This window comes from Arvicanthis niloticus, chromosome 28 (assembly GCF_011762505.2).
Source record: "Arvicanthis niloticus isolate mArvNil1 chromosome 28, mArvNil1.pat.X, whole genome shotgun sequence".
Classification (NCBI taxonomy): Eukaryota; Metazoa; Chordata; class Mammalia; order Rodentia; family Muridae; genus Arvicanthis; species Arvicanthis niloticus.
In genome coordinates, this window is record NC_133436.1 from 26,188 (window position 1) to 168,163 (window position 141,976).

The 141,976-nt window shown below is 39.8% G+C and overlaps 2 protein-coding genes, 1 long non-coding RNA gene and 1 pseudogene across 6 annotated transcripts; all 4 read right to left on the reverse strand.

The window, feature by feature from the left end:
* Positions 1-21,716: 21,716 nt before the first annotated feature.
* LOC143439983 (uncharacterized) lies at positions 21,717-82,628 on the reverse strand. 2 transcript variants are annotated; one of them, XM_076926534.1, is made up of 4 exons: positions 81,782-81,908; positions 81,471-81,534; positions 77,752-78,990; positions 21,717-27,584 (listed from the first exon to the last, which is right to left on the reverse strand). In XM_076926534.1, exons 1-4 carry the CDS (start codon positions 81,813-81,815, stop codon positions 27,014-27,016), a joined length of 1,908 nt encoding a protein of 635 aa, XP_076782649.1. In that variant the 5' UTR covers positions 81,816-81,908; the 3' UTR covers positions 21,717-27,013. The 2 variants fall into 2 exon arrangements, 1 of the variants encoding a protein (XP_076782649.1); XR_013107928.1 differs by lacking the exon at positions 21,717-27,584 and adding an exon at positions 74,871-75,820 and having other exon boundaries at positions 77,454-78,990; positions 81,782-82,628.
* On the reverse strand, positions 30,258-35,749 carry LOC143439985 (uncharacterized). Its single transcript, XR_013107929.1, has 3 exons — positions 35,489-35,749; positions 33,699-33,762; positions 30,258-33,210 (listed from the first exon to the last, which is right to left on the reverse strand). It is a non-coding gene; the product is annotated as an uncharacterized LOC143439985 (long non-coding RNA).
* Positions 62,165-63,293, reverse strand: LOC143439984 (uncharacterized; annotated as a pseudogene).
* Positions 82,629-88,446: 5,818 nt separating the features above from the next.
* On the reverse strand, positions 88,447-119,637 carry LOC143439982 (uncharacterized). 3 transcript variants are annotated; one of them, XR_013107927.1, is made up of 6 exons: positions 119,392-119,607; positions 118,859-119,110; positions 101,192-101,318; positions 100,881-100,944; positions 96,864-98,400; positions 88,447-95,230 (listed from the first exon to the last, which is right to left on the reverse strand). XR_013107927.1 is itself a non-coding variant. In XM_076926533.1 (5 exons), exons 2-5 carry the CDS (start codon positions 118,886-118,888, stop codon positions 96,960-96,962), a joined length of 1,662 nt encoding a protein of 553 aa, XP_076782648.1. In that variant the 5' UTR covers positions 118,889-119,110; positions 119,571-119,637; the 3' UTR covers positions 96,768-96,959. The 3 variants fall into 3 exon arrangements, 2 of the variants coding, with proteins under 2 accessions (XP_076782648.1, XP_076782647.1); XM_076926533.1 differs by lacking the exon at positions 88,447-95,230 and having other exon boundaries at positions 96,768-98,400; positions 119,571-119,637; XM_076926532.1 differs by lacking the exon at positions 88,447-95,230 and having other exon boundaries at positions 96,768-98,400.
* Between the last annotated feature and the right edge of the window lie 22,339 nt (positions 119,638-141,976).

Sequence of the window (141,976 nt, forward strand, 5' to 3'; positions counted from 1 at the left end):
GCCAAGTGCTGGGATTAAAGGCATGTGCCATCACTGCCCGACTAGTTTTTATTCAAAAATAAAACAGATAAATATACAAAGATAGGAAGATCTAGCACAGGGCTTATCTTGTCTTCTAAATTAAACCACAACCATTTTCATACCTTTGGGTTTGTTGAATTAAAATAATCACAGCAGGGCTTTTAAAATGTTACTAAACCTTTATTTAAAAAAAGGTGTAACATAGCTGGCCAGTATTTGTACAACTTGGCAGGGGAATAACTATTTAGGTAATGTAAATTTGTCTCCAGATATACTGAGTAAAGTATTTTAAATGTGACTGATTGCAGAATGTCTACATTCTCTCTCTCTCTCTCTCTCTCTCTCTCTCTCTCTCTCTCTCTCTCTCTCTCTCTTTGGTTTTTCGAGACAGGATTTCTCTGTGTAGTCCTGGCTGTCCTGGAGCTCACTTTGTAGACCAGGCTGGCTTCGAACTCAGAAATCCTCCTGTCTCTGCCTCCCAAGTGCTGGGATTAAAGGTGTGCACCACTACTGCCTGGCTGTCTACATTCTCATAAGAAAGACTTTGTCAATTTTCTGTATAGAAAAACAATTATCTCATTGTTATCTTAGGGTAAACTATAGTAATTTTGAAATGTGGTGTCACTGAGAACATGGAAAAAGAGGATATAAACTGCTTACTTCCCACCCCTGAATAAATATTCTCACAATAGATTGTGAATTTTTTTGTTTATAAAATGTTAGAATGATTTAAAGATGTAAATGATTTCAATAAAGAAGGAGTTATGTATAGATTACGATGGAAATTTTCCAAATGAGAAGAAAAGCAAACCTACAAAGCCGTTGGAAGTTCTGAAGGAATAAATGAGGTATTTAAGGCACTTAGATCATAAAAGTTTTGGGAAATACTTATGGGATTAAAGTATCTGTCTTCAGATCAACATTTATGGCAAACTGGCTGTGATCTAAGTTTTATCCAATCCTGTATCCAGTGTACATTGAGGAGAGTCAAAATACAGGGATGATTCCCTTAGAGCTTCTATGGGAAGTCACACTCAGCCCAAGCAAAGATATCGAGTAATGTTCACTAAGAGGGAAAATAGTACAAAGAAAAGCTTGAAGATAAAGAGATTCTTCAGAAGATCAAGTGATGATCTAGACATGAAATTTGAACAGACCTTAACAGAAGGTAAACAGAAGTTGATTTTGCTAAATATGTAATCTTAAGCCGGCATATGTAAAGTATGATCACTTTCAAAATGCAGTGTGTCTCTTTAGTAATTGAAGGGACAAGAGTCCTCAAAAATTATGTTTGATCTTGTGAAATGTTATTAAGAAAATAAATTCTCACTCCTGATTCTCTTTGTCATATATAGATGCATCTCAATATCCCAGATGAAAGAAAAGACCATGAAATACTTCAGGATGGCAGGGTCAATATACAGCTGAGTAAAACTGAACAACCTTATTAAATACTGAGGTCAAATCTAAAAGCTACATTTACCAAATATAAAACACCATCTTGCCGGCCAGTGGTGGCGCATGCCTTTAATCCCAGCACTTGGGAGTCAGAGGCAGGCGGATTTCTGAGTTCAAGGCCAGCCTGGTCTACAGAGTGAGTTCCAGGACAGCCAGGGCTACACAGAGAAACCCTGTCTCAAAAAACAACAACAACAAAAAGAAACCCCCCCAAAAAACAAAACAAAACAAAACAAAAAAACCCACCATCGCACTATCAAAGAGAACTTCTCACTAATAGACTGTGTCCTTCATTACCCTAGTCATGCATGCTCACTAATTTAAATGTGTTGTAAGACCTTCTGCCATCAAATGCACAGATTTATAGAATTATTCAAGTATCCTATCTCACGCCCATGAACTTCAACCGTCTTTTCTTATAATGGAGCAGATTCATGTGCTTCATGTGCACAGGGAATCCAGAATGCGACTCAGCAGTTTTAGCAGTTCTAAAAAGGACATTCGTTAGATAAGGACAGCCACCTGTGTTCAGGGACATTATCCAGACAAAGTCAGGCAGAGAAATGGAAGCCCTGCTGATAAAGGGAGCCCTATATTTTGAGCTGAGTTCCACTCAGATTTGGGGAACTGTGACCTTGATTTCCAACAACCTTGATTCTTTAAACCATGGATCTTGGCTCTGAGAAAAACTGTAAGAAATATTGGAAGCTGATTCAAAATACATACAGCCTAGGACCCTGCCCAGCTCTCCAAGTGGCTGTCTCATAATTGGCTGTGAAAAGTGCCTTCTAAAAGTCATTCTATTTTGTTATCAGTTCAGCACCTTCAGGGTAACAAGGAATATGGAATTAATGGTAATTAATACCATTATAATTTATGATCATTGGTCCACTGTCTCACTTCTCTGCTGTGAAATTGTTTTCTTGGTCAGAAGCATTACTGTGTAGAATGTCATTGTGGTGAATGAGGTACTCAGCATGTCCAAGGATAGTGGTTTTAGGAGAAGCAATATGTGCATGAAAGTCAAGATCATAAGTAGAACACATATCTACTCCAGGTAAAACAAAGCTTTCTTTGTCCTTTGCTCAAAAGAAATGATGTAATGTAGTCAACCTGCCACCAAGTCACTGGCTGGTCAACCCAGGATATAGTTCCATAGGGCTCATTGTTGGTCTCTACTGCTGGTAGATCTCGAACTCACCAGCAGATGTGGCCTTGTCAGGCTTGGTGAGAGGATGACTCTACTGTTGTACCCATGAATAAACCCCACGGCATCCACCATGGCCACTATGTTCATGGTCCCATTGGAAAATGACAGATATAGCTGAGGACACAGCTGACTTCTCACAGAATCGATTACCCTAACAACTTGGTTACTGAATGTTTGCTCAGCTGAACTTACCTTTTCATCAGCATTTACATGGGACATAATTATCTTTACGTTCTTTGACCATTTTGAGAGGTTTATCCACATACTTCTTCCTTTTATGTCTTTCTCAACAATATTCTAATTGTTCTGTTTCCAAGTCTCCGACAGTTAAACCATCCCACTGTTTATAGCTGATGATTCAATGAATAATCACACATTTCCAAACAAATGTATGAGCATGACTACTGCATGAAGCTCTGAACTGTGGTGATTTCCCTTTACTGGTGTCTTTCAGGATTATCTCAGAAACATGTTTTCATGCTGCAGTTGTTCACTTCTTGATGGGGCCTGCATAACAGGCAGAACCCTTAGTAAAGCAGGACCTAGTTATTTCTTCCTTAGTCACTTGATGATAGGGCCTATACCAGGAAGTTCTAGGTGCATGTATAATACCAGGGGCATTGTACAGGAATAGAAACTAGGCTTCTAGGCAAGTCAGGTACCTAGAATTAGTTTCCAAGTTGCCCCCTTCCCAGCAAAACCTAAGCCCAGCTTCACTTTCTAGGCTAATCCCAAACAAGACTAGAGTTTTCAAGTTACATCCTCAACAATACCAGGGTCTCCAGGTTATTCCCCCAACAAACCTGCATCTTGGTTACAAGACCATGCCTAACAACCAATAATGCAGAGGGGAGGTAAAGTTAAGTTTCTGAGGTGACTCCCAGCACCAGGCAATTATGTTAAAGGCCACAGCACCTTTTCAATTAGATGCTTGCACACATCCTCCCCACTTGCTGCTTACAATAAAGCCTTTCCCCACAGACATTTGGGGCTCCACCACCACCAAAACATTCTTGGCTGATGCTGGTGCATTGGGGATGGGGGCAAGCTAGCTCAAATAGAATAAAGACCCTGCTGGGAGTTGTATCAGATCAGCTCCTGTGTGTGTCTTTTTGGGGATCACTAACATTTCCCTGGCATGACATTTTCAATTTCTACTAAAATGGAATAGCAGGCCAAGATATTTCTTTTCAAGAGAAGATAGCTGGATAGAGTTGATGGTAGAGCCTTGCTCCAATATTCAAAATCTATGGTTCACAATAACCACCTGCCAAAGGCTCCAAACAACAATCTTTGTAGCACTGAGCAGCAGAGAAAGGATTGGGTGCTCAAAGCAATTTTCAATTACATACAGAGGCAAGCCTCAGCTACAGGCAACATTCCTATGAACAGAAATAAATAATAAGCAGAAATTTTAAAAAGTGGAAAAATTCTTTAAAAAAAAGATTTATTTATTTTATGTATAAGTACACTGTTGCTGTCTTCTGACACACCAGAAGAGGGCATTGGATCCCATTACAGATGGTTGTGAGCCACTATGTGGTTGCTGGGAATTGAACTCAGGACCTCTGGAAGAGCAGTCAATGCTCTTAACCACTGAGCCATCTTTCCAGCCCAGAAAAAAAATTCTAATGGCTTGGGACTGAAGGGGAATGAGAACTGACAAGAGAGTATAGCTGTGTTGCATTTGAAATCAGTAATTGACTTTTAAAAGAAATATATGTAGAATGAATTTGGTAGCACTTCTTCTGTTTCTCTTTTGTGGAATAGTCCAAGGTGTATTGGTCTTAGCTCTTCTTTGAAGGTCTGGTAGAATTCTGCACTAATACTACCTAGTCCTTGCCTTCTCTTGGACAGGAGGTTTATAATGCTTGCTTTGATTTCCTAAGGGGTTATACTACAGTTTAGATAATTTACCTGATCTTGATTTAATTTGAGTTTATGGTATTTGTCTAGATAATTATCCTTTTCTCTGGCTACACACTTCATCTAGATTTTCCAGTTTAGAGAAAGAACTAATTGTTTTTTAAAAAATTTCCTCAGTTTCTCTTGTTATGGCTCCCTTTTCATTTCTGATTTTGTTAATTTGGATACTGTCTCTGTGCCCTCAGGTTAGTCTGGCTAAGGGCTTTTCTATCTTATTGATTTTGTCAAAGAACCAGCTTTTGGTTTTGTTGAGTCTCTGTACTGTCTTCTTTGTTTCTAATTGGTTAATTTTTGCCTGTGGGGAGGTGGGCAGTGAGAAGCAGCTGGGTGCTTGGTAGAGCATAGGCCTTGAACCCCAGACCTTTCTCGGACGGCAGGTGTTCTGCTCTGCTCCCAGGCCCTAGTTCTTTTCATTTAGCTTCAGCCCTCTAGAGCCCACAGAGAGGTCTATGGCTATCAGTCACAAGGAACAGTGCCCCAGGCTCTCTCACATGTAGATGAGATGTCTCCAAATTCTCAGACCTAGCCAATAGATGTTATCTGCTGCTAGACCCTAACACACTCTGAAACTGTATATAAGGGCTCTATTCAGGGGAAGTGAAGTGTAAGAGAATCATCCTGGTGTCTGAGAGCTTCTGTAGCAAAAGCTTTAAACACTTTGGAAGAGATCTGCTCTCCCAGAACCTTCCTGGGACACCAAGCTGCCTCCTTGCCAGCTAGCTGGCTTCTTATCGGCCCAGCCCCGGGCCAGCTCAGCATGGAGACAGGTGTAGCACCTAGGAGTGACTGGGTGGCAACCGCAGAGGCAGCAGTGGAGGCAGGTGATCTCCCCTTCCTGCTCCCACCCTGTCTCGAGCTGGGCATCTGCCCTGAGTTTGATTATTTCCTGGTGTCTACATCTCTTAGGTGTGCTTGCTTCTTTTTGTCCTAAAGTTTTCTGGTGTGTTGTTAAGTTGCTTGTGTAGGATCTCTTTGCTATGTTTATGAGGGTACTTAGTGCTATGAATTTTTGTCTTACCACTGCTTTTACTGTGTCCCATAAGTTTGGGTATGCTGTGTCTTCATTCTCATTGAATTCTAGAAAGTCTTTTATTTCTTTATTTCTTCCTTGAGCAAGTTATCATTGTGTAGAAAGTTGTGCAGTATGTGGCTTTCTGATGTTTTAGTTATTATTGAAGTCTAGATTAGTCTGTAGTGATTTGATAGGATACATGAGAATATTTCAGTCTTCTTATATCTGTTGAGGCTTGATTTGTGACAGATTATATGGTCAATTTTGGAGAAGATACCATGAGTATCTGAGAAGAATATATATATATATATATATATATATATATATATATATATATAGTATGTCTCCCTATTCATTAGAATATTGTCTCTGTCCTTTCATTAGTTTGGCTAAAACTTATCTATCTTGTTGATTTTCTTCCTCGTTATCTCTCTATCTCTATCTATCTATCTATCTATCATTTATCTATCTATAAATATGTATGTATTGTTGTAGGGTGAAATGTTCCATATGGAAGAGTCAGAAGAAAGACTTAAGGAGGTGAAGAGGAGGGCAACCCCATAGGAAGAACAACAGTGTCAACTAACCTGGACACTTTAGGGCTTCCAGAGTCTAAGTCAAAAACCAAGGGGCATACAGGGGATGGTCCATGGTCCCAGGCATGTGTGCAGCAGAGGACTGCCTTGTCTGGCCACAATGGGAGAGGATGCACTTAACCCTATAGAAACTTGGTCCCAGTGGGTGGGCGGGTGGGAAAGAAACCTCTCAGAGGCAGAAGGGAGGAAGATGGAGAGAAGACCTCAGGGAAAAGGGACCAGGAAAGGAGGCAACTTTGGAATGTAAATAATTTTTTAAAATTTAATTTAAATCTTCCTCCTCATCTTCCTCCTCCTCCTCCTCTTCTTTCTCCTCCTCCTCCTAATCCTCTTCCTCCTCCTTTTGTTCCTTATCCTCCTCCTTCTTTTCTTCCTCCTCCTTCTCCTCCTCTTTCTTCTCTTCCTCCTCCTCCTCCTTATTCTTTCCATCTTCCTCTTCCTCTTTCTTGTCCTCCTCTTCCTCCTCTTCCTCCCCATCTTTCTCCTCCTCCTCTTAGTCCCCCTACTCTTTCTCTTCCCCTGTATTCCTCTTCCTCCTCTTCTTCCTCCTCTTCCTTTTTCTTCTCCTCCTCTTCCTCATCCTCATCTTTCTCCTTTTTCTCCTTCTCTTCCTCCTCCTCCTCTTCTCCTTCTCTCCCTCCTCTTTCTCCTTCTCCTTTTTCCTCCTCCACTTCCTCTTACTCCTTTCCTCCTCCTCCCCCTCTTCCTCCTCCTCCCCCTCTTCCTTTCCCTCCTCCTCTTCCTCCTTTTATTCCTTCTCCTCCTCCTCTTTCTCTTCCTCCTGCTTTTATTCCATCTCCTCCTCCTCCTTTTCCTCCTTCTCTTCTTCCTCCTCCACTTTCTTCTACTCCTCTTCCTTTCCTCCTTGTCCTCTTCCTCCCCATCTTCCTCCTCCTCCTCTTCTTCCTCCTCCTCCTTCTCCTCTTCCTTTTCCTCCTTCTCCTCCTCTTCCTCTTCCTTCTCTTCCTCTTTCTCCTCCTCCCATCTTCCTCCTTTTCCTGCTCCTCCTCCTCTTTTTCCTCCTGCTCCTCCTCCTCATCCACTTCCTCCTTGTGCTTTCTCCTCTTCCTCCTTCTCCTCTTCCTCCTCCTCCCTGCCTTCCTCCTCATCATTTTCCTCCTTCTCCTCCTCCTCCTTTTCCTCCTCCTCTTCTTCCTTTTCTTCTAACTCCTCTTCCTCCTCCTCCTCTTCTCCTCCTTCTCATCCACTTCCTCTTCCTCCTATTCCTCTTCCTCCTTTTCCTTTTTCTCCTCCTCCTCTTCCTCCTCTTTCTATTCTTCCTTCTCCTTCCCATCTTCCTCCTCCTCTTCCTCCTCCTCTTCCTCCTCCTCTTCCTCCTCCTCTTCCTCCTCCTCTTTGTCCTCCTCCTACTTCTCCTCCTCCTCTTCTTCCTCTTCCTCCTCCTCCTCCACTTCCTCCTACTCCTCTTCCTTTTCTTCATCCTCTTCCTCCCCATCTTCCTCCTCCCCCTTCTTCTCTTCCTCCTCCTTCTCCTCTTTCTCCTTTTCCTCTTTCTCCTTTTTCGCCTCCTCCTCCTCTTCCCCCTCTTCCTCTTCCTTCTCCTTTTCCTCCTCCTTCTCCTCTGCCTCCTCCTCCTCCTCCTCCTCCTCCTCCTTCTCCTCCTCCTTCTCCTCCTCCTCCACCTCCTCCTCTTCAGTTATTAAAAAAGGAAATTATGGATTTTTCAGGAAAATGAATACAAATAGAAACTTTCATCCTAAGTGAGGTAACCCAGATCCAAAAGGACATGCATGAATGTACTCACTTAAAATGAATATTAACCATAAAGTCAAGAATATACATGCTACACTCCATAGGCCCAAAGAAGCTAAACTAGAAGGAAGGCCCAAATGAGCACGGTTGAATCTCACAAAGAAGGGGGACTATAACAGTCATAGGAGGCAGATGGAAGAGAGAGAACTGGATGGAAGAACAGATAAGAAAGGGAAAGGAGGGTCAGGAACAGGTGTGGTGAGGGACAAGAGAGGGCCAGAGGGTAAGGAATATGAATCAAAATCTGTAGTTGGTGAGAGGGGAAAGGTGGGGGCATCTTTAGGATGTGCCAGAGACCATAAATGGGAGAGCACCAAGGAGTCTATGGGGGTGATCTTAGCTGAAATGCATAGCAGTGAGATATGGATCCTGCACCCAGTGGAGAATTAAGGATACCAACTGAGCCAAAAACCTCTTCACCCAAAATTTGTCCTGTTTACAAGAAATGCAGGCACAAAGATGGAGCAGAGACTGAGGGATTGGCCAAATGATACCCTGCCCATATTGAGACCCATCCCATGGGCAAGCACCAATCCCTGACATTAGTGAAGATGCTCTGTTATACTTGCAGACAGTATCTTAGCATAATTGTCCTCTGAGAGTCTCCACCAGAACCTGACTGAAACAGATACAGAGACCCACAGCCTAACATTGGAAATGGCTCAGGGAGTCTCTTTGAAGACTTGGGGAAATGATTGATGGCCTCTGAAGAAACAGGAAGTTCATAAGAAGACCATCAGAATCAACTAACCTGGGCCCTAGGAGAGTCTCAGAGACTGAGTCACCAACAAAGAGCATTCACAGGATGTATGGATGACCCCACCACATATGTAGTACATGTGCTACTCAGTTTTCATGTGGGTCCCCAACAACTGGAGCAGGGGATGTCCCTTAAGGTGTTGTCTGTCTGTCCAAACTGTTCCCTATAATTGGCTACCTTGTCTGATGTTAGTAGGAGATGTGCTTAACCATGCAGAGACTTGGCATGCCATGGCTGGGGGATATTTAAGTGGTCTCAACCCTCCCTGGGGAGATAGAAAGGAGTCAGGGATGGGGGACTGTATAAGGTAGAATGGGAAGGGGGTAGTGAATGAGATGTAAATTGAATTAGTGCAAAAAATGAACAAATACAAATAAATAAAATATAGAAATAATTCTATTATTTCTAGATTTCTACCTACTCAGTACTTCAGGGCATAAGCATACTACTAAAGATTTCTGGCTAAAATATCACACAAATGACATCCAGATTAATTTTTCACAGAGTAAATTTTCCATGAAATACTATGACCTCAACTTACTAACTCTATATGAAGTAATAAATGGTTGTTGTGTATGGTTCTGTCAGATCACAGTTCATCGTACTGAGATATGAGAATAGAAATGGAAGCTAAAAAATGGAGGCAAAAAGCATAGACAAACCCTGTTTCCTGGATGGCTTTTTTGCTTGGTCACTGTCCAGTGCTCACTTAGCTCTCTCATCCAGCCCAGGCCCATTTGCTTAGAAATATTGCCATCCTCAGTGGAAGAGCCTCCCCAATCAATCATCAACATAATGTCTCACAGACATAGCAACCAGCCATTCTGATGAGTGCCCTTCCTCAACTGAGTCTCCTTCAGATGACTGTAGCACTGAAATGTTGAGATCTTAAGACAATTATGACACAGAGACAATAAAAGAGGAAATTGTAACAACACAAAACCAATCATCTAACCATATCAATTTACAGGAGTCTCTGCCACCACGTAAGGGAGGTGGAGTTGTGGCTGAGCCAGGACAAAATGGGAAGTTTACCTGGCTCAGAGCAAGAAAGGATACACTGGAATGGGGAGCTCAGAAGCTGTGCTGCCCAGGACTAAGGTGTCTTTAACCCTGGGTTCCAAGGCCAATGCAGCCAAAGAGGTGGATAAAGCAGCTGGAAGGTTAACAAAGAAGCAGATTGCCCCCACAGACCTGGAAATAGGACTGCAGAACCAAGGAAGTTACGCTAACTTTGTGGCAATGGATGAAGAACAACCTGCCATCTACTGACAACTCCAAATTCAAAACTACAGATTCACATATGGACTGGGAACAGTGTTGATTAGGAGGAAGGATATGAGGTGTCTGTCCTTTCCACCCTGTAAAACAGGGTAGGGAGAGCCTGATTTTGCCTTGGATGCTGTCTGAAAGAGCTTTCTATCATGGGCCTCTTGGTAACAATTTGAGCCAAGGTTAGTAACTAAATTGATTGGAATGAAAACAGTCTCATTTCCTCTCTAAGTCACAAAATAAAGTGCCACACACATAATAGCACCACAAGGGGGCGCTAAAGGATACCCAGCAGATTCCTACACTTGGACAGAGGAGAAAATGAAGGATGGCAACTGTGAGTCATGTATCAGGGTTCCAAATCTGCTCCAACCTCCTCAGCAATTAAAACCATGGGCACTCTGCCAGGCTCTGGAACATCTTTCAAGCCCTCTGTGGACTTTCCTTTGCATCCACTGTATTGTGGTTCCATGTTCCTTTAGTCATTTCCCTCCACAAATACTCAAGAAAAATCCTTAAACCAAGGCACACAGACACAAATCTGACAAACAAGAAACTGACACAAAGAACAACAATGACACATATTTACCACCGGCCTTTCAACCCTTTATTTGGGAGTCCTGAAGGTCTTGAGGTTGCATTCTATGCCCAAGTCAGAAAGACCCCAAAGTCCACCAAGAAGCCTATTACAATGCAAACACACAAATGTATTTATTATGAGCTCAGTAACAAGAACTCTCACCAGTCAACCTCATATCAAGTCCAAACTGAGAGACCCAGTATAGGGATGCTTGGTATTTATTGTAGTAACAGCATGATTGGGGCATTAACATACATGCCAGCAACTTAATATTTTAGTAACTGCATGTCTGGCATAATTTTCAGGAATCAAACAAGAAGGCAAAATCATCTGATAACCATAATGGGTAGGCTAACTTTTTTTTTTCTGTAAGGTGTATTAGTCATCTATATGTAGCTTGACCTTGCTGTTGTACCTTGACTGGATCTTGATAAGGGGGGTTTGTCATAGGATGTTTGCTCAAGTGGATTTTGTGCAGTCTCAAAAAAGAATTGGTTGGGCTTTATAAACTCATTTTTTGTCTGAGCCCCTTATTATCAGCAGATATTCCTTTTCAACCAAAAGCCATGCCTGCAAGTAGACTAGGTACTCTGACCAAAGGCTTACCCCACTATTACTTCAAACTCTAATATCAGTTGCCCTTACAATTTGAAGAGAACGCTAGTGGCAGTTTTCTCTTCCCTTGTGCATACCTCCTATAGATACCACAGACAATCCCCAAATGTCCTTCTTTTCCTGCCTGATCCCTGTGTCTCAGCCCCCACATGATCAGACACACCTGTTCAACCACATGTCATGCCTGAAAAGACACAAAGGTAGCTTTCCACAGATCTACCACACTATTTGTTATCCCAGATGCAATTTTCACAGTTGCCCTTAGTACTATACTATACAACAGAGGCAGTTTATCCTCTCTCCTGACTATGTCCATTTTGGGATTGCTAAGATTATTTCTACCTGCCTGCCCCTTCTCCCAGCTTTCAACATTAACAAGCATCCCCTCTTGAAAGTACCCACCAAACAGGTCAGTAAAAGAGGCAATACTCAGTCAACACTCTCTGAAAATCCAGACATGAAACTGTAACTCAGGAACAAAACTCCCACTCAAACAAAACAAATCCAGAAACCAGTACCTAGATCAATAATCACCTCAAACCCAGAAGCCTAGACACCAGCATAGGAATATAATAAATAACAGCCAGGAAAATATGTCACCAAGAAATTCAAGCTATCCTATCATTACAGGTCCTGAGAAATTAAAACATGCAAAAGATATGGTGCAAAAGAGGCTGTTTGGGGGAAGAGAGAGGATTTAGAACTTGGGGAAGGGATAGAGACACAGAAAAGGACCTGAAGACAGGCACACAGACAGGGAGCAGGGAGAGAGAGAGAGAGAGAGAGAGAGAGAGAGAGAGAGAGAGAGAGAGAGAGTCAGAGTCATGAGGGTAGAGACAGAGAGGGGGCTTGTGCAGAGAACAGAGACAGGGAAACAAAGATAGAGAGCTGCTATATTTGGTGGCCCATGTATATAAAGCACACATGACAACAACAGAAGGTGATGGGGGCAGGGAATGACTTAAGCATTTGCTAAGTCACTAAGAGCAGACCGTTGAAATTGCCTGTGCACTGACAACTATTGAGGCAAGGTTTACCCACAAAACAGGAAAGGAAGAGAGATTCTCAGGCATTAGTGATGAATAGAACAAAATGGATACATTGGTCAAAATATATGAATTCTAAAAGGTTCCTAGCACTAAACAAAAAAAGAATTCTGCAAAATATGAAAAGGCAAAAATTATAAATGATTGAAATAGATAAAGAATATCAGCTCAAAGTTTAGAAAAATATTTTCAATGAAATAAAAGAAGAATTTTCTAAACTAAAGAAGAAAATGCCAATTAAGGTGCAAGAAGCATCCAAAATGCCAAATAGATTGGACAAAAGTCCCTTTGCTACATAATAATCAAAACACTAAACATATAAAGTAAAGAAATATAAAAAAACTGTAACAGAAAAAATTAAAAATTCTAAAGAAAACAAAAACAAGTAATGTATAAAATCTGACCTATCAGATTTATAACTGTCTTCTTAATGTATACTATAAAAGACAAAGAGTTTGGACACATGTGCTGCAGAGTCAAAGAAACCACCCATGTTTCTACAAGAAAGCAACTGGTCCAAATGTTTTGGGCAGATTTAGAATCAGCCATGATAGTGAAGTTACTCAGAGGTAACTCACCTGTTCTAACATGTGAGGAGCATCACCAGGGACCTCACAGGTGGTCACATCTGGCTGACGCTTCCCATGCAGCCCCAGAGAGGACCCAGCACCCCAGCTCCCACTGCTCAGCCGTCTGCTTCTACTCATTGTGGGCAGTGATCCTGTGCTCACCATGAGGAGATTTCAGAGCTTCCCTGAGGTCTCCACACAGCACCTGACAGCAGAACTCAGCACTCAGGACACAGAGAACCATTCAAGCCTGCACAGGCACAGAAACTTGATGCAATCACACTAAAATCAGGGACTAGGTAAGGCTGCCCACTCTCTCCCTACCTATTCAATATAATACTCAAGGTTCTAGCCAGGGCAATTACACAACAAAAGGAAATCAAAGGGATACAAATAAGAAAGGAATAAATCAAAATATCACTATTTGCAGATGATATGATAGCATACATAAGTAACCCCAAAACTTCCACCAGATAACCTGATAAAGAACTTCAGAAAAGTGACTAGATATAAAATTGATTCAAACCAATCAGTAGCCTTCCTCTACTCAAAGGATAAACAGGCTGAGAAAGAGATTAGGAAAATGATACCCTTCATAATAGTCACAAATAATAGAAAATTCCTGGGTGTGAATCTAACCAAGGAAGTGAAACATCTGTAGACAAGAACTTCAAGCCTCTGATGAAAGAAATTGAAGATCTCCCATGCTCATGGATTGGCAGGATTAATATAGTAAAAATGGCCATCTTGCTGAATGCAATCTACAGATTCAATGCAATTGCCATCAAAATTCCAACTCAATTCTTCATAGAGATAGAAAGAGAAATTTGCAAATTCATTGGGAATAAGAAAAAACCCAGGATAGGGAAAACTATTCTCAACAATAAAAGAACTACTGGGGGAATCACCATTCCTGACCTCAAGCTGTACTACAAAGCAATAGTGATAAAAACTGCATATTATTGGTACAAAAACAGGCAGTAAGATCAATGGAATAGAATTGAAGTCCCAGAAATGGACCCACACACCTATGAACCTGATCTTTGACAAAGGAGCTAAAACCATCCAGTGGAAAAGGGACAGCATTTTCAACAAATGGTGCTGATTCAACTGGAGGTCAGCAAGTAGAAAATTGCAAATCAACCATTCTTATTTCTTTGTACAAAGCTCAAATCCAAGTGGATCAAGATCCTCCACATAAAACCAGATACACTGAAACTAAAGAGAAGAGAAAGTGGGGAAGAGCCTCAAACACATGGGCACAGGGGAAAAGTTCCTGAAAAGGACACCAATGGCTTATGCTCTAAGATCAAGAATTGACAAATGCAACCTTATAAAATTGCAAAGCTTCTGTAAGGAAAAGGACACTGTCAATAGGACAAAATGGCAACCAAGAGATTGGGGAAAGAACTTTTCCAATCCTACATTTGATAGAGGGCTAATATCCAATGTATACAAAAAACTCAAGAAATTAGACTCCAGACAATCAAATAACTCTATTAAAAATGGAGTACAGATATAAACAAAGAATTCTCAACTGAGGAAACTCAAATGGTTGAAAAACACCTAAAGAAATGTTCAACATCTTTAGTCATCAGGGAAATGAAAATCAAAACAACCCTGAGATTCCACCTCATACCAGTCAGAATGGCTGAGATAAAAAACTTAGGTGATAGCAGATGCTGGTGAGGATGTGGAGAATGAGGAACACTCCTCCATTGTTGGTGGGATTGCAAGATGGTACAACCACTCTGGAAATAAGACTTGTAGTTCCTCAGAAAATTGGACATAGCATTACCTGAGGACCCAGCTATACCACTCCTGGGCATATACCCAGAAGATGTTCCAACATAGAACAAGGACATATGCTCCAATATGTTCATAGCAGCCTTATTTATAATGGCCAGAAGCTGGAAAGAACCCAGATATCCTTCAACAGAGGAATAGACACAGAAAATGTTGTACATTTACACAATGGAGTATTACTCAGCTATTTAAAAGATTGAATTTGTGAAATTCTTAGTCTAATGGAAGGTACTAGAAAATATCATCCTGAGTGAGTTAACCCAAACACAAAATAACACACATGGTATGCACTCACTGATAAGTGAATATTATTCCAAAAGCTCAGAATACCTGATACAGTTCACAGACAACATGAAACTCAAGAATAAAGACAAGGTGAACAGTGGTGGTGCATGCCTTTAATCCCAGCACTTGGGAGGCAGAGGCAGGCGGATTTCTGAGTTCAAGGCTAGCCTGGTCTACAGAGTGAGTTCCAGGACAGCCAGGGCTACACAGAAAAACCCTGTCTCAAAAAACAAACGAGAGAGAGAGAGAGAGAGAGAGAGAGAGAGAGAGAGAGAGAGAGAGAGAATAAGGAAGACCAAAGTGTGAGTTCATTGGTCCTTCTTAGAAGGGGGAACAAAATACTCATGGGAACAAATACAGAGACAAAGTGTGGAGCAGATACTGAAGGAAAGGCCACCCAGAGACTGCCCCACCTGGGGATCCATCCTATATACAGTCACCAAACGCAGACAATATTGTGGATACCAAGAAGTTCATGCTGACAGGAGCATGATATAGCTGTCTCCTGAGAGGCTCTGCCAGAGCCTGACAAATACAGATGCAGATACCTGCAGCCAACCATTGAATTGAGCATGGGGTCCCCAATGGAGGGGTTAGAGAAAGGACTGAAGGAGCTGAAGTGGTTTGCAACTCCATAGGAAGAGCAACAATATCAACCAGCCAGACCCCCCAGAGCTCCCAGGGACTAAACCACCAACTGAAGAGTACACATGCAGAAAACCATGGCTCCATCTGCATATGTAGCAGAAGACAGCCCTGTTGGTCATCAATGGGAGGAGAGGCCCTTGGTCTTGTGAAGGCTCAAAGTCAGTGTCTTGCTCAGAAGCAGGCTTTCGTGCTGCTTAATGAGAAAACAAAAATCTCATCCTGGGAATTATGTAATTTTTCTTTAGCACTGAAGATTTTCTTGGCCTTCTTCTACTAGAGACTTTCCAGATCCATGTGTGACCTCTACAGCTGGGCTACAAATGTGTATTTAACATTTTTTTAAATCCCTAGGAATTAGAATGAAATAACACATTACATACCACACCTGTTGTGTAGACTGTTTGTCATAGCTTGTGCTTTTGATTAAACTGCACAAGGAATCTATGTTTTATACAGAAAATGATGAAATATAGATGCAAAAGAGAAAACCCAAAAGCTAAAGTAAACTTAACTTCCCCCACAGAAAGTAATTTTAATATTTGATTATTAACTCTTCTTGTTTTCCAATGCATTTATTCACATTTAAAAACATTAAGTAGAAAGTGGTATGTACGGATATATGTACTCTACTCACATAACACCTTTTCTAACCAGTTTCAATGAAAATATTTGAGATGAAAGTATGATGGTTTAATTTAGCTTAGGCTAGCCTCAAATTCATTATATAGCTGAGCTGGGTCTTGGCGTTATGATCTTCCTGACTTATCTGTTGGGTTCTGAGATTAAAGGCATGCACCACCACAGGGAGAAGCATGTTTCCTTTCAACTTCCATGTCTAATAATGGGTTCCTGGAACAATCTTTCCCTTTCATCTTCTTTAAAGGAAAGGGATCTGAAAGCACAGTATGACCTTTTCTAGAAAGAACCTAAGCCAGGACTACTGAGTATCCTCTATCATCTTACTTTCCATTCCATTTCAATCATTGGACACAAATCATAATTACAGCCATCTTGTTGTGGTAAATATTATTAGGGGATTTCTTTTTATTTTTTTATTGGATATTTTATTTACACTTCAGATGCCATCCACTTTCCCCATTCCCCCCCTTAGGAAACCCCTATCCCATGCCCCCTTTTCCTTTTTGCATTTATACACTTTTTAAAAATGTTAATCAAAGGCTTTGTAAGTTTGGTAATGCTCAATCAGAGGTGTAACCCAATACCCAACCTAGATATATCAACTATCTTTGACTGGTGGAGACATGTGAACATCTGCCTCCCTGTCTCCCCTCCCCTCTCTCTTTCTCTCTCATCACCTAGCTTCTCCTCTCCATCTTCTCCTCCTCTCCTTACTCCTTCTCTTCTTCTCAGTACTCCTCCCACCTTAGCTCCTCCTACAGATCACCCTTCATGTTAAAATAAAACTTTTCTCTCAAAATACAATTAGAGCATAATTATGCCAATTTGCACCAGTGAGGTGCAAGATAGTCCTAATACCCAGTCCATCATTTTGTTGACTAACCAGAACCTCTATCATCTATCCTAACTAAAACACTTAGTTCTGAACCTGGCTTTTTCCTTGGCTTTAGAATGAATGTCAGCTGAAAACCATCCTCTCAAATCTTTTCTCTCAAAGTAAATAGCCAGGATTGGCTATGAAGCTATAAGTTTTCAACCCCGTCAGAAATCCAGAATGACTGAGTTAACTATAATTGTGGGAAGCACAAAGCATAGCTTCTAAAACTTAGCCAATTTATAGAGACCTCTGAACACCTGGACACTCCCTTTACTACAAAACGTTGGAGCATCTGATCTTCAGCCTTCTGGCCCAGGATCATCTGACACACCTTAGTGTTGCAGATTTATTAAGGGCTGATTACTCTGTCTAGGCAGATATAATCAGTCGACTATTCTGCAAGTGTGTCCTTTTCTGGACAGTAATTTGTCTGTAGATGAAAATTCTTGTCTAGTGGCTATCTCACCACAACTGGAGTAATTCCAAAGATGCTCAATTTCTTCTTAGAATTCAATAAAGGAAGCTGTCAGGAGCAGACAGGTCCCTAATCAAAATGAACATTAATACAGAAATGTTTGTCACATCAATTCTGTGGACTTCTGACGTTTTGAAAACTAACTATCCATGTAAGGTATTCTAGACTGTTGTCTGTTCACTCCACTCAGCTATTTCTAAATAAAACATAGAAAACACCCTAACAATAAACTCCAAGCCATGAATTTGCTATAGTCCCTTAACTCACAGGCTAACCATCTCAAATCTGTTTAAAAAAGTTAAAGAAGGACTGGGTCTAAACCTTGTATTCCTAAATGTGTTATACTGGTACAATGCCTATGAGAGTATCAATATTCATCTCACTTTTATATCAATAAGAAGCTCATAGCAATGAAAACCTTAAAATTTTTAATCAAAGTAAATTGGTGCCATTTAAGAAATTATATCTTCATCTTGAAAATAATTGTACAGATTTCTACCAATAGGTTATGGCTGTAAAATAAATCCTAGCTAATCCTCTCTATTCCCACAAAACCACTACTTTTCCCTAGAAAGACACCCCAACATTTACCAGCTTAGTCCCCAAGCCCAGGGAATAGGGGCACTGACTCTTCATTAACTTCTTCAAGCTGATTATGGGCATTGAGATATTAGAAGAGGAGCAGGGGGAAGAGTAAATTGATAAGCCTCTGATGTTGTGTCTTCACTGCATCCAGATGGAATTCCAGGACCTCAGAGGTTTGAGCAGGTCTGCTCAGCTTGCTTGATGAGTAGATACACCAAAGCTGATTATTCTGCAATATACAATTCTCAAAACAAATTTTAGTATCAAGATCATTTTTTAAAGAGGGCTGACATTTTATTAAAGATGTTGGTTCTAACAGCTTTTCTTTTTTCCCCTCTTTTATTGGATATATTTACATTTCAAATTTTGTCCCCTTACCCCATTCCCCCATCACCCAGGAACCCCTTATGCCATCCTCCTTCCTCCTGCTTCTATGAGGGTGTGCACCCACCTACCCCCCACTCCCCTCTCCCCACCCTCAGATTTCCCCCTCAGTGTTCAGCCTTCATGGGACCAAAGATCTCCTCTCCCACCTATGCCCAACAAGGCCATCCTCCTATTAGGGGATTTCTAATCCTAACCCCTAACCTGATCTATCTACATAAACAACCCTACACAAAGTGTAGAGGGAAGAATTCAACCCAAGGAGATTAATGATAGAGATGAAAACTCAGGTAGTAAATAATCTTGTTATCTGCAAAAGAAGGAAAAGCACACACACACACACACACACACACACACACACACACACCAACACCACCACCATGACCAGCAGCAGCAGTAACAACAACAACAAAATATCAGGAGATATCAATCACCATTCATTGACTCTCTCAATAACAATGACCTCAGAAGACTATAAAAAGACACAGGCTAACAGAATGGATGTTAACACAAACTTATTCTTCTATTACATATAAGAAATATAGCTTGGGCTGGAGAGGACAGCTCAGTGGTTAAGAGCACTGACTGGTCTTCCATAGGTCTTAAATTCTATTCCCAGCAACCACATGGTGGTTCACAACCATCTGTAATGGGGTCTGACGCCCTCTTCTTGTGTGTCTGAAGAGAGCAATGGTGTACTCATATACATAAAATAAATAAATAAATCATTAAAAAACAAAAAATACCTGTAAAAAGAAAGAAAGAAAAAAGAAAGATAGCTCAACATCAAGGATAAGCATTACTTCAGTGTAAAGGATTGTAAAAAGATATTCCAAACAAATGGCCCAAAGAAGCAAGCTGGTGTAGCCATTTTAAAATAGTTTAAAAAAATAAAAAAAAATGGAGAAAGATATGACATATTCATCAAAGGGAAAAAATAGATGACATTTCAATTTTTAACATCTATGTCTTAAACACATGGTCACATACCTTTGTAAAATAAAGAGTCTTAAAGTAAAAAATCACATGATAACCTTCATACATTATACTTGCAAATTTCAATACTCCATTCTTATCAATGGATAAGTTCTCTAGACCAAAATTAAACAGAGAAATACTCCAGCTAACTGATAGCATGAACATAAATCCAGCTGAAATTTGGAGAACATTCTACCAAAATATAAGAGAATATACCTTCTGCTTAGCACCTCATGAAACTCACTTGTAAACTGCAAACATATTCAGACACATTGCAGGTCTCAATACATACCAGAAAAACAAGCTACCCACCATGTATCTTATCAGACCACCATGGATTACAGCTGGATATCAACAAAACCAGAAAGAACACAAAGCTTACAAACTCATGGAATCTGCACACCTCACTACTGAGTGAAAACTAGGTTAAGACAGAAATAAAGGAAGAAATTAGAGACCTTATAGAAGTCAATGCAAATGAATATGCAATATGCACAATCTTACGGAATACAAAGAAAATGAAACTGTTTCTAAGATGAAAGTTCATAGCACAAAATCCCTGCATGAAAAAATTGAAGAGCTCTCACACTGGCAATTTAAGAGCATCCTTTAAAGTCTAGAACAGGAAGAAGTGAGTGAGCAATGAAGGAAAGAAGTAGACATCAAGATATTGTCAAATTGGGATCGAAATCCATAAAATAGAAAGAGAAGAATACAAAGAATTAATGAAACATAGAGTTGGTCCTTTGAGCCTTTTATTAGACAAAATAGAAACACTTATTAAAAGATAGAGAATATCCAAATTAATGAAATCTAAAATAAAATGGTGACAAAATAACAGACAATGAAGAAAGCCAGAGAATGGTAAAGACATAGTTTTAAAATGCCTGTACTCCACCAAATTAGAAATTCTAAAATAAAAGGCTAATCTCCTCAATAGGTTCCACTTACCAAAGTTAAATCAAACTAAGTTAAATACTTAAACAGACCTAAACACCTAGAAAAAGAGAAGTCATTACAAGTCTGCCAACAAATAGAGGCCAGGGCCATGAGTTTTGTCCTGTCCAGCAAGACATTAAACAGGGGTCCCAGGAGATCACCTGAAAGAGAGTGGGGGTAGCAGGCAAAGACACAAAGAACGGCGACCTGTCTATAGGCTGATCAGATGACAAGTTTTACTTTTTTACACACAGGTTATATACACAAAAAGGCAGGATGTGGGGGGAGGGGATGATGCAGGAGCATAGGTGTTCAGGGGGAGTACAGATATCTTCCAGAACAGTGTGTCAGCTGGGTGAAGGTTCAGGGGACAGGCCACTATGACTCCACCTATGATTCACTTGTCCTAATCTAAGTTGGTACTATCTACCCAAGGTCAGCTATCTACAAGGTCTATGACTAGAGCCTGGCAACTATCTGTTTGTTTACAATAGCTTCTAGCCATCTGTTCTAGTGTTTTTCCACAGAGACCCAAGACTTTGTGCTAGCAAGCAGGCATGTTAGGCCTACCGCTGTCTTCAGGCCTATGACTGATTCCAGGCCTTTAGTGTATAGACAGAGATGCCCCTGACAGAGTTTTAGGGTAGAATCCTACCAGACTTCCAAAGAGGAGTTCATGAAAATACTCCTCAAAGTATTCAACAATATAGAAAAAGAAGAAACCTTAGCTGATTTTATTTTGTGAACTCATGGTTACACAAATATCCAATCAATATAAAGACTCTGCTACAAAAAAGAATTACAGACCATTTTCCCTTAAAACCACAGATGCAAAAATATTTAATAAAATAAATTAAATAAAATAGAAAACACTTCAAAAAATTATCCTCCATGATCAATGAGGTAGGCTTCATTAAAGAGATCCAGGAATGGTTTAATATAATGTGCTTAATGTGTAAGAAAATAAAACAAGTGGTCATCTCATTAGATGATGAATAATTCTATGACAATATTTAATCCCACTTTATGATAAAGTTCTTGGAGTGATTAAGGATACAAGGGACATACCTAAACATAATAATGTCACTTTACTGCAAACCTATTGCCAACATTAAATTAAATGGAAAGACCTTCATATTAATCCCACTATCTCACAAACAAGACAAGGTGGTTCATTCTCTCCACATCTATTTACTATACTATCTAAAAGTTTAGCAAGAGCAGTAAAACTGAAGAAGATGAAGGTAATATAGACTAGAAAGGAGGAAGTAAAATTATCTTTATTTTCAGATGATATGATAGTATGCATAAGTGCACCAAAACCACCCAAATGCAATTCCTAGAGCTGATAAGCACTTTCATCAGTTGTTGGATACACAATTAACTAAAAAATACAAAGAAAAAACAGTGGCCTTCATATGTACAAATGAGTTTGCAAGTGCAAACAAAATAGAGAGACATCATAAAGTTTGAAACAATTGTTGATGCTTGTCACATTTTTTTCTACATAATAAATAACCTCAAGTAACTCAATGTGTGTTGGGTAGGATCATACAAATTATTTGTTGTCACAGATTACTTTTGGTATTCTTGAGGGTCCTCAAAGACTACTGTAATATGCAAAGCCTTTGATAGATTGATTATTTACTAAAGAGTTTAGTCTTCTATAAAGATATCAGAAAGTACAAGACTTTAACACATTGACCACGTTTATGGGGTTTCTTGCATTATGGCTTTATCTCATGGTTTCTAGGATGACTGCCACATGCAAAGGCTTTACCACATTGCTTATTCATAGCATTTCTCTCCAGGATGTATTTTTCTATGTTCATAGATGACTGTGTTGTGAAAAGGTTTTATCTCATTGATTACATTTGTAAGATATGTCTTTAATATGTGTTCTGCTATGTATTCAAATATGTCTATAATATCTAAATGTTGGGAAGAGGCAAAAGAAACTTGCCCTAAGGACTGCCTTTTTGTTACCAACCTCCATTTAATCATAAATTCAAACTAACTTTTAGGGGAACCTGTGTACTTAACAATATCTGACCAGCTTTCATCACTCATGTTTTGTTCCCTAAAACATAGCAACTGTTCCTAACCATAATTTCTGTTATTTATGTTTTATTCCTCAAAATATAATGCATGTTCCTAACCACAAAAGAACAAATGGCTGTGATAGTGTAGACCATATAACCTACATTCTGTATCATTTGACATGGAGTAAAACAACAAAACAAAACAAAACAAAACAAAAAAAAACCAAACATAATTGGGAGAAAAATGTAGCTATAACTTGGCACAGGACTTTGTGGTTTTGACTTTTGGAAGCTATATAACTTTCTGATTCAGGGTGGGGCTGAGGCTGGGGGTATTGCAGCTAAGCTTCTGAGTGTAATTTTGTGGCCCTGATTTATCAGTAGTGACTTGATTACAATGAATTCTTATCATTTGCCTTGTCCTGTGTTTGAGTAGTGTTGGATCTCAGTGGACCCCATGATGTAAAGGTTTTAGCACAGTATGTAACCACTATCCAGTATGAATGGTTTCATAATGATGAAGACTGCAGAGGTGTGCAAAGGCTTCATTATACTAAACATGTCCATTAGGACTCTGTGGGTGTGTCCTGAGTCACAGAGGGTGGGTTTAAGACTGACAGAGCATGTCCTGAGTCACAGGGGCCATGCTTAAGACTCAGGGGGCATGTCCTGAGATACAGGGAGCTTGTTTAGGACTCTGGAGGCGTGTTTAAGACTCAGGAGGTGTGTCCTGAGTCACAGGGGGGCATGCTTAGACTCTACCACATATTCTTTTATAATAATAAAGACTAGAGAATTGTGCAAAGGCTTGACCGTATTAAATACACTCACAGGGTTTCTGTCTTCATCTTTTTATTGCTATGAAGAGAAATCATGAACAAGGCAACTCCTATAAAAGCAACAGTTTAATTGGGACTGACTTACGGTTTCAGAGATTTAGTCTGTTTTCATCATAGCAGGAAGCATGGCAGGCATGAAAGAAAACATGATGCTGGTGAAGAAGCTGAGAGTTCTGCTTCTTGACCCAAAAGCAGCCAGGAATAGACTGTCTGCCAGGGAGACAGTAGGAGTGCCCATTCTGCACCGTGTGGACCTTCAAAGCCTTCAGTGATGCAGTTCCTCCAAGGCCACATCTCATAATAACTTCCTTCCACTCCCTGAGCCAAGCATATTTATACTACCACATTCCACTGCCTGTAGACCATACTTAAAAATAGCATAATACAAAATATATGAGGTTCAAATTAAAAGTTCCATCATCTATAGAAGTCTCATAAATGTTAACAGTCCAATGTTCAAAGTCTCTTCTGAGACTCATTCCAATCATGTAACTATGATCCCCTATACTTTCAAAAAAATAGCACATAATATTCATCCAAATTCACAGGATATAGGTCACCATTCCTAATCACCATTGTGAGGAAATACTGGGCCAAAATAAGACCAAACGCCAGCAAGGAAATCTCAAAACTCTGCATCTCCATGTCTAATGTCAAAGTGTTCTTCAGGTCTCCAACTCCTTCCTGCCCTGCTCACTACAGCACAATTCTTTCTCTTTAGCTGATTATATTTCCTGAAAGTAGTTTTCCTGAGAAGGTATCCCACAGCTCTGGATCCTAAAACTCTTGGGGTCTCCAAAGTAACTTCAAAATTACAGCTTCTTGTTCCAGTATCTAGGATCCACAGATGATCTTCTGCCCTCATCAAAAGAAGCTGGGTCTCATCTCCAGCTCTTCCCTCTATAGTACATTAGGTTCTGCTTGACTCCACTCAACTGCTGCTGCTGTTCTTTCTGCTCACCCCATGGGACTGTCATCTTCAATATATCGGGTTCTTCTGTGAAAACAGTCTTGACTGCATTCCTCTCATGCTCCCTTCATGGTGCCAAGCCTCAGCTGCACTGCATGAAACATCCATGCCTTAAAACCAGTGCCACCTTGGTGAGTCTTACACAGGACTGAATCAAGCTGCACCACAAGGTACAACCTTGGCTACCTCTGGAATACAACTTCTTTCTCCTCTTAGAAAACATTTACCAGAAGATTTCACCTCAGTGGTGCTGGTTTCTTCTTCATCACCACTAATTTTCTAACTACAACCAACCAGCATCAATTGTCTCAGTAGTCCCTTCTATTCTTTCCTCTAAAAGCAGAGCCACATGGACAAAGTTCCTGAGTTCCTCTGCCTGCTGGGGCTGGAACATGGCCCCTTCTATTACTTCATCACCAGCTTTCTATTTTTCAACAACTTCACTGCCTAAGCTGGCTGTCTTTGAACTTGCTCTGTAGATTAACCTTGAACTCAGATCTGCATGGTTCTGTCTTCTGAATGCTGGGTAATATGTGTGTAACACTTTGCCCATACCTAAACTTTTCCTTACTTAAAACATGTTCTGTACCAGGAAGACTTGAATCAGAGACCTGCTTGACAAACGTTTATCTGGGATTTAAGGCGAGTACCTCCATGCCTGTACCTAAGTATTTTATTTTATATCTTAAAATGATAACCCAGAATAGTAATCACAATCCATCAATTGTCAATTTCACACATACTGGTAACTCTTGTGTCCACATGAAAACAACAACTAGGTAATAATAATGCCTAACACGATAAAATTCTCCTTTGTCCAACTTCACATCCATAAGTTTAGGTGGATGGAATCTTGCCCTAATGTCACCATTCCTTTAATTCCATTTAATGTCATTGATCACAGAATTTAGCTTCATTCCACTTCCTGGTTAGATTTTCTCTTTTGTCCTAACATTTTATTTTTTTTTCTTTCTGAGATTACTATGCTTGCTCAAATCATCATGAGACTAAACATAGGTCAAAGGCTTTGCTAGATTCACTGAGACTTCCTTTGTCAATGCAATGAACATCAACCTCTTTACCTTACCTTCAAGGACACTCTACAGACAAGGGCAAAAGGCAGCAACATTCTTCAGCAAAACATCATAAAAACTATACACAAAGTTCAAATCACCCTCAGTACATATGTGTTTCATATTCCTACTAGGATGGCCCAGTAAGTTCCACTTAATGCATATACAAATCCAAAGTCTAAATATCCACATTGCTCCATAAAACAAAACAAAACAAAACAAAACAAACCATGGTCAGGCCTATCATAGCAATGCTTATGTCTGGGGTACCAACTTCTGTCTTAGATAGAATTTCCATTGCTAAGGAGAGACATTGTAACCAAGGCAACTGTGTTAAAGGCAAATATTTAATTGGGCCTGGCTTACACTTTCAAATGTTTAATGCATTGCCATCAAACCAGGAAGAATATCAGCATGCTGGCAGCCATGTGTTGGAGAAGGAGCTGAGAGTTCTGCATCCTCATGTGAAGGTATCCAGGAAGAAACTGTCTTCCAGCCAAGTGGTAGGAGGGTCTGTTTTGTACTGGCCTGAGCTCCAAAGATCACCACCCTAGGAATTCAATTCCTTCAAAAAGGTAACATCTACTCCCACAGGCACATCTCTTAATATTGCTGCTTCTTAGAGTCAAACATATTTAAATCACCAGAGTTTATTTCTACTATACTTTCCGGTATCTTTATAGAAGACTAAACTCTTTAGTAAGTAATCAATCTATTAAAGCCTTTGTGTATCACAGTAGTCTTTGAGTACCTTCATAATATCAAAAGTAATCTGTGAATGCAAATAATTTGTATGATCTTACCCAAAACACTGACATTGAGTTTCTTGAGTTCATTTATTATGAGAAACAAAATGTGACAAGCATCAACAATCATTTCAAACTTTACAGAGATATGCACAGGCTTTACCACATTCATTACATTTGTTAAGGTTTCTCTAAAGCATGTGTTCCTTTAAGTGTTTGGAGAGTACAGTGACATGCAAAGGCTTTATCACATTGACTACATTCATAAGGTTTCTCTCCTCCATGTTTTCTTTTGTGTATTCAGAGATGACTGTGTCCTGGAAAGGCTTCACCTCACTCATGACATTTAGTTTCTCTATAGTATGTGTTCTTTCATGTATTGGGTGATGACTGTGTTGTGCAAGGGCTTAACACCTTGATTACATTAACTGACTCTCTTGAATGTGTGCTATTATGTAGTCGCAGATAAAAGTGAATTGCCAAGGTTTTACCATAGTGATTACATTAATAAGGGTTCTCTCCAGTGTGGTTTCATTTGTGTATGTGTAAAGAATGATGACATGCAAAGGCTTTACCACATTGATATTCAAGCAGGTTTCTCTCTGGTATGTCATCTCTTATCTCACTGCAGATGACTGTAACTTGCAAATGTTTTACCACATTGATTACATTGATAAGGTTTCTCTCCTGTACATGTTCTTTTATAATAATGGAGATTCTAAGGTTCTGAAAAGTCTTTACCACGTTGATTACATTCATGAAGTGTCTTTCCAGTATGGGATCATCAATGTTTTCCAGACTAGTGGGACATGCAAAGGCTTTAACACATTGATTACATTCATAGTTTTTCTCCAATATGGGTTCTTGTATGTTTTAGGAGGAAAAAACTTTATGGAAAGGCTTTACCATGTTGATTACATTCATGAGGTTTCTCTCCAGTATGTGTTCTTTTATGATATTGGAGATAACTGGATCTTGCAAAGGCTTTACCACATTGATTACATTCATAGGGTTTCTCTCCAGTATGTGTCCTTTTATGGATTTGGAGAGTACTGTGATGTGAAAAGGTTTTACCACATTGATTACATTCATAGGGTTTCTCTCCAGTATGTGTCCTTTTATGGATTTGGAGAGTACTGTGATGTGAAAAGGCTTTACCACATTGATTACATTCATAAGGTTTCTCTCCAGTATGTGTCCTATTATGTATTTGGAGATTACTGTGACATGAAAAGGCTTTACCACATTGAGTACATTCATAAGGTTTCTCTCCAGTATGTGTTCTTTTATGTCTTTGGAGACTACTGTGATATGAAAAGGCTTTACCACATTGATTACATTCATAGGGTTTCTCTCCAGTATGTATCCTTTTATGATATTGGAGTTGACTGCAATGTGAAAAGGCTTTACCACATTGATTACATTCATAAGGTTTCTCTCCAGTATGACTTCTTTCATGCCTGCAACAATAATGGGAACATGTGAAAGCTTTACCACATTCATTACCCCGATCAATCCTTTGATCAATATGAATAAATTTTGCAACTGGACGAATAATAAAGAACACTCAAATCGTAAGGTTTTATCCCTTCGATGTTCATGGTTGTACTTGCTCAGTGTGGGTTGTTTTACCTCTTTGAAAATACCTGTGATGGTAATAGCATTTACTACATGGCTCACATTTATAGCCTCCTTTTTCTATATGAGATTTCTATATGATATATTTCACATGTCTGAAGATATCAGAGTATGAAAACACTCATTGCTTTCTTAGTTTTTCCTGTATTGTGAAAAACACCACAGCAGCACTGTAAGCCAGGACAAACAGAAGAATTTCCAAAATTCTAGTACCCATAGAGATTTCTGCAGTGTGACTTGGGCTTTCCCCCCAGTAATATCAGAAAACCAATTAATTGCAAATGTCTATCATATTCAGAAAATCTACCAAAGGCAGAATTCTACATATCTTCTCACTTGTCTGGAATAGAAAGAGGTATGTTGCTTCTTTCAACATCCCTATGCTCACAAGGTTTTATCCATTCTGACAATTGATATACCCACTAAAAGAAGGACCAGTGAAAGGTTTCCAAATTGAATTCACACCATTTGACATTTTGTTCTTTGTAGACATGTGGTATGTGAATTAAGGTTTCTCCACGACTTTCTTCACTCTCACTAACTGACCACTCAATAAACCTAGAAATGTCACTACAGGAATATGAGTATCACCAAGTTTACCATGGACTATTTGCTTATTGGATAGCTTTCGATATATATTTATCACTATTCAATGTGCAACATCTAAATATTATGAGACTATTCAGATTGGTAGTTTTACAGCAAAGCTCTAATGGAGCTACAAATCAATTAAAGCTATATCTTAAAGCATTGTTTCCATGTCTTCTTCCTTAGAGGAATGCCTTACAAATATAAATCAGACAACTGAAATTGAGGAACATGGCTGTGTGAGAATAATATAATCACAGCTATACTTAAAGGACTGATTTTTTTTACACACTTGCTTTTCTTTAGGGCTTCCAGAACACATTAAAATTTCCTCACAGGCATATTTGTATCAGCTTGCACATGAAAACTACCTTTCACATCTTCTAGAATTTTGATGTTGTTCTTCAATATGATGATCTTCCCAACTGTAACCTAAAATAGAGTACCAGAAAATGAGTGATACAGTATTGGAAATTAGGTAAAATTCAAGTTATTGTGAATTTTGACAGCACTGAACCTGATTTATTCATCTTAATCTTCCTTGTTCTCAAGTGAAATAACAGAGGATCATCAATATCCAAGAATCACTTGTTCCATTATTTTAAAAAGCAAAACAAAATTCACAGTCTTACCTGTAGCTGTGAGGTTCTGGTAGGTTTCCAGCATCACATCTTTGTAGAGATTCTTCTGGGAAGGATCCAGCAAATTCCACTCTTCTGCAGTGAAGTTCACATGCACATCATCATAAGTCACTGCATCCTAAAATATCCCACACATGTGTACAACACAAAGCATGATTGTGACATCACTGTAAATAAATGAATACTTTCTAGACAATGTATTAATGTAATTCTGGTGCTTCCTCCACTTATTTCCTGAAACAGAAGTTATAATCTAATCATTCTGTCATTTTTAGAAGGAAATTGAATTATAAGTTTTACCTGTGTTGCTGCTGATCCCTTTGAATAGGATGTAGCCTTGCAACACAAATGGCAACTGAGAGGGATATACAGGGGGAAACAAATCAACTGTACTGAGCAAACATCTGAAAAGTTGTATGAACAATTACTAACTACAAAAATGATGGGCAAGCTGTATTTGCTCATGTCTTTAATCACAGAGGTACAGGCAGGTGTATGTCATTGAGCTGGATGCTGGCATGGTCTATGCGATATGTTGCAGGACAGCAAAAGTTACATATTAAGACCCTCATTCCCCTGTAAAAATCAACCAAGGAATCAAAAATGATAGAGAGAACTCACGGTTCTTTACTGAACTTCCTACAAAGAATTATATGTTCACTACAGTTCTGTATCCATCTTGCAAAAACATGAAGTGAACCAGTTTAAACAGCAACATTAATAAACTTTACTAGAAGGGAATGCATGTTTAAACAATTAAAAATGGACAGATGAAAATATTAGTAATGTATATGTTGATCAGAAATAAGGAACATAGGGTAGGAAAGAGAGCTCAGGAGTGGAAAGCTCTTGCTGGTCTTCCACATAATGGTAGTCAATTTCTAGTATTTACATGGGGATCAACAACTACCCATTACTTCAAGATCAAGAGGACTGAGGACATCTTCTGACAACAGTAAAGATGAGGCACACATGATATTCATATCCATCCATACAGACACAATACTCTTATTTATTCAAAAATTTCAAAGCAAACACAAGGGTAAGGCAGAACGACATACACCTGGAATCCAGTGAGTGTGAAGCCTCAGGCATTATTGATATCATGAACATATGCCATTCGGAGAAATATATATATATAAAGATGTGGATGAAGAGGTACACAGAAGCATGTGCTTATTTTACAAAAACATGTCGGGTGGCTTCTGCAGTTTCTATACATACAATCAGGACAGGAAGTGCTTCACAGAGAAATTTTGTCTTGAAAACAATAAACAAAAGATATAAAGTTAAAAATATAAAACCACCAGGCTTGCAAAATAGCTTAATATTGAATAGCAAATGTTTATACTATATCTTACATGATTTAGGGGCTGAGACCAAATGGGAAATGTATGGGAGCATGAGAAGAAAGCTGAAGGATCAGTTTCAACCACAACACAGTAGACACACAGAACAAAATATGTCCTGTCTAAAAAGAAATACAGGGGTAAAGCTGGAGCAGAGAGTGAGGGAATGGCCAATGAAAACTTGCCCAAATAGAGACCCTCCTTATGAACAAGCTTGAATCCATGACATTATTAGGGATAGTCTGTTATGCTCCCACATAGGAGCCTTGCATAATTGTCCATTAAGAGGCTCCACCCAGCAGCTGACTTGAAACAGATGCAGAGAATCACAGTCAAACATTGAATGGTCCTTGGGGACTGTTATGGGAGAGTTGGGGGAAGGATTGATGGCACTGAAGAGGATAGGAACTCCACAGGAAGACCAACAGACTCAACTAACCTGGACCCTTGGACACACTCACAGAATGATGCACAAAATAACACACACAGTCTAGACTAAAGCCCCTGGAACATATGTAGCAGATGTATAGCTCAGTCTTCATGATGGTTCTCCAACAACTGTATCAGGGGCTGTCCCTAAAGCTGCTGTCTATCTTTGGAATATGCTCCCTGAACTGGGATGCCATGTCTGGCTTCAATGGAAAGGATGAACTTAACCCAGCAGAGACTTGATGCACTGCGGTGTGGAGATACCCAGGGGCCCACACCTTCTCAAAGGAGAAACAAACGATATTGGATAAACGGATTCTGTGCAGGCGGTGGACCTAGAGTAGGGACTTCACAAAGTTCATAGCCATTTTATTTATAACAGCTTAAAACTGGAAAATCCCAGATGTCACTCAACCAAAATATGGATATAGAAAATGTGGTTCATTTATAAAAGGAAAAACTATTCAGTTATTAAATACAAGGACATCATGAATTTTGAAGGCAAATGGATACAACTAGAAAATATTATCCTGAGTGAGGTAAGCCAGACCTAAAAGCACATGCATGTATGTACTCACTTACAAGTGAATAATAATCATAAAAAAAGGAAACCCACACTACACTTCAAAGACCCAAAGAAGCTATACAAGAAGGAAGGCCCAAATGAGCACAGTTGAATCTCACTCAGAATCGAAAATAAAACAGTCATAGGAAGCAGATGGAAGAGAGAGAACTGGATGGGAGAGCAAATAAAAAAGGGGAATAGGGGAGAACCAGCAACAGGTGTGGCTAGAGACAAGAGAGGGCCAGAGGGGGAAAATGAATCAAAATCTGCAGCTGCCTGGGGAATATTTAGGATGTGCCAGACACCATGAATTGGAGGGTGACAAGGAGACTATGGAGTTGATCTTAGCTGAGATGTATAGCAGTGAGATATGAATGCTGAAGAGGCCACATCTGCAGTCAGGAGGGACCCCCAGTGGAGAGTTAAAGACACCAACCAATCCAAAAACCTTTCTACCCAAAATTTGTTTGTGTCCACAAGAATGCAATCTACAACATAGATTCTGTCCAGCAGTAAAATAATCCTTTGATACCATGTTGTTGTTCTAAGTTGCTACTCTGCTGCTGTGATTGAATTCTCTAAGCAAAAGCATCTCAGGTAATAAGTGGTTGTTGTACATGCCTCTGACAGATCAGTCCATCATTTTGGGAGTTTGGATTAGAAACTGAAGGCAAAAAGCATGGATAAACACTGTCTCCTGGCTTGCTCGCTTGCTTGGTCACTGTCTCAAGCTCAGCTAGCTCTCTCATCCAGCCTAGGACCACTTGCTTAGGGATATTGCCACCCTCAGTGGAAGAATCTTCCTAATCAATCATCAACACTATCTCTCACAGATATAGCAATCAGCCATTCTGATGAGGTCACACCCTCAATTGAGGTTCCTTCAGATGACTGTAGCTCTAAAATGTTGAGAACTGAAAACAACTATGACACAGACACAATAATAAATGAGGAACTTGTAAAAACCCAAAACCAATGAGCTAACCATATTAATACAGAAGCTCCTGCCACCCCATGAGGAACTTGGAGTTGTGGCTGAGCCAGGACAAAATAGGGAGGGCACCTGGCTCAGAGCAGGGAAGGATACACTGCAATGGGGAGCTTAGAGGCTGTGCTGATCTGGGGTGAGGCATCTTTAACCCTCGGTTCCCAGGCCAGTGCTACCAAAGATGTGGCTAAAACAGCTGGAAGGTAGACAGAAAAGCAGATTGTCTCACAGACCCGGAAATGACCACCACAAAGGACAGGATCTCTGACCCAAGGAAGATATGCTAAATTTGTTAGAATCGATGAAGAATGACCTTCCATCTCATGACAGCTCCAAGTTCAAAACTATAAAGTCACATACGAACTGGGCAGAGGGTAGTTCAGGAGGTAGGAAATGAAGTCTTTGTCTTTCTACCCTGTAAAACAAGGTAGGCAGAGCCTGATTTTGCCCTGGGTACTGTCTCGAAGAGCTCTCTGTCATGGACTAGTCACTGGGTCTAGGTCCTGTTGTTAAGAAGGATTTAACCCAAGGTGTGGGGCTAGTAACTAAATCGATTAGGGTGGAATCTGTCTCATTTCCTCAGTGAGAGAATGACAATGTTCCATACCCAAAATAGATAGCCACAAGGGGGCGGTAAAAAGGCTTCTCAGCAGATTCCTCCACTTGGACAAAGGAGAAAATGAAGACAGGATGGCAACTGTGAGCCCTGTCAGGGTTCCAAGTCTGCTCTAACCTTCCCAGAAATTAAGACCAGAGAAACATCGTCCACTATACCAGGCTCTGGAACATCTTCAAAGCACTTCGGGGCTATGACTGTCCAGCGTATCCACTGTAGCAGGGTTCCACGTTCAATTTAGTCATCTCCCTCCACATATACTCAAGAAAAACCTGAAAACCAAGGCACACACACAAATCTGGCAGACAAGCTACTGACATAGAAACAATGGTTCATCTTAACAACCAGCCTTTCAATCCTTTAGTTGGGAGTCCTGAGGGTCTTGGGGTTCCAATCAATGCATTAAGATGTTATGTCCATGTCACAGAGACCCCAATGACCAACAAGGAGCCTATTGTAATGCAAACACATGGAGGTCTTTATTATGAGCTCTGTAATAAGGATTCTCACCAGTCAGCCTCACGTGAGATCAAATCTGAGAGACCAAGTCTAGGGGTGCTGGGTATTTATTTCAGTTACAGCAAGATTGGGACATTAACATGCAGGCTAGCAACTTAATATTTTAAAAACTATATGACTGGCATAATCTGCAGGAACCAATCAAGGGGGTAAAATCATCTGACAACCATGATGGGTAGACTAACTTTTTCTCTGTAAGGTGTATTAGTTATCGATATGTAGCTTAACCCTGCAGTTGTACCTTGTCTGGCTGTTGACAAGGGGTCGTTGTCATAGGATGTTTGCTCAAGTGGACTTTGTGAGCTCTGTAAAACAGAATTGATTGGAATTTACAAACTCAACTTTGTGCCTGAGGTCCTGATTATTGAAAGATGCTCCTGTTCAAGCACAAGCCATGCATGGCAGTCGAAAAGGTACTTGATCCAAAGACCTACCTCACTATCTGTTACTGCACTGTCTGGAACTGTTTTCCTGAGCAGGTACCCCACAGCTCTGGAATCTCAAAATATTAGGGTTTCAAAGGTAACTTCAATATTACAGCTTCTTGTTCCAGTATCTGGGATCCACACAGGATCATCTGCACTCCTCAAAAGAGATTGGGTCACTTCTCCAGCTCTTCCATCTATAGCACTCTAGGTTCTGCTTGACTTCACTTTACTGCTGCTGCTGTTCTTTCTGCTCATCCCATGGGACTGACATCTTCAATATGCTGGGTTCTTCCCCTGTGATTAGGATTCACTGTTTTCCTCTCATACACTTCCTTCACTGGGCCAAGCCTTAGCTGCTCTGTATGATATTTATTTATGCCTAAAAACCAATACCACCTGAGTGATTCTCAAACATGATCAACTCCAGGTGCACAACGTACAACCTTGGCTATCTCTGGAACACAGCTTCTTTGTCCTCTCAGAAAACACTCACCAGAAGATTTCACCTCAGTGATGCTGGTTTCTTCTTCATCCCCACTAATTTTTTAACTACAGCCAACCAGCATCAATTGTCTCAGTCATTCCTTCTATTCTTTCCTCCCAGAGACACATGGACAAAGCTGCCGAATTCCTCTGCTTGCTGGGGCCGGAACATGGCCCCATCTATTACATCATCGCCAGCTCTCTATTTTTCAACAACTTCACTGCCTAAGCTCAGCTGTCCTGGATCTTACTCAGTAGATGAACCTTGAACTCAGAGATCTGCATGGCTCTGTCTCCTGAATGCTGGGTAATATATGTGTAACACTTTGCGTGTATCTAAGCTTTTCTTTACCTAAAACATGTTCTGTACCAGGAAGACTTGAATCAGAGAACTGCTTGACGTTCATCTCCTGGGATTTAAGGCATGTACCTCCATGCCTGTACTTAAGTACTTTATTTTAGATCTTAAGATGAAAGCCCAGAATAGTAATCACAGCCCATTGATGGTCAGTTTCACACATACTGGTGACCCTTATGTTCACATGAAAATGATGACCAGGTGACAATTGAAAAATATAAAAATTTATAAAGGGTATGAAAAGTTTTTATGACCCCTAGAGCTGAGCCAAGAATGTAGGCCAGCTGGTTCACTAGCTCCAGGTTCCAGGAACTGGCTGACCACAAAGAAAGCAGAACTAAAAATACAGGTCAGCTGGGTTGTTCCAGGATCTGGCTGACCACAAAGTAGATGGTTGAGCAAGATTCAATTCCTGACAAAAACATGTTCAAGATGTTTCCCACATGACCAACTGAATGATGGGCTGGGACTGTCCACTATTTTTATGATATCATTCTTTGGTTTCCCCTCACCCCTCTGGTTTGTGTTTTTTTTCCTTTAAATACCCTTCTCCCCCTGGCCTCCAGGTTGACACTCCTTGCTCTGAGTCTTGACCTCAGCTGGCTGATTCCAGAAGAAAAGCCTCTTGCTGTCTTGCCAGTTATTGGAGACTAGAGTGAGGGTCTCCCCTCCTGGGGGTCTTTCAATAACAATGCCCAACATGATACAGTTGTCCTTCCTACAAGTCTGGGGGTGTGTCCATAGGTCCACCAGCCAAGCTACCTGGAAGCAGCTCCGGTCTTGCCCATGTCTCAGATTCACAGGCGCCGCCACCCACTCACGAGCAGCCTGGGGTCTCTGCTTCCACCAGCCTACCAGGGGACCTGGAAGCTCCCCAGTCTGCGGCAGCCCAGCAGCGGGCAATCGGATTGTCAGAAGGAGCCCGCCAGTGCCACCAGGACCGAGGTGCTTCTCCCGAACTGCAGTGGTGGCAGCGGCAGTGTCGCGGTGCAGGCCTTGGTGAAGTCAATCAGCTCCAGTGGGGATTTCCAAACATCATGCTTTTGCGACGGGCCAGAGCCTTCATGGGAAATGTAGTCTCCAGCCGGCCGCCATCTTGCCATTTCCTCGCGGAATCATGGGATATGTAGTTTGAAGGCCGACCGCCATCTTGGGTTGAGTTTGCTGTGCATGCGCAGTTAGTTCTCTGGATCACCTTCTTGGCATGAGTTCTTATGGGAAATGTAGTCTCGGGCCGGCCGCCATCTCTGCGTAGCCCTGGCATTCATGGAACTCATTCTGTAGACGAGGCTGGCCTTAAACTCAGAAATCCACCTGCCTCTGCCTCCCAGGTGCTGGGATTAAAGGCGTGCACCATCAATTATTATCATTGGCTATTGATTAGCACTGGCTGGTGATTATTGATGATCATGATTATTGATCACTTTGGTTATTGACAAGTATTGATTATTGGCCATTGATTAGTATTAATTATTGATTAACATGATTATTGATTATTATCCCTTCACCGTCATCCCCCTGCCTCTGCCTCCCGAGTGCTGGAATTAAAATCATGTGCCACCACTGCCCAGTTATACCTGTCTTTGTAAGAATAAATTGTAAAAATGAAATTTTAGGTCTCAACGTGAAAGTTTCTTAGGTTCAGAGTTTCAATTTACACTCAAGTGTTAGCTGCCCCTGGGGTGCATTCCAAGGGCTTGAATAAACATTTCAAAAGCACAAAAGACTCAAGATAGAGGCAATAAAACACCTGGGTAAACGGAAGTCACTTCAAAGGAATTCTCCCAGGAACAAGATACATATGTAAAATAGGATAGCCTGGTTGTAAATTGAGGGCTAGATAGAAACCAGGGGATGTTTGAAATCTCTTTCATTGTCTAAGAAGCAATTTACTGTCTTTGTGAACTTTGTATATATACCATCCTTTTTGGTCACTCGGGGTTCCTCTTTCTCGCTTGAGGGTGAGGGACCCCGGTGCACCGGCTACTGTTATTCCACCTATTCATCAAATAAATCTCATGTGATTGCAGCGACTCCCTTCCGTGAGTATCTCTGAAAGAGCGCTTCCCTTTGGGTTTGGGTTTGGATCCTTAGAGTCCAACATTTCTTGGAAGTCCCACCGAGATCCGCTCTTTCAGACCCCACGGGGTACAGGGGTCGGAGGTTTATTTCGCTCGAGCGTTTGTGTGTGATCTTTGTCTAAGTCTCTGTGTACTGTGTCTGTGTGCCCTGGCAAGGGCGGTCTGTGTAGCTTGGTTTTTTATGCTTGTGGCAGGAGCAGGAACTGAGTTAGCCATGGAGAGCAGGACCCTGGAAGAGGGTCCGGACCCTGAGAGAGGGTCAGGTTGTGGAAGCAGTACGATAGACGTATCAGCATACTGCAAGCCACAGTTCCCTGGGGACGCCCAGGGTTCGCTTGTGTGAGAGATAGGGTCTAGGAAGACCCTTCTCTGTGTGAAGGTGGTTTTTTTTTTTACCACAGCCGCCTGGGGTGGTGTCAGTTGTGCTCTCGTGGCAGTATATCCGTGTCTAATTCTGTCTGTGTTGTTTGTGATATTTGTTGGACTGACGAACCATTATGGGACAGACACTAGCTACCCCACTATCTTTGACGCTTGACCACTGGTCAGAAGTTAAGGCTAGAGCTTATAGTCTGTCAGTAAGAGTGAAGAAGCAGAAATGGCAAACCTTGTGTACATCAGAATGGCCATCTTTCCAAACCGGGTGGCCACCAGAAGGATTCTTCTTCTTAGAAAAGGTCAGACGGGTAAAAGAAAGAGTCTACCAGAGGGGTCCCAGTGGACATCCTGATCAGATCCCCTACATAACTGTCTGGGAAAACTTGATTCTCTCTCCCCCTTTGTGGGTCCGCCCATTTGTTTCACTTTCAGGCCCATTGAAGACCGAGGTACTCGCTCTAAAAGACGGAAACGAGGAGAAGAAGGCCTCACGTTCCGTGAGAGAAAAAAAGATTTTAACCACAGACGCTGACCACCTCTTGTTAGATCCTCCTCCCCCTTATCCACCAGTACCCCAAGTAGCTGCAGGACAAGGAGGCTCTGCCTCAGCAGGGGAACTGGGAGGTGTAACAGCAGCTGCCAGACAAGGAGGCTCTGCCTCAGGGGAACGGAGAGGTGAGACAACAGGTACAGGACAGGGAAACTCCAAGGAGCAAGGGAGTACAACCTGGGTGGAACCCTCGGCCCCCTTACTTCACCTGGAGGAGGGAAGCCTAGAGGGTCCGGCAGCTGGGACTCGGAGTAAGAAGGTAGTGTCTCCTGACTCTACTGTCTTGCCTCTGCGGGTGTATGGACCCCCTGATGATCAAGGGAACCAGCTTTTCCAGTATTGGCCTTTCTCATCAGCAGATCTTTATAATTGGAGAACTCACAATCCTCCTTTTTCTGAGGACCCCCAGGCCTTGATAGGCCTAATTGATTCCCTTCTTTTCTCTCATTGGCCCACCTGGGATGATTGTCAACAGCTCTTGCAGGTACTCTTTACAACCGAGGAGAGACAGCGTATCCTCTTAGAAGCCAGAAAGAATGTTCCCGGGACGGATGGCAGGCCCACCTCCTTGCAAAATGAAATAGACGCAGCCTTCCCGCTGACCAGACCAGATTGGGATTTCAATACAGCAAATGGTAGGGAGCACCTCAAAATCTACCGTCAGACTCTAATGGCGGGGCTCAGAGGAGCCGCGAGACGGCCCACAAATTTGGCCAAGGTAAGGGAGACAATCCAGGGTCCTGCTGAATCCCCCTCAGCCTTCTTAGAATGGCTGATGGAGGCTTTTCGGCAATTTACACCCTATGATCCAATGTCTGATGAACATAAAGCTACAGTGACAATAGCTTTCATTGACCAATCAGCCAGTGATATTAAGAGAAAGTTACAGAAGTTAGATGGATTACAAGACAAATCTTTGAGGGATTTAGTACAGGTGGCGATTGGCCGGGAAACTCGCGACCACCCTAGACACACGACGACCCCTTAGAGGTAGGTCTGTGTGAGTGGTGTGTGTGAGAGTGCGGCGCCGCTGTCCTTGTCTCTGTGTTTTGGTTTCTGCTGCTGTCTTTGTTTCTGTGTTTTGATATCGGTTTCTTTGGTGAGGGGAATCTTCCCCATCGGAGACTGAGTGCAGCTGTCATTGTGGACCGTGAGGGCCCAATGACTGTGGATGGACAGACGTGTTGAAACCCACAGGCTGCAGCCCGGGAAGGACGCTTCATGGGTGGTTAGGGAGTCAGAGTGGTCTGGCTGCCCTTGGGGAAAGGCGGTATCCTTTCCCATCTGGGTTAGGGAGTCAGGGAGGTCTGACTGCCCTGCTTTGGAACAGGAGATGAGTGCTCCTGCTAGGGGGAAGATGTGGAATCCTTCCCGTCAGAGGTCGCGTTTGGCTGGTTCTATGAGACCAAACTCGGGCAAGTGTGTCTGACTGTGTTAGTTCTGTGTGTTTATATTTTGTGTACAGTCTTTCTGGAACCCCTCCCTGCCGCTACTGTGTGGCAGAGTACCTGAGCCAGGCTCCACAACCACTGGCTGCCCTGGCCCCCTCGGTGGCCCCCTCTTCGCCAGCGCTCGAGCCGCCCTGGTACTGGAAGCCAGAGTACATGCAGGTCTCCCGCCCACCACAGTTTAAAAGGCGGGAGAAGAGTTCCCAGCCTCCCACCCGTGATGAATTAAGTACGAGGCGAGAGGCGGGTGGCGAACACATGCAGGCAGGCGCCTAGCGAGAGATAAGGGCTTTAGTGAGTGTGCTCGACATCCTGAGAACTACGTTTCCCAACAGGCCATGCGGTTTCCAGACACCGCTGCGATTGTTGACAATTCTGTGCCACTGATATAGTGATAGGGGCAGTCTATTGTGTTGTCTTTCCTTGTCTTTTCTTGATAAACTTCGTTCTGTGTTATTTGTTTCACATCTTCTTGGACTCTGACTGACAATTGACGTTCCTTTTCTTTCTTCTGGACTGATACTGTGTTAACATCCTGAGTTTTAAAAGCAGAAGCAATGAGACAGGCTGGTCCTGTTCCACAGCTTGTGGCCAAGAGAAAGCTCTGTTCCTCTAGTGTGTCAGGTGCCTGATTTGGTGTGATGAACTACTAAAACTGCTTACTTAATTTAGTTTAAAACTTACCTGTGAGACAGTCTCAATTTACACAAGAAAAACATAATTCGCCCTGCTCTGTGGCCAGGAGAAGGACACCAACAGAAAGAACCTTGAAGAGAACAGACTGTTTTCAAAAGCGGCTCTTAGAAGGGGGCCAGCAGTTTTTTTGGCTTCTATGATAAGAGAGTTGATAGTGGTTTTCCTAGTTTAATAAATAAAAGAGCACTTTTTTCCTTTAGTTACAGCTAAAAAGTTACAGGCTGTCCTGAGTCAGAATATATATATATATATATATATATATATATATATATATATATATATGCTTCTATTTTGATAGACTTTCTAGCCATTGCTGTCTGAGATAATTTCATTATGTATATGAGACTTTCATCAAGATTTGGTTCAAAGGTGAGAGTTCAGACAAGAAGAAGTGGTGAGGACTTGTGCTCTTATGTTAGATATAAAATGTTTACTTTCCTGTTCTTGTTGTGTATCACTTCTAAAACAATATTCTAATTAGAAATAACTCTTTAAAAGATTTTTATAGAACTATGACTAAAGTTTCTATTTTGTCAAAAGTTAAATTTAAATAAGTATCAAATCATTAATACTATGTGAGCCTTCAACATCTTAATAGTCTTTACTGTGAAATGCTGTAGATAAAGTTATTCATTCTGATTTGATTTCTTTCTTAGAGCTTCAGAGGTGAGCTCACATTACACCTGTAGACAAGGTACTGTTTACAGACTGAACTAGGTTGTGGTCTCTAGTGTGAGGGGAACAACAGTCATGCAGCCTCACAAATACATCAGTCTACACAGTGTTCTAAAAGACTACTGCTTTTACAGGTGATCAAAGCAATAAATAAGATAAGAGCCTTTCTTCCACAAGACCCTTGTAGGTTCTGGTCTTCAGGAGTGAAGAACAAGAGAAGACACTGGAAAAAGAATGCTCCTTCAGGATGGGGACCCCATCAATTGATCAGGCTGTGGTCAACAGCGGGTTACAGAAGGTAAGGGACACCCAAAGGCCCACGCCAGATTCCATTGACAGATCTTGAGAGAGCTACATGAGATCCCACTAATTTTAATTAAGACACATGAGGTTAAGCAAGAGTCAGATAAGTTACCCACAGCCTTTCTAGACTAGCTCATAGAGACATTCTGTCAGTGTAGACAAGGCTTCAGAGGCTAGAGAGACTACAAGATAAGTCATTGAAAGATTTAAGAAGTATCAGGAAGAAAGGAAAAGAAAGATAAGATAGATGAGATCATAGACAGGATTAAAATTATTGATGATAATAGCAAGTGTGAGAAAATTTAGTCTAAAAGAAAGGAGTAGAGAAGGTTTAGAGTAAGTCTAGAAGAAAAGAGTAGAGAAGAATAGAGATAAGTTGCTGTGAAAGTCTAGAGAAAAAGAATGGAGAAGATAGAAAGTCTAGAGAGAGGTGAAGAAAAACAAAGGTGACAGAGAAAGAATTTACAGAAAGCAGAAAAGAGGGACTTCAATCAAAGAGAGATAAGAAACTCCTTGAAAAAAGACCAGTGTGCACATTACAAGTAAAGGAGCCAGCTTCGGTATCCAAGAGGGCCCTAACAAATAGAAGCCAGGGCCAAGAAATCCCAGGCCTTGAATAACACCCCAAATGTCAAAGATATTAACTCTGTGTAAAGACAGAGATTAAGATAGACAGGGTCCTTCTCCAGGCCAATGGGCCAAAATATATTTATGGACTACCCGAAAAATGATGGACTGAGAGATGGGCTGGGTATCCCATTCATTTATGGTCATCCTAGACTGTTCCTACCCTCTGTCGGGTTGAGACTTACTCCCCAAGATGGTGGCCCAAACGGGCTACAACTAACTGACAAGAACTCACGGGTAGAAGAAAGGTTTCTCCTACTGACTCCAGCCAGGAGCCGAGGTAACCTGCTTTACAGATGGGAGCAGTTTTCTCCATGCTGGTCAGAGACAAGACAACTTACTGTGTTACTGTGGTAGACAAATGTCATCTGGGCTGACTCCCCACCCCTGGCCTCGTCGGTGCAGAGAACAACCTTGGAACTTGTGGGGCTGACGAGAAAACCAACATCTACATGGACAACAGGTATGCTTTTGCCACAGCCCATGTCCGCAGGGCTATATATCAAGAGAAGGAACCCTGATGAAGCCAGCAACTGTGAGTACTCGTTGCCCAGGACACCAAAAGGGAAGAGATTCAGTGGCCTGAGACAATAACCGGACAGATCAAGTGGCTTGATACGGGAGCCTGTTCCGGTTGTGGGCCTAAGAGATGGCCTCACTTAAAACACAGAGTAAGAGAAAAAAAAAAAAAACAACTCAGATTGCTAGCCATCCTGCCAGATACTATCTAGTAGGAAAGAGACAATGGTGCACACAAGAAGGGAGAACTATACTCCCCAGAAAACAGAAGATTTACCAGGTTGAATACACAGATGGACTCTTAAGATAAGAGTGCAACCAAGCAGTCAAGAGATTTAAAAACATATAATAGACCTCAGGTTTTGGGCCAGAGAAATGATAAGACAGTGTAGGATATGCCAACAAGTAAAGGCTTATGAGACTTAGAGTAACTAAGAAAAAAACTAGAAGGGAACAGCCTAGAATAGAAGTTGTCCCAAGGTTTTCAAGCATCTGAGATAATTAGATCAGATAATAGCCTTGCCTTTGTCTGTAAGATAAGTCAGAAATTGTCAGAAATATTAGAGACTAATTAAAAGCTCCACTGTTTATACTGTCTCCAGAGCTTAGGACAGGTAGAGAGAATAAACAGAACCCTAAAAAACTAAATTACCCCTGAGAACTGGCGCTGGCTAGAGTGTCCCTTTCCTTGTCCCTATTCCAAACCCAGAATGTCCATCTTGTGTGAGAGATGATTTTTCAGGCTACTAAGAAACTATTCCTGATGCTGTTGAACATTACTCGGGCTGACACCTGCGTCTGATGCCAACTGGAGAGAACAGCTGGACACCTGAACAACCTCCTCAGGCTCAAGATCACCTGCCATTCTACAAGGCCAAGGACCAGCAGGCCTTGACTCCTGAGATATGCCCATCCTGGAAACACAGGGATAGAGATTGCCCAATTGTCAGCGATAAGAGACATTTGAATCTAAACTGTGTCCCAGACACAGCCTTAAAGAGTGGGACATATGTACATCCCCGAGATGAAAAAAAGCCAACAGGCCCATTAGTGTGTGTATATATGTATATGTATATGTATATGTATATGTATATGTATATGTATATGTATATGTATATGTATAGAGAGAGAGAGAGACAGCTACTTTACCTAAGTACATACTAGAGACCATCCAGGGGGTGAGAAAAAGATAGTTAAAGATTCAATGACAAAGATATAATTAGATGCTTAGACAACAATATCACTCTTTACACCCAGATGATGATTCATAATTCCAAGATTGGAATTTGACCATGAGAGAAAAGGAGGAAATGTAAGAATAAATTGTAAAAATGAAATTTTAGGTCTCAACGTGAGAGTTTCTTAGGTTCAGAGTTTCAATTTACACTCAAGTGTTAGCTGCCCCTGGGGTGCATTCCAAGGGCTTGAATAAACATTTCAAAAGCACAAAAGACTCAAGATAGAGGCAATAAAACACCTGGGTAAACGGAAGTCACTTCAAAGGAATTCTCCCAGGAACAAGATACATATGTAAAATAGGATAGCCTGGTTGTAAATTGAGGGCTAGATAGAAACCAGGGGATGTTTGAAATCTCTTTCATTGTCTAAGAAGCAATTTACTGTCTTTGTGAACTTTGTATATATACCATCCTTTTTGGTCACTCGGGGTTCCTCTTTCTCGCTTGAGGGTGAGGGACCCCGGTGCACCGGCTACTGTTATTCCACCTATTCATCAAATAAATCTCATGTGATTGCAGCGACTCCCTTCCGTGAGTATCTCTGAAAGAGCGCTTCCCTTTGGGTTTGGGTTTGGATCCTTAGAGTCCAACATTTTCTTAATGTATACTATAAAAGACAAAAGGGTTTGGACAAATGTGCTGCAGAGTCAGAGAAACCACCCATGTTTCTACAAAAAAGCAACTGGTCCAAATGTTTTGGGCAGATTCAGAATCAGCCAAGATAGTGACGTTACTCAGATGTTACTGCCTGATCTAACAAATGAGGAGCATCACCAGGTACCTCACAGGTGGTTACATCTGGCTGATGCTTCCCATGCAGCCCTAGAGAAGACCCAGCACCCCAGTTCCCACTGCTCAGCTGCCTGCCCTTACCTGTTGTGGGCAGTGATTCTGTGCTCACCATGACTTGATTTTAGAGCTTCCCTGAGGTCTCCACACAGCACCTGACAGCAGAGCTCAGAGCAGGGCACAGATGCTTGCCCCTTTCTCTCTCTTTTGATCTCTTGCTTTCTTGCTCTCTCTTTCTCTTGCCCACTCCGGCTCTTCCCTTCCTCCCCCCTCTCTCCACATGCTTATGCCCAGCCTCTACTTCTCTACTCTCTGCCTCTCTCTGCATTTCTCTTCCTCTACTACCCTCTTAACTCCCCTCCCCATGTCCTGAATAAACTGTATCCTATACTAGGCTGTCTTGTGGTTGGTTGCTCCTGGGGAAGAGCTGTCTCAGCATCAGGCATGGTTCATCCAGGTGAAGAAATATATCAGCAGGAGACATGAGCCTGCTGAGACATCCCCTTCCTCCACACTTCCCACACACCCATAGAACATATTCCATCTGTCTTTAAAGAGAGGAACATACCTGGCTGTCACCAGGTAACTGTGAGGTAGAGTTTTAGACAGAATGCTAACACCATTAACACTAAAGAGGGGTTTTAGAAAACAAGCTTCATGCTGGGCTCAGAGAAACTGCAGCTCACTTTCACCAGATGATAGGTATCACTCAACCCTGGAGAAAAGCCAGAATCATAAGGGAAACACAGTTGAGCACTACTGTTAGCCAGCACATCTTCATCGATGGCAAAGTGAAGAAAAACCAGAGTTGTATTAGTACAGGTTCTCTAGATAAACATATCTCAAATCATAGAGACAATGAATCTTTGTATACAGAAAGGTTATGTAATATACTGTCCCAATAAAGGCTGTTAGACAAGATAAATTAGAAAAATCAAAGGCTGGTTCTTTTCATGTAGCCGGATATTACAGCTGAAATGCAGTGTAAATGGGATTCTGAAGAGATAAGTACTTACTAATGCCAGTCTCAAAACACAAATAAACCAACAAATCACCTTTGTTTTGTAAAAATGTAGGGCAAGTACAAAAAAAAAACATAAACAAAAAAACAAAAACTGCCCTGTTCAATGTCCTTTATATATGTAGGTTGTCAAAAGACTCTGTAGCCCAGATTAAAGGTGAACATCTCAAAAGATCAAGATTAATAAATGGTTTCACACTTCAAAAGTTGTAATTAAGAAATATGCCCCACAGCAAGCAGGATTTCAGTTAGGGTTAGGGGATTAGACAGTCATGGTTAGGATTAGAATAAGGGTTTTTAGAATTTGGTTTAGGAGGTTAGAAACTAAGAGGTGAGGTTTAGGATAGGCTTATGCTCAGGGTTAAGGTTAAGGTGGCCACCATTATTCTGGATGGTCCCGTAGAGTGAAAAATTATAAAGACCGTTTTATAAAATATATGCAGGCTTTTTCTATGCCCTTAGACCTGAGCAGAAAGAGTGCAGGTTCCAGAACTCGGAACTGGATGTAAGATTTCAGGCCTTTACTGCCACTGCCCCAGGATACATTCAGAAAAGAGTAACATTCCTCAAGCCTCAGGGCAGGGAAGTCCCAAAGCAAGAAGACACATTCCTGACCACAGAAAAAGATACAAGTCATCTAGGTGGGGCTATGGCAAGTGAGAAATAGTTAACCTGAAATAGTTGGTAAATGACAGGGTAGGGCACAGTGACATGATAAAACCACATTTTTGAGAAGAATGAGTGTACTGAGTAATTTCCATGACTATTAACTATTCAGGGTGAGTTTCTCTGGAGTGTTTCACTATTCTTATGTTATGTATCCTTGACAACCCCTCACCCCCTTCCCACTCCCCTGGTTTGTGGTTTACCCCTTTAAAAACCCTCGTCAGACTGACTGGCTTTGTCAAACTCTACTCTTGCACAAGTGTGCAGTTTGACCTCTGGCTGCCAGCTCTCTTCCCTAATAAACCTCTGCTGATTGCATCCAGGTATGGATTCTTCTGATTTTTGGATGGTCATGATTTTTTGAGACTTGAGGAAGGGTCTTCCGAGTTTGGGGGTCTTTGGTCCCACTGTGACAATATTATCCCTATTGCACAAAGAAATATCAGGCCTACAAGGTATTCATTTTACATCTTAATGGTTTGTTTTATTCTTATTCTGAGAGCTTCTCTCTTACTTAGAGAAAGGCTTCTCAAAAGAACCTAAAAGTTTTTCCAGCCATTTGCTTCCAAAACTAGCATACTAACAAAGGAAGCAAAGACTTTGATATTCACAGAACCCCACAGATAATCAAAGGATAAGTTGCCAAGAGCCAGACAGCCTGCTGCCAGCAAAGAACATTTATGGTACCCTATGCTGGGTTTCACTGTCAGCTATTGCTGCAGTTAATTTTCCTCTGAGATAAAATGCCCTTCAGTACTCTTCTGCTCTAGACATGTCTGGTTTACTTTCTTCCCAACCTAAAAATATGCTAATGAAAGATTTTTTTGTTTTTGTTTTTGTTTTTGTTTTTGTTTTTTTTTTTTTGTTTTTTTTTTTTTTGTTTTTTGTTTTGAGACAGGTTTTCTCTGTGTAGTCCTGGCTGTCCTGGAACTCACTCTGTAGACCAGGCTGGCCTCGAACTCAGAAATCTGCCTGATTCTGAAAGACCTGAGACTGCCCAGAAGGGAATCTTGGGGATCCCGACTTGAGTCTCAGGATGGCACGCACCCAAAGGACACACGAGAGACCGTCTTGTTGCAAGCACACGAGGAGGTTTAATGACAGAACGTTCTGGGCCGCCCAACATGTCTCATGCAAGAGACAGTGGGAACAACCCCTGGGCTCCAAGTTTTAGAGTTTTTATAAGGATGGAGTGGGGAGAAAAGGGGCACCTACGCGCGGGTACACACAATTGGCTGCTTCATATCAGCAGCTGTGAAAGTCGAGGGGTTGGAAGGCAGTTCCTACAGGTGGAAGTTTATCTATAGTGTCTAGTCTAGTTAAACTTAAATTGCAGTTTCTTGGACCTTGAGAAGACCTTAAGGGGAGGGGGAAAGGGTCTGGAGGAACACCAGATGGCACATTACTCATTTGGACATATCTCTGTTCTTTTAAGGATGTCCTTGTATACTTTTTATCTATGTGTCTGGCCAAGTCCTTGGGAGGCTCAACAGGCCTTTGTCCTTGGTCTTATAACTCTATATTTTCTGTAACTAATTAACTGGGCCCAAACCTGCTGGCAGGCATTTGTAACTATTTAGGTTAGGAAAAGGAATCACAGGGCCCTGTTATTTTATTAGTTTGGGCCTATTTCAAAATTTTCTTTCACTTCTGCCTCCCAAGTGCTAGGATTAAAGGCATGCACCACCACTGCCCGGCTTACTAAAGATTTCTATGTGAAGTTTTCACTTGACAATGAAAATTCTGAAACAGAAATCCCAGACACGCAATAGACATAAATTCATGGCTTATTAAAAATTGACTTTTTATTAATTACATGTAGAATATACACATGAGACATGGTTTGTTATGCACATCATGTACTTAATAGTAAATGAATTACAACTAAATTCAACTTGTTAATTTGACCCTAGTTCATTTTGCTCCTAACAAAAATAAAATTAAATATTAAAAATTAATCAAAATTAATATGAAAAAATTAAAAATTGATATGAAAGGACAAAAATATATTTAATAAATATATCACACAGGTAACAATAAATATAAAATGATAATATGGGTCTGAATCTTTCCTTGGAATAGGTAACATGTTTTAAAGAGTTTACTACTCCTAGACCAGAAGATGTTATTAATACTGGACATTGTCCTCACTCATACAAGACTAACACATCTGTTTTTAATTATGATATATACATATTTTAAATTTTAATGCAGGCATAAACATGTTAATAATTTAAAAGATATTTATATCCAATAAAATTCTTTAAAAAACAAATAAATATACAAAGATAGGAAGATACAACACAGGGCTTATCTTATCTTCTAAATTAAACCACAGCCATTTTCATACCTTCACCTCTGTTGAATTAAAATAATCACAGTAGGGCTTTTTAAATGTTATTAAGCCCCTATCAAAAAAAATGACATGGCTGGCCAATATTTATACAACTTGGAAGGGAATAACTGTTTAGATAATGTAAATTTGTCTCCAGATGTACTGAATAAAGTATTTTTAATGTGACTGATTGCAGGATGTCTACAGTCTCATAAGAAACACTTTGTCCATTTCTGTATGTAAAACCAATTATCTCGTTATCTTAGGGTGAAGTATGATAATTTTGAAATGCGGTGCCAATGAGAACTTAGAAAAAGGGGATATAAATAGCTTATTTCCCACTCCTGAATTGTTGAGGCCCACAGTCTGCCTCAACACTTTGCCTCAACGCTTTGGGGCTAAGTGCTCTGGTCAAGAGAGAGAGTGGGGCTGCAGGGGCAGGAGACTCGAAGAATAGAGACAAGACAGGGTCTGATCAGGTCTCTCTTCTATTTTCTCAAGTCTCTCCTATTGAAGGGAATTCTGAGGTATTTATATACACAAGCAGGAGCACACAGGTGAAAACACTTTACCATGTGCACCATACAGCTGAGGTCACTAAACAGCAAAACAAGCTATGTGGGATAAACAATATACTTATCAGAGTGTGCTTCAGCTGTTATAGGCTTTTGACAACCAAGTCTTTCATCAGGGTATATGGTTCCAGATGGCTGCAAAGTTGATCTAGCCACTTTCTACTAAAGTCGGCTCCCAACACTGAATAAATATTCTCACAATAGATTGTGATTTTTTGTTTATAAAATGTTAGAATGATCTAAAGATGTAAATGGTTTCAATAAAGGAGTTATATATAGATTACAATGGAAATTTCCCAAATGTGAAAAAAAGAAAACATACAAAGCCATTGGAAGTTCTGAAGAAATAAATGAGGTATTTAAGGCATTTAGGTCATAAAAGTTCTGGGGAAATACTTATGGGATTAAAGTATCTGTCTTCAGATTAACATTTATGACAAACTGGCTGTGATCTAAGTTTTATCCTATCCTGTATCCAGTGTACATTGAGGAGAGTAAAAATACAGGGATGATTCCCTTAGAGCTTCTATGGGAAGTCACACTCAGTCCAAGCAAGGATATCAAGTAACATTCACTAAGAGGGAAAATAGTATGAAGAAAAGCATGAAGATAAAGAGATTCTTCAGAAGATCAAGTGATGATCTAGACATGAAATTTTAATAGACCTTAACAAAAGGTCAACAGAAGTTGATTTTGCTAGACATGTAATCTTAAGCAGGCATATGTAAAGGATGATCACTTTCAAAATGCAGTGTGTCTCTTTAGCAATTGAAAGGACAAAAGTCCTCAAAAATTATGTTTGTGAAGAATGAAAAATTATAAAAATAGTTAATAAAATATATATAGGCTTTCCTTTAGGCTTTTCTTTAAAGGGGATGGAAAATTTTCTCTGAAACAAGCCAAGAGTGTGAGCCAGCCAGTTTCAGGAACCTGTTAACTACAAAGAATAGAAGCCTTCTGTGCGGAACTAGGGACCTGATGACCACAATGATAAGATAGGGCCGTGTTTGGGGCTACCTAGAAATCATTAACTGGAGAATGAAAGGACAGGACCAGGACCACATTCTTGAGAAGAATAAAAGTACAGAGTGTTTGCCACATGAGTATGGGTTGAGTCTCTCTGAGACTTTCCATTGTTTTCACCTCATGATGTTATGTTTCCTTTGTTACCCCTACCCCGTTTTCCCCCAAAAAAACAAAACAAAACAAAAACCCCACCATCTCACTATCAAAGAGAACTTCTCACTAATAGACTGTATCTTTCATTACCCTAGTCATGCATGCTCCCTGATTTAAATGTGTTGCAGGAGCTTCTGCCATTGAATTCACAGATTTATAGAATTATTCAAGTATCCTATCTCACGCCCTTGAACTTCAACTGTCTTTTCTTATAATGCAGCAGATACATGTGCTTCATGTGCACAGGGAATCCGGAATGCAACTTGTGTGCTGAGTTTAAGCAGCACTGCAAAAAGATATTTATTAGATAAGGACAGCCACCTGTGTTCAGGGACATTATCCAGACAAAGTCAGGCAGAGAAATGGAAGCCCTACTGATAAAAGGAGCCCTGCATTTTGATCTGAGTTCCACTCAGATTTGGAAGACTGCAACCTTCATGCAGGTTTTCCAAAACCTTGATTCCTTAAACCATGGATCATGGCTGTGAAAGAAACTATCAAATACTGAAAACCGATTCAAAATATATACAGCCTAGGAATCTGCCCAGCTCTCCAGGTGGCTGTCCCATAATTGGCTGTGTAAAAGTGTCTTCTAAAGGTCATTCTATTTTTTTATTAGTTTAGCACCTTCAGGGTAATAAGGAATATGGTATTAATGGTAATTAATACCATTAGAATCCATGATCATTGGCCCACTGTCTCACTTCTCTGCTGTGAAATGAGTTCCTTGGTCAGCAGCAATACTGTGTGGAATGCCATTGTGGTGAATGAGGCACTCAGTATGTCCATTGATAGTGGATTTGGCAGAAGCAATATGTGCGTGAAAGTCAAGATCTTAAGCAGAATATGTATCTATTCTGGGAAGTAGAAAGCTTTGTTCTTTGCTCAAGAGAAATGATCCGATGTAGTCAACCTGCTGCCAAGTCACTGGCTGCGCAACCCAGAATAGTTCCATACCTAGGGCTCAGTGTTAGTCTCTACTGCTGATATATCTGGAACTCACCAGCAGATGTGGCCATGTCAGGCTTGGAGAGAGGAGGACTCTACTGCTGTATCCATGAATAAATCCCACTGCATCCACCATGGCCACTATGTTCATGGTCCCGTTGGAAAATGACAGATATGGCTGGAAACACAGCTGACTCCCCACAGAATAGATCAGCCTAACTACTTGGTTACTGAATGTTTGCTCAGCTGAACTTACCTTTTCATCAGCATTTACATGGGACATAATTATCTTTACGTTCTTTGACCATTTTGAGAGGTCTATCCACATACTTCTTCCTTTTATGTCTTTCTCAACAATATTCTAATTGTTCTGTTTCCAAGTCTCTGACAGTTAAGCCATCCCACTGTTTATAGCTGATGATTTAATGAATAATCACACATTTCCAAACAAATGCATGAGCATGACTACTGCATGAAGCTCCGAACTGTGGTGATTTCACTTTACTGGTGTCTTTCAAGATTGTCCCAGAAACATGTTTTCATGCTTCAGTTGTTCACTTTTGGATGGGGCCTGCATAACAGGCAGGACCTTAGTAAAGCAGGACCTAGTTATTTCTTCCTCAGTCACTTGATGATAGAGCCTGTACCAGGAAGTTCTAGGTGCATGTATAATACCAGGGGCATTGTACAGGAATAGAAACTGGGCTTCTAGGCAAGTCAGGTACCTAGAATTAGTTTCCAAGTTGCCCCCTTCTCAGCAAAACCGAAGCCTAGCTTCACTCTCTAGGCTAATCCCAAACAAGACTAGAGTTTTCAAGTTACATCCTCAACAATACCAGGGTCTCCAGGTTATTCCCCCAACAAACCTGCTTCTCAGGTTACAAGACCATGCCTAACAACCAATAATGCAGAGGGGAGGTGAAGTTAAGCTTATGATGCGACTCCCAGCACCAGCCAATTATGTTAAAGGCCACAGCAGCTTTTCAATAAGATGCTTGCACACATCCTCCCCACTTACTGCTTACAATAAAGCCTTTCCCCACAGACATTTGGGGCTCCACCACCACCAAAACATTCTCGGCTGATGCTGGTGCATTGGGGATGGGGGCAAGCTAGCTCAAATAGAATAAAGACCCTGCTGTTAGTTGCATCAGATTGGCTCCTGTGTGTGTCTTTTTGGGGATCACTAACATTTCCCTGGCACGACACATTCAATTTCTACTAAAATGGAATAGCAGGCCAAGATTTTTTTTTTTTCAGGAGAAGACAGATGGATATAGTTGATGGTAGAGCCTTGCTCCAATACTCAAAATCTATGATTCACAATAAACACCTGCCAAAGGCTCCAAACAACATTCTTTGAAGCACTGAGCAGCAGAGAAAGGATTGGATGGTCAATGCAATTTTCAATTACATACAGAGGCAAGCCTCAGCTACAGGCAACGTTCCTATGAACAGAAATAAATAATAAGCAGGAATTTTAAAAAATGGAAAAATTCTTTTTAAAAAAAAAGATTTATTTATTTTATGTATAAGTACACTGTTGCTGTCTTCTGAGACACCAGAAGAGGGCATTGGATCCCATTACAGATGGTTTTGAGCCACCATGTAGTTGCTGGGAATTGAACTCAGGACATCTGGAAGAGCAGTTAGTGCTCTTAACCACTGAGCCATCTCTCCAGCCTGGAAAGGAATTCTTAATGACTTGGGATTGAAGGGGAATGAGAACCGACAAGAGAATATAGCAGTGTTGCATTTGAAATCAATAATTGACTTTTAAAACAAATGTATGTATGTATGTATATATGTACATACATATAAAACAAATATATGTATGTATGTATGTATGTATGTATATGTATGTATGCCGAGAAGCACGGCAGGGGACCCTCAAGCCCGAGCAAGCCGCTGGCTCTGGCCGAGGTCAGTGGGGCTGGGCTGAGTGACTTAAGATCTTTCTTAGTCTCATCTCAGAACGGCTATCCTTTGCACAAGCGGCTATTTCCTCCTCTATGCTCTCCTCCTCGGAGCTGCCCAGTTCTATGGAGTCAGGCTTCTTAATGAAGTACAGGGGGGTCCTTTTGACCTCCGTTCTCTCTCCACCATCCGGTGGAGGGTCCTCAAGCTTAATGGACTCTGCAGTAGCCCTTGTTCCTTTTGAGTACTCTATATCTCCAGGCTCTCTGGCCTGACCTCCAGGCTCCTTGGCCTGATGCCGGCTAACACACTCTGGTTCTGGTATGCTAGAGTGGCCCTCTTTCTCACAACACAAATAAGTTAAAAGCAAAAGCATTGCAAAGAAAGCTTCTACCCCAGGCATATCTTCCAAAGGTGTACCTCGTATCCTGTAGTTTTTTAACCCACCCCAAAACTTGGGGGCTTCCGCATTGCCTTGAAACTCCAGGTTTTCGGCTCCAGTTGTTGCGTGCGCCTCTCGAGTCCCCTTCGCCCGCGAAAAAGGACACGAGAGACAGTATTCGGGTAGTTACTACAAACGAGGCTTTACTCTGTATCACAGATGTGAAGAATGCGGAAGGGGTGAAGACAGGAAGAGGCCCCGCTTAAATACACCCTAGAGTGACTTATTCACTTCTGATTGGCTGTTCACTCATTACCCAATATTACGCCTCGGGATTGGCCAGTGACTTTGGCGGGCTCTCTGCCTTTGCAGTTGCGCAGTTAATTGTTTACTAGTGGGAAGACACGATGCCAGCGCCATCTTGGAATGGCGAACGTATAACCACTGACCACAGCTTCCTACATATGTAGAATGAATTTGGTAGCATTCCTTCTGTTTCTATTTTGTGGAATAGTCCAAGGTGTATTGGTCTTAGGTTTTCTTTGAAGGTCTGGTAGAATTCTGCACTAATACTACCTAGTCCTTGCCTTCTCTTAGACAGGAGGTTTATAATGCCTGCTTTGATTTCCTAAGGGGTTATACTACAGTTTAGATAATTTACCTGATTTTGATTTAATTTTGGTTTATGGTATCTGTCTAGATAATTATCCATTTCTCTGGCTACACATTTCATCTAGATTTTCCAGTTCATAGAAAGAACTAATGATTTAAAAAAAAAAATTCCTCAGATTCTCTTGTTATGTCTCCCTTTTCTCTTCTGATTTTGTTAATTTGAATACTGTGTCTGTCCCCTCTGGTTAGTCTGGCTAAGGGCTTTTTTATCTTGTTGATTTTGTCAAAGAACCAGCTCTTGGTTTTGTTGAGTCTCTGCACTGTCCGCTTTGTTTCTGATTGGTTTATTTTTGCCTGTGGGGAGGTAGGCAGTGGGAACCAGCTGGGTGCCTGGTAGAGCATAGGCCTGGAACCCCTGAGGTCACTTCCTGTCCCCCCTGAGGTCACTTCCTGTCACCTGGGGTCACTTCCTGCCCTGCTCACTGCCCATATCTCAGATATCCCTGAAGGCCAAGAGGTTGAAGGTTGTGAGGACACGTCCCCCACAGACTCCAGGTCTCCTGCAGGCCCTGAGTGAACAGTGCACTCTAGGCCTTGGTCCTGAGGGGCGGGGACAGTGATGTCACAAGGAGGCGGGGCTTCAGTCACCAGGGTGGGGCTTCCCTGGTGGGTGGGGTTTTGTGGTGGGCAGGGCCTCTATCACGAAGTGGGGCCTCCCTGGTGGGTAGGGCCTTGGTCCTGGGGGCATGGCTGGTGATGTCACAAGGGGCAGGGCCTTTCTAGGGCAGTTTTTTTTTTGTGGTGGGTGGGGTCATTCTTTTCATTTAGCTTCAGCCCTCCAGAGCCCACAGAGAGGTCTATGGCCATCAGTCATGAGGAACAGTGCCTGAGGCTATCCCACATGCAGATGAGATATCTCCAAGCTCTCAGACCATTGTCTAGAAAGTTCAGTATTAGCCAGGCGGTGGTGGCACACGCCTTTAATCCCAGCACTTGGGAGGCAGAAGCAGGCGGATTTCTGAGTTTGAGGCTAGCCTGGTCTACTGAGTGAGTTCCAGGACAGCCAAGGCTATACAGAGAAACCCTGTCTCGAAAAAACCAAAAAAAAAAAAAAAAAAAAAAAAAAAGAAAAGAAACTTCAGTATTTGGCTTTCTGATGTTTTTGTTATTATTGAAGTCTAGATTAGTCTGTAGTGATTTGATAGGATACATGAGAATATTTCAGTCTTCTTATATCTGTTGAGGCTTGATTTGTGACAGATTATATGGTCAATTTTGTAGAAGATACCTTAAGTCTAGATTAGTCTGTAGTGATTTGATAGTATACATGAGAATATTTCAGTCTTCTTATATCTGTTGAGGCTTGATTTGTGACAGATTATATGGTCAATTTTGTAGAAGATACCTTAAGTTTCTCAGAAGAATATATATATATATATATATATATATATATATATATAAATTGTATGTCTCCCTATTCATTTCTTATTTTGGTAATTAGACTATTGTCTCTATCCTTTCATTAATTTGGCTGAAATTTATCTATCTTGTGGATTTTCTCCCTATCTATCTATCTATCTATCTAATATATATATATATATATATATATATATATATATATATATATATATGTTTGTAGGGTGAAATGTTTCATACGGAAGAGTCAGAAGAAAGACTTAGGAGGTGAAGAGGATGGCAACCTCATAGGATGTCAACTAACCTGGATACTTCAGGGCTTCCAGAGTCTAAGCCAAAAACCAAGAAACATACAGGGGATGTTTCATGGCCCTGGGCATGTGTGCAGCAGAGGACTGCCTTGTCTGACCAAAATGGGAGAGGATGCACTTAACCCTGTAGAAACTTGATGCCCCAGGGAAAAGGGAAACTTGTGGAGGTAAGGTCCTGGTGGGTGGGTGAGTGGGAGAGAAATCTCTCAGAGGCAGCAGGGAAGAAGATGGGGAGAAGACCTCAGGGAAGAGGGATCAGGAAGGGGGGCAACTTTGGAATGTAAAAAAAATTTTAAAATTTAATTAAAAAAGAAAAAAAAACATAATTGAAAAATATACATCTACATTGAATTTGAAAAAGAGCAGATAGATGGCTTCCTGGCAGAGAAAATGGCATTAATTCACTACTCTTCAACCTGATTTCTATGTGCAATGCTAGCTTCTGTGATCTGTAACATGACACACACAGCTACAGCCAATGGCCTGTGTCTCAATCATCTGACCTAACTTAACACTGAAAGTGCATTGGACATATCTTCAAAGATGGAAATTCAATATTCCTTGGATCATGCAAAAGTTCATAAATTATATACATATTAATCTAGTTTGTCTTCATTCACCTGACATAAATAAATACATGCTGGCAAATTAGAAAATTATTACCCTATCACCATCAGGTCTTTTTTTGTAATGGTGACTCCAGGATTAGTGATTGGAAGTGATGTTATTAAAACCATGATCTCAACAAAGCAACTTATTTAAAAGTGCTTCATTTGTCTCCCTGTCCAATTTAAGGAGAGAAAACAACCATGGCATTAATCAAACATTGGGTTAAATGTAAGCTGAATACTTCATGGAATCTATCATGGAGCCTATGGTGGGTCCCACCATAAATTTCATTGTGTGGACACAAACTTTTGTATATCAAGTACATTGACATAAAATATTCCTTTTTACTTCCAGAAGTTATAGCCACATTCCATTTCATGATGTTAGTACTTGATTATGTAATAAGGAATAAAATTTATCACCCTCTGGTTAATGAGTGTGAGCCCATTTATATTGCCAAAGAAGGTCTTAAATATTACAACATAGCTGAAGTACAAGAAAATGGCTTTGAAACCAACTGTATAAAGATGATAGAGAACCTTAAAGTGGAAATGACAAAATCACTTAAAGAAATTCAGGAATACACAAACAATTGAAGGAAATCAATAAATACCTCAAAGACAGCCAGGAAAACACAAACAAAGGAAATCAATAAATACCTCAAAGACAGCCAAGAAAACACAAACAATTGAAGGAAATCAATAAATACCTCAAAGACAGCCAGGAAAACACAAACAAAAAAGTGGAGGAAACCAACAAATCTTATCAATAAAGCCAAAAAGAAAAACAAACAAACAAACAAACAAAACAAACCAAGAGTAGAAGGAAACAAAACTGTTGAATACCTAAATGTAGACATAGAAACAATAACAAAAACACAAACTGAGGGAATGATGGAAACAAAACTTTAGGACTGCAAAAAGAAACTACTGAGGCAAAATTCACAAACAGAATACAGAGATGGAAGACAAATCTCAAGCATTGAAGATACAATAGAAGGGATGAAAATACCACACAAAGAAAATGTTAAATCTAAACCTTCCTGACATAAAATATCTAGAAAATCTAGGACATTGTGAAAGGATAAAACACAAGGATACTAGGACTAGAGGAAGAATATTAGATCAAATTCTCAGAAAATATTGATGACAAAATCTTAGAAGAAAAATTTCCTAACATAAGTCGGGAAGTGGCTATCAAAGTAAAAGTATCATCAAAACGCCAAACAGAATGGACCCTAAAATGAAGTCTCTTGTATAATAATCAGAACATCCAGTACAAGGAAAGAATACTAAAAGCCGCAAAGATCAAAAGCCAAGAAACATATCAATGAGGATCTATTAAAACTGCAGATGACCTCTCACTGGATTCTGTAAACATTAGAAGGCCTTGGACATATATGCTGCAGAAACTACAGATGCCCAGATTATTATATGTAGAAAAAAGCTGGCTGGGCAGTGGTGGCACACACCTTTAATCCTAGCACTTGGGAGGCAGAGGCAGGCAGATTTCTGAGTTCGAGGCCATCCTAGTCTACAGAGTGAGTTCCAGGATGGCCAGGGCTACACAGAGAAACCCTATCTGGAAAAACCAAAAAACAAAACAAAACAAAAAAAAAACAAAAACAAACAAACAAACAAAAAAAGCTTAATCGCTATTAATGGAAAAAATCAGATAGTCCATTCTAAAGTCAAATTTACACAATATCTATATACACATACAAATTTACACAAAGTTATATATAAAGAATCCAACCCAAGGAAGTTAACAATACACATGAAAACACAGGTAGTAAATAAGCTTGTATTATCTGCAAAAGAAAAGAAAGCACACAAATACCCCACTACCACCATCACCAGCAGCAGCAGCAGCAGCAACAACAACAAAATACAAGGAGTTAACAATCACTGTTCATTGACTCTCTCAGTATCAATGAACACAGTTCACCAATAAAAAGACAAAGGCTAACCAAATAGACGCTAATAAAATCTATCCTTCAATTGCAGACAAGAAATATAGCTCAACATTGAGAATAGGCATTAATTCATGGTAAAGAAATGTAAAAAGACATTTTAAGCAAATGGACCAAAGGAGCAAGCTGGTGTGGTCATTTTAAAATGTAGCAAAATAGATATTAAACAAAATTAATCAAAAGAATTGGAGAAAGACACTACAAATTCCTTAAAGGAAAAAATAATCACCAAAGTTGCCATTTCAAGTTTTAACATCTATGCCTTAAAAACATGGTTGCCAAGCTTCGTTAAAGAAAGTGTTTTAAACCTAAAATCTGTTGGGGGCTGACTTTTAGCAGAAAGGGGCTATCAGCTTTGCAACCATCTTGAGCCATATACCCAGACATGAGACTTGGATTACAATAGCCTACAACAGCTGAGCACACTCTGATAATCTTGGTTTAGATACCTTGGGTGCGTGAGATTAAAGGTGTGTGACTTAGAAGTGTAGAGATCAGATTTAGAGACAAGACCTAAGGCCATGATTAAAGGCATGACCTGAAGTCGTGGCTTAGAAGTGAGACATATAAAAGGATAGAGGCAGACAGAGAAAGTAACAGATTACTTGACATTATGTAGAAGACACTTGGCTCTAGAGAGAACAATTTGGAGTAACAGAGATTCAGTCACTAGGAATAGGAGTAGGCATTAGGGAGACACTTAGAGGAAGAGAGACTGAAGAATAAACGGGATTGAAACACACTCTCTGGTCTCCATTCCTCGTGACTGCCCTCTCTCTCTTGCTGAACCCCGACCTGCGGACCGGAGTGGCAGCTTGGGCAGGGTACAGTGGCCACCAAACGCGTGGCAACCCGGGCCTCAACATTTTGCTTGGGCTGTGACATTTTTTGGCACCCAAACATGGGACTAGTGTGGTTCCCAACATTTTTTGGTGCCTGAACATGGGGCCAGCTTAGGCCTTGACAATTAAATACACTCACAGGGCTTCTGTCTTAGTGTTTCCATTGCTATGAAGAGAAATCATGTACAAGTCAACTCCTATAAAAGCAACAGTTTTATTGGGGCTGGCTTACAGTTTCAGAGTTTTAGTCTGTTTTCATCATAGCAAGAAGTAAGGCAGGCATGAAAGAAAACATGATGCTGGTGAAGAAGCTGAGAGTTCTGCTTCTTGATCCAAAGGCAGCCAGAAAGAGACGGTCTGCCAGGGAGCTAGTAGGAGGACCCATTCTGCAGTGGGTGGAACATCAAAGCCTTCAGTGATGCAGTTTCTCCAAGGCCACATCTCATAATAACTTCCTCCTACTCCCTGAGCCAAGCATATTCACACTACCACATTCCACTGCCTGGCCCCCATATGATTGTACAAACACATGAGTGTATGGAGACCATATCTAAAAATAGTATAATACAAAATATGTGAGGTTCAAATTAAAAAGTCCCATCATCTATAGAAGTCTCATAAATGTTAGAAGTCCAAAGTTCAAAGTCTCTTCTGAGATTCATCCAATCATATAACTATGATCCCCTATACTTTGAAAAAATAGCACATAATACCCATGCAAATTCACAGGATATACTTCACCATTCCTAATAACCATTGTGAGGAAATACTGGGCCAAAAGAAGACCAAAAGCAAGCAAAGAACTCTCAAAACTCTGTATCTCCATGTCTGATGTCAAAGTGTTCTTCAGGTCTCCAACTCCTTCCTGCCCTGCTCACTGCAGCACAATTCTTTCTCTTTGGCTGATTATATTTCCTGAAAGTAGTTTTCCTGAGAAGGTATCCCACAGCTCAGGAATCTAAAACTCTTGGGGACTGCAAAGTAACTTCAAAATTACAGCTTCTTGTTCTAGTATCTGGGATCCACAGATGATCTTCTCTACTCCTCAAAAGAAGCTGGGTCTCATCTCCAGCTCTTCCCTCTATAGTACATTAGGTTCTGCTTGACTCCGCTCAACTGCTGCTGCTGTTCTTTCTGCTCATCCCATGGGACTGACATCTTCAATATATCGAGTTCTTCTGTGACAAACAGTCTTGACTGCATTCCTCTCATGCTCCCTTCATGGTGTCAAGCCTTAGCTGCACTGCATGAAACATCCATGCCTTAAAACCAGTGCCACCTGGGTGAGTCTTACACAGGACTAAGTCAAGCTGCACCACAAGCGACAGCCTTGGCTACCTCTGGAATACAACTTCTTTCTCCTCTTAGAAAACACTTACCAGAAGATTTCACCTCAGTGATGCTGGTTTCTTCTTCGTCACCACTAATTTTCTAACTACAGCCAACCAGCATCAATTGTCTCAGTCATCCCTTCTATTCTTTCCACTAAAAGCAGAGCCTCATGGACAAAATTCCTGAGTTCCTCTGCCTGCTGGGGCTGGAACATGGCCCCTTCTATTACTTCATCACCAGCTTTCTATTTTTCAACAACTTCACTGCCTAAACTCGGCTATCCTTGAACTTGCTCTGTAGATGAACCTTGAACTCATAGATCTGCATGGCTCTGTCTTCTGAATGTTGAGTAATACATGTTTAACACTTTGCCCATACCTAAGCTTTTTATTACCTAAAACTTGTTTTGTACCAGGATGACTTGAATCAGAGATCTGCTTGATGTTCATCTCGTGGGATTTAAGGTGTGTACCACCATGCCTGGACCTAAGTATATCCTATATCCTTTTAGATTTTAAATTGAAAACCAAGTATAGTAATCACAATCTGTCCATTGTCAATTTGACACATACTTGTATCTCCTCATGTCCACATAAAAACAATAATTAGTTAATAATAATGCCTAACATTATATAGTTCTCATCCATACAACTTCACATCCACACGTTTAGGTGGATGGAATCTTGCCATAATATCACCATTTCTTTAATAACATTGTATATCGTTGATCACAAGATTTAACTTCATTCAACTTCCTGGTGAAATTTTCTCTTTGAACCTAACATTTTATATTTTTCCTTTCTAAGATTGCTAAGCATGATCAAAACAATCACCATGAGAGTAAATAGAGGCCAAAGGCTGTACTTGGCTTTCCTGAGATTTCCTTTGTCAATGCAATTAACAAAATAAACCTCTTTACCTTCAGATAGGAGCAAAACACAACAACATTCTTCAACAAAGCATTATAAAAACTAAATACAAAGTTCAAACCACCCTTAATACATATGTGTTCTATTAGCATGGCCCATGAAGTTCCACTTAATGCATGTAGGAACCCAAAGTCAAACCCACATTTCTTCCAACAAAAGCATGGTCAGGCCTACCAATAAGAATACTTAAGTCTGGGGTACTAACTTCTGTCTTAGATAGAATTTCCATTGCTAAGAAGAGACACTGTGACCAAGGCAACTGTTTTAAAGGCAAATAGTTCATTCAGTCTGTCTTACACTTTCAAATGTTTAGTTCATGACCAACATAGCAGGAAGAATGTCAGCATACAGGCAGCCATGATGCTGGAGAAAGAGCTGAGAGTTTTGCATTTTCATGAGAAGGCAGTCAGGAAGAGACTGTCTTCCAGCTAGGTGGTAGGAGAGTCTGTTTTTTTACTGGCCGGAGCTCCAAAGACCAATACCCTAGGAGTTCACTTCCTTCAAAGCAGGAATATCTACCTCCCACAAGGCCAAACATATTAATATTGTCACTTCTTAAATACAAGTATATTCAAATCACCACAGTTTATTCCTACTATAAATTCTTTCATGCATTTGAATATAATTAGGACATGCAGACACTTTACCACACTGATTACTTTCAGAAGGTTTCTCTCTAGTATGTGTTGATTTTTCTATTCAGAGAATACTGTGGCATGTAAAGGATTTCCCACCTTGAGTACATTCACAAGATTTCTGTCCAATTTGTGGTCTTTTATGTCTTTGGAGACTACAGTGATAGGCACAGGCTTCTCCATGTTTGTTACATTCGTAAGGTTTCTCTAAAAAGTGTGTTACTTGAAGTATTTGGAGAGTACATTGTCATGCAAAGACTTTACCTCATTCATGGCATTCATGCACTTTCTCTACATTATGTATTCTTTTATGTATCTGGCGATGCCTGTGATATGCAAGGGCTTAGCACCTTGATGACACTGAGTCACTCTCTTGAATGTGTTCTATTGTGCCGTCACAGATAAAAGTGAATTGTCAGTTTTTCCACAGTGATTACATTAATGAGGCTCCTCTCCAGTGTGATTTTTTGTGTATGTGTAAAGAATTATGACATACAAAGTTTTTACCACATTGTTAATATTCAAGCAGGTTTCTCTCTGGTATGTGATCTCTCCTGTCACTGCAGATGACTGTGACTTGCAAATGCTTTACAACACTGATTACATTCATGAGGCTTCTCTCCTGTTCCTGTTCTTTTATAATAATAAAGATGGTAAAGTTGTGAAAAGTCTTTACCACATGGATCACATTCATGAAGTTTCTTCCAAGAAGGGATCTTTTATGTTTTTGAGACTAGTGGGACATGCAAAGGCTTTAGCACAATGATTACATTCATAGTTTTGTCCAATATGTGCTCTTTCATGTTTTGGGGGAAAATCCTTATGGAAAGGCTTCTACCAGAATGATTACATTCATAGGTTTCTTTCCAATATGGTTTCTTTTATGGTTTTGGAGACAAAAACTTTGTGAAAAGGCTTTTACTATATTGATTACATTCATAAAGTTTCTCTCCAGTATGTGATCGTTTATGTCTTTATAACATTTTCACTTATAAATGGGTTTTTCCACATTGATTACATAACTAAGGTTTCTCTCCAGTATGGGTTCTTTTATGGTATTGGAGACGACTTTGTTGTGTAAAGCCTTTACCACATTGATTACATTGATAAGGTTTCTCTCCACTATGTGTTCTTTTATGATATTGGAGATGACTGGATATTGGAAAGGCTTTACCACATTGATTACATTCATAAGGTTTCTCTCCAGTATGTGTTCTCTTATGGTATTGGAGACCACTGTGACATGAAAAGGCTTTACCACATTGATTACATTCATAAGGTCTCTCTCCAGTATGTGTTCTTTTATGTCTTTGGAGATTACTGTGACATGAAAAGGCTTTACCACATTGAGTACATTCATAAGGTTTCTCTCCAGTATAAGTTTTTTTCATGCCTGCAACAGTAATGGGTACATGTGAAAGCTTTACCACATTCATTACCCTGATCCATCATTTTACCAATATGAATAAATTTTACAGTTGGTCTAATAATAAAGAACACTCAGATCTTAAGGTTTTATCACTTTGATGTTGTACTTGCTCACTGTAGGTTGCTTTACCTCTTTGAAAATACCTGTGATGGTAGGAGCACTTATTATATGGCTCACATTTATAAAATCTATATGAGATTTCTATATGATGTTTTTAACATGTCATAAGAAATATGGGATAACTCAGAGCATTAAAATACTCATTGCGCCGGGCAGTGGTGGTGCACACCTTTAATCCCAGCACTTGGGAGGCAGAGGCAGGCGGATTTCTGAGTTCAAGGCCAGCCTGGTCTACAGAGTGAGTTCCAGGACAGCCAGGGCTACAGAGAAACCCTGTCTTGAAAAACCAAAAAAAAAAAAAATACTCATTGCATTCTTATTTTTTCCTGTAGTGTACATCACACAACAGCAGCACTGTGAACCAGGATGAACAAAAGAATTTACAAACTTCCAGTACCCATAGAGATTTTCTGCAGTGTGACTTTGGGGATGTTCCCAGTAAAGTCAGAAAATCAATTAATTGAAACACCTATCATATTCAGAAAGTCTATCAAAGGCAGAATACTGCATATCTTCTCGTTGTTCTGAAGTAGATAGAGGTCCATTGTTCCTTTTAGTATCTCTAGGCTCACATGGTTTCATCCATTCTGACAATTGATACACCCATTAAAAAAGAAGAACAAATGAAAGGCTGCCACATTGAATTCACAAACATTGATTTTTGTTCATTGTAGACATGGTTAATGTTTCTCCACGACAACATTCTTGATTCTCATAAACTGAGAAAATAATAAACTTAAAAATTTCACTATAAGAATACGAGTGTCACCAACTTTATCACAAACTATTTGCTTATTAGAAGGTTATGGATATATGTTTATCACTATTCAATGTGCAACATCTAAATATTTTGAGACTATACAAATTGGTAGTTCCACAACATAGCTCTAATGGAGATCCAAATCAAATAAAGGAATCTCTTAAGGCATTGTTTCCTTCTCTTCTTTCTTACAGAAATGCCTTTCAAACACAAATCAGATAACTAACATTGTTTTGGGAGAATATTATAATCATAGCTACAATAAAAGGACTGATATTTTACTCACTTGCTTTCATTTAGAGCTTCCAGATCATACTAAAATTTTGTCACAGGCATATTTGTATTAGCTTAAACATTAAAATTACCTTTCATGACTTCTAGAAGCTTGATGTTCTTCAGTATGATGGACTTCCAAATTATAGCCTGAAACCAAGGTACCAGAAAATGAATGATATGGTATTGGTATTAGGCAAAATTCAAGTTACTCTATATTTTTACAGCAATGAACCTGATTTATTCAACTCAATATTACTTGTTCTCTGTGGAAATTGAAAGACCCCTGCAAGGGGACCCTCACCCAAGTCCGGAACTGCACGAACCCAAGGACACATGAGAGACCTTCTTGATGCAATTGCAGAGGAGGTTTAATGACGAGGGCCCTCGGGCTGGAACATATCTCACGCAGGAGATAGAGGTTCCAACCCAGAACCCAGGAAATTTGGGATATTTATGGGTAGGGGTTGGGGAGAGCAGGAAAATTTGGCACGCTTACATATGATTGGATATTTCAAACATCAGCAACTTGCAGAAGTGGCTACGTGCGAACTGGCAGGATGACTAGATACTTTTGACCATGAAACCTTGGACTTCTCAGAAAAGGGGAGAGAAAAGTAAACACCAGATGGCCCATTACACACTTGGGCTTGTCTGGGCACATCTTAGCATGCCTTTTCATTTGGGTCACCCCGTCCCTGCAGGGGCTTAATATTTTTATTATGACTATATTTAACAAATTGTTGGTGGTCTTTGCTGACCATGAATTTTTGTTATTGTTACAATGCTGCTTTCAAATTTTGTTCTCACAAAATAAGAGATGATCATCAGTAACCCAGAAACATTTTTCCCTTATTTTGAGAAGCAAAAGAAAATTCAGTCTTACCTATAGCAGTAAGGTTCCAGTAGGTCTCAAGCATCACATCTTTGTAGAGATTGTTCTGGGAAGGATCCAGCAAATTCCACTCTTCTGCAGTGAAGTTCACATGCACATCATCGAAACTCACTGCTTCCTAAAATATCACATACATGTGTACAACACAAAGCCTGATACTGACATCAGTACAAAGTAAAGGTATGCTTCCTAGACAATATAATCTTATAATTCACATGATTCCTCCACTTCTTTGCTGACACACGAATTATAATATAATCACCATGTCAGTTTAGAAGAAACTTGAAATATTGACACTTGGACCCTTGACACAGGGTTCAACTGTGTCACTCCTGAACCCTTTAAATAGGATATAGCCTTGCAACACAAATGGCAATTGAGAGGGATATGCATGGGGAGACAGATCAACTGTATTGAGCACACATCTGAAAAGCTGTATGAACAATTACTAACTACAAAAGTGATGGGCAAGCTGTGTGTATTTGCTCATGTCTTTAATCACAGAGGTACAGGCAGGTGTATGTCATTGAGCTGGATGCCAGCACGGTCTCTGCAATGAGTTTCAGGACAGCAAAAGTTACATGTTAAGAACCTCACTCTGCTACAAAAATAAACCAGGAAACAAAAATGATAGAATGAACTAACAGTTCTTTACTGAAGTTCCTCCAAAGAATTATACATTCACAGCAGTTCTGTATTCATCTTGTATAAACATTCAGTGAACCAATTTAAACAGCAACATTAATTAAATTTTACTAAAAGAGAATGCATGTTTAAACAGTTAAAAATGGACAGATGAAAATATTAGTAATGTATATGTTTTGTTTTATTGTTTTTTTGTTTTGTTTTGTTTTTTCTGAGACAGGGTTTCTCTGTATAGCCCTAGCTGTCCTGGAACTCACTCTGTAGACCAGGCTGGCCTTGAACTCAGAAATCCACCTGCCTCTGCCTCCCAAGTGCTGGGATTAAAGGTGTGTGCCACCACTGTGCGGCAGTAATCTATATGTTGATCAGAAATAAAGAATGTAGTTCAGGAGATGTAGCTCAGGTGTTGAAAGATCTTGCTGGTCTTCCACATAATGGTGGTCAATTTCTAGCACACACATGTGGACCCACACCTGTCCATTTCTTCAAGATCAGAAGTTCTGAGGCCATCTTCTGACAACAGTAAAGATGAGGCACACATGATATTCATATTCATGCACCCAGCCATAATACACTTATTTAGTCAAAATTTTCACAACAAGCATAAGAGTTAAGCAGAACATTTTACACCTGCAATTCAATGAATCTGAAGCATCAGATAATATTGATGACAGGAACAGAAGCCACCGGGAGAAATAGAATATAATCTATATATTAGGCTGAATTTCAAAATTAAATATGTGGATGAAGAGCAACACAAAAGCATGTGCTTATTGAACAAAAGCATGTCAGGGGGCTTATATGCTTTCTATATCTACTATCAGCACAGGAAGTGCTTCACAGAAAAATTTGTTCTAGAAAACCAAAAACAGAATGAATAAAGTTAAAAATATAAAACCACCAGGCTTGCAAAATAGCACAGGATTGAATAGCAAATGTGTTCACAGTATCTTATGTGATTGAGGGACAGAGTCCAAATGGGGAATGTATGGGAGCATGAGAAGAAAGCTGAAGGATCAGATTCAACCACAACACTGGAGACACACAGAACAAAATTTATCCTGTCTAAAAAAATGCAGAAGTAAAGCTGAAGCAGAGACTGAAGGAAAGGCCAATAAAAACTCATTCAATTGGAGACACACATGGACAAGCTCAAATCCATGACATTATTAAGGATATTCTGTTATGATCTCACACAGGAGCCTTGCATAATTGTCCATTGAGAGGCTCCACTCAGCAGCTGACTGAAGCAGAAGCTGAGGTCCACAGTCAAAAATTGCATGGACCTTGGTAACTCTGATGGAAGAGTTGGGGGAAGGATTGAAGGCCCTGAAGAGGACGGGAACTCCACAGGAAGACCAACAGACTCAACTACCTTTGATCCTTGGGGACATTCAGAGACTGAGCCACAAACAATAACACACACAGACTGGACAAAGGACCCTGGCCCGTAAGTAGCAGATGTGCATCTCAGTCTTCATGATGGTCCTACAACTACTGTAGCAGGAGCTGTCCCTAAAGCTGCTGTCTATCATTGGAATATGTTCCTTTAACTGGGATGCCATGTCTGGCCTCAGTGGAGAGGATGCACCTAACCCAATAGAGACTTGATACACCATCATGAATACCCAGGGACCCACATCCTCTCAAAGGACAAACAGAAGATACAGGAGGGACTCTGTGAAGGCAGGTGACCTACAGTAGGGACTCCACTAAGTTCCTAGCCATTTTAATTATAACAACTTAAAACTGGAAAGAATCCAGATGCCGTTCAACCAAAACATGGATATAGGAAATGTGGTTCATTTACAAAATGAAACATTATTGATCTATTAAATACAATGACATCATGAATTTTGTGGGCAAATGGATACAGCTAAATACTATCATCTCCATGAGGTAACCTAGATTTAAAAGCATGTGCAGGTATGTACTCACAAGTGAATAATAATCATAAAATACAGGGAACCCACACTACACTCCATAGACACAAAGAAACTAAACAAGAAGAAAGGCCCAAATGAGCATGGTGGAATCCCACTCAGAAGGGAGAATAAGCAATCATAGGAGGCAGCTGGAAGAGAGAGATCAGGATTGGAGAGCAGATAAGAAAGAGGAATCGGGTAGAACCAGCAACAGGTGTGGTGAGAGACAAGAGAGGGCTGGAGGGGGAAAATGAATCAAAATCTGCAGCTGCCTGGGAAAGGGAGGGGTTATATTTAGGATGTGCCAGAGAACATGAATTGGAGGGTGACAAGGAGACTATGGAGTTGATCTTAGCTGAGATGCATAGCAGTGAAATATGGATGCTGAAGAGGCCACATCTGCAGTCAGGCAGGACCCCCAGTGGAGAGTTAAAGACAACAATCAATCCAAAAATCTTTCTACCCAAAATTTGTTCGTGTCCACAAGAATGCAATCTACAACGTAGATTCTGCCCAGCAGCATAATCACATTTTGATACCATTTTGTTGTTGTTGTTGCTCTAAGTTGCTACTCTGCTGCTGTGATTGAATCCTCTAAGCAAAAGCATCTCAGGTAATAAGTGGTTGTTGTACATGATTCTGTCAGACCAGAGTCCATCATTTTGGGAGCTTAGATTAGAAACTGAAGGCAAAAACTATGGACAAACACTGTCTCCTGGCTTGCTCTCTTGCTTGCTCACTGTCTCATGCTCAGCCTGCTCTCTCATCCAGTCCAGGACCACTTGCTTAGGGATATTGCAACCCTCAGTGGAAGAGCCTTCCTAATCAATCATCGACACTATCTCTCACAGATATAGCAACCAGCCATTCTGATGAGGGCAGGCCCACGATTGAGACTCCTTCAGATGACTGTAGCTCTGAAATGCTGAGAACTGAAAACAACTATGACACAGACACAATAATAAATGAGGAAGTTGTAACAACACAAAATCAATGATGTAACCAAATCAATTACAGGAGACCCTGCCACCACAAGAGGGAGTTGGAGTTGTGGCTGAGCAAGGACAAAATAGGGAGGGTACCTGGCTCATAGCAGGGAAGGATACATTGGAATGGGGACCTCAGAGACTGTGCTGCCCTGGGGTGAGATGTCTTTAACACTGGGTTCTCAGGCCAGTGCTACCAAAGATGTGGCTAAAGCAGCTGGAAGGTGGACAGAAAAGCAGATTGTCACACAGACCTGGAAATATCTACCAACAAAGGACAGGATTTCTGGTCCAAGGAAGATATGCTAAATTTGTGAGAATTGATGAAGAATGACCTTCAATCTTATGACAGCTCCAAGTTCAAAACTACAGAGTCACATATGAACTGGGCAGAGGGTAGTTCAGGAGGTGGAAAATGAGGTCTTTGTCTTTCTACCCTGTAAAACAAGGTAGGCAGAGCCTGACTTTGCCCAGGATGGTGTCTCAAAGAGCTCTCTGTCATGCACTAGTCAATGGGTCTAGGTCCTGTTGTTAAGAAGGATTTAACCCAAGGCGTGGGGCTAGTAACTAAATCGACTAGGGTGGAGTCTGTCTCATTTCCTCAGTGAGAGAATAACAACATGCCACACACAAAATAGACAGCCACAAGGGGACAGTAAAGGCTACCCAGCAGATTCCTCCACTTGGACAGAGGAGAAAATGAAGACAGGCAGGTAGCTGTGAGCCCTGTAGCAGGGTTCCAAGTCTTCTCTAACCTTCCCAGAAATTAAGACCAGAGGCACACCGTCCACTATACCAGGCTCTGGAACATCTTCGAAGCACTTTGGGACTGCGACTGTCCAGCGTATCCAATATAGCAGGGTTCCATGTTCAATTTAGTCGTCTCCTTCCACATATACTCAAGAAAAACGTGAAAACCAAGGCACACACACAAATCTGGCAGAGAAGCCACTGACACAGAAACAATGGTTCATCTTAACAACCGGCCTTTCAATCCTTTAGTTGGGAGTCCTGAGGGTCTTGGGTCAATGCACCAAGATGTTATGTCCAAGCCACAGAGAGCACAATGACCAACAAGGAGCCTATTGTAATGCAAACACATGGAGGTCTTTATTATGAGCTCTGTAATAATGATTCTCACCAGTCAGCCTCACATGAGATCTAAACTGAGAGTCTAGAGGTGCTGAGTATTTATTGTATTTACAGAAAGACTGGGGCATTGACATACAGGTCAGCAACTTAATATTTTAAAAACTACATGTCTGGCATAATCTGTAGGAACCAATCAAAAGGGCAAAAAACCATCTGACAACCATGATGGGTAGACTAACTTTTTCTCTGTAAGGTGTATTAGTTATCAATATGCAGCTTAACCCTGCAGTTGTACCTTGACTGGCTATTGACAAGGGGGTCTTGTCATAAGATGTTTGCTCAAGTGGACTTTGTGCACTCTCAGAAACAGAATTTATTGGGCTTTACAAACTAATTTTTGTGCCTGAGGCCCTTATTATTGAAAGATGCTCCTGTTCAACCACAAGCCATGCATGGCAGTAGAAAAAGTACTTTATCCAAAGACCTACCTCACTATCTGTTACTGCAGATCCTAATATCAGTTGCACTTACTTTGAGACAGAATACCAGTGGAAGTTGCCTCTCCCCCTGTGCAAGCCTCTTATAGATAAGATAGACAATGCCCACCTGCCCTTCCTTTCCTGCCTCATCCCTGTGTCTCAGCCCCACTTGGGCAGACAGTCCCTGTTCAACCACATGCTTTACCTGCCAGGACACAGTTAAGCTTTCTATAGATCTACCACACTATTTGTTATCCCAGATGCAATGATCACAGCTTCCCCTAGCACTGTACTAAACACCAGAGGCAGCTTTTCCTCTGTCCTGACTATGTCTCCCTGTGGTTGCTAAGATCATCTCTTCCTGCCCACCTCATTGCTCCCAACATTACCCAGCATTCCCTCTTGAGGATACCCACCAAACATGTCAGTAAAAGAGGCAACACTCAGGCAAATTTTTCTGTAAATCCAGACATTAAACAGTAACCCAGGAACAAAATTTCCACCCAAGCAAGACAAATCCAGAAATCAGTACCTAAATCAATAATCACTTCAAACCTAGAAGACTAGACACCAGCATAGGAATATAATAAATAATAACCAGGAAAATATGTCACCAAAAAATCCAAGCTATCCTAACACAGCAGGTCCTGAGAAATAAAAACATGCAACAGATATGGTACAAAAGATGTTGTTTAGCTTGGCGGTGGTGGTACATGCCTTTAATCCCAGCACTTGGGAGGCAGAGGCAGGTGGATTTCTGAGTTCAAGGCCAGCCTGGTCTACAGAGTAAGTTCCAGGACAGCCAGGCTTACATAGAGAAACCCTGTCTCTTCCATATCGAGATTCAAAGCTAACCCATCTATTCAAGAACTACTTCGATGGGGAGGGGAAGGTTCAGATGATCATGTGTGTGGATCCAAAGGCTGAGACTATGACGAAAGCTTGGTAATTTAAGTGTATTTGTCCTATACAGTTAGGTTTCTCTAGAGAAAGCAGCTGCTTGGATGTGAAGAATGGCATTCTGCACATTTTGTAGGTTTGTACAGGGTCACTGGATGTTCAGATAGACTATTTAGCCATCCATAAAGGAGGACAGGTAGGCTTGCTATTCCAAATTCTGTTTTGTATTTTTAGCAAGTCATGAGACCTTTTCTGTGATTAAATGCCAGCTTATTTATGTCAACCGTTTTTGTTGTATTTTATAAAAAGATAAAAGAGACTAGAGATATGTTTGGTAGAGACCCTGTATGGTGTGTGGGAAGAGGTGGCTCTGTGGTCCCATGCTGAGGAATTCCTTCCCCCTCTGAGGTACCAGCCACAGGATGGTGTAGTATAGAATAGAGTTTATTCATGGCATAGGGAAGGGAGTTGAGAGAAAGGCAGAGAGAGGGGTTGGGGGAAAATGGAGGAGTAGAAGCCTGCCATGAGCATGTGGAGAGAGAGGGGGTAGGGGAATGAGAAGAGGAGGGAAGAGGTTAAGAGAGAGGGAGCAAGGGCAAGAGAGCAAGAGAATGAGGAGGGGACAAGCATCCCCCTTTATAGTGAGTCAAGCATACCTGGCAGTTGCCAGGTAGCTATGGGATGGAGCCTAGCCTAAATGCCAACAGTTTTGACACATTGTTTAGTAATGTGCTGTGCACTGACTTGGTTAAAAATGGCTTTGTATGTATGTTCATTTGTTTTTCTGCACTATGTAGGAATCAGGCCTTCATTTCATTGAAGGTCCCAAAAGCATGCTGTTAAAAGATTAGAGGATTCAGCTGTAGGGGTTAAGGGAGACTCCTTCAGGAGGCTGGGTTCCAGGCAGCAGCCTTGTGAACAGAAGTTTTGTGTCTCTCCAGGTGTTGCTAGATAGTGCCCACCAGACCATTTTTCCCAGTCACATGAAGTATTTGCAAAAATATGTATCATTTGCTAAAAAATTAAATTATGTTAAGTTAGTTGGTCCATGTGTTCTGTAGCCGTGATAGTTTACTGATGCAGATCAAAATATTTGGGAATGAAACAATGACAACAGGTATGGTGGTGCATGTCTATAATTTCAGCACTTAGAAGGTGTGGAGGCAGGAGTTCAGGGTCAGCCTGGGCTATATGAGTCTCAGCCTTGGGAGCAGGGGTGTTTGAAAACTATTATCATCTGGTATAGGTTCATTTTCCCTAAGCCATGCAGTGTAACAACTGTTAACTATTTACATATAATTTATGCTGTATTAAATATTAATAAGTAACCTAGGATTATTAGAGTGTATGAGAGGTTGATTGTGGGGTCTCTAAGCATGATGCCATTTTATATGAGATTATTTCCAGAATTTCTTTTATTATACACCAACTAGTTTATATTTTAGTGTTTTTGCAAAGAAAATGCTAAGAAAGTTATAATCACATGTCATGGTATTAAAATCATAATTCCAGATTTCTTTACATATAAGATGGAATGGTCCAGCAGCTATGTCCATGGTCACAGACTTTAGTTCCGTTCAATTGATATGGCACATCCTACAAAATTAACTAGTCACACATATACAAAAATGTTTCAAATACAGTAAAAATGTACACACAATAAAGGTAATTTACAGTTACTGTGAAGAGCCGCTCCCAGAAGATGGCGCCTAGCAGCCAGCCAGGCAATTGCTTGTACCCCGATAAACAAGCCTTATAAGGAATATATAAACAATATGCAGCTTTCTCTAGTAGAGTACCCATAGTATTATGCCACGTGGCTGAGAATTGTTGACTGGCCTTAAGGGGATATAAGCCGGATGCAGAAGGGGAAGGGAGCCGTTTTTTGTATCAAAAGCCTGAATAAACTGCTTGGGGAAGAACTTGGAGTTGTGCTTTCTTTCTGCTGGTCAGAGAGGAGCAACAGCAACAAGTTACAAATGTCATTTATCTTAACTGTGTTTCAGAAATCTAGGGTCAACAGCTTTATTAGTCAAGGCACAGAAGGATGAGTAAGCAAAACTGTCTGTAGGAGTAGGCAAAGTATGGACAATCATTGATGAGGTATGAATGGACACAACATATTTAAAATTGCTCAGTCTTGCTACGAAAATTGATCCAAGTTAAAGAAAATTCCGTGACTTCCTTATTTTCCACTTCTGGATTACTTCCACAATCTTTTACATAAAATTGGCAATGATATCCAAAAGCAATCACTATTTAGGTAAATGAAACAAAGTACTTCACTAATCCAAACTGTTAGTTGTGCCTCTTGGACTAGAAGCATTTTGTAGACAAAGGAGTGTTTCACAAAATTGAAATGTCATTCAGATGAAGGACAAGACATTTTCCACACAGTTAAGATGTTAAAAATGTTCAAGTGGTCTTTACAGTTGGAGCACCATTGTTACAGTATTGGGGATTCTGGGAATCCTTTAGTAGCAAATAGCAACTTAGAGGGCTCGGGATCTCTTGGAGTTAATTTGCTTGCTGGCTTGTTCTTGTAGCATTGCATGAAAAGATTTCACTTTATCTTGTAGCTCATTTAAATATCTTTTTTTTTTTTTTTGCTCAAGAATAGCTTCAGGTTGTGTAGCATATGAGTCTACATCATAGTCTACTTCTTCAGTCATCTCTGAAAGTCTTTTCTTCTATGCAGCGAATAGATTCCTGGAACACTGCCCTATCATCTTCCACAACCTGTTCTTCCATCTCTACCATCTGGGAGACAGCTTCATGGAAACTAAACAATTGTGGAGAAACTTCATTTTATTAGCAAAGAAGTTTTAGATCATCTCTCTGAGATGATCTCCCCACTGAATCTGTAAGTCATCAGTCTGGCTTGGTGGATGGTGCATTACTGGATGGACATTACCAGCAGCAGTTGGTTCTACAATCAGTTCTCTCACCCTATTTGCAATCTTAACGTATTAAGAGTAGTTTCACAGGATGCCATCCCTAGAGAGATTGTGGCAATCATGCAAGTATGAAAATTTTCACCTATGAAGGACTCAACACCTGAGTGAGATGGTTTCACTAATGAAATGGTATACAGGTTTACTGCTAGACCTCTAGTGGAAACAGTATTTGAAAGGGGCATGGCTACATGCTTTGCCTATGGGCAGACTGGAAGTGGAAAAACTCATACTATGAGTGGTAACTTTTCAGGAAAGAACCAGGATTATTCTAAGGGAATTTAGTTGCTTGGAAAGGAGTATAAGGTTTATTCCTACCTAAGGCTCTGATGCACTCCTTGAATGCTAAAAGGCTTTTATTAATTTCAGCACCTTCAAGCCTGGTTTGCCTGTCTGCACTGGATGTATCAGCTCATCTTTCATTCTCAGCCAAGTTAACAAGAGAAAATTTACCATGTAGTTTTCCCTTCCTTCTAAGAATGATCTGAAACACTGCATGACTCCGAGATGACTGTGTATTTGCAGATGTTTGAACAGATGTTCTACAGTTGTTGCCTAAGTTGATGAGTTTCAGCAGGTTCTCCACACACTTGACCTCCCGTTCCTGCAGTCCTACCACTTGCACCTGCTGCTTTCCATCTTCTAGTGCTCTTAATTTTGTTTTCTTTCCCTTTTTTTTTTTTTTTTTTTTTTTTTTTTTTTTTTTTTTTATATTGAAGGTCCTTTACTGGGCCTACTTCCATGAGTGGCCAAGATCAACAAAAGGGGAGGGCAACCAGCTGGTGCAGGGAGGGTCATTTCCACATTTCACTTACACACAGAACTAAACAGACAAGCACAGAGTCACTATTGTGGTTAGACATTGGCAGCATGGGATGGGGAGGAATGAGGAGTAGGGGGTATCGTGAAAAAAATACAGGCTCCCCCCAAACTGGGTGCCTAGGACAGGACTTGGTCTGCTTCAACCCAAGAGGAATCAGAAGATCAAAAGCAGTTTGGGAAAGCCAGAACCATCAGGGATGGAGGGAGAAGGACGATCCAGGGGGTGGGAGGGATGTTTGGCAACGGGGGTGAAGGGATAGCCCTCCCCCTGCTGGGATCCCTCCAGCCCCTCCAGTCTGGCAGGAAAGGGGCAGCCTGCAACACCCAAGAGCAGGTCTGGGGCTGCTAAGTGCTCCAGGCACGAGGCTGGAGGTGGCTCACAAAAGCTTGCCCTCCAGGGAAATGATGGCACTGCCACCTAGTTTCTCTGGCAGGATGCAGCAGTCCTTGACCTCTTCGTAGTGGTTAGCTTGTAATTCATGCTTGATTCTTGTCAGCTTCTTCTTGATTGGCATCCTTGGAACTGGCATAGATCATTTTGCTCTTTAGCGGCGCATTCTCGGGGGCCTAGAAAATGAACACCAGATTCTCCTTGCTCTTCTTGGTCTCATGGGTTGCATCATAGAGAGCATAGCAGCAGTCTGTATCTGGCAGCATCTTGACAAAAGTGGTATAGGGGTCATCCACAGTCTGCCCCACATTTCCTACTATGATCTCCTTGCCCTCCTCCAGGATGATGTTCTTCTTGTTCTCAGAATGGTAGCTGTCCTACTAGCTTGTCCTACTAAGCATTGGAAAGGTAGCCAACACATGACATGCCTTTGAGAACCTGGAAAAAAATCAGTCAAAATCAAAGGCAAAAATGTCAATTCCCAAGGGAACTTATACAATCTACTAGAGAAATTAAGACTCACTGCCACTGACACTGTGCCAAGAATGTTTCTATACACAGGGCCTGGTTCCAAATGCATTCTGAAGATTCACCACGATAATGAAGTTATTCAGAAACAACAATAGTATAAAGGATCTCCCAGGTGACTTGTATCTCCTGCTGATTCCTGCCCACCCTAGGGTAGGACTCACAATTTTGGCCTAAAACTTATTTAAAATATTTATACTCAAGTGGAGGAAAACTGCCTATTAAGGTCAAAGTCTACCAATGAATAAATACACTTTTTTTGTTGTTTTTTTTTCAAGACAGGGTTTCTCTGTGTAGCCCTGACTGTCCTGGAACTCACTCTGTAGACCAGGCTGGCCTTGAACTCAGAAACCCACCTGCCTTCCAAATGCTGGGATTAAAGGTATGCGGCACCACTGCCTGGCAAATAAATAGACTTTTGAGGATTAACACATTATGGAATGCATCATTTGTGGGGCATCTCCTTTTCTGACCTTGTCTTGGGAATTTAAAACTCCTGCACAGACCTATAATTTAGGATTGTCACAGTGACTTAATTGCAATATATGATTAACTACCTTCATTCTGATAAGAACACATAAACCCGAACCCCATATTTGCTGTCCTATTCCCATTGCACACATGGACCAATATCAGCTGATAATTCTTGAGGGCAGGGAGATTCACAGTGAAAAAATCTATACATAGGTTATATTAATTTGTTACTATTTAACGTATATTTGATTCACATCTTGTTTAGAAACTGTGTGTGTATATGTAAATGTGTGCAGGCTTCTCAGATTCCTGAAATGCTTGCCCTTGCTATAGAGGCATTTTGGTACACTTATGCTTGACTTTTCCCATTGTGGATTTTCTGATACCCAGTCCTCCAAATTACATAAACCTTGACTCATCACAAATTGCTCTGACTCCCTGCAGCAGGTAATGGATTGATCATTCATTGTCCATATGCACAGGGCTTGTGAACCCCACATTTGCTGTCCTATTCCCATTGCACACATGGACCAATATCAGCTGATAATTCTTGAGGGCAGGGAGACTCACAGTGAAAAAATCTATACATAGGTTATATTTTGTTACTACTTAACGTATATTTGATTCACATCTTGTTTAGAAACTGTGTGTATATAAATGTGTGCAGGCTTTTTTATTTATAACTTCATTCTCATCTTCCACTTTATATCTAGACAACAGTTCCTGCTCACTCCACTTCTCTACATCTCCCCAAACCACCACTCCCAAGAACTCTACCATTTTCATATAAAAAAGAGTGGGCCTCTTAGGGATATCAAATGATTAAGGCATACCATGTATCAATAAGAACAGGAACCACTCACATCCAACTATCAAGGCAATTAAGTAGAAGGAAAAGCATCTCAAGAGCAGGTAAGAGTCAGACACATACATGCACTAATTCCCAACACTATACCTTTCATGCCATAGAAGGTGACTGTTATGAAATGGCTTTATTAAACTGATTGCATTTATACGGTTTACACAAGAACGTATTTTTAAAATTCCTTTTAATACCACCTTAACAAACCTTTTACCACATTTGTTCCATTATGAGGGATCCTCGACAGTACATGTTCTTTAGGCATTTGAATTTTGCAAATGCTTTATCAAGTTGGTTACATTCCTACAGTTTCTGATCAATATGTGTTCTTTTATGACTTTGAAGATTGGTGTGTCCTGCAAAGGCTTTACCACACTGATTACATTGATAGGGTTTCTCTCCAGTACATGTTCTTTTATGTACTCGAAGGTGACTGTTTCCTGCAAAGGCTTTGCCACATTGGTTATATTCATAGGGTTTCTCACCATGATGTGTTCTTTTATGCTTTTGAAGATTAGTGTGTCCTGCAAAAGCTTTACCACATTGGTTACATCGATAGGGTTTCTCTCCAGTATACGTTCTTGTATGTACTTGAAGATGACTGTTTCCTGAAAAGGCTTTGCCACATTGGTTATATTCATAGGATTTCTCACCATAATGTGTTCTTTTATGCTTTTGAAGATTGGTGTGTACTGCAAAGGCTTTACCACATTGGTTACATTGATAGGGTTTCTCTCCAGTATGCGTTCTTGTATGTGCTTGAAGATGACTGTTTCGTGCAAAGGCTTTGCTACATTGGTTACATTCATAGGGTTTCTCTCCAGTATGTGTCCTTTTATGTACTTGAAGGTGACTGTTTTGTGCAAAGGCTTTACCACATTGGTTACATTCATAGGGTTTCTCTCCAGTATGTGTTCTTTTATGCTTTTGAAGAGTATTATGCTGGACAAATGCTTTACCACATTGGTTACATTCAAAGGGTTTCTCTCCAGTATGTCTTCTTTTATGCCTTTGAAGATAGCTGTGAAGTGCAAAGGCTTTGCAACATTGGTTACATTCATAGGGTTTCTCACCACTATGAGTTCTTTTATGCTTTAGAAGATTGCTGTGTCCTGCAAACGTTTTACCACATTGGTTACATTCATACGGTTTCTCTCCAGTATGAGTTCTTTTATGTACTTGAAGGTGACTGTTTCGTGCAAAGGCTTTGCTACATTGGTTACATTCATAGGGTCTCTCTCCAGTATGTGTTCTTTTATGTACTTGAAGGTGACTGTTTCCTGCAAAGGCTTTACCACATTGGTTACATTGATAGGGTTTCTCACCACTATGAGTTCTTTTATGCTTTAGAAGATTGTTGTGTCCTGCAAAGGCTTTACCACATTGGTTACATTCATAGGGTTTCTCTCCAGTATGTGTTCTTTTATGTACTTGAAGCTGACTGTTTCGTGCAAAGGCTTTGTCACATTGGTTACATTCATAAGATTTCTCTCTACTATGTGTTTCTTTATGCCTTTTATGATGACTTTGACAATAAAAGGCTTTACCACATTGGTTACAATCATAAAGCTTTTTTCCAGGGTGTGTTCTTCTATGTATCCGAAGACCAGTATAAGCCATAAAGGATCCAGTACTTGTGCTATTATGTATCTGAAGGTGATTGTTTCTTGCAAACGCTCCATCATATTGCATACATTCATAAGGTTTCTCTCCAGTATGAATTGGTTCATATCTTTGAAGATGCCTGTAATATAAATATGGTTTAACACATTGGATATGTTCAGAGAGCTTCTCTACAGTAGGACTTTTTTCAAGCCTGTGTATGTAATTGACACATGAGAAAGGTTTACCCCATTCATATTACTAATGCAGCATTTATATGTAAGAATTAATTTAAAAATTATTTCTAATCACTTTGATTTTATCTATGGTGTTTGCTTCATTATGCATATTATTTACAACTTTTTTTTTCTTTTTCTAGACAGGGTTTCTCTGTATAGCCCCAGCTGTCTGGAACTCACTCTGTAGATCAGGCTGCCAGGCTGGTCTCGAACTCAGAAATCCTCCTGCCTCTGTCTCCCAAGTGCTGGGATTAAAGGCATGTGCCACCACTGCCCAGCTATTATTTACATCTTTAAAGATACTGTGATAGTAAGAGTATTTGTAACATGGCTCAAAATTATAACATCCTTTTCGTATATGAGGTTTTTCATATATTTGACAAAATGTGCAAGCATTCAAAGCTTTACCATAGTGACTGCATTCATATACTTCCATATAATGTGAGCCATGAACATATGTAGTTTAACAGGACAAAAAGAAAATTTCTACATGACTAGTACTCATAGAAATTTTCCGCAGAGTTGTTGTTATATTTTCAAAGAGGTTGTGAAATCAATTAATTAAAAACTGTCATAACTTTCAACAAATGTAGTCTATGTGGGAAAAATCTACAAGTAGATTTTGTTCAATAGATAGATGGACAGGCAGACAGACAAACATATACATGTCCCATATAATAAATCTATGAAAGGTAGCATAACAAATTATATATATATTATTCACATATATTTACTTTTTGTTCCTCATTGACATGGGGTATTTGGATTAAGTTTTATCTACAGTCCTACATGGATAGTTGGTTTTCAAAACGTCAGAAATCCACAGAATTGATGTTACAAACATTTCTGTATTAATGTTCATTTTGATTAGAGACCTGTCTGCTCCTGGCAGCTTCCTGTCTTGGATTCTAAGAAGAAATTGAGCATCTTTGGAGTTACTCCAGTTGTGGTGAGACAGCCACTAGGCAAGAATTGCCTCTTTTCATCTACAGACAAATTACTGTCCAGAAAAGGACACTCTTGCAGAATAGGCGACTGATTATATCTGCCTAGACAGAGTAATCAGCCCTTAATAATTCTGCAGCACTAAGGTCTGTCAGATGATCCTGGGCCAGAAGGCTGAAGATCAGATGCTCCAACGTTTTGTAGTATAGGGAGTGTCTAGTTGTTCAGCGGTTTCTATAAATTGGCTAAGTTTTAGAAGCTATGCTTTGTGCTTACCATAATTTTAGTTAACTCGGTCATTCTGGATTTCTGACGGGGTTGAAAACTTATAGTCTCATAGCCAATCCTGGCTATTTACTTTGAGAGAAAAAATTTGAGTGGATGGTTTTCAGCTGACATTCATTCCAAAGCCAAGAAAAAAAGCCAGGTTCAAAACTAAGTGTTTTAGTTAGGAGAGATGACAAATGTTCTGGTTAGTCAACAAAATGATGGACTGGGTATTAGGACTATCTTGTACCTTACTGGTACAAATAGGCATAATTATGCTCTAATTGTATTTTGAGAGAGTTTTCTTTTAACAGGAAGGGTGATATGTAGGAGGAGCTAAGGTGGGAGGAGTACTGAGAGGAAGAGAAGGAATAAGGAGAGGGGGAGAAGAAGGAGGGGAGAAGCTAGGTGATGAGAGAGAGAAAGAGAGAGAAGGGGGGGATATGGAGGCAGATGTTCACGTGTCTCCACCAGTCAAAGATAGTTGATATATCTAGGTTGGGTATTGGGTTACACTTCTGATTGAGCATTACCAAACTTATGAAGCCTTTGATTAACATTTTTTAAAAAATTGTATAAAAGCAAAAAGGAAAAGGGGGCACAGGATAGGGGTTTTCTAGGGGGGGGGATGGGGAAAGGGGATGGCATCTGAAATATAAATAAAATATTCAATAAAAAATAATAATACAAAAAAAGTTTTATCTACAACAACCTTTTTAATTTCTATTCTTAACTAAGTTCTATTCACTTCCACTCTCAATAATCTTAGCAATCTTGCTACAAGTATATAAGTAACATTAGTATAACATTAGTATGCTATGAACTTGGATATAAGACAGTTTTGGATATATACATATTATATATTCAATGTGTATACTTTTTGCCCTGAGTGGTTTGAGACTAAACAGACAGTCAGTTCTACAGTGTAGCTTTAATGCAGCAGTGCTTGAAACGGTACTATCTGTTAAGGCATTGTTTCCATGTTTTCTGTCTTACAGGAATTCCCTGCAAACACAAATTGAATACATGCCACTGAGGTAGCACATTGGTGAGAATTTAATAATCAGTATCCATAAACATATTTATTACATGCTTAATTAAAAAAAAAGATCAACCACACATTAAGATTTCTTCATCAGCATATTAGGATCAACATGCACAAGAAAATTACCTTTTATGTCTTCCAGAATTTTCACAGTGTTCTTGAATATCACTGTGATCGCTCCAGTTATAGCCTAAAATATAATACCAGAAAATGGATGATATATTCCAGCAATTTAGGAAAAATTTAAGAAACTATATTCAGTGATCCTTAGAAACAGGCCTGATTTATTCACCTCATTCTTCCTCCTTCTCTAATGAAATTAGAGAAATGTATCAATAATAACAAGAAAAGCAAACAAACACACAAACGAACAAGCACATCAAAAATACAATTGCGCCCTTATTTAGAGAAAAACAAAACAACATTCACATTCTTACCTATTGCAGTGAGGTTCCTATAGTTCTCCAGCATCACATCTTTGTAGAGACTCTTCTGAGTAGGATCCAGCAAAGCCCATTCTTCCCGAGTAAAGTTCACGACTACATCGTCATATGTCACTGCATTCTAAAATATCCCATATAAATGTACAAAAGACAGCATGAAAATGAAATATTAGACATATATATGTGATTGACAATATTTTCAAATATTTTTGTACTTTCCCCACTTGTTTCCTAACACAGAAGTTATAATGTAACTTGATCAGAAATTCATTTTTGAAGGAAGTTGATTAATGAGTTTCTCATCTGTCATTTTTTCACCCTTTGTGTTGGATAAACCCTTGGAGTCAAAAGCCAATTAATAGAAATAAAGAGACAAGCAAAAAGATCAATCATAGTAAGCACAAAGATACATTGTATGGATAATTACCAACTACAAAAGCAAAGAGCAAGTTGCTTGGATTTGCAAATGCATTTAATCACTGAAGACACAGAGGCAAAAATACCTCATTGTGTTTGTGGACAGACTAGTCTATTCAATGAGTTCGAAGACAGCCAGAGTTGTATATTATGACCCGATATCTCTTGTGAAAAATCAAAGAATCAAACCACAAGGAAGAAAACAAATCAGAATATTAGTTAAGTTCTTAGTTAAGTTCTTAAAGTGAATTGTACATACACCCTAGTTGTATATTGATCTTCCAGGAATGACATCATCCAGGTCAGCAAACAGTTGGAGAAAAGTAGAGAGAATGAGAAACAAAATGCAGGGACAGTTCTTTCAAGAAATTCCCGCAGGGTGATGGTGGCGCACACCTTTAATCCCAGCACTTGGGAGGCAGAGGCAGGCGGATTTCTGAGTTCGAGGCCAGCCTGGTCTACAGAGTGAGTTCCAGGACAGCCAGGGCTACACAGAGAAACCCTGTCTCCAAAAAACAAAAAAACCAAAAAAATAAAAAAAATCCCTATGAATTTCAAGAATTCCCTATAAATAAAAGCTGGCTCTTCAAAGCAGGCAAGCCTCCCAGAACAGGACACAGTTGTCTAGCTAGGCCTGAGCCAATATTCCTTTGTCCAGGGTCTCAGGCTGGCCTGACTCACACTGGTAAGAACAGCAAACATTTGTGATACTAATAACTTTCCAGAGAGGGGAGGGGTTCAGGATTCTTTTCTCTGTAAAAAATTTTTTAGCTTTATACTTTTTTTTTTTTTTTTTTTTTTGGTTTTTTGAGACAGGGTTTCTCTGTATAGCCTTGGCTGTCCTGGAACTCACTCTGTAGACCAGGCTGGCCTCGAACTCAGAAATCCGCCTGCCTCTGCCTCCCAAGTGCTGGGATTAAAGGTGTGCGCCACCACTGCCTGGCAGCTTTATACATTAAATAAAGATCCAAATAAGGCATTCAACTATAAATTCAGCCCTGTTTTAAGGAATTATACACATTTAAAATTGAAAACTCTATTTTGTAAGGCTTACATTTTATACTCTTAAATGTATTGGTCATATAGTAACCCAGATCCAAAGAAACGTTACGACATAAAAGTTTGGAAGTCCTGACTGTGACTACATGTGCATCATGGAGCCGCTCAACCACTCTGCTGTGCACTTCAAGAACAGAACGCAACACAGACAAACTAAAAGCCTCCAGGAGTTAAAATCATTGGAGGTGCAAAGTTGTATCCCTTCATCCTTGGCTCCTCTCTGAGAGCAATCTAGAAGGCTTTGCTCTCCCCCTGGCTCCAAAAGGCGATGTGGTCACCACCCCCTCAACCTACAGGCCCTGCTGGAATTTGGGGAGCTGGCTGTTTCCCTGCCTGCCAGGCTATCTATCCCCAAGCCCCAGAAAACAAAGAGGATCCCCAGTCACTGTCCTCTGCGTTGCTGACTATCACCAATACTAGGGGCTCAGGATTTTTGAAATATCTCTGGGATATACCTCAAGGTAAAGTGATGCAAAAACATATTCCAATCAAATGGAACTAAAAGGTAAGCCTGTGTAGGCATTTTACTACTTGAAAAACCAGAAGATTTCAAAGTATACAAATAGGCTGATGATATGATAGTATATATATAAATGAACTGTAAAATATGACAAGAAAACTCCTATAGCTCATAGGTGCTTTCAGGATAGTGACTTGATCCTAAATTAATTGAAATAAAATCAGGAGCCGTCCTATATACCTCTGATATAAAGAGGAAAAATGGGCTAGAAAGACTTTAGGCAATCACCAGGCTGCACAATAGCCACAAATAATATAAAGCATGATGAAGTATGATCTGAAAACTCTAAAGAAGCAAATGAAAGGGCTGTCTGATGAAAACCTAGAAGTCTTTGAGAAAAGACATTGCCCCAAGACCATTATAAGCTCTCTGAAGCTTATTCCTGGTTTTAAAGAAGGAACTTTGTTGTTTTTTTGACAACACGTCCTTGGGAAAAGCTCCATAGGCTTAGACCACAAACTGTTATTTGCTCTGCCAAGCATATTTCTGGGTTTGTACTATGTTATTTTCGATATATAGGGGCCTCAGTGAAAGCCTTGCTTGATCAGCCCAAAGCACAACACAACCATGTTTTTCCATTTTAAACAGTGTCACCTTTTCCATGTTATACAACTTGGCTTTTATCAAGAAGAAAACACAATTTTTCTGCACAGCAGGTATTAATGTTGATTATGACCTTGTAGTGACTGTTTAGCAGCTGTTTGGAGGCCTGCTCTATGAGGTAGGGATGGCACAGTTGCTGGCTGTAAATCAGGGTTGTCTCCTTTTTGTGGTTTGCAGTCCTATTTCTGAAAAATCCAGGAGAACAAACTTGAGTATCCGAGGATTCTAATTGATAATAGGCCTGGTTGTAACACTGTTTATTTGTGAATTTTATAGAATCAGTCTTCAGTCATATAAAGTCTACTTGGTTTGTCTTACCATTTGCTAAGAACTGGTAAAAAAAACAAAAACAAAAACAAAAACAAAACCTTCACATCATCAATTTTAGACTTTTCATCACAGCTTAATAGCATATTGCTACCCACACATGAGTTGCCCTCTAAAATCTCCAAAACATTTAACTTCAGATGGATATCACTCCTAAATGCTAAAGGCAGAACTTCTTGAAGTGTGAAAAGAAACCTGGAATATCCAATTTGACATCTTGTCAGGCATGTTTCTGTACAAGAGCTTTTGCTACACTGAATAACAATCAATTTCTTTTAAACTTTACCTATACTTTACATACATGGACGTTCACCTGTATGTGTCTCTGTGAATTACAAACAGAATCCAGAAGGCAGGAAATGCTTGGGAATGTACCTAGAGCAAATGTTTAGATAATGTGTGGTTTCTGGAGGTGAAACTTGTGTCCTCAAGACACCTTACTCTTATGTCCCAGACAAAATGTTAGTCATGTTTTATATAAATTTGACAATTGTACATGTTAATGAAAATATATTAGGTCAGTTTCCCCTTAATCTTCTCTAAATCCCTTTGATAAACTTTCACAGCTGATGTGTTCCTTGTTAGGTATTTGAAATTTAGTATGTACACATATATGATTAAATTTTTGAGGTCATTCTGTTGTATGTGTGTATAATGGTTTCAGGACAGGCCATGTTGCATTGAATAGTCAAAGAGAAAGCTCATCTTTCCCTGAGAATGATTCTTACAATTGCTGGAGATTTTCACTCTATAATAAGAAAGAGGATATTGGGAGTAGAGTTCCTTGGACCCACAGGTGACCATGGAATGTAGGGATATTAATCATACAGGGTACACTTTTCAATGAAGGAGAAAAAATAGCTGCAATCAATCCAAAAGTCTCAGAGTAGATTTGGTTAATGGCATGGGTATCTCTTTGTAATCCGAAGGCAAACCTACCTACTGCTAGGTATAGAGGCAGACCTTATCTAACTTCTGCAGATTGATCATCCCAGACACTTTCTTTCTCTTATCTTGCCTATTAAATATCCCTAGGGCAAGTGTTCAATGTTCATTTTGGCCGGTTGACGTCTATGCTGTTGGTAATAGGCCACGTTAAATGCTAGGTCTTTTATATATAGAAGCCACACTCATGGTCACATGTACTATGTAAAACACTTTGTTGTAGTCAAAACTTAAATATATTAGACACCTAGATTGGTCTGATTTGACTGATTGTTGCCTGAAAATCCTTCCCCAAATTGTACTCTATATTAAATATGCTAGCAATGATTTGTCTAGAATTAGACACCCATGTCTGTTTAAGGTTGAGAAAAATCTATATGGACATTTTCATTCTTATCAGTTAGCGTGGTTCATGTCCCTAACTGATCCTAAACACACAAGTTCAACTGAGGTTGGATCCCCACATGACCTTGAATGTTCTGTTCATCAAAGAATTTAGCTCCATTGCATTTCCTAGTGCTGTTTTATTATTGGAAACATACATATCATATTTGCTGTACTTGATCAGAATGTTGTTCATGAGAAAACCAGAGGATAAGATGTAAGCTGGGATTTTCTGAGACTTTTTGTCAAAGTAATTGATTGTAACACTTTTTCTTAACCTCAGGTATACTCTTCAGACAAGGATAAAAAACAGTCACTTTCTTCTTCAAGATATCAAAAAGTCTCTAGGTAACATACTAAAATTCTTTTTCACTGAATCATCTTTGGGTCAGTTCTGCACAAATCAAATCAATCATCCTCATCACCAGTGTCTTCTTTAATCCTGCTAGGGATTAAACCCAATTCATTCCAGTACTTCCCAAATCCAACCTCCTCCAGGCTTTCCATTACTCCCACAGCAACTCTAATAAAGGACAACATTTAATTGAGGCTGGCTTACAGGTTCAGAAATTCAGTTCAATTCATTATCATCATGACAGGAAGCATAGCAGTGTCCAGGGATGCATAGCCCTGGAGACAGTTGTACACAACATTTTAAGGAGAGACAGGAGAAGACTCTCTTCCAGGAAGCTAGGAGGAGAGTATCATTTCCTACACCTACATGACACACCTCTAGCAACAAGGCCACAGCTACTCCAACAAGGCCACATTTCTAATACTGCCTCTCCCTGGGCCAAGCACATTCAAACCACCACATCCCTGTCCATCTATCACTACATATTCTCCTTCTCTTTCCTAAGGATATCTGACCTTCCTATAAGAACCTCACCTTATACATACCTCTTGTGTTATTTGGATAGAAGTATGCATATCTCTGGGTAGCTCTTCAATATAGTACCTGTCATTCTAGCTAGAGCAATAAAATAAATAAGAGTTAAATGAAATATAAATTACAAAAGAAGAAGCCAAAGCATCAATATTTACAAATGATGTGATAGTGTACATGAATTACCCCAATTGTAGTAACAAAGAATGCCTATGGCTGAAGAACACCTCTAGGAAAGTTGCTCAATACAACTACCCCTATCTACCTCTAGCCCAACAAAAAGTAGCCATCCTTTATACAAACAATAAATGACCTGACAAAGAAATTCTGGAAAGAACAGTTTACAATAGCCACAATTAATTTAGTATATCGCACTGCAACAGAAATCAAGAAAGTTAACTGCTTTTATGAAAAACTATCAAGTATGTAAAGAAAGATATTGAGGACCAGGCAGTAGTGGTGCACACCTTTAATGCCAGCACTTGAGAGGCAGAGCTAGGTGGATATCTGAGTTCAAGGCCAGCCTGTTCTACAACATGAGTTTCCAGGACAGCCAGGGCTACACAGAGAAACTCTGTCTTGAAAAAAAAATATTGGGGAAGATATCAGAACTTGGTAACGTCTCCCATATTCACAGATTAGTAGGAATAACAGTGAAAATGGCCATCTTATCAAAGAAATCTACAGATTCAATTAATTTTCCATCAAAATTCAAACACAACTATTTACAGGACTTGAAGAAACAATTCTCAACATCATAAAAAATAAAAAAAAAAAAATCCCAGGTTAACAAAAAAAATCCAGCACAATAAGAGACCTTCTGCAAGTTTCTCTACCTCAATCTGTATTAAAAAGTAGTCACAGTAAAAAGTATATGGTAATTGGTTGAAAGGAAAGGTTGAAGCATAGAGTTGAATTGAAACACCTGTAGTAAACCCATACAACTATGGATACTTGATTTTTGACAAAGAAGGCAAGATCATACAATGAAAACCACTGAAAGCATCTTCAAAAATTAGGGCTGTTCTAACTGGATGTTTGAATATAGAAGAAATCAAACAGATTGATGCCTATCACCCTGTACAAAACTCAAGTCCAAGTGAATCAAAAAACTCAACACAAAACTGTGTATACTAAATATAATAGTTGAGAAACTGGGGAATACTTTGAATTCTTTGGAAGAAGACACATCCTGGACAGGACACCAATAGCTCAGGCTCTACGATAAATGTGACTTTGTGAGACTGTAAGATTCTTTAAGGCCAAGGACAAGGTCAATAGGACAGAACAGCAGCGTATAGATTATGAAAAGATCTTCACCAACTGTATAGCCATGAGAGGGTTAATATGTAAAAGAAACTAAGAGCTATGAATTTAGACAACACCAAGTCGGATAACATAATTTAAAAATGGAATATTGAACTAAACTGAGAACTCTCAACAGACAAATCTGAAGTAGTCTAGAAGTCTTCTGCATCATGCCTAACCATTTTGGTTATATAAATTATAATGTGCTTACCAAGACATAAAAGCTAACATCAACATTTATGTGAATATATGTGCAATATTTGCCTTTGTGTGAATGGATTACTCTTGAGTAGAATTTTTTTTACAGCTTGATTTCTTTAAAGTAGAATAAATATTTCCATTTTATATCAGTTGAGTACTATTCTGTTATAACAATTCCACCTTGTCTTTATTGACAAATAAATAGTCTGTTTCCAATTTCTTACTTTTATAAAGAGGTGCTACAGACATGGCAATACAGACACAGTAAAGGAATTATGGGAGACAGTTGAAGATGAAATCCTCATTTTATACAGTATTTCATAAACATATTCACATTCTCCCATCAAGCACACATAATTTAAAAATTTAATATTTCCATATCTAATAATGAAATGAAGATTATAATTATATATCACATGCAAGATTTTAATAAAACAAGAAACATTTCTGGTGTTGTCAAAGTTAATGTGTGAGACATTACTCATTAACTCATCAATGCTCAAATGCCAATAGTGTATAATGATTTCATTAGAACTATTAGAAACAAAAATATAAATGTAGAATAAGGTTACATGGCAACATCAAACTAAATGTAGAGATACTGAAAGGAATTCCACTAAAATCAGGGACAAGACAAGGCTGTCCACTATCCACTCTCCCCCAATCTATTATATAAAGTAAATGAAGTTCTGCCCAGAGCAATAAGACAACTAAAGAAAACCAAAGGGATGTAAATTAAAAAAGAAGTCAGAGTGTCTCTATTTGTAGATATATGAAAGTATACATAAGCAACCTCAAACATTCCAGCACAGAAATCTTTAGGTCAGGCTCCAAGATGAGCAGGTGATAGATGAGACCACATTAAATGGTCAACAGGACAAAACTGCAACATTCATATTGGGAAAAAGTTCTTCACTAACCCTACATGTGATAGGGATAACCTCCAAAATACATAAAGAACTCAGAAAAAAAAAAAAAAAAAGAACCTAAGATCTTAGACTATGAAACACTGAACAGCCCAGAAACAACCATGATGGGTAGACTAACTTTTTCTCTGTAAGGTGTATTAGTTATCAATATGCAGCTTAACCCTGCAGTTGTACCTTGACTGGCTATTGACAAGGGGGTCTTGTCATAAGATGTTTGCTCAAGTGGACTTTGTGCACTCTCAGAAACAGAATTTATTGGGCTTTACAAACTAATTTTTGTGCCTGAGGCCCTTATTATTGAAAGATGCTCCTGTTCAACCACAAGCCATGCATGGCAGTAGAAAAAGTACTTTATCCAAAGACCTACCTCACTATCTGTTACTGCAGATCCTAATATCAGTTGCACTTACTTTGAGACAGAATACCAGTGGAAGTTGCCTCTCCCCCTGTGCAAGCCTCTTATAGATAAGATAGACAATGCCCACCTGCCCTTCCTTTCCTGCCTCATCCCTGTGTCTCAGCCCCACTTGGGCAGACAGTCCCTGTTCAACCACATGCTTTACCTGCCAGGACACAGTTAAGCTTTCTATAGATCTACCACACTATTTGTTATCCCAGATGCAATGATCACAGCTTCCCCTAGCACTGTACTAAACACCAGAGGCAGCTTTTCCTCTGTCCTGACTATGTCTCCCTGTGGTTGCTAAGATCATCTCTTCCTGCCCACCTCATTGCTCCCAACATTACCCAGCATTCCCTCTTGAGGATACCCACCAAACATGTCAGTAAAAGAGGCAACACTCAGGCAAATTTTTCTGTAAATCCAGACATTAAACAGTAACCCAGGAACAAAATTTCCACCCAAGCAAGACAAATCCAGAAATCAGTACCTAAATCAATAATCACTTCAAACCTAGAAGACTAGACACCAGCATAGGAATATAATAAATAATAACCAGGAAAATATGTCACCAAAAAATCCAAGCTATCCTAACACAGCAGGTCCTGAGAAATAAAAACATGCAACAGATATGGTACAAAAGATGTTGTTTAGCTTGGCGGTGGTGGTACATGCCTTTAATCCCAGCACTTGGGAGGCAGAGGCAGGTGGATTTCTGAGTTCAAGGCCAGCCTGGTCTACAGAGTAAGTTCCAGGACAGCCAGGCTTACATAGAGAAACCCTGTCTCTTCCATATCGAGATTCAAAGCTAACCCATCTATTCAAGAACTACTTCGATGGGGAGGGGAAGGTTCAGATGATCATGTGTGTGGATCCAAAGGCTGAGACTATGACGAAAGCTTGGTAATTTAAGTGTATTTGTCCTATACAGTTAGGTTTCTCTAGAGAAAGCAGCTGCTTGGATGTGAAGAATGGCATTCTGCACATTTTGTAGGTTTGTACAGGGTCACTGGATGTTCAGATAGACTATTTAGCCATCCATAAAGGAGGACAGGTAGGCTTGCTATTCCAAATTCTGTTTTGTATTTTTAGCAAGTCATGAGACCTTTTCTGTGATTAAATGCCAGCTTATTTATGTCAACCGTTTTTGTTGTATTTTATAAAAAGATAAAAGAGACTAGAGATATGTTTGGTAGAGACCCTGTATGGTGTGTGGGAAGAGGTGGCTCTGTGGTCCCATGCTGAGGAATTCCTTCCCCCTCTGAGGTACCAGCCACAGGATGGTGTAGTATAGAATAGAGTTTATTCATGGCATAGGGAAGGGAGTTGAGAGAAAGGCAGAGAGAGGGGTTGGGGGAAAATGGAGGAGTAGAAGCCTGCCATGAGCATGTGGAGAGAGAGGGGGTAGGGGAATGAGAAGAGGAGGGAAGAGGTTAAGAGAGAGGGAGCAAGGGCAAGAGAGCAAGAGAATGAGGAGGGGACAAGCATCCCCCTTTATAGTGAGTCAAGCATACCTGGCAGTTGCCAGGTAGCTATGGGATGGAGCCTAGCCTAAATGCCAACAGTTTTGACACATTGTTTAGTAATGTGCTGTGCACTGACTTGGTTAAAAATGGCTTTGTATGTATGTTCATTTGTTTTTCTGCACTATGTAGGAATCAGGCCTTCATTTCATTGAAGGTCCCAAAAGCATGCTGTTAAAAGATTAGAGGATTCAGCTGTAGGGGTTAAGGGAGACTCCTTCAGGAGGCTGGGTTCCAGGCAGCAGCCTTGTGAACAGAAGTTTTGTGTCTCTCCAGGTGTTGCTAGATAGTGCCCACCAGACCATTTTTCCCAGTCACATGAAGTATTTGCAAAAATATGTATCATTTGCTAAAAAATTAAATTATGTTAAGTTAGTTGGTCCATGTGTTCTGTAGCCGTGATAGTTTACTGATGCAGATCAAAATATTTGGGAATGAAACAATGACAACAGGTATGGTGGTGCATGTCTATAATTTCAGCACTTAGAAGGTGTGGAGGCAGGAGTTCAGGGTCAGCCTGGGCTATATGAGTCTCAGCCTTGGGAGCAGGGGTGTTTGAAAACTATTATCATCTGGTATAGGTTCATTTTCCCTAAGCCATGCAGTGTAACAACTGTTAACTATTTACATATAATTTATGCTGTATTAAATATTAATAAGTAACCTAGGATTATTAGAGTGTATGAGAGGTTGATTGTGGGGTCTCTAAGCATGATGCCATTTTATATGAGATTATTTCCAGAATTTCTTTTATTATACACCAACTAGTTTATATTTTAGTGTTTTTGCAAAGAAAATGCTAAGAAAGTTATAATCACATGTCATGGTATTAAAATCATAATTCCAGATTTCTTTACATATAAGATGGAATGGTCCAGCAGCTATGTCCATGGTCACAGACTTTAGTTCCGTTCAATTGATATGGCACATCCTACAAAATTAACTAGTCACACATATACAAAAATGTTTCAAATACAGTAAAAATGTACACACAATAAAGGTAATTTACAGTTACTGTGAAGAGCCGCTCCCAGAAGATGGCGCCTAGCAGCCAGCCAGGCAATTGCTTGTACCCCGATAAACAAGCCTTATAAGGAATATATAAACAATATGCAGCTTTCTCTAGTAGAGTACCCATAGTATTATGCCACGTGGCTGAGAATTGTTGACTGGCCTTAAGGGGATATAAGCCGGATGCAGAAGGGGAAGGGAGCCGTTTTTTGTATCAAAAGCCTGAATAAACTGCTTGGGGAAGAACTTGGAGTTGTGCTTTCTTTCTGCTGGTCAGAGAGGAGCAACAGCAACAAGTTACAAATGTCATTTATCTTAACTGTGTTTCAGAAATCTAGGGTCAACAGCTTTATTAGTCAAGGCACAGAAGGATGAGTAAGCAAAACTGTCTGTAGGAGTAGGCAAAGTATGGACAATCATTGATGAGGTATGAATGGACACAACATATTTAAAATTGCTCAGTCTTGCTACGAAAATTGATCCAAGTTAAAGAAAATTCCGTGACTTCCTTATTTTCCACTTCTGGATTACTTCCACAATCTTTTACATAAAATTGGCAATGATATCCAAAAGCAATCACTATTTAGGTAAATGAAACAAAGTACTTCACTAATCCAAACTGTTAGTTGTGCCTCTTGGACTAGAAGCATTTTGTAGACAAAGGAGTGTTTCACAAAATTGAAATGTCATTCAGATGAAGGACAAGACATTTTCCACACAGTTAAGATGTTAAAAATGTTCAAGTGGTCTTTACAGTTGGAGCACCATTGTTACAGTATTGGGGATTCTGGGAATCCTTTAGTAGCAAATAGCAACTTAGAGGGCTCGGGATCTCTTGGAGTTAATTTGCTTGCTGGCTTGTTCTTGTAGCATTGCATGAAAAGATTTCACTTTATCTTGTAGCTCATTTAAATATCTTTTTTTTTTTTTTGCTCAAGAATAGCTTCAGGTTGTGTAGCATATGAGTCTACATCATAGTCTACTTCTTCAGTCATCTCTGAAAGTCTTTTCTTCTATGCAGCGAATAGATTCCTGGAACACTGCCCTATCATCTTCCACAACCTGTTCTTCCATCTCTACCATCTGGGAGACAGCTTCATGGAAACTAAACAATTGTGGAGAAACTTCATTTTATTAGCAAAGAAGTTTTAGATCATCTCTCTGAGATGATCTCCCCACTGAATCTGTAAGTCATCAGTCTGGCTTGGTGGATGGTGCATTACTGGATGGACATTACCAGCAGCAGTTGGTTCTACAATCAGTTCTCTCACCCTATTTGCAATCTTAACGTATTAAGAGTAGTTTCACAGGATGCCATCCCTAGAGAGATTGTGGCAATCATGCAAGTATGAAAATTTTCACCTATGAAGGACTCAACACCTGAGTGAGATGGTTTCACTAATGAAATGGTATACAGGTTTACTGCTAGACCTCTAGTGGAAACAGTATTTGAAAGGGGCATGGCTACATGCTTTGCCTATGGGCAGACTGGAAGTGGAAAAACTCATACTATGAGTGGTAACTTTTCAGGAAAGAACCAGGATTATTCTAAGGGAATTTAGTTGCTTGGAAAGGAGTATAAGGTTTATTCCTACCTAAGGCTCTGATGCACTCCTTGAATGCTAAAAGGCTTTTATTAATTTCAGCACCTTCAAGCCTGGTTTGCCTGTCTGCACTGGATGTATCAGCTCATCTTTCATTCTCAGCCAAGTTAACAAGAGAAAATTTACCATGTAGTTTTCCCTTCCTTCTAAGAATGATCTGAAACACTGCATGACTCCGAGATGACTGTGTATTTGCAGATGTTTGAACAGATGTTCTACAGTTGTTGCCTAAGTTGATGAGTTTCAGCAGGTTCTCCACACACTTGACCTCCCGTTCCTGCAGTCCTACCACTTGCACCTGCTGCTTTCCATCTTCTAGTGCTCTTAATTTTGTTTTCTTTCCTTTTTTTTTTTTTTTTTTTTTTTTTTTTTTTTTTTTTTTTTTATATTGAAGGTCCTTTACTGGGCCTACTTCCATGAGTGGCCAAGATCAACAAAAGGGGAGGGCAACCAGCTGGTGCAGGGAGGGTCATTTCCACATTTCACTTACACACAGAACTAAACAGACAAGCACAGAGTCACTATTGTGGTTAGACATTGGCAGCATGGGATGGGGAGGAATGAGGAGTAGGGGGTATCGTGAAAAAAATACAGGCTCCCCCCAAACTGGGTGCCTAGGACAGGACTTGGTCTGCTTCAACCCAAGAGGAATCAGAAGATCAAAAGCAGTTTGGGAAAGCCAGAACCATCAGGGATGGAGGGAGAAGGACGATCCAGGGGGTGGGAGGGATGTTTGGCAACGGGGGTGAAGGGATAGCCCTCCCCCTGCTGGGATCCCTCCAGCCCCTCCAGTCTGGCAGGAAAGGGGCAGCCTGCAACACCCAAGAGCAGGTCTGGGGCTGCTAAGTGCTCCAGGCACGAGGCTGGAGGTGGCTCACAAAAGCTTGCCCTCCAGGGAAATGATGGCACTGCCACCTAGTTTCTCTGGCAGGATGCAGCAGTCCTTGACCTCTTCGTAGTGGTTAGCTTGTAATTCATGCTTGATTCTTGTCAGCTTCTTCTTGATTGGCATCCTTGGAACTGGCATAGATCATTTTGCTCTTTAGCGGCGCATTCTCGGGGGCCTAGAAAATGAACACCAGATTCTCCTTGCTCTTCTTGGTCTCATGGGTTGCATCATAGAGAGCATAGCAGCAGTCTGTATCTGGCAGCATCTTGACAAAAGTGGTATAGGGGTCATCCACAGTCTGCCCCACATTTCCTACTATGATCTCCTTGCCCTCCTCCAGGATGATGTTCTTCTTGTTCTCAGAATGGTAGCTGTCCTACTAGCTTGTCCTACTAAGCATTGGAAAGGTAGCCAACACATGACATGCCTTTGAGAACCTGGAAAAAAATCAGTCAAAATCAAAGGCAAAAATGTCAATTCCCAAGGGAACTTATACAATCTACTAGAGAAATTAAGACTCACTGCCACTGACACTGTGCCAAGAATGTTTCTATACACAGGGCCTGGTTCCAAATGCATTCTGAAGATTCACCACGATAATGAAGTTATTCAGAAACAACAATAGTATAAAGGATCTCCCAGGTGACTTGTATCTCCTGCTGATTCCTGCCCACCCTAGGGTAGGACTCACAATTTTGGCCTAAAACTTATTTAAAATATTTATACTCAAGTGGAGGAAAACTGCCTATTAAGGTCAAAGTCTACCAATGAATAAATACACTTTTTTTGTTGTTTTTTTTTCAAGACAGGGTTTCTCTGTGTAGCCCTGACTGTCCTGGAACTCACTCTGTAGACCAGGCTGGCCTTGAACTCAGAAACCCACCTGCCTTCCAAATGCTGGGATTAAAGGTATGCGGCACCACTGCCTGGCAAATAAATAGACTTTTGAGGATTAACACATTATGGAATGCATCATTTGTGGGGCATCTCCTTTTCTGACCTTGTCTTGGGAATTTAAAACTCCTGCACAGACCTATAATTTAGGATTGTCACAGTGACTTAATTGCAATATATGATTAACTACCTTCATTCTGATAAGAACACATAAACCCGAACCCCATATTTGCTGTCCTATTCCCATTGCACACATGGACCAATATCAGCTGATAATTCTTGAGGGCAGGGAGATTCACAGTGAAAAAATCTATACATAGGTTATATTAATTTGTTACTATTTAACGTATATTTGATTCACATCTTGTTTAGAAACTGTGTGTGTATATGTAAATGTGTGCAGGCTTCTCAGATTCCTGAAATGCTTGCCCTTGCTATAGAGGCATTTTGGTACACTTATGCTTGACTTTTCCCATTGTGGATTTTCTGATACCCAGTCCTCCAAATTACATAAACCTTGACTCATCACAAATTGCTCTGACTCCCTGCAGCAGGTAATGGATTGATCATTCATTGTCCATATGCACAGGGCTTGTGAACCCCACATTTGCTGTCCTATTCCCATTGCACACATGGACCAATATCAGCTGATAATTCTTGAGGGCAGGGAGACTCACAGTGAAAAAATCTATACATAGGTTATATTTTGTTACTACTTAACGTATATTTGATTCACATCTTGTTTAGAAACTGTGTGTATATAAATGTGTGCAGGCTTTTTTATTTATAACTTCATTCTCATCTTCCACTTTATATCTAGACAACAGTTCCTGCTCACTCCACTTCTCTACATCTCCCCAAACCACCACTCCCAAGAACTCTACCATTTTCATATAAAAAAGAGTGGGCCTCTTAGGGATATCAAATGATTAAGGCATACCATGTATCAATAAGAACAGGAACCACTCACATCCAACTATCAAGGCAATTAAGTAGAAGGAAAAGCATCTCAAGAGCAGGTAAGAGTCAGACACATACATGCACTAATTCCCAACACTATACCTTTCATGCCATAGAAGGTGACTGTTATGAAATGGCTTTATTAAACTGATTGCATTTATACGGTTTACACAAGAACGTATTTTTAAAATTCCTTTTAATACCACCTTAACAAACCTTTTACCACATTTGTTCCATTATGAGGGATCCTCGACAGTACATGTTCTTTAGGCATTTGAATTTTGCAAATGCTTTATCAAGTTGGTTACATTCCTACAGTTTCTGATCAATATGTGTTCTTTTATGACTTTGAAGATTGGTGTGTCCTGCAAAGGCTTTACCACACTGATTACATTGATAGGGTTTCTCTCCAGTACATGTTCTTTTATGTACTCGAAGGTGACTGTTTCCTGCAAAGGCTTTGCCACATTGGTTATATTCATAGGGTTTCTCACCATGATGTGTTCTTTTATGCTTTTGAAGATTAGTGTGTCCTGCAAAAGCTTTACCACATTGGTTACATCGATAGGGTTTCTCTCCAGTATACGTTCTTGTATGTACTTGAAGATGACTGTTTCCTGAAAAGGCTTTGCCACATTGGTTATATTCATAGGATTTCTCACCATAATGTGTTCTTTTATGCTTTTGAAGATTGGTGTGTACTGCAAAGGCTTTACCACATTGGTTACATTGATAGGGTTTCTCTCCAGTATGCGTTCTTGTATGTGCTTGAAGATGACTGTTTCGTGCAAAGGCTTTGCTACATTGGTTACATTCATAGGGTTTCTCTCCAGTATGTGTCCTTTTATGTACTTGAAGGTGACTGTTTTGTGCAAAGGCTTTACCACATTGGTTACATTCATAGGGTTTCTCTCCAGTATGTGTTCTTTTATGCTTTTGAAGAGTATTATGCTGGACAAATGCTTTACCACATTGGTTACATTCAAAGGGTTTCTCTCCAGTATGTCTTCTTTTATGCCTTTGAAGATAGCTGTGAAGTGCAAAGGCTTTGCAACATTGGTTACATTCATAGGGTTTCTCACCACTATGAGTTCTTTTATGCTTTAGAAGATTGCTGTGTCCTGCAAACGTTTTACCACATTGGTTACATTCATACGGTTTCTCTCCAGTATGAGTTCTTTTATGTACTTGAAGGTGACTGTTTCGTGCAAAGGCTTTGCTACATTGGTTACATTCATAGGGTCTCTCTCCAGTATGTGTTCTTTTATGTACTTGAAGGTGACTGTTTCCTGCAAAGGCTTTACCACATTGGTTACATTGATAGGGTTTCTCACCACTATGAGTTCTTTTATGCTTTAGAAGATTGTTGTGTCCTGCAAAGGCTTTACCACATTGGTTACATTCATAGGGTTTCTCTCCAGTATGTGTTCTTTTATGTACTTGAAGCTGACTGTTTCGTGCAAAGGCTTTGTCACATTGGTTACATTCATAAGATTTCTCTCTACTATGTGTTTCTTTATGCCTTTTATGATGACTTTGACAATAAAAGGCTTTACCACATTGGTTACAATCATAAAGCTTTTTTCCAGGGTGTGTTCTTCTATGTATCCGAAGACCAGTATAAGCCATAAAGGATCCAGTACTTGTGCTATTATGTATCTGAAGGTGATTGTTTCTTGCAAACGCTCCATCATATTGCATACATTCATAAGGTTTCTCTCCAGTATGAATTGGTTCATATCTTTGAAGATGCCTGTAATATAAATATGGTTTAACACATTGGATATGTTCAGAGAGCTTCTCTACAGTAGGACTTTTTTCAAGCCTGTGTATGTAATTGACACATGAGAAAGGTTTACCCCATTCATATTACTAATGCAGCATTTATATGTAAGAATTAATTTAAAAATTATTTCTAATCACTTTGATTTTATCTATGGTGTTTGCTTCATTATGCATATTATTTACAACTTTTTTTTTCTTTTTCTAGACAGGGTTTCTCTGTATAGCCCCAGCTGTCTGGAACTCACTCTGTAGATCAGGCTGCCAGGCTGGTCTCGAACTCAGAAATCCTCCTGCCTCTGTCTCCCAAGTGCTGGGATTAAAGGCATGTGCCACCACTGCCCAGCTATTATTTACATCTTTAAAGATACTGTGATAGTAAGAGTATTTGTAACATGGCTCAAAATTATAACATCCTTTTCGTATATGAGGTTTTTCATATATTTGACAAAATGTGCAAGCATTCAAAGCTTTACCATAGTGACTGCATTCATATACTTCCATATAATGTGAGCCATGAACATATGTAGTTTAACAGGACAAAAAGAAAATTTCTACATGACTAGTACTCATAGAAATTTTCCGCAGAGTTGTTGTTATATTTTCAAAGAGGTTGTGAAATCAATTAATTAAAAACTGTCATAACTTTCAACAAATGTAGTCTATGTGGGAAAAATCTACAAGTAGATTTTGTTCAATAGATAGATGGACAGGCAGACAGACAAACATATACATGTCCCATATAATAAATCTATGAAAGGTAGCATAACAAATTATATATATATTATTCACATATATTTACTTTTTGTTCCTCATTGACATGGGGTATTTGGATTAAGTTTTATCTACAGTCCTACATGGATAGTTGGTTTTCAAAACGTCAGAAATCCACAGAATTGATGTTACAAACATTTCTGTATTAATGTTCATTTTGATTAGAGACCTGTCTGCTCCTGGCAGCTTCCTGTCTTGGATTCTAAGAAGAAATTGAGCATCTTTGGAGTTACTCCAGTTGTGGTGAGACAGCCACTAGGCAAGAATTGCCTCTTTTCATCTACAGACAAATTACTGTCCAGAAAAGGACACTCTTGCAGAATAGGCGACTGATTATATCTGCCTAGACAGAGTAATCAGCCCTTAATAATTCTGCAGCACTAAGGTCTGTCAGATGATCCTGGGCCAGAAGGCTGAAGATCAGATGCTCCAACGTTTTGTAGTATAGGGAGTGTCTAGTTGTTCAGCGGTTTCTATAAATTGGCTAAGTTTTAGAAGCTATGCTTTGTGCTTACCATAATTTTAGTTAACTCGGTCATTCTGGATTTCTGACGGGGTTGAAAACTTATAGTCTCATAGCCAATCCTGGCTATTTACTTTGAGAGAAAAAATTTGAGTGGATGGTTTTCAGCTGACATTCATTCCAAAGCCAAGAAAAAAAGCCAGGTTCAAAACTAAGTGTTTTAGTTAGGAGAGATGACAAATGTTCTGGTTAGTCAACAAAATGATGGACTGGGTATTAGGACTATCTTGTACCTTACTGGTACAAATAGGCATAATTATGCTCTAATTGTATTTTGAGAGAGTTTTCTTTTAACAGGAAGGGTGATATGTAGGAGGAGCTAAGGTGGGAGGAGTACTGAGAGGAAGAGAAGGAATAAGGAGAGGGGGAGAAGAAGGAGGGGAGAAGCTAGGTGATGAGAGAGAGAAAGAGAGAGAAGGGGGGGATATGGAGGCAGATGTTCACGTGTCTCCACCAGTCAAAGATAGTTGATATATCTAGGTTGGGTATTGGGTTACACTTCTGATTGAGCATTACCAAACTTATGAAGCCTTTGATTAACATTTTTTAAAAAATTGTATAAAAGCAAAAAGGAAAAGGGGGCACAGGATAGGGGTTTTCTAGGGGGGGGGATGGGGAAAGGGGATGGCATCTGAAATATAAATAAAATATTCAATAAAAAATAATAATACAAAAAAAGTTTTATCTACAACAACCTTTTTAATTTCTATTCTTAACTAAGTTCTATTCACTTCCACTCTCAATAATCTTAGCAATCTTGCTACAAGTATATAAGTAACATTAGTATAACATTAGTATGCTATGAACTTGGATATAAGACAGTTTTGGATATATACATATTATATATTCAATGTGTATACTTTTTGCCCTGAGTGGTTTGAGACTAAACAGACAGTCAGTTCTACAGTGTAGCTTTAATGCAGCAGTGCTTGAAACGGTACTATCTGTTAAGGCATTGTTTCCATGTTTTCTGTCTTACAGGAATTCCCTGCAAACACAAATTGAATACATGCCACTGAGGTAGCACATTGGTGAGAATTTAATAATCAGTATCCATAAACATATTTATTACATGCTTAATTAAAAAAAAAGATCAACCACACATTAAGATTTCTTCATCAGCATATTAGGATCAACATGCACAAGAAAATTACCTTTTATGTCTTCCAGAATTTTCACAGTGTTCTTGAATATCACTGTGATCGCTCCAGTTATAGCCTAAAATATAATACCAGAAAATGGATGATATATTCCAGCAATTTAGGAAAAATTTAAGAAACTATATTCAGTGATCCTTAGAAACAGGCCTGATTTATTCACCTCATTCTTCCTCCTTCTCTAATGAAATTAGAGAAATGTATCAATAATAACAAGAAAAGCAAACAAACACACAAACGAACAAGCACATCAAAAATACAATTGCGCCCTTATTTAGAGAAAAACAAAACAACATTCACATTCTTACCTATTGCAGTGAGGTTCCTATAGTTCTCCAGCATCACATCTTTGTAGAGACTCTTCTGAGTAGGATCCAGCAAAGCCCATTCTTCCCGAGTAAAGTTCACGACTACATCGTCATATGTCACTGCATTCTAAAATATCCCATATAAATGTACAAAAGACAGCATGAAAATGAAATATTAGACATATATATGTGATTGACAATATTTTCAAATATTTTTGTACTTTCCCCACTTGTTTCCTAACACAGAAGTTATAATGTAACTTGATCAGAAATTCATTTTTGAAGGAAGTTGATTAATGAGTTTCTCATCTGTCATTTTTTCACCCTTTGTGTTGGATAAACCCTTGGAGTCAAAAGCCAATTAATAGAAATAAAGAGACAAGCAAAAAGATCAATCATAGTAAGCACAAAGATACATTGTATGGATAATTACCAACTACAAAAGCAAAGAGCAAGTTGCTTGGATTTGCAAATGCATTTAATCACTGAAGACACAGAGGCAAAAATACCTCATTGTGTTTGTGGACAGACTAGTCTATTCAATGAGTTCGAAGACAGCCAGAGTTGTATATTATGACCCGATATCTCTTGTGAAAAATCAAAGAATCAAACCACAAGGAAGAAAACAAATCAGAATATTAGTTAAGTTCTTAGTTAAGTTCTTAAAGTGAATTGTACATACACCCTAGTTGTATATTGATCTTCCAGGAATGACATCATCCAGGTCAGCAAACAGTTGGAGAAAAGTAGAGAGAATGAGAAACAAAATGCAGGGACAGTTCTTTCAAGAAATTCCCGCAGGGTGATGGTGGCGCACACCTTTAATCCCAGCACTTGGGAGGCAGAGGCAGGCGGATTTCTGAGTTCGAGGCCAGCCTGGTCTACAGAGTGAGTTCCAGGACAGCCAGGGCTACACAGAGAAACCCTGTCTCCAAAAAACAAAAAAACCAAAAAAATAAAAAAAATCCCTATGAATTTCAAGAATTCCCTATAAATAAAAGCTGGCTCTTCAAAGCAGGCAAGCCTCCCAGAACAGGACACAGTTGTCTAGCTAGGCCTGAGCCAATATTCCTTTGTCCAGGGTCTCAGGCTGGCCTGACTCACACTGGTAAGAACAGCAAACATTTGTGATACTAATAACTTTCCAGAGAGGGGAGGGGTTCAGGATTCTTTTCTCTGTAAAAAATTTTTTAGCTTTATACTTTTTTTTTTTTTTTTTTTTTGGTTTTTTGAGACAGGGTTTCTCTGTATAGCCTTGGCTGTCCTGGAACTCACTCTGTAGACCAGGCTGGCCTCGAACTCAGAAATCCGCCTGCCTCTGCCTCCCAAGTGCTGGGATTAAAGGTGTGCGCCACCACTGCCTGGCAGCTTTATACATTAAATAAAGATCCAAATAAGGCATTCAACTATAAATTCAGCCCTGTTTTAAGGAATTATACACATTTAAAATTGAAAACTCTATTTTGTAAGGCTTACATTTTATACTCTTAAATGTATTGGTCATATAGTAACCCAGATCCAAAGAAACGTTACGACATAAAAGTTTGGAAGTCCTGACTGTGACTACATGTGCATCATGGAGCCGCTCAACCACTCTGCTGTGCACTTCAAGAACAGAACGCAACACAGACAAACTAAAAGCCTCCAGGAGTTAAAATCATTGGAGGTGCAAAGTTGTATCCCTTCATCCTTGGCTCCTCTCTGAGAGCAATCTAGAAGGCTTTGCTCTCCCCCTGGCTCCAAAAGGCGATGTGGTCACCACCCCCTCAACCTACAGGCCCTGCTGGAATTTGGGGAGCTGGCTGTTTCCCTGCCTGCCAGGCTATCTATCCCCAAGCCCCAGAAAACAAAGAGGATCCCCAGTCACTGTCCTCTGCGTTGCTGACTATCACCAATACTAGGGGCTCAGGATTTTTGAAATATCTCTGGGATATACCTCAAGGTAAAGTGATGCAAAAACATATTCCAATCAAATGGAACTAAAAGGTAAGCCTGTGTAGGCATTTTACTACTTGAAAAACCAGAAGATTTCAAAGTATACAAATAGGCTGATGATATGATAGTATATATATAAATGAACTGTAAAATATGACAAGAAAACTCCTATAGCTCATAGGTGCTTTCAGGATAGTGACTTGATCCTAAATTAATTGAAATAAAATCAGGAGCCGTCCTATATACCTCTGATATAAAGAGGAAAAATGGGCTAGAAAGACTTTAGGCAATCACCAGGCTGCACAATAGCCACAAATAATATAAAGCATGATGAAGTATGATCTGAAAACTCTAAAGAAGCAAATGAAAGGGCTGTCTGATGAAAACCTAGAAGTCTTTGAGAAAAGACATTGCCCCAAGACCATTATAAGCTCTCTGAAGCTTATTCCTGGTTTTAAAGAAGGAACTTTGTTGTTTTTTTGACAACACGTCCTTGGGAAAAGCTCCATAGGCTTAGACCACAAACTGTTATTTGCTCTGCCAAGCATATTTCTGGGTTTGTACTATGTTATTTTCGATATATAGGGGCCTCAGTGAAAGCCTTGCTTGATCAGCCCAAAGCACAACACAACCATGTTTTTCCATTTTAAACAGTGTCACCTTTTCCATGTTATACAACTTGGCTTTTATCAAGAAGAAAACACAATTTTTCTGCACAGCAGGTATTAATGTTGATTATGACCTTGTAGTGACTGTTTAGCAGCTGTTTGGAGGCCTGCTCTATGAGGTAGGGATGGCACAGTTGCTGGCTGTAAATCAGGGTTGTCTCCTTTTTGTGGTTTGCAGTCCTATTTCTGAAAAATCCAGGAGAACAAACTTGAGTATCCGAGGATTCTAATTGATAATAGGCCTGGTTGTAACACTGTTTATTTGTGAATTTTATAGAATCAGTCTTCAGTCATATAAAGTCTACTTGGTTTGTCTTACCATTTGCTAAGAACTGGTAAAAAAAAAAAAAACAAAAACAAAAACAAAACCTTCACATCATCAATTTTAGACTTTTCATCACAGCTTAATAGCATATTGCTACCCACACATGAGTTGCCCTCTAAAATCTCCAAAACATTTAACTTCAGATGGATATCACTCCTAAATGCTAAAGGCAGAACTTCTTGAAGTGTGAAAAGAAACCTGGAATATCCAATTTGACATCTTGTCAGGCATGTTTCTGTACAAGAGCTTTTGCTACACTGAATAACAATCAATTTCTTTTAAACTTTACCTATACTTTACATACATGGACGTTCACCTGTATGTGTCTCTGTGAATTACAAACAGAATCCAGAAGGCAGGAAATGCTTGGGAATGTACCTAGAGCAAATGTTTAGATAATGTGTGGTTTCTGGAGGTGAAACTTGTGTCCTCAAGACACCTTACTCTTATGTCCCAGACAAAATGTTAGTCATGTTTTATATAAATTTGACAATTGTACATGTTAATGAAAATATATTAGGTCAGTTTCCCCTTAATCTTCTCTAAATCCCTTTGATAAACTTTCACAGCTGATGTGTTCCTTGTTAGGTATTTGAAATTTAGTATGTACACATATATGATTAAATTTTTGAGGTCATTCTGTTGTATGTGTGTATAATGGTTTCAGGACAGGCCATGTTGCATTGAATAGTCAAAGAGAAAGCTCATCTTTCCCTGAGAATGATTCTTACAATTGCTGGAGATTTTCACTCTATAATAAGAAAGAGGATATTGGGAGTAGAGTTCCTTGGACCCACAGGTGACCATGGAATGTAGGGATATTAATCATACAGGGTACACTTTTCAATGAAGGAGAAAAAATAGCTGCAATCAATCCAAAAGTCTCAGAGTAGATTTGGTTAATGGCATGGGTATCTCTTTGTAATCCGAAGGCAAACCTACCTACTGCTAGGTATAGAGGCAGACCTTATCTAACTTCTGCAGATTGATCATCCCAGACACTTTCTTTCTCTTATCTTGCCTATTAAATATCCCTAGGGCAAGTGTTCAATGTTCATTTTGGCCGGTTGACGTCTATGCTGTTGGTAATAGGCCACGTTAAATGCTAGGTCTTTTATATATAGAAGCCACACTCATGGTCACATGTACTATGTAAAACACTTTGTTGTAGTCAAAACTTAAATATATTAGACACCTAGATTGGTCTGATTTGACTGATTGTTGCCTGAAAATCCTTCCCCAAATTGTACTCTATATTAAATATGCTAGCAATGATTTGTCTAGAATTAGACACCCATGTCTGTTTAAGGTTGAGAAAAATCTATATGGACATTTTCATTCTTATCAGTTAGCGTGGTTCATGTCCCTAACTGATCCTAAACACACAAGTTCAACTGAGGTTGGATCCCCACATGACCTTGAATGTTCTGTTCATCAAAGAATTTAGCTCCATTGCATTTCCTAGTGCTGTTTTATTATTGGAAACATACATATCATATTTGCTGTACTTGATCAGAATGTTGTTCATGAGAAAACCAGAGGATAAGATGTAAGCTGGGATTTTCTGAGACTTTTTGTCAAAGTAATTGATTGTAACACTTTTTCTTAACCTCAGGTATACTCTTCAGACAAGGATAAAAAACAGTCACTTTCTTCTTCAAGATATCAAAAAGTCTCTAGGTAACATACTAAAATTCTTTTTCACTGAATCATCTTTGGGTCAGTTCTGCACAAATCAAATCAATCATCCTCATCACCAGTGTCTTCTTTAATCCTGCTAGGGATTAAACCCAATTCATTCCAGTACTTCCCAAATCCAACCTCCTCCAGGCTTTCCATTACTCCCACAGCAACTCTAATAAAGGACAACATTTAATTGAGGCTGGCTTACAGGTTCAGAAATTCAGTTCAATTCATTATCATCATGACAGGAAGCATAGCAGTGTCCAGGGATGCATAGCCCTGGAGACAGTTGTACACAACATTTTAAGGAGAGACAGGAGAAGACTCTCTTCCAGGAAGCTAGGAGGAGAGTATCATTTCCTACACCTACATGACACACCTCTAGCAACAAGGCCACAGCTACTCCAACAAGGCCACATTTCTAATACTGCCTCTCCCTGGGCCAAGCACATTCAAACCACCACATCCCTGTCCATCTATCACTACATATTCTCCTTCTCTTTCCTAAGGATATCTGACCTTCCTATAAGAACCTCACCTTATACATACCTCTTGTGTTATTTGGATAGAAGTATGCATATCTCTGGGTAGCTCTTCAATATAGTACCTGTCATTCTAGCTAGAGCAATAAAATAAATAAGAGTTAAATGAAATATAAATTACAAAAGAAGAAGCCAAAGCATCAATATTTACAAATGATGTGATAGTGTACATGAATTACCCCAATTGTAGTAACAAAGAATGCCTATGGCTGAAGAACACCTCTAGGAAAGTTGCTCAATACAACTACCCCTATCTACCTCTAGCCCAACAAAAAGTAGCCATCCTTTATACAAACAATAAATGACCTGACAAAGAAATTCTGGAAAGAACAGTTTACAATAGCCACAATTAATTTAGTATATCGCACTGCAACAGAAATCAAGAAAGTTAACTGCTTTTATGAAAAACTATCAAGTATGTAAAGAAAGATATTGAGGACCAGGCAGTAGTGGTGCACACCTTTAATGCCAGCACTTGAGAGGCAGAGCTAGGTGGATATCTGAGTTCAAGGCCAGCCTGTTCTACAACATGAGTTTCCAGGACAGCCAGGGCTACACAGAGAAACTCTGTCTTGAAAAAAAAATATTGGGGAAGATATCAGAACTTGGTAACGTCTCCCATATTCACAGATTAGTAGGAATAACAGTGAAAATGGCCATCTTATCAAAGAAATCTACAGATTCAATTAATTTTCCATCAAAATTCAAACACAACTATTTACAGGACTTGAAGAAACAATTCTCAACATCATAAAAAATAAAAAAAAAAAAATCCCAGGTTAACAAAAAAAATCCAGCACAATAAGAGACCTTCTGCAAGTTTCTCTACCTCAATCTGTATTAAAAAGTAGTCACAGTAAAAAGTATATGGTAATTGGTTGAAAGGAAAGGTTGAAGCATAGAGTTGAATTGAAACACCTGTAGTAAACCCATACAACTATGGATACTTGATTTTTGACAAAGAAGGCAAGATCATACAATGAAAACCACTGAAAGCATCTTCAAAAATTAGGGCTGTTCTAACTGGATGTTTGAATATAGAAGAAATCAAACAGATTGATGCCTATCACCCTGTACAAAACTCAAGTCCAAGTGAATCAAAAAACTCAACACAAAACTGTGTATACTAAATATAATAGTTGAGAAACTGGGGAATACTTTGAATTCTTTGGAAGAAGACACATCCTGGACAGGACACCAATAGCTCAGGCTCTACGATAAATGTGACTTTGTGAGACTGTAAGATTCTTTAAGGCCAAGGACAAGGTCAATAGGACAGAACAGCAGCGTATAGATTATGAAAAGATCTTCACCAACTGTATAGCCATGAGAGGGTTAATATGTAAAAGAAACTAAGAGCTATGAATTTAGACAACACCAAGTCGGATAACATAATTTAAAAATGGAATATTGAACTAAACTGAGAACTCTCAACAGACAAATCTGAAGTAGTCTAGAAGTCTTCTGCATCATGCCTAACCATTTTGGTTATATAAATTATAATGTGCTTACCAAGACATAAAAGCTAACATCAACATTTATGTGAATATATGTGCAATATTTGCCTTTGTGTGAATGGATTACTCTTGAGTAGAATTTTTTTTACAGCTTGATTTCTTTAAAGTAGAATAAATATTTCCATTTTATATCAGTTGAGTACTATTCTGTTATAACAATTCCACCTTGTCTTTATTGACAAATAAATAGTCTGTTTCCAATTTCTTACTTTTATAAAGAGGTGCTACAGACATGGCAATACAGACACAGTAAAGGAATTATGGGAGACAGTTGAAGATGAAATCCTCATTTTATACAGTATTTCATAAACATATTCACATTCTCCCATCAAGCACACATAATTTAAAAATTTAATATTTCCATATCTAATAATGAAATGAAGATTATAATTATATATCACATGCAAGATTTTAATAAAACAAGAAACATTTCTGGTGTTGTCAAAGTTAATGTGTGAGACATTACTCATTAACTCATCAATGCTCAAATGCCAATAGTGTATAATGATTTCATTAGAACTATTAGAAACAAAAATATAAATGTAGAATAAGGTTACATGGCAACATCAAACTAAATGTAGAGATACTGAAAGGAATTCCACTAAAATCAGGGACAAGACAAGGCTGTCCACTATCCACTCTCCCCCAATCTATTATATAAAGTAAATGAAGTTCTGCCCAGAGCAATAAGACAACTAAAGAAAACCAAAGGGATGTAAATTAAAAAAGAAGTCAGAGTGTCTCTATTTGTAGATATATGAAAGTATACATAAGCAACCTCAAACATTCCAGCACAGAAATCTTTAGGTCAGGCTCCAAGATGAGCAGGTGATAGATGAGACCACATTAAATGGTCAACAGGACAAAACTGCAACATTCATATTGGGAAAAAGTTCTTCACTAACCCTACATGTGATAGGGATAACCTCCAAAATACATAAAGAACTCAGAAAAAAAAAAAAAAAAAAGAACCTAAGATCTTAGACTATGAAACACTGAACAGCCCAGAAACAGGGGTCCATAGATAACAGAAAATTCTCAACAGAGGTATCTTGAATGGACTAGAAGCACTTAAAAAACCTGCTCACCATCAACAATAATCAGGGAAGTGCAAATCAAAATGAAGGTGAGAGTCTATTTTACTCCAACCAGGATTGTTGGGAGTAAAATAGACTTCTAACAGAAAGTGGCTATCATCTTTACAGCCATCTCGAGCCATATACCCTGACAAGAGACTTGTTTTTCAACAGCTTATAACAGCAGAACACACTCTGATAAATATCTTGTTCATCCCACATATTTTATTTTGCTGTTTAGTGCCCCCAGCTACAAGGCACAGGTGGTATATCCACGCCTACAAGGTGCATGGTGCATGTGCTATCTACACTATATATGCCTGTAAGGCACACACGGTATCCATGCCTACAAGGCATGTGACAAAACATTTAAATACCCCAGACTTCCCTTCAATAAATGAGACTTGAGACTTGATCAAAACCTCTGTCTTGTCTCTATTCTTCGTGTCTCTTCCCCTTCATGCCCACTATCTCTCTTGCTAGACCCTGACACACAGACCGAAACAACAACTCAGGTGAGACACAGTGGCCCCCAAGCCAGACAGTGCAGATCTCAACATAAGATGGCTAAAATCAAACAATCAAGGGACAGCAAATCTTCACAAGGATATAGAGGAAAGAATACACTTCTCCATAGCTGGTGGGTTTGCAAGAGGTTACAAACTTCTGGAAATCAATCTGGAAGATAATCCAGAAAATTATAACTAGTTCTAGCTGAAGACCCAACTATATTGCTCCTGGGCATATACACAAAAAATGCTCCACAACAGCACAAGAATGTGTGCTACACTAAGTTCACAGCAGCCTTATTAGTAATAGCCAGAAATTGGAAGCAAACTAATTATCCCTTAACCAAGAACAAGTCACATTCAAAAGAAAACTATTCAGCTATTAAAAACAATGTCATCCTGAATTTTACAACCAAACGAATAGAAGTAGAAAATATTATTTCAAATGAGGCAACCCAGACCTGAAAGATACACATGGGATATACTCACTGGTAAGTGGATATTAACCAAACAGTACAGAATATCCATGATACACTCCCACAGACCCCAGGAAGTTAAACAAGATTAAAATTCCAAGTGGGGATGCTTCAATCCCACTTAGAAGGGGTAATAAAAAAGAAATGGGAATCAGGCTGGGCAGTGGTGGCGCATGCCTTTAATCCCAGCACTTGGGAGGCAGAGGCAGGCAGATTTCTGAGTTCGAGGCCAGCCTGGTCTACAGAGTGAGTTCCAGGACAGCCAGGGCTACACAGAGAAACCCTGTCTCAAAAAACCAAAAAAGAGGAATCAGAAGGTGGGACTTGTGTGGGACAGGGTAGAGGAATGGCAAAAGGAGACAGGATCAAGAATGGGACAGACCTGAGAGAAGACCAGAGGGCCAACAGTATGAATGGAAATATAGAGCTGCTGAGTAGGGGACAGGCGTAAATTTATAAAGTCCCAGAGACCTAGCATAGGTGAGTCTCTTATGACCCAATGTGGGTAACTTTAGTCAAAATGTGCAATAATAGGAATATGGAACCTGAAGAATCCACCTCCAGTACATAGACAGGACCCCATTCGAGGGATTCGGTTACCAACTCACCTTCAGATTTTTCCATTCAACATTGTTCCATTCTAAAAATAATGCAGGAGCCAGGAAGTGGTGGCGCAGGCCTTTAATTCTGGCACTTGGGAGGCAGAAGCAGGAGGATTTCTGAGTTCGAGGCCAGCCTGCTCTACAAAGTCCCAGGACAGGCAAAAAATAGAAAAACATTGTCTCAAAAAACAAAAATAAAAAAAACAATAATAATAATAATGCAGGAGAAAATATGAACCAGGGCTGGAGAGATGGCTCAGCAGTTAAAGAGTACAGACTGCTCTTTCAGAGGTCCTGAGTTCAATCCTAAACAATGAACGAACTTAAATTTAAGAATCACCATCCCTGACCTAAAGCTGTACTACAGAGAAAAACTGCATGATATTACAAAAACAGGTATGTGGACCAATGGAATTGACTCAAAGATACAGAAATAAACCCATACATCTTTGTACACTTGATATTTGATAAACACAGGAGCCGGGCAGTGGTGGCGCATGCCTTTAATCCCAGCACTTGGGGGGCAGAGGCAGGTGGATTTCTGAGTTCAAGGCCAGCCTGGTCTACAGAGTGAGTTCCAGGACAGCCAGGGCTACACAGAGAAACCGTCTCAAAACAACAAAACAAAAAAAACTAACAAACAAACAAAAAAAACCAAAAAAAGATAAACACAGCAAATAAAACAATGGAAGAAAACAGAGCATCTTCAACAAATAATACTGCTCTAATTGGATATGTACATGTAGAAGAATGAAAATTGATTCACATTTATCACAGTACATAAAATTCAAGTCCAAGTGGATCAAGGACCTCAACATAAAACTGGATACACTAAATCTCATAGAAGAGAAAGTGGGAAAAAGCCTGAACTCATTTGGACAGGAGACAATTTCTTGAACAAAACACCAATGGCTCAGGCTCTATGATCAAGAATTAATAAAAGGAAGTTCATGAAACTGCAAACCTTCTGGAAGGCAAAGGATAGTGTCATCAATAGGACAGAAAGGCAGCTTACCGACTGGGAAAACTCTTCATCAACTCTACATCTGACAGAGGGTTAACATACAAAACTTATAAAGAACACAAGAAGTTACATAACAACAATCCAAATAACCCAATTAAAAATTGTGGTATAAAGCCGGGCGGTGGTGGCGCACGCCTTTAATCCCAGCACTTGGGAGGCAGAGGCAGGCGGATTTCTGAGTTCGAGGCCAGCCTGGTCTACAGAGTGAGTTCCAGGACAGCCAGGGCTACACAGAGAAACCCTGTCTCGAAAAACCAAAAAATTGTGGTATAGAGCTAGACTCAGAATTCTCAACATTTTTAAAAATGTTCAAAGTCCTTATTCATCAGGAAAATGGAAATCAAAACAGAGATTAAGGGAGTGGTGAAAGAAAAAGATCCCACCCACTTACTTTTGGTTCTTTGTTTGTGTAAGTATACAAAGGCAGATAGATTCCAGAGTTCAGGATCAACCTAGGACAGAGCAAGGTTACCTTCAGGACAGATGGAAATTTCAATTTCAGAGCAGGGTCTCACCAATCTAGCCTGTCATCTGTGCTTTTCAAAGGCAGACAGAAATTTGAGATATTTTACAGTGTTAAAAACTGCGGGGGCTGAGAGATGGCTCAGTGGTTAAGAACACCAATTGCTTCCAGAGGTCCTGAGTTCAATTCTCAGCAACCACATCAGTGGCTTACAACCATTTATAATGGGATCTGATGCCCTCTTCTGTTGTGTCTGAGGAGAGTAATAGTGTACTCATATACATAAAATAAATAAATAAAATGTTAAAAACAAAAGAAAAGAAAAGAGAAAACTGCATGCCTCTTGTCTCCTAAGAATCAAAGGGCTGGGGGTCATGGGATGCTGATTCATTCATAGGATAATCAAAGGAAAACCTGGAGTAAATGACTGGATTAATAGGTAAAATAAAAGACTGTACCTGTATCTGCTGGAGATGAGCTATCCAGAAAATTCTTAGGAGAAAAAGAGAGAACTGTTTGTAGAATGAACACACACATACACGAACACACACACACACACATACACACACTCAAACAGAAGCAAGCACAAGCAAGAAAGCAGGACATGGACACAAAAAGATCTCTCAGAATAGCAAGCAATAAAAATATAGTCAGAGAAAACTCCAGAGACAGAGCAGAAGAGAGAGAGAAGCAGACTGGAAAAGCTCTATCAACAGAACACAGGTCATCAACTTGGATCCATGATTTTTCTTTTCACCACTCCCAGACACTCCAACTCTTAGCCGAGCCAGGTCTTTGGCACCTATAAACACATACTGGTAACATATACCATAATTCCCACATGAGATCTCAGGCTTTTTGAGACACAGGAATACCACCCTATCTACCACACTATTCCCACTTATACACTCACTCCCACTTCAAATTTACTGCTTTAAATATTGTAAGGCAATCCTGTCTCAAAGAAAACAAAATAACAACAACAAACAAAAAACAAAAAAAATCTTACAAAGCCTTCTTCAAGTTTTTCTATTCTTTCTATCCAAGAGAGACAGCCTGAGAAATATGAATATCCATATATTTTTCGAATCACAGAGCAGTCTAGTTCAGTGTCCTTGCTTATACTCATGATTCATTATTCCCAATTTATTCATTTAATATACAGCAATGTTAGTATTACTTACTTTTCTATAAAATTGACCTGGAGATGGACTTTGAGGATTATTTTGTATCTAGCACACTAAAAATCTCTATCAATGTAGATTATATTTATCACAAAATTACAAGAAATGATACAACTATGTATTCATAGTTATTCTTAGTTATGCAAATATAAGTTTAAGTTCCTAATAATGAAGATTTAACTTAATGACCTGTGACTCTGAATATGGACACCCATAAAATTTACTCAGTATGCACATTGACTGTCAACTGGCCTTCCAATTTTTGCTGGTTACTGCAGAAGTCACCACATTCCTCCTGAGTGACTGCAGCAGGGTATTCAGTCCAAATGGACATAGTCTTATTCAATTTTTATGATAAACATATTTGTTTTTATTAGTGTGTGTATGTGTGTTTGTATGTGTGTGTTCCTCTGTTCATCCTTATCTGTTCCTATATCTTAAGTCTTATGCTTCTCTTTTTCTTATTTCAACTATTTATTTATCTATTCATTTATATACTCACTCCGTCCAAACTCCAAACTCCATCCACTATTTGAGTGTGGGTGTTAGTATCTGTCTGAGTCAGCTGCAGGTTGGAGCCTCTCAGTGGAAAGTCATGCTATGTTGGGCCCCATTTTGGCATTGAGGAGAAACTTGAGCATGGCTTGAATTTCTGAGGCCTTGTGGGAGAGCTTAAGCTAGGTTCAAGGTTGTTTTTTTGTTTTGTTTTGTTTTGTTTTGTTTTGTTTTGTTTTGTTTTGTGGTTTTTCGAGACAGGGTTTCTCTGTGTAGCCCTGGCTGTCCTGGAACTCACTCTGTAGACCAAGCTGGCCTCGAACTCAGAAATCCGCCTGCCTCTGCCTCCCAAGTGCTGGGATTAAAGGCGTGCGCCACCACAGCCCGGCTAGGTTCAAGTTTTGAAACCTGTCTCAATCACTTCCATATTGGAGGGACTCAGCAAGACCTGTTTGGCCTTGCCTGCACCCCCCTCACCCCCCCATTGCTAACGTAAAGCTTTGTCACTGGCCCTGTCACCACATACCCTACATCACCCATTGGTGCTTGCCCATGGGCTGGTTGATTCCTCAGGCTCTGCACATTCTACTGTCCCTACATATCTAGAGGACAAAAAAAAAAAAAAAAAAAATTGGGGGTAGGAAAGTTTAATGGGTTATGCTCATGCTGAAAGAAAGGTGAGAAAGAGATGACAAACACTGTGGAGCTCTATTGTTAGTGAGAATATCCTCCTCAGTACAAAACACAAAACAAAACAGAGGTGTACTAGTAAAATTCTCTTCATAAACAGAACTGGTACACTGTACATCTCTATGTATCTTGAAAGTGGATTTATTAGAATGGCTCTCTGTAAAATGTTAAGTGTTAAAAACCATTCTACAAGCCGGGCAGTGGTGGCCAATGCCTTTAACCCCAGCACTTGGGAGACAGAAGCAGGGAGATTTCTAAGTTCGAGGCCAGCTTAGTCTACAGAGTGAGTTCCAGGATAGCCAGGGATACAGAGAAACCCTGTCTTAAAAAAACAAAAAAACAAAAAAACAAAAAAAACACCATTCTATGAACAAAAAGTAAAAATATTCCAGTTTGAAGCGGGTTATTTACTCAGGAGAAAAGAAAGAGATGAGTTATTTTTATAAAGAAATTACATTTTTCTTCAACTATAATTTATGGTCATTATTTAAATTCAAACAAAAGCAATTCAGTCTGTTTCTTAACCTCATTTCTGTGTTTTCATGCACTCTGACTTACTGGCACAAAGTTTACAATCCATTATAATTAAAGAACTCTTTATATTTTTTAAGTATACTGTAATAGCAATGTGCTTCTTCTTTAACTGACAACTCTGGCTGTAAAGAGCTTGATATTTACTTTTTCTTCTCCACATACAAACTAAAAGAACATGATAAAAACCCTTTGAAGGTGAATTCATCAGCTAGATTCTGTGCATTCTCTACTTCGTTTTCTATTTCATCCTGTAATGTAGACAAGATGGCTGAAGTTCTCACCTCCAGTTGACAAATAACAGTGCCATAAGAGATTTAAATCAGACAGGAGAAATACTCAGCTTGACACTGCATAAGCTGTCCTTGTGTACAGTTTTATAACCAATAGGACACAGAATGTAGGGATCCTTTAAAAGTGTATAATTGTTAAATGTGAACATGGCTAATGTTACCTATGAGTGCATGCGTACAGAAATTAAATAAACACAAACTCCAGAAGCCATCAAAGAAACTCAAAGTAACCTGTAAATAGCTATATTTCTAACCATCAAGATACTACTGATCTCTTCTACAAAGAGAGTGGCCTGATGTTCTACAGACCTTTTTGTGAACTGAAGTGATCACAATGGTTTCTATGCCTCTGCAGCCCCTCATGCTTCTTTGAGATTTCAGGGAATCACAGGGACACTGAACCCAAAAACAAACAATGCTGTAGAACAATTTATTGTCTTCACTAAAACACCAGGCATACCCAGATAATCTCAGAAAATCAAAACACCCTATGTACCTTGGAATTTAATTTCCATGAAACACTGCAAATTTCCCTGCTGGTCTTGGAAATATCAAAAGATTCTAATCAAATATTGCTGAAGGATGATCACCATAGATTATTTTCTTTGAATTAGTAAACTCTTAATAAAATTTATCCCACAAAACTGAACTTGGAATGCAATCTTAGGAACTTCTAGAAACTTCTAGATCTTTAAGTGTTAAATCCGTTTTCCCAATGCACACCAAAAGTAATACCTGTTAGGCACACTGGGCAGTGATATTATAAGCAACGCAGCATCCAATGACCAGAATTGTAGAGTCTCTCCCTCTGCAAGGAATCTACATTGAGTAAGGCTCAAAGGCCATGGGTCTCTGACCAGGTTATCCCATGTAGAAACACAACCATAGTCTCATTCACAGTCCACAACAGTCCCAGCAGATTGGACACTGACAGCTTAGACATCCTAATATTCCTGTTCCACCCCCTACCCCCGCCACCACGGAAAGGCCTGGAGTGCAAGCTACCTGCCAATGGTGCTCCTAATTTGTATACCTGCTAAGGTCCCTAATTAGCTGTGACCACTCAGCTTGGACACAGCAAAATATCACCTTCACTACTGTAAGATTAGAGCTCAAATGTGTCAGACAGAACAGGCCTTCCCAGAACTGTCCTTCCACACTAGGGGCAGACACAGCTTTAGTCTGGGAAATGTTTACTGTCATAGAATCTTCTACTTTCCTGGGGCAACTGTTCATCTTCCAAAGCACCAGGACCTTTGCATGTACATTTTATTACATACTCAGTGTCCAGTGTGGCATCTCTAACTAATATCTTGGGAAGTTCAGCAGCCAAACTTCACTTAAATTCAAAAGGTGGCAACAATTGAAGCTAGAAATGGCCATGAATGTGAAAACATGGAGTAGGAAATGGGAGGGGAGTGAAAAAAGATATAAAAAGGAATGAACATGCCTGCTCCTAGACATGGTGGAATACAAACATTATTGCCAATGAATGGGAGAGTAGAGTTAGAAACAGGGACACCTTAGAGAGTCCAGCGTCAACTGAAACATGAACCATGTGAAGACAGGATGGAGAGGAGAGGAAAGACAGACTAAGAGATGACGTGGGTAAATGACAGATGAAAAATATATTCTAACAAATGTGGGTAGATTACATAAGGAAGGGCAGCAGGGAAAAGTGCAGCCCAACCACTGGGTCCAGTGTTGTTTTGCCAGACATACACAGTAACAGGTAGAAATTGGAGAATTTTGGAACAAAATGACATCCTGGCCTGCTTTAATTTGTTAAATAGACACCTAAGCCATTTGTGCCAGGGTTTCAGACTTAACAATAGTAAGAAAGTATAAGCTTAAATGATTTAATTATGATATCAAAATTATTTTTAAAAGTTAAAATAGCCTTTATGGTTGAAAATTATCCAAATTTTAGACCTATGTACTAATTCAAACCACATATTACTCATATCTTTTCACTCCAGGTATGCACTGTAAAATTCAAATACTAACATTCCAGCTAGGCAGAGACAGATCAATTTGTCAGGAACTTGTGTGTTGGTTAAATTCATGTAACAACAGATATTTAATTTCTAAAAATTAATTCACTTCCTCTCTAGATTCTTGATTTCCTTGTTCTGGGAACCCACTTAGTTTTCAAGTTTGGACTTTTATTGATCATCTAACAGTGATAATATTAGTATTCACGGATAATGGAAACTACTGTTAAATAAAGCTCTCTCCTTCCTTCTTCCCCCTCCCTTTGTTTGCTGCGATTACACCATGTTCAAAGTTGGTCAGTGAACTCAATTCTTACTTTTCTCCCTCTTTATCTATCATTTCCCCAAAGAAAGTCACAAAGATAGGACATTCATTATATTCTCTCTCTCTCTCTTTCTATCTTTTTTCCCTTCATTGACCAGTGAGTGCTCAGCCTGGGAGGATTTACATGCTTCTCTTCAGGCACTGGACAGCGGAGGCTGTCCACAGCAAAAAGCAAGCAGAAGAAATCACAGCACTTGAGAAAAAGGAATAAAATAATTAATTCTAAAGAGACCTTGTAGAAAAAAAAATAAACAACAGATGTTCTGAGCACTGTAATACACTATGAAAATGAAATTTAAAAAGTGTTATCATCAAGTGAATTCTTAAAGCAATAGATGTAATTGAAACTTTGCATAGCTATAATGACTTTCAAAAAAAGCAGGCCATTCCTCAGAGAGAGTGGCTTCAATCAGTAAAATGGCAAACACAGCTATAACCAATTTCCCCGTGTTACAAATTTTGAGCGGACTCAACTAGAACAACAAAACCTAGTTCAACATAACCTCCCTAAGTTTTATACCCATTACTCTGGACAATTTTAATTCACATGCATGACTAAATAAATACTGGGGAATTACAAAATCAATCACCCATCAGGGCCTTCTTCATAATGGTGACCCCTGCAGATGATTCCCTTAAACTACAGTGTGTGAGCTAGCTATTGTCTACATTGTTTCACCCTGCAGTGTATACAGTTAACTGTTCCTTCCTTTCAGGTCTAAAGGCAGAAGCCATGCTCCACATGCAAGTACTTTTGCTTTTACTGTAAAGGACAGTTCATTACATGACTAAAATGACTAATTTCTCTCTGATGGTACAGCTATTTGACAAATGATGGAGTTTAGCAAGGTCGAGCATGAGACTGGGAACCAGTGACAACATAGCTTGTATCAGAATCATTTTTCTAAAAGGCTAAAGATGCAGCTGTTCTAAAACTAATCCACCTTTTTTATTTCTTTTTGTAAATAAAACGGAGAAACATTGAAAGAATGTGCTTTCATTCACCCAACACATGAGCTACCTATTACAACTTGGACCAAATTAATTACAAATCAAACAGAACCTAAATACTAAATTCCAAGAGAAGAACTTGGAGAATATACTACAGAAACAAGGCCTGTCTGCCATCTGCATCCTGCCAAGGGTGTTTCTACACACAGGCCCCTGCTCCACATTGTTTGTAAATATTCAGCCCAGTGAGTAAAGTTATTCAGACGCCACCGCTGGGGTCAGAAGTGGCTAAAACCACGAGGTATTCTCTCAGGTGCCTACATCTAGCTGCCGGTTCCGACCCAGCCTTCGGTAGGACCCACCACACCAACTCCCGCTCCTCACCTCTTTGGGAAGTGACCATATCCTCACCATGGCGCAACTTCAGAGTTTGCCTTGAAGGAGATGAGCAAAACGGCCAAATGTTCACTACCGGCTTCCACACTTTCCCAAAGCCTTGCAGGCCCGCACGCTGCAGCCGCAGCCCTTCGCCCTTCCCCCTCACATAGAAATCCTCCTTCCAGACAGCTGACCCCTCCCGAAAAGGTGCCGCCTGCGCCCAACGCCGGGAATCTTCACTCCAATAGCACTCACGTCCTGGGAACGACGAACAGATTAAGTTAAAAAAAAAAAAAAAAAAAGTGCGGCAGCCTCCATGTCGCCAGCAGCCGGCACCCTCTCTGATAAATGGCTAAACACTCTCTGGTGGCTTATGGCCTTGGGAAGAGCAAAAACCATACTTCCTTAAAGAGAAATCATGCCAATTAAGAGTTCCCAGGCAGCTGCGACCGCTTTGTAAAAGCAGTAAAGCTTTTCTTATCCGCCGCGTCCCACACCTATGTAACCCGTTCGTATACATAATCCATATACTCTCTGACCTGGACTGCAACTTCACTTTGTACAACGTGCGGTCCAAATCTGGGTTTGAAAAAAGGCTCTTATGTATCTTTACAGTGGATGTGGCAATTCTTTGAGAACCCTTGGAGGTCCCGAGACCTGGACATAACAGCCTCACCAATCTAAGCAACAACAGTAAAAAGCACACAAGGCAAATTACTTTAGCTTGCTAAATTGCAGGGAACCTGCAAAATGGATCCCGGAAGAACCCTCCTTCTCTTATGACTGACAGGTACTCGTGGAGTCCCTGATTGGCCAATGAATCTTGAGTGACATAAGTAACTTCCTCAGGGTCAGGGGGATGCAGAAGCAACTCAGAATATTGGTTCCTGGCACAGCCTTCCAGTCAAAATGCCCATCTTTTCCAGATCTTTAGAGATATGTATTTTGATATCAGTTCTTCCCAAATTTCCAATTACCTACACGACAGTAATAGGATGGTGCAAAGATATAAAACAAAACGAGGTGTACTAGTAAAATTCTCTAGGATCTCTCTATGTGGAAAGTGAATTTATTAGAATGGCTCACAAGAAGGGATCAGGTGTGGGGAAGGACAGGAGGGATAGCTAGATGGCCATGAAAATAGATGGAAATCTGCAAATGATGGCGGTGAAGGGGCAGCAGACATCTTCAAAAGGAAACAGTGAGATAAGTGAGGTGCCCAAGAGACATCTAGAGAAATAAGGGTACAAGTTCTTTTTTTTTCTTTTTTTTTTTTTTTACTAGCCTTATTGCTTTAATGGAGTCAAGACTATAGACTGATTCAGAAGCATAAGCACCTGTGGGTAGCAATAGTAAAAAGAAACTTCAAAGAGTCAGCACACATCTTTCTGTACTTTCTAAAATATCATTCACATTCAAGAAAGAGACATGTTAATATAACTGAGAAAATAAAACTCAGTAGCAAAGAAACATCTTAATTTTATACTGTAATGCTTGACCCAGAATATGCGTTTGAATGTTCATCAAAAACACCATTGGAAAAATGCACATAGATCATTTTTCAGTTACTGTAGACTATGATAGACCTGAGACTAAGATAGTGTCAAATAAACAAGGAGAACGAAATACTAATTTTATGGCTGATAGATGGTAGGAATTACTTTCTTCTGCTACCATATATTTTACTCTCTTCCTTATTATACTTAGTTCTGTGATTTTTTTCTCCAAAAAGTTTGTAAGTCACCAGACTTCAGATCTCATGTTATTTTTTCTCTGTGTCCAGAAATGTAAAGCAGATTCCTTTCACAATGCAGTTATTCAATAAAGGCTTGTTAATAGCAACAAAATTAATTTTTTCATGTCATTTTTTTTATATTTGAGAGAGAATTGGAAGGAGGGGAAACTGTGGTACAGATATATTGTGAGATAAGAATAAAGTAAGTAATAAAAAACTACACACATGTGCACCCACATTCAAAATAAGATATGAATCAAGTATATATTAAGGTGTAGTGAATTAAAATAATGTATGTATACATTTCTCTCTATGACTCTCCCTGCCCTCAGGGATTATGAACTGATACTGGTCTGAGAGAGCAATGGGAGCAGAGAGAGTAAATTAGGGGTTCAGAAGCCCAGTGAGCATTTGAGAATGATCAAACCATGGACTCAGACTAACTTAATTGTGGTGATTCAAGAGTTATATGATTTGGGGTTCCAATATACAAACAACTGGCTGAACAAAGCTGAAGACTTAGTTTACCAAAATGGCATGTTAACATAGAAAAGCATTTCAGGAATCTCAGGAGAGAGATGAATGGGTTCTTATCAGGAGGAAGGATGTTAATCCTATCATCTAACTAAGATACTGTGACATTTTTAGGTGGAGGCCTGTGTGGGTGTTTTGAATTCCCCAGAAAAGGGCAGAAAAGAAGAAGCCCCAATAATAGACGTTGTTTTCATTCTGTGTTGATTCTCAAAAGCCTATCTAGTCAATGGTGGACACTGACAAAAATTAATAGAGTTTTACAACATTTACCTATAAATTATTATCTTATAACTTTTAGGTTTAAATTTTGTTGTAGAATTTTCATCATACATACTAAACTTACAAATATTGACATAATCTTTCTCATAGTCTTAAAGGACTTTTTTGAGACCAGAGGAATTTTAGAAATAATTTTTAAGACTGTTTGAAATAGCAAAACTTTGAGATAAGGACTTTCAAAGTATGGAACAAATACATTTTAGATACAAAGGTTAGATATTGCTTCCTCAGAAAACTGGGGATATATTATGTAAAGACCTAGCTGAGAGGGAACAGGTTAGAAAAGTAAAGGATGTCCACCCCAGGAAGGATTCCTGTATCACAGAAGCCTAGGAGAGGGCTAAGAATTTGTGGCATAGCTGACAATTTCTAACAAGAGATGAGGAACACAGGGTTCCCCTATTTAGGGCTACGTGGGAATTAAGGTCTATCAGGTAGCCCTGAGGAGAAGGAAGCAAGGAAAGGGTCACTTGCTCAGTAGGGCAGAAGGAAGCTGCAGGGCTGCAGCTCCTAGAAGGAAGTAAGAAGCACTTCCAGTGAGGAGCTGAGAGAAAGGGAACAGAAAGGTAAGTGTAATGATGTCTAGAATGTCTACATGGGGCAGCCCCTGAAGCATAAAAGACTTGTCAGAGAGAAATGCCACAAGTCACAGAGGACAGTCACCTCTATTTATGTTAAATGGGCAGGTCTACAAGGGATCCTAGAACACCAGTGTGGCTTTTACAATAATATTAGGTAAAGAAGTAAGTCCTGATTGACACTTAACAGAAGAGGAGGAAGACTAGTAGTCAGAGTAGATAGAAGAGAAATCTGTTGAAAAGATGGACTGGAAGATGCTTCTGTGAAAGGAGCAATGATGGGGCTGAAGAGATGGCTCAGTGGTTAAGAACACTGATTGCTCTTCCAGAGGTCCTGAGTTCAATTCCCAGCAACCACAGGGTGGCTCACAACCATCTGTAATGAAATCCAGTGCCCTCTTCCGGTGTTATCTGAAGATAGCAACAATGTACTCATATACATATAATAAATTAAAAAAAAAAAAAAAAAAAAAAAAAGCCGGGCAGTGGCGGTGCATGCCTTTAATCCCAGCATTTGGCACTTGGGAGGCTGAGGCAGGTGTGTTTCTGAGTTCGAGGCCAGCCTGATCTACAGCGTGAGTTCCTGGACAGAGGAGCTTCACAGAGAAACCCTGTCTCAAAAAACAACAACAAAAAAAGGCCGGGTGGTGGTGGTGCACGTCTTTAATCCCAGCACTTGGGAGGCAGAGGCAGGCGGATTTCTGAGTTCGAGGCCAGCCTGATCTACAGAGTGAGTTCCAAGACAGCCAGGGCTATACAGAGAAACCCTGTCTCGAAAAACAAAACAAAACAAACAAACAAACAAACAAACAAACAAAAACCAAGAAAAGAAAAAAAGGAGAGATGACCAACACAGGAAGTCTTATTTGTCCCTTTGATGGACCCACAGACAGTGTAGTAGGATTCTGAGGCCAGAAAGTCTCAGAGAAGCCTGATGAATTGCCAAGGTTTGAAACAAGCTTCAGCAGATACCAACAGTAAGGCAGTGGTGGCACATGCTTTTAATCCCAGCACTTGGGAGGCAGAGGCAGGCGGATTTCTGAGTTCAAGGCCAGCCTGGTCTACAGAGTGAGTTCCAGGACAGCCAGGACACAGAGAAACCCTGTCTTGAAAAAAAAAAAAAAAAAGAACAAAAAGTAAAACTGGGTGAATACAAGGTGGATATATTTTATTTGTTATTCTTCCTTCTATAGGTATATTATATGGGACAGATATATTTCTATCTGTCTGTCCATCTATCTGTCTGTCTATCTATTTATCATCTATCTATCTATCTATCATCTATCTATCTATGCATTGAACATAAATGAGATATTTTTCACTGCCTAACGCATATTGACATAAAACCTATAGCTCTATTAGAGGACAATTAGAAGATTTGTAGTTTTCCATACTTAGAGTAAATTTGTTGAAATTCTTGAAGGATTACAATTAATTGATTTCACAACTTCCTTGAGAATACATCAACAAACTTAGACTGCAGAAAATCTCTATGAATATTAGTAATGTAGAAATGTTCTGTTTGTCCTGTTTAACATCTCAAGTGTTGTATGGCTCACATAATAAAAAAAAATTATGAATGCAATCATTGTAAAGCTGTGAATACATGCACATTTTGTCAAATATGTGAAAATCCTCATATAGAAAAAGGATGTTACAATTTTGAGCCATGTTACAAATGCTCTTACCATCACTGGTATCTTTAAAGATGTAAATAGTACCCATAAAGAAGCAAACCACGATGGATATAATCAAAGTGATAGAACAGTACTATACCTGATTCCTTTTTACAATTAGAAATGATTTTTAAATTAATTCTTACATATAAATGATGCATTAGTAATATGAATGGGGTAAACCTTTCACATGTGCCAATTACATACACAGGCTTGAAAAAAGCCTACTGTAGAGAAGCGCTCTGAACATATCCAATGTGTTAAACCATATTTATAGTACAGGTGTCTTCAAAGGGATGAACCAGTTAATATTGGAGAGAACACCTATGAATGTATGCAATATGATGGAATCTTTGAAAGAAAAATCATCATCAGATACATAAAAGCACACGTACTGGATCCTTTATATATTATAGTGGTCTTCGAATATGTAGAAGTGAAGACCCCCATACTTGGGAGACCCTTCCTCAAGTCTCAGGAAATCACGACCACCCAAAGATCACAAGAAACCATATCGGGATGCAATCAGCAGAGGTTTATTAGGGAAGAAGCCTGGCAGCCAGCGGTCTTACCACGCACTCCCGCAGGAGTGGGGTTCGACCCCCGCATCCAGTCCGTGGAGCGTTTTAAAGAGAAAAAACACAAACCAGGGGAGTGGGGTGGGGGTGAGGGGTTGCCAAGGATACATAACATAAAAATAGCAAAACATTCCAGAGAAACCCACCCTGAATGGTTAGTGTCATGTGGAAATCACCCTGCATTCTTCTCAAAAATGTGTTTTTTACCATGTCATTGTGTCCTATCCTGCCATTTCAGATTAACTATCTTTACTTTTTCTGGCTATAGCCCCACCTAGGTGGCAGCATCTTTATCTGTAGTCAGGAATGTGTCTTCCTGCCTTGGGCCTCTCTCACCCATAGGCGGGCCTATTGTTTGAGGCTTGATTCAGGGAATAATATTCTCCCATCTGGAATGTGCTCTGGGGAAGTGAAGGCCTGAAATCTTATTTTCAGTTCCTCGTTCTGGAATCTGCACTTTTCTGCTCAGGTCTAAGGTGAAAAATCTACACATATTTCATAAAATGGCCTTTATAATTTTTCACTCTACAGAAGAACACACACTGGAAAAACACTCTATGATTGTAACCAATATGGTAAAGCCTTTTATTGTAAAAGTCATCATCAAAGGCATAAAAGAAAACATTGGGGAGAAGCCCTATGAATTGACATTCAAAGCCTTTGCACAACACAGTCATCTTCAAATACATAAAAGAAAACACACCGGAGAGGAACCCCATATGGGAGAGCCTTTGCACATCACAGTAGTCTTCAAATGCATAAAAGAACACATACTGGAGAGAAACCTTATGAATGTAGCCAATGTGGTAAAGCCTTTGCACAATATAGTCATCTTCAAGTACATAATGGAGAGAAACCCTATGAATATAGCCAATGTGGTAAAGCCTTTGCATAACACAGTCATCTTCAACAGCATAAAAGGATACATACTGGAGAAAAACCCTATGAATGTAACCAATGTGACAAAGCCTTTGCACAATATAGTCATCTTCAAAGTCATAAAAAAACACATACTGGAGAGAAACTCTGATAATTCAACAAATGTGGTAAAGGCTTTGTATGTTATGGTGCTCTTAAAAGGGATTTTAAAACTTGTTCTTGAGGGAACCCTATAAATGTAATCAATTTAATAAAGCCACTTTTTAGCAGTTACCTTCTAAGGCAGGAAACCATGGTGAGATATAGTGGGTGGGTGTATCTGACTCTTGCCTGCTCTTGAGATGCTTTTCCTTCTAATTAATTGCCTTGCCAGCTTTGATATGAGGGGTTGTGCTTATTTTTATCAAAATATGTTATGCCTGTTCATTTGATATCCCCAAGAGGCCTGGTCTTTTCTGAAGGGAAATGGCAGAGTATTTGAATATGATGGTAGGTTGGAAGGGATGTAGAGAAGTGGAAGGAGGGGGACTGTGGTCCAGATATAACGTTCGAGATAAGAATAAAGTAAAAATAAATAAATAAATGCACATGTTTACATACACACTCTTTAAACACAACACGAATGAAAGTCGGGCAGTGGTGTCACATGCCTTTAATTCCAGCACTTGAGAGGCAGAAGCAGGTGGATTTCTGAGTTCAAGACCAGCCTGGTCTACAGAGTGAGTTCCAAGACAGCCAGGGATATACAGAGAAACTCTGTCTCGAAAAACAAAACAAAACAACAACAACAAAAAGATATGAATGAAATATATATATATATTAAATTGTAACAAATTAATTGTAACAAATTAAGATAAACTATGTATAGATTTTTCACTGTAGGTCTCCCTGACCTCAAAGATCATCAGCTGATATTGGTCCATACAGACAATGGAAGTAGGACAGTGAACTTGGGGTTCACAAGCCCTGTGTGTATGGACAGTAAATGATCAACCCAATACTAGGTACAGGCAGTCAGATCAACTTTACTTGTGGTTATTCAAGGCTTATATAATTTGGAGGACTGGGGATAGGAACTTCCAGAATGGGCAAAGCTTAGAGTGCCAAAATGCCTCATTAGCGTTGGCAAGCATTTTAGGAATATAAGAAGCTAAGAGTATGGGTTCTTACCAGGATAAGTTAATTGGAATATAGTTAATCCTATATTCCAATTAAGTCAGTGTGACATTCCTTTATTTTTTTATTTTTTTATTTTATTTTTATTTTATTTTTTTGTTTTTGTTTTTTTTTTCACTGTGACATTCCTAAGGTAGAGGCCTGTGTGGGAGTATAAATTCCCTAGACAAGGTCAGAAAAAGAGAAGCCCCACAAATGAAGGCCATTTACCATTATGTGTTAAGCCTTAAAAGGCTATTTAGGCTAAAACAAAAAAGTAATTATAGGCAGAAATCTAAGTCTTAAGCTAGAACAAAGAAGTAGGCTTCAGGCATGAAAATGACTTTGGACTAGGATGTGGAAGTATGCTTAGATATTTTGATCATCCTGATAAGCCCTTAGAAATAGTGGTCACAGGAGTGATCACAAGACTCTGTTTATTGTTGTGCATGTTCTTTGACTCTCTGGGTTTATTGTTTTGCTTGTTCCTTGACTATTTGCATCTATTGTATTGCTAATTCCACAACCTAGAACTGACCTTAATACTTGCACATAATTTAAGCAGTATAAAGCCAAAGAAAAAGGAGTAGAAGGGATGGGATAACGGATTAATGGGGGGAGAGGGGGTAAGGGGGATGGCATCTGAAATGTGAATAAATAAAATATTGAATTAAAAAAGGCTACTTTGTCATTGGTGGACTTTGACTTTAATTAGCAGAGTTTTCCTATATATAAGTATGAATATTGTGTTAAAAGTTTTAGGCTAATTTTTTTACACATTTTCACAATATGTAATAAACTTATAAATGTCTGCATAGTTTTCAGCATACTCTGAAGAGATGGTTTTTGGAGACCATGGGCAATTTAGAGGTAAATATTTTAAGACTGTTAAATAGTAATATCTTAGACACAAGTACTTTTAAAGTGTGGGACAGACAAATTTTAGATATGAGATACTATTATTGCTTCATCAGAAAACTGTGAATCTATCTACCTCAAAACCCAGCTAATCCAGTCTTAGGCACAAATCCAACAGATGCTCCATCTTGCCACAAGGACATTTGCTCAATTTTGTGCATGCAAAGGACCCTGCTCATTGGAGCATGAACACTTGTATATTCTATGAAACTAAAAGTTTACAATAGCAGAGCTACCTCTGCCATAATGTGGAAGGAAAGATCTGGGAAGGCTTGTTGTGTGTGACTCATTGGAGATCTAATCCTCCATTAGAGGAGGGGATATTGTGCTGTTCCAAGCTGGATGGTCACAGGTAGTGAGGGTTCTGGGCAGATCTAAAAATTAGGAGCACCAGGGCTTGTAGCTCGCAGGTTCTTTCCAGAATTCTTCTCTGATCTAGGTGGAGGGAGGGAGGACATAAGCTGTGCCATGTTTGGGGGAGGGGTACCAGGAAAAACAGGTTGGGTAATCTCTCAGTTTTTCTTTTGATGGGACTTCTCTGAACCATCACTGTGGTTCTGTTGGTACATGTGAAAACTTGGGTAAATGTTCTTAGCCATTGAGGGTCATTCAGTCTGGAAGTCCTCTGGAGAGAAAGATGCTACAGCTCTGGTCATAGGAAGCTGTGTTACTTTGAAGACCCCCAAAATGGGGAGACCCTTCCTCAAGTCTCAGAAAATCATGACCACCCAAAAATCACAAGAAACCATACCTGGATGCAATCAGCAGAGGTTTATTGGGGAAAGTTGGCTAGCCAAGGTCAAAACTTTTGACAAAAGGCCAGCAAGCTGAGGTTTTTTTGTTTTTGTTTTGGTTTTTTGTTTGTTTGTTTGTTTTTTGTTTGTTTTGTTTTGTTTTGTTTTTTTTTTTTGCATGGAGTGGGGAAAGGAAGGAATTTTCGTGCGGTTACACATGATTGGTTGTTTTACAAATTTTGAACATCAGCAGGCTGTAACACTGGGAAAACCTCAAGGGGGGTGGGTAACCAAGAACAGTGGAACATTTCAGAGGAACCCACCCTAAATGATTTAGAGCCACGTGAAAATCACTCTGCACACTCATTCTTCTCAAAAATGTAGTTTTACCATGTCACTGTGCCTTACCCTGTCATTACCAACTATTTCAGGTTAACTATTTCTCACTTGCCATAGCCCCACCCTGAGGCTTGAGGAATGTTAATCCAGCAAGTGTCCTCTGATTCAGGGATAATGCCCTCCACCCAGAATGTGTCCCGGGGCAGTGAAAGCCTGAAATCTTACATCCAGTTCCGCTTTCTGGAACTTGCATTCTTTCTGCTCAGATGTAAGGACAAAGAAAAAAGCCTGCATATATTTTGCAAAATGATCTTTATAATTTTTCACTCTACAGCTTATGATTTCACTGCCTAATGTTATTACTTTTGTTATGCATTGGGAAGAAAGATTTTAAAACTTGAATATCTATTTTCTAGAAGTTCTTTTTTCTTTTTTATTGGATATTTTATTTACATTTCAGTAGTAATCCTCTTTCCCCATTTCCCCCCACCCACCCAGGAGCCCCCTATCCCATCCCCCCTCCTCTTGCTTCTATGAGGATATGTCCCCACCCAATCTCCCACCTCCCCACCCATGATTTTCCCCACACTGGGGTGTCCAGCCTTCACTGGACCAAGGACTTCCTCACCCACCTATGCCTGACACTGTCATCCTCCCCTACATATACAACCTGAGCCATGAGTCCCTCCCTATGTGCTCCCAACCTGGGAGCTCTGGTTGGTTGGTATTGTTGCTCTCCTCATGGGTCACAAACCCTTTGAGCTCCTTCAGTCTTTTCTCTAACTCCTCCATTGGAAACCCCTTGATCAGATCAATGGTTAGCTGTGAGCATTGGCCTCCATATATTTGAGGCTCTGGCAGACCTCTAAGGAGACAGCTATATCAGGCTCCTGTCAGCATGTACTTCCACATCAGCATCTACTTTTGGTGACTGCACAAGGAATGGATACCCAGGTGGAGCAGTCTACGGACGGCTGCTCCTTCAGTTTTTGTCCCATGCTTTGTCTCCATATTTGCTCCCATGAGTATTTTGTTACTCCTTCTAAGAAGGGCCAAAGCACCAACACTTTAGTCTTCCTTGTTCATGAGCTTCATGTGGTCTGTGAGTTGTATCTTGCTTATTTTGAGCTTTCGGGATAATATCCACTTATCAGTGAGTGAATACCATGAGTGGTTTTTTTTTTTTTTTTTTTTTTTTTTTTTTTTTTTTTTTTTTTTTTTTTTTGTGATGGAGTTACCTCACTCAGGATGTATTTTCTAGTTCCATCCATTTACCTAAGAATTTCTCAAATTCATTGTTTTTAGTAGCTGAGTTAATACTCCATTGTGTAAATGTACCACATTCCTCTGTTGAAGGACATCTGGTTTTTTTCCAGCTTCTGGCTATTATAAATAAGGCTGTTATGAACATAGTGGAGCATATGTCCTTGTTATATGTTGGAGCATCTTCTGGGTATATGCCCAGGAGTGGTATAGCTGGGTCCTCAGGTAATACTATGTTCAATTTTCTGAGGTACCGCCAGGCTGACTTCCAGAGTGTTTATACCAGCTTGCAATCCCACCAACAATGGAGGAGTGTTCCTCTTTCTCCACATCCTCGCCAGCATCTGCTGTCACCTGTGTTTTCAATCTTGGCCATTCTGACTGGTGTCAGGTGGAACCTCGGGGTTGTTTTGATTTGCATTTTCCTGATGACTAGGGATATTGAACTAGGGATTTTTTTAGGTGCTTCTCAGCCATTTGAGTTTCCTCAGTTGAGAATTTTTTGTTTAGCTCTGTAACCCATTTTTTAATAGGGTTATTTGGTTGTCTGGAGTCTGATTTCTTAAGTTCTTTGTATATATTGGATATTAGCCCTCTATCAGATGTGCAATTGGTAAAGATCTTTTCCCAATCTGTTGGTTGCCGTTTTGTCCTATTGACAGTGTCCTTTGCCTTACAGAAGCTTTGCAATTTTATGAGGTCCCATTTAAGTTTTTAAGATTGCATTCCACAATGAGTTTTGTGTGATCAATTCTACTAAGAGTTTAGAAACTGTTAGAAAAAAGTGATAGGGATCATCCTTCAGCAATATTTTATTAGAATCCTCTTACATTTATACTACCACAGAGCTCCGTAGACACTGGGGCCTCTGTACTGGGATAAGAGATAAATAGTATCAAGACAGTCAGAAGTATAACAATTTTCAAGATCACTTGAGTTATTTTTGTGGGAGTTGTGAGGTTTTTATTTATTTAATTTCTATGCACATGCACTCAGATTTAACATTGATCAAGTTCACATTTAAAGAATTACACACTTATAAAAGATACCTACATTCTGTATGTATCCCCTATTGCTTATAAAATTTCATAGTACAATGACAGCATAAGCAATTTCAACCTGACTTTCTCCTCTTATCTAAATTTCTAATAGCACTCTCATTTGTCAGATAGATGTGAGAACTTCAGCCATCTTGTCTACATTACAGGTTGAAAAACAAAATGAAGGAGAGGAAGCACAGAATCTAGCTAAATCATTCACATTCAAATGGTTTTTATAATATTCTTTTATTTTGTATGTGGGGAAGAAAACGTAAACATTAAGCTTTTTAGAGCCAGAGTTTTCAGATAGATGAGAAATAAATAGCAATAGTATAAGAACTCAGAAATTTGTTTTATTTGGATGTAATGAGAACTTTTTGAGAGTAAGTCAGAGTGAATGAGAAAGTAAAAATGATGTTAAGAAACACAATTGTTATTGTTTGAATTTAAATAAGGACAATAAATGTTAGATGAACAACAATGCAATAGCTGTAGACAAGTGACTCATCTCTTTCTTCTGAGTAAATGAACAACCTTAGGTGATAATCCTTTCATTTTTGATTTATAGAATGTTTTTAAACACTGAATGATTTTTACATAGCAATTAATGTTTGATATATAAGTAATATATCAATACTCTATATTACATATATATTTTTATTTTTGGAATATTGATTCAAATATTAGTTTTTCTTAGAGGGAAGGATGGATATTTTTCTAATTAAATAAACAGTTAACTCTGTAATTCCATAATCAAAATTAGTGAAAGATAACATTAGAAAATGACCTGAGTTTCTGACCTGTATGTGTATTTGTGTGTGTGTGTGTGTGTGTGTGTATGTGTGCATTTCACATTGTGAAATGCAAAACTTCTGATTTCAGAGACCTAGACAGGGCCTTGACATGACCTAGTCATAACATCCTGTGTGATGGTGATCCTCTTCACAAAAGAATAAAAACTTTGTCAAATCATGCTTTCCTTGTCTTCACTATTTTGCTTTTCTTTTTAAAATTTATTTATTTTATGTGAGTACATTGCTGTCTTTAGACACACCAGAAGAGGGCATCAGATGCTATTACAGATGGTTGTGAGCCACCATGTGGTTGCTGGGGATTGAACTCAGGACCTCTGGAAGAGCATTCTGTGGTCTTAACTGCTGAGTCCTCTATCCAGCCCATTTTAAAAAAAGAATTAATTATTTTATTTGTATGAGTATATTTTAATTGTGTTCAGGCACATGAGAAAAGGGCACCAGATCCCATTACAGATGGTTGTGAGCCACCATATGGTCACTGGGAATTGAACTCAGGACCTGTGGAAGAACAGTCAGTGCTCTTCACCACTGAGCCATCTCTCTAGCCCACTGTTTCACTTTTCTTTTTTCCTTTTCCTTTTCTTTCTTCCTTGCATTTTCCTTTAATAAATATTGAATTGGTTTGTGACAATAGATGCTCCTCTCATACAATATACCAGGACCGCAGTTTCTCCTCCCTTTTTTCTTTCCAGTTACATACCCCAACTTCTTCTATCCTTCTTTCCTTGAGATGCCCTCTTCTTTTGTTTTCTCTTTTTTAAAAGGGTACTTTCAAAGAGAGGAGACAGAAACAAAGCAAGATAATAAAGACACATAGAAAGCTCTCAATTTGAGGCTATACACAGCGAGCCAAGAGGAAGAAAAGAGCATCAAGAGCAAGCAAAAGAATCAGAACTACATCTGTTCCAAAGGGAAAGGCATTATTTAAGTCAGAAAGCTAATATACATAACATATAAGCAAAGGACCTGGCTTGAGACCCATGCAAGCCCCACTTTTGCTACTTACCTCTCTGTGAGGTTCCTGAAACCCAGGCAGTATAAGGATTGTGTTCTCTCTCATTACTAGCACCTCAAGTTAAACTAAATATTTGCTGACCACTCAACAAGTTTTGTTACTTGTTTTGTTACTTTCCTGCCTTGGCTCAGCACAAGGCAGGAAAGATTGTAGGTTGAGGTTTTTCTAGCTTGGTTTTTGTCTGGAGTTTTCTTTCTGTGGTCTGTGGAGCACCTTCTCTCCACAAGGAGACTAGAACATAGGAGTAAAGGCAACCACTTGATTTTCACATTTAGTGAGCTGTGTGGAAGTTGTCCAAAGCAATACAGCCATTTGGTCAGTATAGTATTCATAAAGCAAAATATGTTTCCTGAAATCAGCATCTGTTGTTTAGAGACATCCTTGGCTACCACCTCAAGAAAATGTAACCTGTTCCTAACACTGAATCCTTGCTTGCTCTAAAGGTTGGCAAGTTCAGACTGTGTCCTCCATTAGTAGGAGAGGTCACTGGGATCACCTTCGTCTTTCTCTGAAAGTTACCAGTTCCTTCCTATACTAACCACCAAATAGTCCCTAATTCCAGCTCTTTCTCCCTGTATTGTACTTTTCCCCTACATACTACCCTCAAAATGATCCCTCACACCTCATTTAGCATTTACCTCAGTCTACCCAGAGAGTCTATTCTAGTTACCCTTTCCTGAGAGATGCATGTGTCCCCTCTGCATCTCTTCTTTTTACATAACCTCTCTGGATCTGTGGTGGATAGTTTGATTATAGTTTACCTAAAACCTAGTATCCATTTATCAGTGAATATATACCATTTCCATTGTTCTAGGTCTGGATTACCTCATTTAGCATGATTTTTTTCTAGTTGTATTCATTAGTCTGTTTCCATGCATTCATTTTATATTGTCATATTTTAGCAGGTAAGTGATACTCCATTTTGTAAACATACCACATTTTCTTTATGCATTCTTCAGCTGTGGGACATCTAAGTTGGTTTTAGCTCTGGCTAGTATAAATAAAGCTTCTATGTACATAGTTGAGCAAGAGTCTTTTTATTTCTTGGATGGAGTACCTTTTGCATATTTGCCCAAGACTGATATAGCTGGATGTTGAGGTGGATGAGTTCCCAGTTTCCTGAGGCATCATGCATGACATTGATTTCCATAATGTCTGTATTGGTTTGCATTTCTACATACAGTAGAGGGGATGCACACTTACTCTATATTCTCACAAATATGAACTGGTGTTAGTGATCATAACCATTCTGACGTGTATGGAATTACAAAGTAGTTTTTATTGTATTTCTATAATGGCTAAGGATGATGAACATTTCTTCAAGTGTTTCTCAGCCATCGAAAGTTGTCTGTTGGGAATTAAATTCTGTTTAAATCTGTACCCAATTTTTACCTGCTTGTTTGTTTGTTTGTTTTAGAACATGTAGCTACTTGAGGTCTGTTGGGTTAAGGTGGGGGTTCCGAATCTGCCCTGCCACAGGGCTAGGGCCACTGCTTGGGGAGGCAGAAAGTTTGACTGTGCTCTTACCCCAAATGCTGGTGCTGGGCAGGTGTCAGATTGTGAGAAGCTGCTGAGGGGACATTGCTCCCAGGCAGGGGAGCGCAGTCTGAGGTCCTGGAAGAGCCATAGCTAGCTCAGGGGGGTCCCCAGGCCTGTAGGATGGCTGGGGAACATCTGGTTCTCAGGCTCTTGGGCACCCAGGAGTCGCTGGAAGCCACGGAAGAACAAAAAACAAAATGGGGGCCCATGGCTGAAGTGGGGAGGGGGAGAGAAGCTCTGGCTGTGCCCCATTGGGAGAGTCCTTGGCTTGTCGAAGCAGTTTGGCTTGACTTGATCATGATCATGTGTTGCTGTCTTGGGTTGGTGGTTGCTGTGGCTGGGCATGCAGAGAGGTCTTATGTGGGAGATTAGATGGTGGCTCTGTGGGTGAAGGCCTTTTCCATTGTTCCCCACATTGGATCCTGATGAAAAAAAGCAGTCCATGGTTTTAAGATCTCTGTTGTCATTGTGGAAAGTAGATGAGAAATCATACCCCATTTTCTCAGGGCAGGCCTGAGGTTAAATACCTTTTGCAGGAAGGAGTGTCTGGGAAGGAAAGCTTAATTGGCAATACCCCTTCTGGCCTGTAGGTACCTCATTAATATGGCAATATGTCATGAGGCTACATTATGTCCTATACCTGTGGAGGGTCTAGGGATGTTGCCCTTACGTGGCTGAAGGACACAAATCTGTGGAGGGCTGTGGCTGCCTGTCAGGAACCTAGTGTCTGGGGGCATGGAAAAATGCTTGCCATCACCTAGGGTCCTTCAGGATCACCTGGGATCTCCAGGGTTTCTAGCCTGTGCTCGACCAGAAACCAGTCTGTCTTTGACAGTTCTACAGAGGTCTCTATAGATTTTGGTATATTACAACTCTATCAGATATGAATATGGTAAAAACTATCCCCATCCCTCAGACTTCCTCTTTCTTTGTCTAATTAACTTGACTTTTGCCTTACAGAAACAACACTAGTTCTTGAGTTCCAATTTATTGGTTTTTTTTTTTTGTTGTTTTTTGTTTGTTTGTTTGTTTTTCAAGACAGGGTTTCTCTGTATAGCCCAGGCTGTCCTGGAACTCTGGAACTCACTCTGTAGACCAGGTTGTCCCGGAACTCAGAAATCCGCCTGCCTCTGCCTCCCAAGTACTGGGATTGAGGGCATGCAAATTATTGATCTTAATGCCTGGACTGTTAGTGTTTTTCAGAGGGCTGTCTCCTGTGACAGTGCTTTCAGGGATGTTGTTCTCCCCTTCCTCTTCTATCAGGTTCACTGTGTCTGGTTTTAAATCTTTAATCCACTTGGACTTGAGTTTTGTGCAGGGTGAGTAATACAGATCTATTTTCATTCTTCTGCATGTAGAACTACAGTTTAAAAATCACCACTTTACAATTTTATGCTTGTGGGAAAGAACTGTAAATATGTGAATTTGAAAATATATAATTTCACAACTCTGGAAAAATTAAGGATACAATATGAATTAAATGAGGGACTTCATGAATACAAAAACAAAGGTAGCTACACTATGAGCTGCCTTGTCAGGAAGATTCAAAGCAGAGAAAAACAGAAGCAGAGATGGGGTTTCCAGAAAAAATTTTAAGATAAAAAGAGAGAAATGCTTAGAGAACTAATTCATTCTCTCTCTCTCTCTCTCTCTCTCTCTCTCTCTTACACACACACACACACACACACACACACAGAGAGAGAGAGAGAGAGAGAGAGAGAGAGAGAGAGAGAGAGAGAGAGAGAGAGAAGGAAGGAGAGTGGACAGAGAGATCTCTTAGAATAGTAAGAATAGTGAGCAAGCAGAATATAGACAGAGACCTTCAGGGAGAAAGCAAAACATAGAAAGATATAAACTGGAAAAGCTGTATCAAGCAGAACACAGGTGGTCAACTTGAATTCCCAATTTGACTTAGTCCTTCTTTTTGCTGCTCCCAGGCACTCCTCAGAACCCCTGTATGAGCCTAGGCTGTTCCTTTGAACCACTTGTTAAAGGTGCTGTGTTTTTCTTTATGTGTCCAGGTAGATACCTTAGAAAACACCAGATAACCATATGTCGTTTTAATTATCTCTGGGTCTTCAGCTCTATTCCATTGATCAACCTGTGTGTTTATATGTCAATACCATATAGTTATTTTATTGTTCCAGATTGCTTATGGTGCTAGTTCTCTCTCTTTCTCCCTCTTCTCTTCTTCTTCTTCTTCTTCTTCTTCTTCTTCTTCTTCTTCTTCTTCTTCTTCTTCTTCTTCTTCTTTCTCTCTCTCTCTCTCTCTCTCTCTCTCTCTCTCTCTCTCACTCTCTCTCTCTCTCTCTCCATGACTTTATTTTTAGGAATGTTTTGCCTATATGTATGTTTTTGTTCCCTGGTCATATGTTCATGCCTTTAGAGTATGGAGACCTGGATATAATATTAAAACCCCTGGAACTTTAGTTACAGATAGTAGTGAGCTACTTTATGTTTTAAACCCCTAACCTTATTAACTACTGCTTTGTTTATAAACATGTTGCCAAGTTGCCTTCTGAATACCTTGTATATATAGATAAGTGGTACTTTCCTTTGTCAGTAAAGCCTCTCTTTTTTTGCCAGTCATATGGACTGGGGCATTGAAATGCCAATCCCTCATTCCAGGAAAGGCTGGCCAGGCACTATCTGGTCAACTAGGGTCCCTCCTGACAATTGGAAGCTCCTTACCAATCAATATGCCGGTGTCAGTTTGCGGGCTTCCACAGTCTGGTATCAGAAAAGGTGGAACTGTGAGGTCTGTATAGGCCTGTCTGGCTGCCTAGCCCACATGGCAGAGCACCATGTGTGTGTTGGGGGGGGGGGGCGGGGGGAGGGGCACAGTGGCTAAGCTCGACCTCACTGGACTAGACATGGGTTTCTCATCCTTCCCTGCTGCTTGCTTACATCCAGGTTAGCCCTTACATCTGGAGATTTGAGGTTCAAGAGACCCCACAGATAACAAATAGTGTTTCCAACAGGGTCAGAAAACTGTTCCATAGCCAGATGCTAAGAACCAATCCAAATTGCTACCATCCCTGTATCTGTTGTCCCTTCAAAATATTATGTTCTCTACACTTGCTTTCTCTTTGACCAGATAGAAGATTATTGTAGAAACTGGCCAGACAATTATGGGGGCTGTCCATATTGGTCTTGTCAGAAACACATGCTAGGATCACGGACCAACCATTTCTTCTACCAATACTGCAAGACACTCTTTTCTACGTAGAAGACCTGCGGGATTCCAGCTGTGGTGCTTCAGAACTGACAGGGGCCAGATGTCCTGACAGATTAAGAAGATGACCTTCACCAGTTCCTCCAAGAAGAGTGCCGTTTTTAGGGAACATGAGACCTCCAGTTCTGAGATTTTAAAAAAACCCATATAAAAGCAGAAACTCTCTTTTATAACACCCTTTTTAGTCATCCTCTTGGTGTTATTATTTCTAACCAAACTACTAATCAGTTCCTGTTACAGCATTACCAGCCACTGTCCACAGAGAAACCTGATGCACACATCTACCGTGGTCCCTGATGATGAAAGCTAGCTACTCCCTACAATGAACTATGCCCCTACACAGCAGAAAGTAGTTTAAGAGACACTACGCCCCAACTTCTCTCTCACCATCAGCTTACTCTTCCCCTTTTTTCTTCTTTTTTATAATAAGAAAAAGGAGGTATGTTGGTATCAGGCTCCGAACCCAGTGACATCACATCTAGGCAACCCCCACATCATTGCCAAGGCAACCCCCATACATTCCCAGGATCCACCTGGCTACCTCACCTTTACCTGGGAGAGGCTATGTCACTGCCCATATAAAAGAGGCAGAAGCCCTGACCTCACTCTCTTCTTCCATCTTCTTCTTATACTTCTCCCCCCGCTCCACCTTTGCCCTATCTCCTGAATAACCATTTGGTCTGGAGTGGTCTGTTCTAAGTTGTGCGTATAAGTCTAACACAAACTCAATCATGAATGTAGACCCTCCAAATTTTGTTACAATGCTTATATTTTTCAGAGGCTTAAATGTTGGTGGTTTTCGGAATTAAGTTGAAAACTTGTCATGTACCAAGACCCAGGTCTTACTCAGCAATCTGGATCTCATCTTACTTGTAGTGATGTTTATCAACATTTGAAGCCATGATTCTATTATGTCTATTTTCTACAGTCAGTGGTTTCTTTTTTTTTAAATTTGTAAACTCCACCAAACTTAAGAATTGACTTATTTTGTCAGAAACTCCTAAGCAGTGATGTGCACTCATATTTGCTATGTATCATTTAAAAAGAAATCCAGACAAGTGGTCCTGGATAGATATGAGATTCCATTTCTATAAACTCCAGTATGTTCTGTAGCTAGTGGTCTGGGGATTCTGCATTGATCAATAAAGTTGTAAATTTAACCAGTTTTAGATATCCAACCAAAGACTGCAGTTTGATCCAGCACCTAGTAGAGGTGAGCTACATGTCACTCCTTGTACCCCCGACTACTTCCTGTAATGAGAATTTAAAGTTGTACAGTATTGCCAAGAACCATATATTGACCTAATGGAAATGGGAAGAGCAACAGTAACTCCAAAGTGTCAGAAAATAGTTAACATTCAAAACACCTGTTTTCACAGGGACCAAAAATGTGCCCTATAATAATACTAAGTCTCTTGCCATCAAGGCTGTAACTACTTTAGAATGAACCAGTTCATTGCATGCTGGTGTGACATTGTTGATCAAGAATCCAGTTTCTGGCAGAGCACTATTTGTAGTTACTTTTGCTTTCTTGAGAGAATGCAGATATAGAATGTAAACATTAACACCTGTGAGTCCAGTTGACTTCCACTTAGCTGTAGCTTATTCAGCATGACTGTAGATGAGGAGAGCCAACAATCTTTCGAGATTAATGGATATTTTTAAATAAATACCATGGTCTCCCCTATTGTGTTTCTTTCAGGGATACCATTAATTTAATTGTATGATTTGTCTGCACTCAGTTTCTCCCTTTCTCAAATCTCAGCCCCGAGTTGTTTATTGTTACTCTCAGAAACCCTGATGAATTGTTTTGAACAGAACTGTTTCCCTCCTGTAAGATAATATTACTGCACAAGTCACTACAATGATTTCACAATAAATTTGAGAACTCAGAAAGTCAGGTTTGAATTGTATCAGTGGGCATGACATGTGCTGTTTATTAAACAAGATAAATCTATTGATCAATTTCAGAATTTGTAGAATTCAAGGTAAAGAAAAATAAAGATCAAGGCAACTGTGTAAAAAAAATGGCTGGTGGTGGTCTCTCAAACATGATTTCAAAAAAGGTGAGTCTCATCTGGTAAGGGAGTTTCATGTCCAATAGAGAGTGAAGGGAAGGAGAGTTCCTCAGTCTCACCAGTCTCTTAGATCAATTTAGTTAAGAACTCTTTTGAGGTTTTGTTTATTTTCTCTACCTGTCCAGAAATCTGTCTAAGGTCTACATACAAAACAAAGTTTTTAATCAGTCCCCAGAATATTGACTTGTCTCTGACTTACCTGGGACACAAAAGCTGGTCCATTGTCTGACCTTATCATCTGAGGAAGCCCATACCTTGGCAGTATATCCTCTAAGAGCTTCTTTATACTGTGGATGTAATCTCATGTTTGGTGGGGAAAGCCTCAGTCCAACCTGAAAGGGTATCTAGAAACATCAGTAAATATTTATATTTAAAATTTTCTGATTTCATCTCTGTAAGGACTGTCTCCCAGTAGGCTCCAGGGTTTGGGCCTTTGTAGCCGGCAGGTTTTACAGTTTTTGACAATCTCAGCTCTCTTTGAGTTGATATCTCTAATCATGATATTGGAATGTCATATCACATCCTGCATTCTGTGGACGCCCATGTGGGAAAGATGGTGGTCTTCTGAAATATATGTAGTCTCATTTTTCTTTTTTGGCACAATGAGTTGAGTTTATAATTGCTGTTTTCCACCATCTGTCATAACACTGGGACATGGGCAAATTCCTAACCCAGATTATATCATCTTTTGAATATTTAGGATGGTCAGGGAGCATAGGATCCCCCAGGTTCAGGGAAGTCAAAAGCAAGAAAGGTCCGATTTCTAGGGCAGCATGTTGGGCTGTTTTATTTGCCCTATTGTTGGCTTCTGAAACTGGATCCTTTCCTCTCTGGTATCTCAAGATGCCAGAATGATGGTTAGCTTTTTAGGCCACCATAGAGCCCTTAGTAGAGAGGATTTTCTCTTTATTTTTGATTGTCTTAGTTAGGCTTTTACTGCTGTTAACAGACACCACAACCAAGGCAACGCTTATAAAGACAACATTTAATTGGGACTGGCTTACAGGTTCAGAGATCCAGTCTATTATCATCAAGGTGGAAACATGGCAGCATCCAGGCAGGGATGGTGCAGGAGGAGCTGAGAGTTCTACATCTTCATCTGAAGGCTGGTAGCAGAATACTCCAAGACAGCTAAGACTAGGGTAGTAATGTCCACACCCACAGTGGTACACCTACTCCAACAAGGCCATAATTCCTAATAATTTCACTCCCTGGCCCAAGTATATAGAAAGCATCACATTGATAGTCTTTTTCTTCTGCCATCACAAGGCCTTTCTCCCTATAAATAGCCCCATGGACATGAGCAGTAACAAAGACATACTGGCTATCTACGTCTCTTGTTTGTTTTTTGTTTGTTTGTTTTTTTTCTCAGCTCTAACACCTTGGTTAGAGCTACCAGTTCTGCTTTCTGGAATGACATTCTTGCCAGAAGTGGCTCCACCCATATGATCTCAGTGTTTGAGACCACCACCACTGCCCTAGCATGCCTCTTTTCATCCGGAATAAAGCTGTTGTCATTGGTGAACCATGTTACCTCTGCATCCATCAAGGGGGTATCTTGAAGATTTGGTCTGGTCCCATGGATGTGGGCCAAAATGACTGATCAGTCATGTAGAGAGAGGCCCATTGATATCTGGATCAGGCAGCAGGGTAGCTGGGCTTAGGGAACCTGGGGCCTGAAAAATTATCTTAGGAAGATTTAAGAGGAGAGACTGGTAATGAGTCATTCTGGCATCTCAGATCTCCAGTTCATGAAGAGAGATGGAAGGGCTTACTCACTTCCGGCAGCCACAAAGCTGATGTAGAAATTTTTCTGGCTTCAGAGAGCCACTTCTGACCTTATTTTAATATGCATCTCCCAGATGTAGGAAGGTCACCTGTGGTTGGCAGAATAGGGACTTCTTAGTAGAAGCTCCATAGTCCAAATTATCTAGGGGCTCTAAGAGGTCCTGGGTCTCTTCTAGGCATTCTTTTTTGGTTTTTGCTGTCACCAAGAAGTCATTTATAAATTGTTGAAGAGACTGTATCATCAGGTTTAGCAATGCAGAATGTTAAACTCTTTTATCAACAAGGAAGCTGGTGGGTTTCCCCTCTATATTTAGGGTTACTCTGGGCATCTTTTAATGAAATTGTTTGAATAGGGAATAGGGTCTTTTGTTTTGTTTTTTGTTTGTTTTTTTGGTTTGGGTTGGTTTTTTTTTTGGGGGGGGGGGTGTATTTTCTGGCCCAGTGACTCTCTTTATAGAAGTCATTTGTTTTAGACATCTACAATCCTCTGGTTTGGCCATGGCTGCCAACAGGATCAATGCCAGATCATGAATCTGTTGCTTTCACTCATAGACTTTTTTTTTGTATACCAATTTATTTTATTTTATATTTTATTTACATTTAAGATGCCATCCCCTTTCCCCATTTCCCCTCCCTAGAAAACCCCTGTCCCATGCCCCGCTTTCATTTTTGCTTTTATACAATTTTTTAAAATGTTAATCAAAGGATTTGTAAGTTTGGTAATGCTCAATCAGAAGCGTAACCCAATACCCAACCTAAATATATAAACTATCTCTGACTGGTGGAGACATGTGAACATCTGCTTCCATGACCCCTCTCTCTTTCTCTCTCTCATCACCTAGCTTCTCCTCTCCTTCATCTTCTCTCCTTACTCTATCTCTTCCTCTCAGTACTCCTTCCCACTTAGCTCCTCCTACATATCACTCTTCCTGTTAAAGTAGAACTT

Coding starts and splice junctions, on each gene's coding strand:
- LOC143439983 (XM_076926534.1), bottom strand. CDS start 81,815: ATGCTGGAGAACTATAGGAACCTCACTGCAATAG. Junction 81,535..81,781: donor TAGGAACCTCACTGCAATAG/GTAAGAATGTGA, acceptor ATTATATTTTAG/GCTATAACTGGAGCGATCAC. Junction 27,585..77,751: donor GGACACACTAATCTTCAAAA/GCATAAAAGAAC, acceptor TTATTGTTGCAG/GCATGAAAGAAGTCATACTG.
- LOC143439982 (XM_076926533.1), bottom strand. CDS start 118,888: ATGGTGAGGATATGGTCACTTCCCAAAGAG. Junction 100,945..101,191: donor TAGGAACCTCACTGCAATAG/GTAAGAATGTGA, acceptor ATTATATTTTAG/GCTATAACTGGAGCGATCAC. Junction 98,401..100,880: donor AATTCTGGAAGACATAAAAG/GTAATTTTCTTG, acceptor TTTATATTACAG/GCATCTTCAAAGATATGAAC.